This window comes from Lissotriton helveticus, chromosome 4_1 (assembly GCF_964261635.1).
Source record: "Lissotriton helveticus chromosome 4_1, aLisHel1.1, whole genome shotgun sequence".
In the NCBI taxonomy this organism is placed as follows: domain Eukaryota; kingdom Metazoa; phylum Chordata; class Amphibia; order Caudata; family Salamandridae; genus Lissotriton; species Lissotriton helveticus.
In genome coordinates this window covers 1,429,349,555-1,429,493,733 of record NC_136063.1, presented here as the reverse complement: position 1 = coordinate 1,429,493,733, position 144,179 = coordinate 1,429,349,555, and the positions used below count along the sequence as shown (strand labels likewise).

The 144,179-nt window shown below is 43.0% G+C and overlaps 1 protein-coding gene across 1 annotated transcript; it reads right to left on the bottom strand.

Moving 5' to 3' along the window:
• Window positions 1–44,703: 44,703 nt before the first annotated feature.
• FAM8A1 (family with sequence similarity 8 member A1) lies at window positions 44,704–113,755 on the bottom strand. The gene is made up of 5 exons (XM_078687969.1): window positions 113,400–113,755; window positions 66,906–67,026; window positions 51,413–51,536; window positions 49,955–50,094; window positions 44,704–46,674 (listed from the first exon to the last, which is right to left on the bottom strand). The coding sequence occupies exons 1-5, from the start codon at window positions 113,671–113,673 to the stop codon at window positions 46,530–46,532; spliced, it is 804 nt and encodes a 267-aa protein (XP_078544095.1). The 5' UTR covers window positions 113,674–113,755; the 3' UTR covers window positions 44,704–46,529.
• Between the last annotated feature and the right edge of the window lie 30,424 nt (window positions 113,756–144,179).

The following is a 144,179-nucleotide window of genomic DNA, read 5'->3' as shown; positions in this document are numbered from 1 at the left end:
TGCCTGTGGAACACCATTCGGACCTGGTGCACTATCAAGCCGACTTTTACTTATGATTTGTAGAATTTCTGTTTCAGAATAGGAAGCTGTCAATTGAAATACATCTTCTTTCTGCTTTTCATAAGTCATAGTGACGACTGTGGACAAGTGGTCCGGAGTATTTATTGAGAATGTCTAAATTAAATGTTGTACCCATGCATACTCAGTAACGCATGTCATGTTGATAGTTTTAAAATTTCTGTTCATGGAATTCACCAATCCCCAGAATGCTCTAGCATCAGATCTTTTTGCGTTATGTAACAATTTCGTTTTTTTATCGATCCAGATTTGTTTTTTGTATTTCCTTTTTAGAAGGCGTACTTCATCCCATAACTTGGACCGTGGACTCTGGCGTTGAGCCTTTCGGAGGGCCTTCCTTTGGTGCTTTCTCAAGCTTTGTGATATTTGACTCAAATTGCTGTGGTAAGTTTTCGTTTTTTAGTTGTACGTTTGGTGGGCACTCCTGCTTCGGATAGTTTTTCCAGAAAAGTGGTCCATGTTTCTGAAGCAGTTTTATTTTCTAGCTCAAGGGATATCATAACATTTTTGGCTTTTAAAGCGATGTCCGGTAGAGTGTTACATGTCGACCTTAGATGTTTCAGATTAATTGTTGATATTTCCCCATCAATGGCTGCGGCTTCTAGATGTTTAAATGATGTTATTTTAAGTTCGATATGCTGAGCTGAATGATCACTATCGACTGAACATTCAATTTGGAAGCTGGTTATTTGCCCAAAAAGTGGGAGAATTACTATTGTGTAGTCCAGAGTTGAGCTCGAACGAGGGCCAATAGAAGTACAATTGGCAGGTCTATCTTTTTTTTTTTTTTTTTTGGTTAAAAACTTTTATTGAGCAATCAAAGAAAAATCACAGAGATGGGCCTACAACCACACGGGCTGGCCGCTAATAGCAACGCACAACATAAGAAGCAAACGATTACTTCCAAGGCCAGGCACAAATCAGATACCAAGTATTGCTCAAAACATAGGACAGGACATAACAATTTTCTGTAATAAACATAAAAAACTACAAACTCTAAACAAGGCGAATGCACATTAATCAAGGTCAGCCCAGAAGGCGGAGGGGAAAGCCACTAATCAGGAAGACGAAAACACAATCAGTGGGACTCGGCAAAGCCGGGGGGGGGGGGGACAGCGGGGAGGACAGGAAAATCCTAGAACAGCATGAAAAATTTCGGGAACGCCAGCCTAGGGAGATAGGGTAACATCGGGAGTGTCAACCAAGGGAGGGGTACAAATGTCTCCACGATATTCGTTCCACTGACCCCAAATCTTCGTCCACGCCCTGGGTCTGCCCCTAGCTACATAGATGGTCTTCTCTCGGAACATGGACCAGTCCATGTTATCCTCCCACACCGAGACGTCGGGAGGTCTGGACGCGCCCCAGAGCTGCGCAATGTCTCGCTTCGCGACCATGTATCCCAAGGTCGCCCATCTGGTCTGGGCCACAGAATAGTCGGTGGGTTCCCACACATTCAACAGGCATCGTCGGGCCTCAGGCCGGAGGGTAATGCCAGTCACAACAGTCATCACCGCAAGCACATCAATCCAGTAGGCCGCCACCACCGGGCACTCCCAAAGAATATGCAGAAATGTAGCACTCATCCCACAACCACGTTTGCATAAGCCATCCAGGGAAAAACCCATTGCTACCAGACGCGGACCAGTTACATACACCCGGTAGAGGATCTTAAGTTGAACCAAACGAAGATGGGCGGGGATGGCGACCTCTTTCGGAGAAGAGAGTGCCGACTGCCAATCCTCGTCATCCAAGTCCAACCCGTCACCGACCCAAACCTCCCGAAGTCGGAGCAGTAAATCAGCGCGATTATTAATCAGTTTCTTATAAATCAGGGAGATAGTGCTATCGGGCAGGTGTCCATCCAGTATGCGATCCTCAAGGGGGGAGGACTCGGGTAGGGTCACATCAGGAGTCAGTACTGAGGCCAGAGCATGCCGGACCTGCAGATATCGAAAAAACTCTCTATCACTCAAGTCATATTCGGCCTTAAGGGCCTGGAAAGACTTCACTCTACCCTGCACACAGACATCACCCACTTTACATATCCCAATCATATCCCAGCGGTCAAAGCCCTTAGTAGACCAGAGACATCCCAAACGTTCGGAAGCATAAAGCGGAGTCGCCATTGTCAGTCGGTTCTCCCATCCCAAACTCACATTCGCGGCGCGCCACACATTGACTGCTATCCTGGACGGGCCCGTAAGATGGCGCCCAGCCGATCTGGAATAAAGCGCTCTATTAAAATCCCCTCCCGGCAGCTGGAGTCTATCCATCTCAAAGGCCGGATCTCGACCCGGGGAATACATTGCGTGGTTAATGGCAGACAGCTGGGTAGCCCAATAATATCTCTTGATATCGGGGAGCGCCATGCCCCCGTCGTACCAAGCGATAGTAAGTTTCGCAAGGGCGATGCGTGGACGCCCGTCCCAGATCAGTTGCCTTTGAAGACTCTCGATCTCTCGGAAATAGGTAGCGGGAACGTCGTCAAAAGAATTTTGAAGTGCGTATAGGAATCGTGGCAAAGACATCATTTTAAAAAGGGCAGCCCTGCCCAGAGGAGACTGGGGTAGTTTACGCCAGCGGGCCACATCCAGTCGCAGTCTAAGAAGCGGGGGGAGGAGATTACGCTCGAACCGAAGTGAAGAGTCCAGCGTAATAAAGATCCCCAAATACTTGAAGCCAGACTGGACAACCTGGATAGGAAATCTGTCCGGTAATGGGGGCAAAACACCCGAGAGAACATACACACAGGATTTAGCCCAATTAATCACCGGACCAGAGTTAGCACCAAACGAAGTAAGAACGTCAAATAAGACATTTAAAGATTTACGCGGGGAGGTAAGATACAGAAGAATGTCATCCGCGTAAAGCGAGACGCGGTCTTCAAAATCCGGGGACCAACGGATCCCTTTGAGTGAAGGTTCCCATCGAAGCCACGCAGCTAACGGTTCCAGGGCAAGCGCGAAAAGCAACGGAGACAAGGGGCATCCCTGACGGGTCCCTCTACCCAGGCAGAAGGGGACAGAAACCCGACCGTTCACCACCACCTGTGCCAAGGGTTCGGCGTATAACAATTTCACCCAACCAATAAACTCAGGTCCGAAACCAAATTTCTCAAGAGCTGCCCAAAGATAGGGCCACTCTACCGTATCAAAGGCCATCGAGGCGTCCAGCGAAGCCAAAATGGCCGGCTCCGTCAGAAGCCCCGCCCTCGCAACAGCTCCGTGGAGACGACGTAGGTTAAGAGCCGTGTTGCGATGCGGGATAAATCCGGATTGATCCGGATGAACCAAGCCACCAATGACCGTCAAGAGGCGGATAGCCAGAAGCTTAGCCAGAACCTTGGGTTCAACATTCAACAGGGAAATGGGCCTATAAGACGAACAAAGGTCCCGAGGTTTACCTTCTTTGGGAATAACAACAATCGTAGCCAGACGCCGATCATATGGGAGAATACCCCGCTCCCGGGATTCCAAAAACATGGTGCGAAGATAGGGCGCCACCTTATCAGGGCGTAGCTTGTACAATTCAATTGGCAATCCATTCGGGCCCAAAGCTTTGCCCGAACGGAGTGAGCGAATGGCCGTCGCTATCTCGTCCGTAGTGAAAGGGGACTCCAAAGAGACTCGGTCTAAATCGGAAACACTGGGCAGAGCTATATCACGCAACAAAAGGCGAGAGTCATCAACATCCTGTTCAGACACAGGGGAATAAACCACACGAAAATAGTCCGCAAAACATTCAACTATTCCAACCGGGTCGGTCACTCTCACACCATTCAAAGTCTGAATCACAGGCACCACACGACTCGCCCTCTCCTTCTTATCCAACCATGCCAGCAATTTTCCCGCTTTGTCCCCCACATCATACAAACGACCCTGTTGCTCCCGAAACATCAGTTTAGCCGCATCTGTAACCAAAGACCTATAAGCAAATTGTTTCAGACCCAGGGCGTGGAGTTTACCAGGTGTAACATCCGACTCCAGGTCAGCCTCTATCTCAGCGATCTCCCTCTCAAGGTCCACCACCTCTCGATTCCTCGCCCTTTTAGATTCAGCAATAAGGGAAAGAGCCTGCCCGCGAATCACTGTCTTAAAGGCCTCCCACAGGGATATCGCAGAGGAGACGGACCCCACGTTGTCTAGAAAATAGTTGTCCAAAGACTTAATCAAGAGATCACGGGTGGCAGGTCTATCTTGTTTCATTCTTCCATATAAGGCACACATGCCCAGATGTTCAAGTTCTCGTATCAATTGCTGGCCTGTTTTATCATTACGGTTTTGTTCGTGAAACAGCTGCGTTTCTACAGCCCAGATTTTGTTTGCTGCAAGGATGTTATCTTCGTCTTCTTGAGGATGCAATAAATTTGCATTGAAATCCCCAGTGAGAATTATCTCCCAGGTAGGGTGTTCACAATGGGATTCCGTGATTACATCTATAACTTTCTTGAAGATATCTTTTTTTAATTTGGTTTTAGGGTGAGCATAGATGTTAATTAGAATAATGGTGCTTAACCCTGAATGTGTGCCCACATCCATTCTTATTATTTGCATGGCTGGAGTTATCGATATCACCAGAGTTGTCGAGATTTTTAATGATTTTGAGATGTAAACAGCAAGACCCACCTTAGCGCTTCTGTGTTGCTGCATTCTTATTGCATTAACGTGATATCCTATCCAACCTGGGACAGCTACAGGGGCTGTCAGCCAGGTTTCTTGTAGTTATCCCAAGACGCTGTCTTTCCTTTGTCCTGAAGGATTCCTTTTGCTCCTGCGATGTTCCAGGATAGGTTTTTTATGGGAAAAGGCGCTGTTTCTCCAGCTACGCTATAATTTCATTCTCCTGTCCATCTCTGAATGGGCAGACCCTGCTTTATTTTCCTTTGTTGATATATATTTTCCCCTTCTGCACTTTTTGCACCTCTTGGTACCGAGGGAACTTTGTTTTTTCCTGGACTTTTTGTTTTGGGGAAAAATGGAGACTGATAACGTTGGATTACTGGGATTGTGAGTGATATTCCCCAGGCCTCAAATTTAGTGATTTCTTGTAAAATTTCAGTTATAGTCTCTTCATTTTTCCATGTTGCTATAGTACCTTTGTTTCCTGCATTTTTTCCAGGGTTAACAAATTCAATTGCTATTAGATCTGCAGACGTTAAATGTTGCAGTGTTGGAATTTCGTCCTCCCCCAAGACTGCCATTAAAGATCCAGGCGTATGGTTGGACCAGAACCTAACAATGGAGACCCAGGCCAAAAAATTGGCTGGGACTTGCTTTGGAATCATACGAATGATTAGGAAGATCATGTCCTTGCTCCCAGAGAACGCAAGGAGAACCATAGTTCAGGCCTTAGTCACATCGCGACTGGACTATGGCAACTCCCTATTTCTGGGATCACCCAAATATCTGGTAAAGAGACTACAGGTGGTGCAGAATGCCGCTACTCGAATGTTGCTGAGCATACCCAGACGTCAATCAGCCAGGTTAGGACTCCTGAAATTGCATTGGCTTCCGATACAGGCCAGAATTAAATTCAAGTCTCTAAGTATGAATCATTGGGCCATGCAGGGGAAAGGCCCTGTTCTTATCCAAAAATTAATCACGCACTACCTACCGGATCGGCACCTCCGATCTAGCTCAAAATTTCTGATGAAAGTAGTCCCAGTTAAAAAGGCTAGATGGGGTGGAAGATCCTTCACTCATCTGGTTCCGAGGCTTTGGAACAGCTTAGACCCAGAGATTCGCCTCATTGAAAATGAACTTTCCTTCAAAAAAAGGCTCAAGACCTGGCTTTTCCCGCTGGACTAAGTACTGGTTGTCTTTCTCCTTATCTGGTAGCGCTGAGATGCACAAGGGTGATCACGCGCTTTATAAATCCCACAAACATAAACATAAACAATTTCTGTCATGAGGTGTAGGATATTTCCTCTGTTCAGGTAATCTTGAGGACCCTGTGAATGATAATGGAGGATGAATAGAACCTTATTTGTTAGATCTGGTTTATTCTCTTTTGTTTGACCATAAGAATGTAGCGCCAGCTCATTTGGTTGCTTTCTTCCAGGTTCCTTAATATCCCTACTGTTTGCATCATGATACTGCTTGGTTATGTTGTTCGGATGCTGATATTTCCCCCTTACCATATTCTAACCGCTCATCTGTCTTCAGGCTATATTTTCTGTCATCTCTCCCGTTACTTCCCTTTATGCTGTTCTGATCATGATTGTACGAAGTTAGGAGTTGATAGTTCCTTGGGTTTCGTTCTGGTTCAGGTATTTTATTATTCTTTGGTTTGACCCACTCTGGGTTTATATTAATCAGTAGTAAATTTTCCTAGATATTTCCTGAGCTTCCCTCAAAATTCATAATGACTTGTCTGTCTTGCTTAATTTCGCAGTTATAATCTTGTAGATTAGATCTGGTATTCCTGTCAGGGAAAGCATTTTCTTGTGATTGGATGATTCATTTCTGTTCAGTACCACTTATTCGTCTAGGAAAATTATTTGAGTTTGTCTCTTCCGTTGGCAATCCTTGTGAGGCAGACCTCACCTTGTTGATTCGGCAACCTCTCTGGGTATTATGTTAGACAAACGTTTGAACATGCAGAAGCACATCAGTTCCCTCACCAAAGGAGCAAACTTCAAACTCAGCATCCTAAGGAAACTCAAACCGTATCTACCTGCTCATGACCTAAAGGTTGCAGTGCAAGCATTAATGATCTCAAAGCTGGACTATGGCAGTGCGAACCTTTGCGGCCTGCCCAGAGTGAAGACTGCTCCTCTTAGGGTTGCCCTCAACTCTGCTGCTAGGCTCATTACTGGCTCTAAAAAATACAACCATATCTCTCCGGACCTGCTGTCCCTGAGCTGGCTTCTATATGAAGCGCGGATACAGTTAAAAATTGCATGCATGGCACACAAAGCCATCTACTTCAATACCCTGCTGTACCTCGCTCAGAAACTGGAGCTCTCATGTGGTCTGAGAGCCTCCAGAAGCACCAGCACCCAGTTACTCAAACCACAAAAGAAAAGAAAAACCTACAATTAAGCCTTCTCTGGTTTGGCTCCAAGGATTTGAAACTCCCTTCCCCCCCCGAAGTCTGGGTGAACCTTTCCATTGTCGTCATCGAAAAAGAAGTTAAAGAAGTTAAAGGGCTCCTGATGAAGAAATATCTGCCTCAGACTGGTTATTCCTTTTGATTTTGAGGTCAGAGTCGCTGATTTGTGGCCCAGCTACCAGGGTTACGAGAATGCCGGGCTTCAAAAGACTGTGAATTTTTCGCTGTGTTGGTTATGTTTTGATTGCTTGTACCCTTCTTGATGTATAAACTGTAAAGCACTCCGATACCCTCGTTGGTCATGTTCGCGCTATAGAAAATTCTAAAAAAATAAAATAAATAAATATACACTTTTTAGCATGTATTTTATGTACTTTATATATTCATGATTACTTCAAAATGGTAGAACTGTACCACCCCTTTACTCTTATAATACTGCTAATCATATATCTCTGCTACTGTCTAATGGTTGTTATAGATCATCTATTCTACACTAGAATAACAACTGTTCAATAAATTCTTATTGACAAATGCCTAGTATGTTTATTTTGTGTATCCTGAGACAAACTAAGTGAGCCCAAGTGACTGAGTGAAAGGTAGTATATTGTTTCCACGATTCTGAGGGATCAGGGTGGTCATGTTCTGAGGTTGCCAGAATCTATTCTCTCCTTGGTAAGAGGAGATTATAGTGGTACTGGGAGCTAGCTGATACAAACAGGCTATCATATCTGATGGGGGTGCACGGAATCAGTCTGCCACCAATCCCCCAGTTTATGTTATCCAAACACGTAGATCATGTACAGGTTATATAGCAACTACACAACACCGGGATCAGCCGGGTTTGGGTCGTTAGTGTGCTCCTTGAGGAGGGTAGCGACTGGCAGACATGTGGATGGCTCTCCCGTCGCAGGGCCCTGGTGTCATGAATCCTCTGCCCTAGCAAGTAGAGACACTTTCCTCACTTAAAAATCCCACCCCAATCCCGTGCACCTGCACGAACGTTATGTGTGTTGTGCTTTTCCTATTGTTTAGGTAATCTACTTTGGTGGAATAATGCTCGAAATATTGGTATCATTGTTCATGTTGCCCTTGTTGTCAAAGTGAGGGTTTTTTGTTTCATTGCCAGGTTCCAGGGAGCGGGCTCATTTAGCTTATTAGAATTGCTAAGCACACGCATCTATTTGGTGCGCCAGGAGACGCTCTGAAGGCTCTGACACGTGAATGTTCTGTGCGCATGGTTTTCTCTAGCAGCGCTCCTCAGCTGCTGGCGTGCACTACTTTCCTGGGTACGGTCCTCTATTTAAACCGCACCCAGGCTTCTGGAATTCGCTTTGCCTCGTGGAATCCATGGAAGAAAACATCGCGGTCCGAAGTCTCTTCTTCCTGCTTCACCTTTGGGCCCAGAGATTGATTCCGGTTTGACTTCACAGGGATTTATAGTTATTTCTTCTTTCCTGCCCAGGATAAAGAGCATCCAGCACAAGAGATAAGTACTTTTGCTTAATAATAATACCGGCGCCCATCGCAAGAAAGTCATAGAAAGTAAATCTCAGAAGCCGAAAAGAAAACTTGGGACAAGTCATTTTTCTGGAATGTTAAGGTTACAAGGAGTAACTGATTTATGTTATGTTCTCTGAAAAAACTGTGCACAGTATCTGAAATATTGTTTGCTAAATGTGATTGAACATTACAAGAGAATATTGTAAGGTGTTTCGTTTCAGTGAAGGGGAGAACATTTCAAGAAGTTATTGTAAATTGTTCAGTTTTCACTATAAGGCACTTTTCTACAAAAAGGGTTTAAAGAAAAATCCCTAAAAGATATTTGGGAAAGGAGTCTTTTCTTCTGTTTGTGTAGTCAACAGGTTTGCACTCAAGTAGAAGATAGACAAATACCAGGACGTCAAGAAAACATACACAAGTACGTCAAGGATGAGGAAGGAATTCATCTTTTCATAATTTAATTGAAACCTTTGCTAAGTGAATTTTATTTGCATTACTTTCAGGCCTACCATTTTCACTGCCCCTCAAGACTGGGAGCTTCATCATTATCTTATCCCCTGACGACATCAATCCAAAAGAAATACTGGACCAAGTCTGAACTTCGCTGATTGCAGGTAGGAGACTAGTAGTTAGGGTTAAGATAAGCTAGTAGGGGAAGGTCAAGGGAGGTAGCTTAAGAAAGAAGGGAGAAAGCTCTGAGTACTTCTAACGTCCACTCTGCTTGTTGCTTCGCAGGTCGACAGCAAGTAAACGTCCTCTCCACAACGTCCAGTACCGGCCTCCCTCCCTAAAGTCTAAATCTAATCTAGCTGTATTTTGAGATCAGTGAGTTTACAATTAGACTTTTTGGAAGTTGGTCCCTTGCGTCTCTGCGAAATCTTCTACGTCGTCCAGAGAGAATCCTGGTCCAGCCCAAGGTAAGGGACGACGTAGCTTGACCTTGACAGAAGGCAAAGCCATAGAAGATCATTTCGCCCAGACGCGATGGACCAAGTTACCTTACAGGATGTAGCGACAGTTCTTCAGGAATTAAGGGAAGAAAATGCTTCTTTGAAGAGGGATATGTCTATTTTACAATCGACTCTTCAACGGAAACCGATTTTAAAACCAGCCACGTTCCAAGGGGAAACCTCGGGGGGAGACTCTCAAACTCAAATCCAGGTAGTCACTCCCACACCTACTCCCTTAGCCCAGCCAGAACGTTTTTATGGAGATTATAACAAGTTTTCCATATTTTTGCAGCAGTGTCATTTACAATTTCTGGCAAAGAAAACCGCTTTTCCTGATGATTCTTCTAAGGTAGCCTTTATGTTGTCCTATTTAGGGGGGGATGCGGCCTTGTGGTCAGTCCCTTTAGTAGAGAATGATGACCATATTTTATACAATTTTCAAAATTTTGAACGTGCCTTAAAGAAACTACTTGCTAAACATGTTTTTGTACAATCAGCAGATAATGAGTTACTGAATTTAAAACAAGGAACGTCTGATCTGCTTCGTTATATTTCCCAATTCAATCGTTTGGTCCTGGAAGCAGGTTGGCCTTATGACAAAAGAGTTTCAATCTTCTAAAGAGGATTGAGGGATGATCTAAAGGATATGGTTACCCAGGTTTTGGAACCGCCTGAAGATATCAATGAGTTCATTGATTTAGTTGTTAAGTTAAATCATCGCCTTTCAGAAAGGAAGGGGGAGAGAGGTAAAGGTGATAATAAACTTTTTCTGGCTAAAGAAAGAAACTCAACTTATCGAGACTCAGGGTCAAAGTTGGACTCAGTTGAGCCTATGCAGATAGGCTCAATCAGAGGTCCTTTGTCCAAAGATGAGAAGGATAAGAGGAGGAAGTTGAATCAATGCCTCTACTGTGGCAAAACAGGCCACTTCGTTAGAGATTGTCCCACTAAACTGTGATGTATTCCTATAGGTTCTGTATAGATCCCCCTATTCCTGACCCTATTCTGGTTAACAAATTAACTAGCAGCCATCCCATGATGCAGAAACCGTTATCTGATTAAGCCAGACCACGGCACAGGAGCGCGTTATCTGATTAGGTCATAACGCTTGCCATCTAATTAGGCAAGCAATATTCCTCCAGCCCCTGATAAGGCATACGGAGTTCTCAAAACAAATCAAACCTATGACAACCTGGGAAAATCCCTGCGGCCATTGTTTTGATTTCTCAAAGAACTTCAGTAAAAGAATGTGCTAACGACCAGCTCGTATGACATCCTTATTGACGTATCTATGTCCATCCTTACGTCAATCTCGGCACCTTACAGGTATAAATATTACCGACATTGCCTTAAGCAAACACACGCGGTGGTGACGAGATCGGAGCAGCGAGATTTGCCGAAGCCCAGCAGACAGCGAAGCCCACTGGCGCTGCCCCGCCTTCCTGACGCGCTGAGAACGAGACGCTGCCTTTCTCCTGCCGAGAAATCCAGCTCCGGCGCTTCCGAGCAGCCCTTGCAGGCAGCTTGGAATATCGAGACCACAGACGAGAGATACCATCCCTCAACCATCCTAGATCTCAGGTACAGAACTGAATAACCCCTTGCAGAGAATTCTTGAGTCAGTCACTTGGCAAAACAAACTTAACTCAAACTGCTACTTTCTACTCCAGCCCACGTATTAGGCTTAGGTCAGGTACACCGGGGTAGGCGTGGTTAGAAGCACCAGTTTAGTACGATTAGTTAAATGTATATGTGTATGTATATATTCTATCCATTTTAAATAGCATATGGCCTAGAAACCATATCAATGCTTTTACAGTATTATTTCATAATTCTGCTTTTATTGTATGCACTTTACTTAACCATAAGTATTGCAATAATATCGATTCATTTCTCTTGTACGAGAAAAGAGACTGATTAATAAATAACATCTTTTATTGAACACGCCCGTCTCTTCCTTTTCTCTACAATCTGGTGAAACTAAGAATGCACGTACTGACTGAGTAAAATAAGTTGTCTTTTGTTTTCACACGACTCTAGAGATACACTCTTGATTAGGGGAGAGCAAAGTTGTCATGTTCTATGGGTGTCAGAAACTAAATCCCTTCTTGTCTATCCAGGGAGGTTCAACTCCTCCTTGCCTATTCGAGAAAGTTTCTAGTGAACTCTGAGCTAGCTGGCAAACCCAAAACTTTAAGTCTAATATCGACAGTAGAAGACCTAGTTAACGTCTGGTCTAGGTCTATACTATTGGAGGTATTATTCCAATGCGCAGAGCCTATTGGGATAATAGGAACTACACTACATGGCGCCCAATCGTTTGGATAGGCGATAAAACTAACGCAAGACTTTAGAGTAACTCAGTCGTGCTCTTTCACTCAGACCCTTTTTTCCCATAATACTCCAAAGACGTCTGGAGTGGGTGAGAGGTAAAATCCGCCAAACCTCGCAGGAGGGAACTCCTATGTATGGTTCTTGGTTCAATCAACGTTGAAGGATACACTGTTCCAAAATATTGTGCATCTAATCTTTGTTTCCATAGGGAACCTGATCTGCAAACAAACAGAATAACCTTCCTGACAGTAAAATGTCAGAAAGTGATGATGAAAGAGAGAGAGTTAGATTAGCAGCTGAACTAATAGAAGCTGATAATACTATGCAAGAAGCAGACCCGGATATAAAACTCATCCCGGTCAACATAAGAAGATCTATAACGTTAAAACTTATAGACAATGGACTGACACCAAGAGGTGGTACAGTCATATTCGTAATTGAGGCACACGAATATCGGCAGACAGAGGTATTCTATTCATGGATAAACTTTCCAGCAGCAAATGCTGTAACAAAGGAGTTCCACTATTATAAAATAGAGGAACCTCCTAATGAGTACACTCCTTTCGAGGCAGTGGAAGTACCACTCAAATTCCAAGAGCACCTGCTCTTGTTTAATGGCGCCCTAAAACATAATAATCACATCACCAGGCTCGGTCCACTAGGTAGACCAGGAGCAACGTGGCCGGTCCTAGCCGGATACGCACCACATCCAGACATCGAAAGAATGTCTGCAGCAGATCTTTTAGTACAACTAAAACAATTAATTAAAATATATAGACAATTAGTCCAATATGTAATGCGGACTTCAACTGTCCAACCAGTAATTAAAATTCCACAGCTGACCCCTCATCAGGGGAACACAAATAAAATTACACCACAGAACATACAGTCCTGCCTAGGTAAAGTACCAGCTAAACGGGAACAAATACCATTCTGGTTAGCACAAAAAATCACCCAAATAGAGGCGGTATTTCCAGATACCACCCCGGTAGAAAAACACAGGATTCTGACTATCTGTCTTCCAATGGGGATCGCACCACACGTGGAGGACTGTGACACTTGGGGTACAGTCTTTGCTTCCATTTACACAAAAACACATGGAGTTCCATCCATGTCAGTAATACCAGATGTGCTAAAACAAATTCAAGACGAATACGGTCCAGAACCCGCTTTAACTCTCGGTATGAAATTACTAAAAGACTTCAAGCAGGTCTTGGCAATATTACTAGCCAACATAAAAGGAGAAGCAGCGAATGTGGCGATCCGCCAGAGGTTAAAAGAGACAGATATAGCAGACCAACCAGCTGAAATTGCCAGAATTATAGAAAAATCCTATGAAGAACTAGGTAGAGATAGTTTGGGTGGAATACCAGTGAAGCCCCAACTAATTGAAAGTCCTGAAAAAATATTTATTAAAAATAATCTAAACAGTCAAAAGAAGAACTGGGATGGAAACAAACAATCCAATCCAAAAGAAAAGAGATTCCAGTCCAGAGGAAGGTCTCCTCGGCGGAGAGAAAGATCTCCGGACCAAGGACCCAAGTCTCCCCAAAGGGAGCCCTCTGTGAAAAGATACAACCTTAGAAATAGGGATAACATAAAGAAACCTGATAGATATCAAGATTTTGATACACGTCCCTCTCAATCTTTTCAGACTTCCTCGCAGAAATCGGAAAGAAGAGGACGATCGGAACCCAGGGAAGGGCACGTCAAGTCCAAATAAAAAATTACAGTTTCCAAAGAAGAAGGTAGCCAGTATTAAAGTATTCAACAATGCCGAGAATACTGAGGACACAGCTGAAAAACGGAGAGTGGGCTCAGACAATGCTAGACAGCGCAGCAGAAGTGAGCATAGCACGCAAAGTCCTTATGAATCATCTGGAGACAGTGGACACGAATGAATACATTCAAGTGGAAACTGCAGACACCAGAGTTAGCAAACCTCACAAAATATATGAAATAACTTTATGTATAGAAGGGGATAAGACTAGAAAAATAAGGGGCCTTTTTTGGGATAATCTCTCCACGGGCTATGACATCCTTCTAGCTGAAAAAGATTGGCCACCAGAGTTTGTCAGGGAGTGCCCACATGGCGAAGAAATAATTATGCCTGCCTTCTCAAATCATATTCCAATTCATAAAAAATATACACTTGCAAGAAAGTGGGCAGTAGCTCAAGCTCCTGCTTTATATAAAAATCATGTGGAATGGGATGAGGAATCTCCTCCACACAAAATCCAGTTAAAATCACAACCTACTGCACAAAGGCAGTATCCAATCAAGCAAGAAGCTAAAAAACAGGTAAAAGAAATTCTAGATCAACTAGAATACCAGGGGGTGATTGAAACTTGCACCTCACAAATGAACAACCCTTTGTTTCCTGTCTCCAAACCAGACAATTCATATCGTCTAGTTTTGGATTACAGACACCTTAACTCATGTTGCAAAGCTTTTGCAGTACAAAACTCGCATAGTGCTGCACTAATGAATAACATAGTGCGCAAAAAATATAAAACAACATTAGACATCTCTAATGGATTCTTTTGTCAAAAAATAGCACCAGAGAGCAGATACTTGTCAGCGTTCTCAATAAATGGCGCTCAAAAAGAATTCTGTCGGTTACCCCAGGGGTACAAGAACAGCCCAGGATTATTCTCAGCGAGAGTAACAGAGTTACTACAAACATATGATGACGAAGCATTATCTTATGTCGACGACATATACCTAACAGATGATGACTTGGATACTCACTTGAAGAGAGTGAACACCATAATACTTGGGTTCGCAGCAGAGGGTTACAAATTCAACTTTAAAAAATCTAGAATTGCCCATCTAACAGTCCTGTTCTTAGGATATGAATTATCAAGTGAAGGCAAAAGCCTGGCTGACAATTTCCTAGAGAAATGTGCCGTACTCCAAGCACCTAGAACACTAAAAAACCTACAGTCAATTCTAGGTTTCCTAAATTTCGGAAGAACATACATTGCAAATTACGCAGAAAGGGTCAAACCCCTTTATGATCTAATAAAACCAGATTTTAAAAAAAACCAATTGGACTCAAATACACACAGAAATTCTGAGATCCTTACAAACAGATATGTTAATTAAAACAAAATTAGAAACACGTGATAACACACGTAACCTTGTGATTCGAGTCATCCCAGGAAGATGCGGATTCACATACCTGACCTCTAACGAGGGAGAAAAGGTACCAATTGCATTCAAATCACACTTGTACACTAAAGCTGAAATGAAATTTAGCCCAACGGAAAAAATTCTTACTGCAACACAGACAGCTATAGCAAAAGAACAAGCCCTTTCACAAGGTAAACGAATAATAATCGTTACACCGATACCAGCCCTAGAGGCTGTAACAAAAGCAAGCACACCGAATGCTAAAGCGCTCCATCCGAGATGGATACAATGGGCTAATTCTCTTGCTGCAGCAGACGTGGCATACAAATTTGATCCTAACTTAAAAACACAAGAGTTTCTCCAATACGAATTCGAATGTCCACCGCCGACCGAAATTCTGCCTCTAGAACATTACGGCTGTATAATATATACAGACGGATCAGCACAACCCGCAGTAGGAGGTAAACAAGCTTACAGTGCTGCATGTGCGATTGTAAAAGGTCGCTGGCACGATGGGAAATTCAAACCAGCGGTCACTAAAACACAATCTCTAGGAGATTGTACAGCTCAGCGAGCAGAACTACTGGCATTCAAGATGGCGCTTGAAAATACCGATCGGGAATTCCCCACACTCATAGTGTGTGATTCGTATTATTGCGTTCAGTCTTACAATGAATACTTACAGATCTGGCTTCAGAATGGTTTTAAAGATGCAAAAGGAGGCACAATCAAGCATAAAATGCTTTGGGAACAAGTAGTTCTTTTACAAAAGGAACTACCAAAGACTCACGTGATACATACACTGAGTCATCAACGTGATGGCGTTCACGTTGCAGGGAATTAATTGGCTGATGAGGCCGCAAAGGCAGCTGTGCAAACGGCTTCCGTAGCTGCCATCACCCGGTCAAAAACAAAAATAGACAGCGATATATTACAAGCTGTCAGCGCTACAGTAAAAGATGCGATAGAAACACTCCCGAAAGGCTTTCCAGTAAAGTACTCATACATAACTGATGCGAATAATGTTCCATTTGCTCGAATCCCTGGAGTGGGGGATAGAGTAATTCCAAACATGGAACATAGGTTAGGACTCATCATAGCGGCACACGAAGGACTTGCTTCTGTACATGCTGGCGTCTCAGCCACAGTATCGTTATTAAAACAGAGATACTGGTGGCCACAAATGAGAAGACAAACCAGGAACTATGTTCTAGAATGTGAAATATGTCAAAAAATGAAAGTATCAACAGTGAGACGACCAGCACAGACGCCCCTTCTAATCTCGGATAAACCATTAGCCTGTGTTTACCTGGACCACTGTGGTCCCTTACAAAGGGATGGTAACTATAAATATATCTTGGTCGCAGTGGATTCATGCACGAGATTCATATGGATGTGGCCCCAGCGATCGGCTGACGCCAGAACTGTTATAAAAGATTTGCGAGTCTTTATCGGCACATACGCAATTGGCATGCTGCATTCTGACCAGGGTCCTGCTTTTAGCTCTAGAGCTTATAAGGAGGCCATGACCAGCATGGGCATTGCATTGCGGTATTCTTGTCCATTTCATCCCATGGGAAACGGAATTGTTGAAAGAAAAAACCGTGACATAAAGCAATCTATAACAGCAAAGGTATTAGGTTCGGGAGCTGGGTGGGTCAAACATCTAATAAGTGTCCAACGTAGTCTAAATAACCTGCCAAGAAATTCTCTGAAGGGATTCAGTCCGTACGAATTATTGTTTGGGACTAGGATGTTAGTCTTAGATCTTGACAGTCAGACTTCAGTGGTGAAAGAAAAAAGCTTTGATATCAAAGATCGTTTGGCTATTTTGCAGGACTTAAACGAAACAAGAAAAGACCTGAGCAACATAAAGTTGAAACAACAGCCAATAACCACTGAAGAAACACCGCCTGTCCCAGCAAGACCTGTCTGGATTCCAAAAATCGGGGATCTAGTTAGAGAAAAGATCGCTGTAAAGAAGGAATTTGGGCCTTCTTACAGAAAAGCAGTTCCTGTCTTGTCCATCAACGGGACAAGATCAGTTGTACTACCGCCGCTTGCTGGAAAAAAGGAGAACCGAGTTGTATCCATCGACCTGGTAAAACCACAATCATGTGGCCGATAACAAACAGTAGGCCAAGTGGACTCCCGATAAGTAGTAGAACACCGAGGTTTGCTACAAGTACAGAGGTGCTAACTAAAAGGCTAATCACATTCGAAACGCCTACAGAACAACAACAAGGACTATGCAACAATGCAATGGAACTCACACCTCTGAAAACCCAGATAAAAACGTTTAGTAGAGACACACCAACCTACAATGAAGTAACAAATGAATATGCAAGAAACAGTAATCCTGAAACAATTGGAACAATTGATAGAACAGCATCCGGCTACTTCATAAACTTCAATGATTCCTCTGAAGACCTCAGTGAATCAAAGACACAGCCATCAACAAAAACCCTTAAAGACAAAGCTAAGGAGCTTTTGAAACAACTGAAAGAAACCTATCTGATTTCTCCATGGATTGAATTTTGGGTGTCCTTTGGTGTATTTATCCTCATACTTTGGCTCATCATGGTACTATGCTTGGGACGCTTCATTGAGGGAAAATATGCAAAAATGGACACAGCAAGCCAGAAAATCAACTTGATCCTCAAGCCACACACGTCTTCACACGTCGAGAAAAGAGAACTTTCTTCAGTCAACTTCACAGCCAATCCTATACCGGGTGGGGTAGCATGGGACAATACTGACTATGAAATTTATGGTCCGGTTGAAATCCTCAAATATCCACACCAAATCAAGATCTCGTTGAGTGACTTTGTAAAACCAAACTCATTTGCTGATGATTGGGACTTTGAAAGTATTAATGACATGATGTCTGACCTAGTGATGTCTGCTAAATTTACCAAACATGATTATTTGCAGGGTTCGTCTAATTATGATAGTATGTACTGCTACAACCACTATGGTAACCATTTTCTACATAAATCTGCACAACCTAGAAATGTTTTAAATTATAATCAATGGGAACATTGTGCAACCCCTCCAAAAGGAAGCTCAAGAACCGTTTATGACAAATATTCTTATTTTTCAGGGTTCAATACAAGTAAAGCTGAAACATTTTATTTTAAATTGTCAAATAAGACAGGAACAAAAACCATGCCTACAAACACAAAATTGATATATTCGGACTCATTTTTTGAACAGATGAATACATTTGGTTTTGATTATTGGGACAAAAAAATGTGGAAGTTAAAAGTGTTTGGGGTACAAGAGAATGGCAAGTTCAGGGCATAGAATCATTGTTTAGAGCCTGCATGATCCCAGAACAAATTATATTCTTGAATGACACTATTCAACAAACTACCTGTCTTGGATTAGCCAAAATCAAAGACTTAAATAAACCGTCTATTCCAAAACCAACAATGAACAGCAATAACTCTGCAGATGAAGAGATAGACGTAAACTATGTATTAAACCAAAACAGAACAAATCCTGATTGGAAACAATGGTTAATCTGGCCCACAGATACTAATAACTGTCAAGACAGATTCCTGAACAAAACACAGGGGTTCACATTGACCAGGCCAGACCCTAGATATTCCCAGAGACAACACCCAGGGATAATCACCACCTACAGTGTGGGCAAACTCTGCCTTCAATGGCTACAAACTTCCACACTGACAGAAATTAAGCAACACCTAACTTTACTTACTGATGGTGCTGACTTGCGTGATTTCATTATGGGACCGCGCAAACAGCGTCAAAAACGCTTCATAGCAGCCTCTATATATGCAGCTTACAACGAGGCCTGGAAGATAACTCAAATTGAGACAGCAGAAAGTATACGGGAAATTGACCGTATTAATTTGGAAAAATCGCTTTCTGTAGTGGACAATGGGTTAATGACTCTGTCCTCCAGAATTTTTTCATTGGACAGTATTGTGTCTTCAGCAATCGACATAATATCGCAAGACTTACTGTTGTTACAACACGGTCAGTCGCAATTGCGTTCTATTATACAGCTTGGATGGACGTTACAAAATCTGCGTTCAGGCTATGTGCCTTGGCGTTTAATCAACACAACGTCACTATTCCATATCTTTAACCTTACTGATAAACAAATCAGTATGGCACAAAAGGGTGCTGATTATACAATCCTGAGCATTGAGAAACTCGAGAGATTACCATTGACAATGTCAGAACGACCTGTCATTGAATGGATAATACATGGGATAATTAATATTCCGATATCTACTTTCAGGTTTCAATACTGCCAAAAATATATACAGGCTGGCATGTACGAAAAATTGGGAAAAGGGTACATTAAGTCAACATGGAACTTGCCCTATTCACATGCATGTGTCAGTAATAAAGGACAGAAAGTGTTCCTTAGTGCCAATAATTGTGCAATGTCACTAAGCGGTACACTTCTGTGTAATGGAATTAGTTTGCATGGAGCCTCTGAAGGGAACTCAAATAACTTTTCATGTCACCAGCTAGGCACACCTGCCACACAGATAGAACCATTCTTTAAAAGACTCTATAATGGGAGTTACATCCTAATTGTGGATCGCAGATGTTGTAGTCTACTGCCCGGGGTTCCTTATCTCATAAGTACGACTGCGAAGGTCATGTGCTGTGGACGCTTATTGTTCCCCAGCTCCTTTCCAGACAGGGAGGCAAGGACATGGCCTAACTTGAAAATTACTTCTATTCGAATTGATACTTTAAGCAGAATGAATACAGTGCTTCTTCAGACGCCGACCAGGCTCACGTCATCAAAAGAAACGTATGATCTCCTAGTCGCAAGGACGACTGCAGAGATTCACTCATTGTTATCAACTAATTCCCCCATACATTTCGCAGAAATCCTGAATGAAATCTTGAATATTTCTGATACCAGTGGAGTCTCAAATGTATTTAAGACATTGTTTTCAGGAGCATTAACACCATTCAAAGCCATACTGGGTATTTTTCCAGACCTCGTCCATTCGATTTTTGGAGGAGTTCCCCTCATTTTGGGACTAATTGCAGGAATCCTATTCTTAGTCCTTATATTTCGTTATGGCAAACCATGTCACAGACAAAACACCTGCGACAAGGGAAGAAACAATCCGAGCCATTGGATACCGGGACCGGATATCAAAAATCCTGGGACTAACCCGGCTTAGAGACCTGAACATGACTTGGTTTCTTTCATTTCGGCCGATATGGCAAAGATGTGTTTTACCTGTATTAAGGTGCATGCTGTGCGGAGAAGAATGCGTGTTGGACACCTGTCTGACGCTACAATTGGATGCGCCAATGGATGCAGAAACATTGTTGGGTCCGGTAACGGCTCATGCATTGTGCTGCCCTCAATGGCTGTCAATCCTGATGACGGCATTCGTGGAAACTTCACCACTACGATTGAGGGGTAGTGAAGATCAAGATGAAAGCAGCATCGATCAGGTACGACCTTCTGTCAGCAATACTACTCAAAACGTCAATGGAGACAATCATGCACAAGAATGCATGGTTACATCTTATTCCGAGTTAGTGGAACTCTCACAGGAAGCTGATGACAGCTTTTTCAGCAGTCTTCATGATATGATGTTCTCACCAGAGCAGAAATAACGACTCTTGAGCAAGCTAGCACACGGCGTTCCCGACACCTTGAATTTGGCCTTCAACTTTAATAATAAAGTAGCAAGAACAATTTTTCCTCCAGTTCACGGACAGCAATTTTTTAGCAGCCCCAAAATATTTTTATAATTTTTTCGGGACACTTATCTTCTGCTTAAAGTAAGAACTATTCTTAGAGAACTAATTTCTGTTTTTAGAAACTTCATAGACATTAGCTGCCTGCTGGTATGTTCATAAAAATTTTTTTTTGAACTGTGATGAAGTGGTCTCGAACTTTTCTTCTGTATTAAGAGCCATTTCATGTGTAATTCTCATATTCGATTACTAATAATGTATACATATGCGTGATTAATTTAGCATTATTCTACTGCTTGAGTGCATATAGTACATGTGACTATTTTTTTCCCGTATATTACATAATTTCGAAATGCATTATGTGTATTTTGGGGTGGTAAGGTATACACGATACTCTACAGTATGTTTTACTATGCCTAGATTCGTAAATATGGCCATAGTTAGCGTGGAGTGGGTGTGATGTATTCCTATAGGTTCTGTATAGATCCCCCTATTCCTGACCCTATTCTGGTTAACAAATTAACTAGCAGCCATCCCATGATGCAGAAACCGTTATCTGATTAAGCCAGACCACGGCACAGGAGCGCGTTATCTGATTAGGTCATAATGCTTGCCATCTAATTAGGCAAGCAATATTCCTCCAGCCCCTGATAAGGCATACGGAGTTCTCAAAACAAATCAAACCTATGACAACCTGGGAAAATCCCTGCGGCCATTGTTTTGATTTCTCAAAGAACTTCAGTAAAAGAATGTGCTAACGACCAGCTCGTATGACATCCTTATTGACGTATCTATGTCCATCCTTACGTCAATCTCGGCACCTTACAGGTATAAATATTACCGACATTGCCTTAAGCAAACACACGTGGTGGTGACGAGATCGGAGCAGCGAGATTTGCCGAAGCCCAGCAGAGAGCGAAGCCCACTGGCGCTGCCCCGCCTTCCTGACGCGCTGAGAACGAGACGCTGCCTTTCTCCTGCCGAGAAATCCAGCTCCGGCGCTTCCGAGCAGCCCTTGCAGGCAGCTTGGAATATCGAGACCACAGACGAGAGATACCATCCCTCAACCATCCTAGATCTCAGGTACAGAACTGAATAACCCCTTGCAGAGAATTCTTGAGTCAGTCACTTGGCAAAACAAACTTAACTCAAACTGCTACTTTCTACTCCAGCCCACGTATTAGGCTTAGGTCAGGTACACCGGGGTAGGCGTGGTTAGAAGCACCAGTTGAGTACGATTAGTTAAATGTATATGTGTATGTATATATTCTATCCATTTTAAATAGCATATGGCCTAGAAACCATATCAATGCTTTTACAGTATTATTTCATAATTCTGCTTTTATTGTATGCACTTTACTTAACCATAAGTATTGCAATAATATCGATTCATTTCTCTTGTACGAGAAAAGAGACTGATCAATAAATAACATCTTTTATTGAACACGCCCGTCTCTTCCTTTTCTCTACAATCTGGTGAAACTAAGAATGCACGTACTGACTGAGTAAAATAAGTTGTCTTTTGTTTTCACACGACTCTAGAGATACACTCTTGATTAGGGGAGAGCAAAGTTGTCATGTTCTATGGTTGTCAGAAACTAAATCCCTTCTTGTCTATCCAGGGAGGTTCAACTCCTCCTTGCCTATTCGAGAAAGTTTCTAGTGAACTCTGAGCTAGCTGGCAAACCCAAAACTTTAAGTCTAATATCGACAGTAGAAGACCTAGTTAACGTCTGGTCTAGGTCTATACTATTGGAGGTATTATTCCAATGCGCAGAGCCTATTGGGATAATAGGAACTACACTACAAAACCTGTAAAGGGAAAGTTAAAATCTTCGGAAGTTGCATTAATCCACGAAAAGTCGGAAAACTAACTAGCTCGGTGAATAACGAGGTCGGTTTATCGAGTGCAGTTTCTAGTTTGGCCTCAGTTCTCCCTCCAATTGGTTGTAAACATTTTTGCATACTAGTAGAATTACGGAGCCTCAGTCAATCCTCAGCCCCGAAGAAGGTTGAGGCCATAATAGATTCAGGAGCTACTGGTAACTTTATTGATACACACTTTTTCTCTCAGGTTTTAGGTCAATCCTAAAGAATCATTCTGAGATAGTCAGAGCAGTGGACGGTAAGGAACTGACTTCTGGACTAATTATTCTACAGACGGAAGACTTAGAAATGGACAGTTCACCTGCTCATAGAGAAAGGATTCAATTTGATATCATAGACGCCCCTCAGTTCAAGCTGATCTTAGGAATACCTTGGTTGGTTCATCACAACCCAATTATAGACTGGGCTACTAAAACCGTCACCTTTTCTTCAGACAGGTGTACCAAAAATTGTTTTCAACAAGAAATAAGGAAAGATGTAATCCAAGGATTCAATTTTGACACTGAATCTACTAGTGTACTGGCTTTGGAAGGTGTTCCTTCAGAATATTCTGACCTTTTAGATGTGTTTGATAAGAAAAAAGCTTACTCTCTACCTCCTCATAGGGACTTCGATTGCAGAATAGACCTTGTCCCTGGAGCAACTTTGCCCTGTAGTAGGATATATGCCCTTACCGAAAAAGAAAATCTTCACCTTAGGGAATATCTTGATGAATATCTTGCGAATGGTTTTATTCGTCATTCTAAATCTCCTGTTTCTTCTGCTCTTTTTTTTATTCCGAAAAAAGGTGGAGAATTACGCACGTGCATCGATTATCGAGCTTTGAATAACGTGACCATAAAGAATAGATATCCCCTGCCTCTGATTCCTACACTTCTAGATCAGGTTAAAAAGGCTACCATTTATACTAAATTGGATCTCCGTGGAGCATACCATTTGGTAAGAGTCCGGAAAGGCGACGAATGGAAGACGGCATTTCGCACAAAATTTGGTTTATTCGAGTATCAAGTTATGCCTTTCGGACTCTGTAATGCTCCAGCCGCATTCCAATTTTTTATAAATGAGGTTCTACATGAGTTCATTGATATTTGTTGTGTGGTCTACATTGATGACATTTTAATCATTTCAAATTCTGAAGAAGAACATGTAAAGCAAGTTCGTGCCATTCTGAAAAAACTGCTTCTAAATTCCTTATTTGTAAAATTAGAAAAGAGTCTGTTTCACGTTTCAAGAGTGGAATTTCTGGGTTATATCATCAGTCCCAAGGGAATAGAGATGGACCCAAAAAAGGTTGAAGCTGTTGAATCTTGGCCCAGTCCTACATCCGTGAAACAGGTCCAAAGTTTTTTAGGATTTGCGAATTTTTATCGTCGCTTTATTCAAAACTTCTCTCAGGTCATAACACCAATAACCAAATTGTTGAGAAAAGGGGTTAAGTTTGATTGGTCAAATTTAGCAGAAAAGGCGTTTCAAGATCTAAAGAGAAAATTTGTTTCAGCCCCAATCTTAAGTCATCCAGATCCCAATCAGCCTTTTATTGTTGAAGCTGATGCTTCTCATTTTGCTTTGGGAGGAATCCTTTCACAGAGAAATTTTAACACTGGACAAATGCACCCTATCGCTTTCTATTCAAGGAAATTATCTGAAGCAGAACAAAACTATGCTATAGCAGACAAAGAACTCTTGGCCATAAAAGCAGTTTTTGAGGAATGGCGCCACTACTTGCTAGGAGCTCGTCACCCTGTAACCATTTATACTGACCACAGAAATTTACAAGCATTAAGATCAGTGAAATCTTTGTCTCCTAGACAACTAAGATGGTCAATGTTTTTTAATGATTATGATTTTGTAATCACATACAGACCCGGAAAAGAAAACCTAAAGGCGGACGCCTTGTCTAGGATAGGAGATAGTAAAACTGATTATCTACAAGAAATTCATCCAGTGCTTCCTAAAACATGCTTTCAGGCTAGTTTATCCATTGGAGATGTGATTTCAGAAATTAGAGATGAGATACAATCAAAAAGCATAGATACATGGGAAAAAAGAACAGTCTTATCTACAAGAAAGGGAGGGATTGGTTTATGTACACGATCTGATTTTTGTACCCACAGATCCCCTACGAAGGAGAATTCTTCACTTACATCATGACACAACTTTAACTGCGCATCCCAGCATAATCAAAACTTACGAATTGATTAAGAGAACCTTTTGGTGGCCTTCTATGTTCAAAGAAGTAAAAGAATTTGTTGAAACATGTAGTATATGTATCCAAAATAAACCCTCTCATCAATCTTCAAGTGGTCTTTTGAATCCACTCCCCATTCCGCCACATCCATGGCACACCATATCTTTGGATTTCATCGTAGAATTACCAATCACTAAAAAAGGTTTTACAACCATCTTAACTATAGTGGACCAATTCTCTCGAATGGCTCATTTCATTCCATTAAAGAAATTACCGAGTGCCATGGAATTGGCACATCTTTTAATTACTAATGTAGTTAGATTGCATGGTATTCCGTCAGTGGTAATTTCCGATAGAGGTTCTCAATTCGTTTCCCATGTCTGGCAGGAAATGAGTTCTCTGTTAAAAATGGAAATTAAACTTTTATCTAGCTACCACCCTAAAACAGATGGTTTAACAGAACGTACCAACCAGACTATAGAACAGTTTATTCGATGTATGTTAAAAGATGCTGACGAAGAGTAGTCGGATTTACTGAGTCAACTAGAATTTGCCTATAACAATGTTGAACATTCCTCCATTGGGATGTCCCCATTCTTCTGTAACCTTGGTTTTCATCTCAAAAACTTTCCTAATGATTTAAAAGGAAAGAATGAAGTTCCAGCAATTTCAGATTACATATCTAATTTGTCCTCCATACAAGAACAAGCAAAATACTATCTGGCTCAGGCTAAGGAAAGTCAAAAGAGGTTTGCTGACAAACATAGATCTAAACAACCGGATTATCTACCTGGAGATAAGGTTTGGTTAAGTACCAAGAATTTGAAAATAAAAGGATATCGAAAATTCAATCCTAAATTCATAGGTCCTTTTATAATTGATAAAGTGATAAACCCAGTTTGTGTTAAGTTGATTCTACCTTCAAAATACCAAATTCATCCGGTATTTCATGTGTCTCTTTTGAAACCTTTCCATCCTCAGACTCGCTTTGTCCAGCCTCCACCCTCTATTTGTATAGAAGGTCATCCAGAATTTGAAGTAAAGACAATTTTAGATTCAAAAAGGGTTCGTGGAAAACTTTTCTATCTAGTAGATTGGAAGGGCTACAGACCAGAAGAAAGGTCATGGGAACCCTTAGAACACTTAAAGAATGCACCTAGGATTGTAAGAACTTTTCACCTTAGATTCCCTGAGAAACCTAAACCAATCTCACCAGTTTTGGGGGGGATCTTGAGAGGGGAGTACTGTCATGAATCCTCTGCCCTAGCAAGTAGAGACACTTTCCTCACTTAAAAATCCCACCCCAATCCCGTGCACCTGCACGACCGTTATGTGTGTTGTGCTTTTCCTATTGTTTAGGTAATCTACTTTGGTGGAATAATGCTCGAAATATTGGTATCATTGTTCATGTTGCCCTTGTTGTCAAAGTGAGGGTTTTTTGTTTCATTGCCAGGTTCCAGGGAGCGGGCTCATTTAACTTATTAGAATTGCTAAGCACACGCATCTATTTGGTGCGCCAGGAGACGCTCTGAAGGCTCTGACACGTGAATGTTCTGTGCGCATGGTTTTCTCTAGCAGTGCTCCTCAGCTGCTGGCGTGCACTACTTTCCTGGGTGCGGTCCTCTATTTAAACCGCACCCAGGCTTCTGGAATTCGCTTTGCCTCGTGGAATCCATGGAAGAAAACATCGCGGTCCGAAGTCTCTTCTTCCTGCTTCACCTTTGGGCCCAGAGATTGATTCCGGTTTGACTTCACAGGGATTTATAGTTATTTCTTGTTTCCTGCCCAGGATAAAGAGCATCCAGCACAAGAGATAAGTACTTTTGCTTAATAATAATACCGGCGCCCATCGCAAGAAAGTCATAGAAAGTAAATCTCAGAAGCCGAAAAGAAAACTTGGGACAAGTCATTTTTCTGGAATGTTAAGGTTACAAGGAGTAACGGATTTATGTTATGTTCTCTGAAAAAACTGTGCACAGTATCTGAAATATTGTTTGCTAAATGTGATTGAACATTACAAGAGAATATTGTACGGTGTTTCGTTTCAGTGAAGGGGAGAACATTTCAAGAAGTTATTGTAAATTGTTCAGTTTTCACTATAAGGCACTTTTCTACAAAAAGGGTTTAAAGAAAAATCCCTAAAAGATATTTACATAGGGAAAGGAGTCTTTTCTTCTGTTTGTGTAGTCAACAGGTTTGCACTCAAGTAGAAGATAGAAAAATACCAGGACGTCAAGAAAACATACACAAGTACGTCAAGGAAGAGGAAGGAATTAATCTTTTCATAATTTAATTGAAACCTTTGCTAAGTGAATTTTATTTGCATTACTTTCAGGCCTACCATTTTCACTGCCCCTCAAGACTGGGAGCTTCATCATTATCTTATCCCCGGACGACATCAATCCAAAAGAAATACTGGACCAAGTCTGAACTTCGCTGATTGCAGGTAGGAGACTAGTAGTTAGGGTTAAGATAAGCTAGTAGGGGAAGGTCAAGGGAGGTAGCTTAAGAAAGAAGGGAGAAAGCTCTGAGTACTTCTAACGTCCACTCTGCTTGTTGCTTCGCAGGTCGACAGCAAGTAAACGTCCTCTCCACAACGTCCAGTACCGGCCTCCCTCCCTAAAGTCTAAATCTAATCTAGCTGTATTTTGAGATCAGTGAGTTTACAATTAGACTTTTTGGAAGTTGGTCCCTTGCGTCTCTGCGAAATCTTCTACGTCGTCCAGAGAGAATCCTGGTCCAGCCCAAGGTAAGGGACGACGTAGCTTGACCTTGACACCTGGCCGAGCAGCAGAATCGCTCCTCATTCTCCTTGCCCACCATGATAACCGCTGGCTCACCATGGCTGCTCCCACTGGAACCCTCCCCTTGCTTTACCCAGGGATTGTGTGGTGGAGCCTGGACTGCTAGCTGGGGGCCAGAGGCCAGGTTGGCCTAGGCCCTGCCGCTGCGGGACCTGCGTGCCTGCCTGGAAGAGTGGCTGCCTTGACACGTACAGATATTGCTGGCCTGAGGAGTGATGGGAGCCACCGCGCAGTTGCCACCGCCCACCTGCTGTGCAGGCTGCACCACAGAAGGACCCAACAGAAGTGGAGATAGGCTGCGCGTGCTGAGGCACTCCTGTGTACTCGCAGGTGTTGGCAAGTGGGCCAGAAGAAGAGAAGCCACATGTGCACGACCAATGTGCCCATCAAATTCACACACGGGTCCCAGAATCTGTGCTATATAGGCACAGTCCCCTATGAGAATGGGGCTGCTCATGCTTTAGCGCCATTGGCCCACTTGGCGTGCGCAAGGGGGCACATGTTGTGCAGTTCCATCTATGACTTCTGGTGAACGAGCCTCTCTGGGCTGCTCGTGCTGCGTCACCCCTTTGCACCCTAAGGGACATGCAACCAGGCCCTATTTGGTGGTGTTGCCACAGAGACTTCAAAACCCCAGTGGATGCAGTGGAGGAACCCCTCCCGATGTTGACCTCAACCCCTAGCGAGCAGCATATACCACACTGCCAGGGTCCCTTGATGTTTTAGGAAGGGGGCACCCCAGGCATGAACTGCCTGACTCAGGAGCCCCCTGATGCTCAACTTCCGCCAGTTGGACATGGGTTGCATATGCTCGGGAACCAGCCTCTGACGCTGCGACAACCATCAGTTATGGAGCGACAACCTGGAGACCTTGTGATAACGGGCCCACCTAACCCACTTGAGTCTCGTGGCACTAAACTGGACACTGTGTTACAAGCCGTGAAGAAGATCGGAGCAAACCTCGAGCAGAATCGCACGTCACTTGAAAGCAGAATTGATAAAGTGACTTTGAACTTCACCCTGTTACATGCCGATCACCGCAAGCTGGTGGACTAAGTACAGTGTTGAGCGCAAGCTGGCTGAACTCCAACTGACAATGTGTGAATCATCGTCTCTAGTGCAGGCCTTGGTGGATCGTGTGCATGCACTGGAACAAGGAGCAGAGGATTGTGCAGGCCGCTCTAGGAGGAATAACATACATATGGTAGGTCTTCCAGAAGGCGTGGAGGGCAGAGATGCATTGACCTGCGCTGAGACCTGGATTCGTATCTACTCCCCGACGGGGCGCTCTCTCCCTTCTTCTCCATTGGATGAGTCCACCGGGTACCAGCCCACCGCCCACAACCTGGTGCCAACCCCGGACCTTTTCTATTCCACCTGCTCAGTTACATGGACTACGACTCCATCTTGAGCGAAGTGCGTAAGCTGCAAGGGATAAAAGTGGACAATGCCTCTGTCATGGTCTTTCCTCACTATACCATGGTGGTACATCAACAGAGCTCTTTTCTCGCAGTTAAGTGGTGCCTCCAAGAGCTGGACATACAATATTCGCTTTTGTTCCCTGCCTGTCTCCAGGTGATGGCAGATGGGACCATGCACTTCTTTAATTCCGCAGAGGAAGGCTGGGACTGGATGGAGTCAATGGGCTTAGGACTTCATGACCCCCGCCCACTGACACAGCATGACCCCAGGCATGACAAGGGGACGCTGCAGGAATGCAGTCCTTCACATCCTGGCTCTGCGTCGAACCTGGAGCAAGAAATCTTGGAAAGGCGTCCTCCTTACAGATAACGTCCACGATGAGAAGTTAACAGTCAGAGTCCGAACACAGACACGGCCTCTATGAAATCCTTCAGTGATGATGGCTTCTCCACCACATGGCCTTCTAGAATGGATTTGATGGCACCACCAGATGTGACTACCCAAACTGCTGAACATCTGACCTGGATCATTGATAACTGTCACCAGTATAGTCCAATCTGTTTTCCTTTTCTCACTACCGTATTGTATTGTTTATACATGTGCTAACCTCTCTAATATTACAGCTGACTGCTCACCGGTCCTCAGGGGCGTACCGTCTATTCTAGCACACAGGTGGCCTCTACATCATTATGCACTGTTGCTCTATATGCACTCATCACTGTAGTTGGTATCTCCATATCCTGTTACATGGGGTGCTGCAAACCTGGTTCTCGCAACTTCCCTTGGCGCTTCTCTCAGCCAGCCTGTAGGGCTAGTATTTACCTCTTATAGTTTGGTTGTTTGGGCAGACACCCGTTGTTACTCCACTCTAATAATGTTATATGTTATGGTGTCCCTTCTTTCCCCAGTTATGACTGATTGCCCGGGAGAGCCCAGCCCCCCTTGTCGCACTCGCCCATCAATATCATTGCACAGTACATGGATCTCTGCCCCATGCGAATAAGCTGCAGGCAGGGCTTTGTCCCAGTTCTCGCATGACCCACACTAACATTATAGCCATTATGCTCTATATTCCTACCTTAAACTCAAGTCCACTCACACTGCACTACTGCAGGCGAAACACTAGACTCTGGTTGAAGTCCGCAGACCTCAACGGCGGTAGAGCAGACAAGCATTTGCTACGGACTACTACTCCTATGCCAGAAGGGTATTGGCCTGGGTGAAGCAAGGGATCTCCTTTGTAGCAGATGAGGTTGAGATTGATGCTGATGGACGGTATGTGCTAATACACAGTCAACTAGATGGAGGTCGCCTTTTGTTAGGGGTGATATATGACCCTAATACAGATCAGACCTCATTCCGGCGCACATTCTCTAGCAAACTATCCTATCGGAGTGGGGTACCGTGGCTTGGGGGGGGCCTTTAACTTTATACTGGACATGGCTCTGGACAGCAGTTTCCCTCCCCTATCACACACTTTAGTCATATCCGACGTCCATGCACTGGGGGACTGGCTCCTGAATTGGCAACTTGTAGATATATGGTGCACCAGCAACCCTACCACAGGCGTGTAGTCCTTTTACTCCTCACCGCACACCTTGCATGTTAGACTTGACAGAATTGTGTGGTCGGTCTGCCTCCTCCAAACTGTTCAGCAAACAGACACACACTCGGACCATATCCCTCAATTCCTGCAACTATCATGGTAAAAAAGCCTACCTGCCATACCCACCTGGCGACCACCACCTACAGCATTAAAAGACCTCCCCTTCTGTGCATCTTTAGGCACCGCCATAGTGGACTATTTTGAGTTTAACAACAACTCTGCCACTGATAGGTTGACTGCACAGGATGGCTTTAAATTAACCATCAGAGGGCACTGCTTGAGGCTGAATTGGAATATTCACAAACAATTAGATAGTGACATCACGTATATTAAGCACAAGCTCCTGAGACACGTTCGGTAACTGACCCAGCGTACACCCGCCGACTGACCGAGGTGCGATGCGAGCATACCTCAATGCTGGAGAAGCTGCTATGTCTGAACTATACTGCACACATCCAGCACCCATGCAATGGCAGATCACGCCAGTCGACTTCTGGCATGGCTGATACGTCAGGATCAGCCTAGGCAATCTATTTTCTCACTACACTCCCCTGCAGGGCACCTTCTACACACCCAACACGAAATACATGCGGAACTGACACGACCGTACACTTCGCTCTACAAATTAGTCACGGACACCGGATCACTTTCAGGTATTCTTCTCCACGCTCCTCCTGCCCACCATCACGCCTGAGCAGCGTGCAGAATTAGACAAGCCCATCACGCTCTTTGAAATTCATAAGGCCATTAGGGCGCTAGCAACAGGCAAGTCCCCGTGGACAGGAAGGCCTACCGGCTGAATACTACGAAGCCTATGCCCATTTTGAATCCTCCACTACTCACGCTCTACGAAGTGTCCCTCTCAGCCTCCTCTTTCCCAGTGTCAGTATGTGAGGCCCTGCTCATCTCCCTACCTAAGCCTGACAGAGATCCCACTGCCTTGGATTCCAACTGACCCTTGGCGTTACTCAGTATGGACTATAAAATCTAGGCTAGAATCCTAGCGGACCGCCTGGTGCCCTTAGTCCCATTTTGGGTCCACATTGATCAGAACGGGTTTGTACCAGCCTGCAACACCTAATTCAACTTGCGACGCTTCTTCCGGGTCTCCAAATATTCCATACAACGATGGCCTCACTCGGTATGTCTGGTAATAGACCTCGAGAAAGCCTTCGATTGACTGAATAAGGTTTTCTGTTTGACACTCTGCCTCATTACGGTTTTGGGACTCACATCATTCACTGGGTTAAACTGCTTTGTAGCACATTGTTGGCTAGAGTCAAGACAAGCTCTTATATCGTAGACCCTATCCCGACAGGCATGGGTACCCATCAAGGTTGTCCACTGTCTCCATTGCTTTTCTCCTTAGCTATTGAACCACTTGACATGGCTATTCGGGCGCACAGCAGACCTGGGTATCCCCCAAGGAGACGGAATCCACACGAGCTCTTTGTATACCTAAGACCATCTCCTGTATATTCGGGATATGCGAGTAGTGCCTGGCACACTAGTCTGGACTCTCAATTACTTTGCTGTCCTTTCCAGTCTGTGGGTTAACTGGGCAAAGTCATGCATGTTTCCGTTCACCCCTTAGTATCCTGATCCTACCATTGCCCTTAGTGGTGCTACACTTTTTGAAATTTAGTGGTCAGAGTGTACCATCATCCATCATCCAATGGGAGTTCAATCAATCTGTGAACTTTATTCGGTTTCAGCATATAAAACCATAAAAATTATCAATACATACAATAATTCATAAAATAGTAGACTATTTCATCACACAATAAACTAGATTCCACAAGAGTCTATAATAGTCCAAAGCCAGAGGTACAAAGTTAAATACATATTCCCTTGACCCTCGATTAAAAACGTAAACAATTAAAGGGATGAGTCTCAAAGCAGAACAACTCAGCAGAGCCCCACGGAGTATCCACAGCACAGAGAATGTCCATAGCACGGCAGTTTTCCTTCAAGGTAACTTTATTTTTCTTCTCTCACACCATGTGCAACAGAAAAGGACGGTTGACGCGTTTCGGCTGATGCCTTCAACTGGACCATAGAGTCCCACCGTCTAGGAAGTCTATTTAAAGTGACAAGTGCAGTTGATCCCTTGTTTGTTTCTAATAAGATAGACTAGACCACTCACCCACTTAAAAACATTTGTGAATCGGCAACCAATAGCTGCCATTTTCTAAGAGCATTCATTAAGTACAATTTTAATCATGTTGTCAAAATTTAGAGTAGTGTTGGCAATTTTCACAGTAAAGTATCCCCGGATGGAGTGGTTTTTTTTTTTTTTTTTTTTTTTTTTTTTTTATTTATTTTTTTTGGTCCTCATCTCACCTGACAAGCCTCTGCGGGTCTTATGAAGCCGCCTTCGTTACTGGTCGCCCCTACGGCTTACCGCACTCGCTTGGGTCATCCGACCAGTCCCATTGTTTTGTATGGGACCCTGGTGTAATCATAAGACCAATGATGTTACAATAATCTTAAGTCCTTGCCCCAGCTCACCAAGGGGTGCCAGATATTCAAGATTTTATCTTCCGCTCCATCGTACTCTAGTCGCGCCATAGCAAATGCAGCTTTGAGCCATTCCTCCCTTTGCGGGGGTAGGGCATCCTTCCACCTCTTACACACTTCCCTTCTTGCCAGCAGTATCAAATTCAGTAATAGGCCCCTGTCTTTCTGCGAAAGTTTCTGGCTGAGTTGACCATCGTCTCCAAAAAATACCAGTTGTATATTGATCTCAATGTTGGTATTAAATATGCCCAGTAAGTTGTCCCCTACCTCAGCCCAGTATCTTGTGAGTGCAGGGCACTCATAGAAAATATGTAAGTCATTTGCTAAGGGTTCTGCGCATCTAGGGCATTTAGGAACGGGAGAAGGAGCAAACTTTGCAATTTTTGCCGGGGTGTAATAGAGTCTATTAATAACAAAAAAGTGATTTTTCTTTAGGCAGGCAGGTTTAACTGATCTGTACAGGGTCTTCAGTGAGGGTTCATACAAAAGGTCTGCTGATGGTCCAAGTGGGGATCCTGTCCACACTGCTACAGAAGCGGGGGTCTTATGGTCTTCGGCATCTAGCAGGCTGTTATACCAAATAGATATTTCCTTATTCAGTGGGCTTGTCTCTTGCAACAAGTTTTCAATCTCCCAGTTTCCGCTTATCTCCCGCTTTTCCGCCTCATACCATGATGTTAACTGTATGTATTTAAATCTTGAGAGCCCGGTGCCAATCTTAGCTCTCAGATAATCCCAGGGGAGTATCCCCCCACTGTCCAACAACTCAGACCAGATTTTGACACTGGCCCTCTTTATCGGCAGTGCCAAGCCGTCCTGCAAGCAGCCCGGGGTCCCTGGGCCGTCCCATATAGGGGCATAATCAGAATAGTATCCAATGCCCCATCCATGCCTGAGCCTACACCAAGTCTCCAAAGCTGTCCTTAGAACCTTCAGACGTACCCTCTTGAAGAACCTAGGGGATCCAAATTTGTACAGAAATGCTTCTCCGTTACCTCCCCCTTCTACCCGCACCATTTCACCTAATAGCCTCCCCCAAGCTGATTCCCCTGGCTTAACTAACAGCATTCGTATGCTTTTAAACTGGAACGCATCTGCATATAGTCTTACGTCTGGAAGCGCCAGCCCTCCTTTTTTTAATCTACGTCTAAGTTTTTTCCACGCTAGTCGAACCCCTTTATTGCCCCAAATGAAACTGTTGATCTTACTCTGTACTTTACTCAGGCTTTTACTTGAAAATGTCAAAGGAATTGAAGAAAAGAGGTATGACAGTTTAGGAAGGATGACCATCTTTACTAAGTTGGTTTTTCCATATATAGTCAGAGGTAGATTTTTCCATCTGCTGAATAAGCTGTCAATTTCCTTTACCACCCTTTTTAAATTTAACTCAGGGATCTTTTCAATTTCCTTCACTACATAAATCCCCAAGTATCTCATCTCTTCACTTTCTGTCCCTGTCCACTCCAAGTTCCAACACATCACCTCCGTCTTGGTTCTATTTACAAGAAACCCAGAAATTGCTCCAAACTCGCGCATACGCTCTTCCACCCTTATAATAGCTGTATCCGGGTCGCTTGTATACAGAACCAGATCGTCAGCGTACAGAGCTATTTTTGAGCTATAATGTTCTGATCTGAATGGATAGATTGACTCATCCAATCTAATCGTCTGTGCCAACGGCTCCATATATAAATTAAACAAAAGGGGTGAAATCGGACACCCTTGCCTCGTTCCTCTCTGAATTTTAAAACTCGCGGTGAGGAACCCGTTCAAGAGTATTCGGGCAGAAGCACCCTGATAACAATTCTGCAGGGTCTGAATAAAAATAGGACCAAAACCCATAGCCCTCAGGACCTCCCATAGGTATGCCCAGCAGACCCTATCGAACGCCTTGGCCGCATCTACTGCGATAACGGCCAAGGGTTCTGTCTTCTTGATAGCCAAATCAATGTTGCCTATAAGAAGCTGTGTTTGTTCCTGTATATGTCTACCTGCGACAAACCCTTTCTGATCTGGATGTATTAACCCGGGTATCAGTTTGGCCAATCTCCCTGCTAATATGCCCATAAAGATCTTATAATCAGCATTCAGCAGGGAGATTGGGCGGTAAGAGTCTGCCTTTTTTGGGTCCTTACCCGGTTTCAATATCAGAACTATTATTGCTTCTTTCCAAGTATTAGGGACCTTTCCATCCAGACCATAAATTGAGTTAAAGGTGTTTTCCAAGGGTTTGACGAGCTCCTCTTTAAGATGTTTATATATTTCACTCGGGAGCGCGTCTGATCCTGCAGCCTTTTTATTCTTAGATTTATTTATCTGAGCCATGATCTCATCTGATGTAAAGGGAGCATCTAAGTTGTTTTTACCTTCTTCTGTGAGAACTGGAAGTTGTTTGTTTCTGATAAATGACTGAATCACAGATGGAGTGGTGATCTGTGTTATGGCAGGCCTGTGCTTTCTAGCTCACACGTATGAATATATGTTTACATATGTTGGCGATGTGTTTAGAAGGAGAAGATAGTAACCCATAAGTGGTAAAATTGTAAAATTCTTGGGGTTCTACCAGTAGTTGTTAAAACATTGGGGTATTTGAATACTTTGATGATATATGGACAATAATGCATTTATAAAACACTTACAAAATATTCATAAAATATTTATAAGATATGTATAAAAAATTCATAAAAACCCCGGTGTATGAAAATCTCTGAGATTTACATATATCTATTGGGATATCGGAAGTCTTAACGGTCTATGTGAAGTACTATATGTAAGACCCAATTTCCCACTGTGTTTTCATCAACATTCTATATATATCTAAAAGTCAAGCCAATATATATATATATATATATATATATATATATATATATATATATATATATATATATTTACAGCAAATGTCCCAGTACGAGAGGAGCAGCTTTCTGGCTGGTGCTGGCGGCGGGGCCCGGGACGCCCTCGCAATAAAGATTCAACAGCAAAAATTCTTCAAGAAGAAGACACCGCACACCACTTCACGTTAAACCTTAATTTAATTTTCTGTAGGTTCCCCACCTACGCGTTTCGGACAGGAACTGTCCCTGCTCACGGTACAAACATTTGTCCATCATTACTGTTTGTTATATATCTGATGACACCACTAGGCAATTTAGGATGCATTGTGGGCTCAGTAGTTTCAATGTAAATTATACATTCACTGAATGTTTGTTCAGACCGACTGTTGCAACTTTCAACACTTTTGAAAAGTCACTAATTTATGTGTTGGATAAGATACTTTATATCCATACCACCTAATATAGATAGTTCTAATTTAGTCGACATATATATATATAATTTTTATATATCGCATTTGTTGTATTTAGGATCACGGGCTGAGTGCCCACGTTCTTAAGGCTTGGTGCCTGTGTCAAAAAAGTGTTGTCGGTGCCCCAATCAAGGTGTGAACAAAACCAGTGATTTTTTAATTAGATATTCTTTTACTTTTTTCTCACATGAATTTCAGATTATTATTAAATGAAACATTTTGTATGAATTCATTGAATTTCATCAATTAGTCCTAGTCCAATTAATCCTAAATACAACAAATGCGATATATAAAAATTATATATATATAAATGTTTGTAGAATTCTTGAAGAATTTTTGCTGTTAAATCTTTATTGCAAGGGCGTCTTGGGCCCCGCCGCCAGCACCAGCCAGAAAGCTGCTCCTCTCGTACTGGGACATTTGCTGTAAGGATACGTTGGTAACGAGAGAGAGCCCAGTTTCACTTCGTGCAGAAGAAGAAAAAACTTCCCAGGAAGTGTTCCGCGTCCTTTGGAAGGCAAAAAAAGCGGCGGCTTTTTGGACTCGAGAAACGCTGCAATTCTCTTTCATTTTGGCGGATTACGAAGCGCGAAGAAACTAACAACACGCAGGCAACAACGGCACGGCTTCTACCGGTATAGCGCCGACTGGACGTGTCGGAGGACACCTTCAGTGACGGGAGTCTCCCGGTAAGTGAATACGACTTGAAACCAGCTAATCTATTGCCAGCGTTGTTTATGAAACTGTGGCGTGTGTTCAAAAAGTTTACGTTGTCTGACTATCAAGCACGTATTTCTCTCTGAGGCTGCACTTCAGTCTCGGGTGAACACACTTCAAACAAACCCACTTCTCTGAAAGGGTTAGAACCGAACAGTTCTGTATTTAACACGCAACCAATTCCCACTAAAACAATCACTTGTCACAACGATAATTTTCTCACCACGGAATTTACAGTTAACAAGTCACCCTTATCCAACTTGTGGAAAATTTAACACTCGCCAACAATTATCATTAAGGAACAAAGAGCAGCAAAACGGCTTGAAAAAGCAGAAAGCATGTTTACCAAAAATGTGATGGGTTCCAATCTATCAACAATGAAGGATGCAACAAATAAAAATTTCAAATTGACTACAAAACAGCTATTTCAACAATTGGAAAAACTCCTCAGAAAGGAAATTTCCAAAGGCTGGGAAATTATCACGCTAGAAAAATACATTGAACTCGGTCTAGTCCCAAGAGGACTGCGTATATTTACATTACCGAATCATCCGGATACAAGCTCTGAAATGCTTGAGGAATGGGGGCAAAATAACATGGACTGCTCACGGAGAATGATACTCATGATTGTAAAATACGTCAAGAAAGATGTGGGAGAATTACATACGAAAATAAATGATATTGAAGATCTAATCTTAGCACAGGGAGAAAATGAAGATACCATCAAAAACCAGCGCCAGAATATGGATAAAAACCTGGATAGACATGATAGCGAAATTCAAGAAAGGAAACAACGTAAATTCAGGCGTGAGGAGGCAGACTTCGAAAATGGCACCATTTTCACATTCGCAAAACGCTTCGACGCTCTTAAACAACAACAATCTGCAGGCCCGTCAAATCAACAGCAAGATACGACTGTGAGTGAAACAGAATCTGAAGTCAGTGATGGTGAACAAAGGAGCATAGGACCCAAGAGGCTGACTTTTTTAGAGGAAATGGAGCTCTTCTATCAAGATCAACAAGCTCCAAAATCAGAGGGAAGAGGCCGAGGAAACACAAGATTGAGAGGAAGTGGAAGGGGACAAGCAACAAACCCTATCCAAGGAGGAAGACCAGGAGAAGCGGGAAATCAAAGATATCCTCTTCGAAGCAGAACAACCAACAAGAAGTAATTGAAACTAACCCAAAATTGATTGCAAATTTATCCAACTACACACTAACAAAAACGGAGGAGAATCTCTTACAGAAAGGACTAACCTTTTGTCCAGACAAACACCAGGACATAGTGGAAACGAGAATTGATGTGTATAAATATATTCGAAAACTAAAACTCAAAGTTTTTTGTGAAAAACAAAAGTGGGGAAAAAATTGATAAACCAACTGAGTCCAATACCAACAGTGAATCAGAGGAATTCCGGGTGGCAGATGCCAACAGTCTCCAAGTGGCTTATGAATTAACACATCAAATTGAACAAACAGAACAGTCAAATACTCAAATAGTGTCCCAAATGGGACATGTAATTGATTCTCATCCAAAAACAAACTTGAAAAATAAATCAAAATTCTGCCCTACACTATATTCAGGGAACCGTGTAGATGTCTACCATGACCTAGTTGTGACGGAATTGGAAACAATGAAAAACACTATCAGTGGTAAAGAAAATTTAACTCAAAAAGAAAGAACGGCACTGAAAAATGTACAGACTAATGCCATTAGAGAAATCAAGCCTGCTGACAAAGGCGGCAATATTGTCATTCAAACCAAAGTTGATTATTTAGAAGAAGCCAAACGACAACTGTCTGATACATCAAACTATAAAATAATTCAACGCAATCCGACTCCACAAATGACTGAAACTCTACATAAGCTCATTGAAAATTGGTATGAAAATGGCCTGTTAAGCAAGAAAGAGAAAAACTTTTTAACAGTCTCGCACCCCATCATGCCAACTATGTATTTTCTACCGAAAATTCAGAAGACTTTAATAAAACCACCCGCACGTCCAATTATATCCAGCTGTGGATCACTGCGAAAATGTTGCTACATATGTGGACTACTTTTTGGCACCAATGGTACTGTCCCTAAATTCGTATATAAAAGATACAGGGACTTTCTAAGAATAATCATGGGAGTAGAATGGCAACCCAAATATTGGCTGGTCACCATCGATGCAGTATCTTTGTATACTTCTATCCAACACAACATAGGTTTGACGGCAATCAAGTACTTCTTAAGTCAAAGACCCATATCGGAACTACGACATACTAACATGTTGATAGATATGATAACTTTCTGTCTCGAAAATAATGTCTTTGTTTTCGATAAATCATTCTATTCCCAGATATGTGGCTATGCCATGGGCGTGTCATTCTCTCCAAGCAATGCGAATCTCACCATGGGGTGGTGGGAGAAAAACATAGTTTGGGGAGATGAGAATGAGCCATATACCACGGATGTGGTACTCTGGCTTAGATTTATCGACTATTTATTTCTCTTATGGAAAGGGTCAAGACAAAAACTAACTGAATACATTGATATCCTAAACAACAATGATGTAGGATTAAAATTCACTTCAAATATCCAGAAACAAGAGATCGATTTTCTGGATACAAAAATCTACATAAGGAATAACAAACTGGAAAGTACAGTGTTCAGAAAAAAACCAGCGACCAACAGTGTTCTTTTTGGAACAAGCTTTCATTCCGCTCCACTGAAACAAAGTATTCCATTTGGAGAATTTTTACGAATGAAACGTAATTGTTCAGAAATAAGCGAAATGGAAAACAAATTCAAAGAAACAAGAAATCGCTTTACCAAAAGAGGATACAGATATACTGACATCATGAAAGGTGAAGTCAAAGCAAGAGCAAAAACTAGAGCAGAATCGTTGGGACCCAGAATCAAATCAACAGAAAAGAATGCAAATGAGAAACCACGATTGATTTTAACATACTCAAAAGAAAGTCACAAAATACGACAGATTCTAACAAAATACTGGAGTGTATTGAAGAAAGACACGGAGATAGGCACACTGATTGGTGATGGCCCACTTGTCACATATCGGAAAGCACCATCACTCCAAGACACTTTAGTCAACAGCCATTTCAAATATGTAAAAATTCCAACTTGGCTAGAACAACGTCAAAAAGGCTTCACCAAATGCTCAACCTGCAAAGCCTGCACAATTGGACAAAACTTAAAAACTCTAAAAGATCCTAAAGGCAGAACTTTCGAAATCAAAGATAAAATAACCTGTGACTCACAATTTGTGGTATACCAAATTCAATGTTTCTGTGGCAAAAAATATATCGGATCGACAGTCTGCCCATTAAAGAAAAGAATACTTGAACATACCCGAGCAATCCAAAACAGTGATTTGAGTTATGCTACTGCAAAACATCTGCTAACTCATCCAGGAAAATCATGGAAGGACATGAAATATGCTGGGATTGCTCTGGTAAAGGACAATGAAAGAGGTGGAGACCGTATCAAAAACCTGAGGCGCCTGGAATCAAAACTTATAATCAGATTCAAGACAAGAAGCCCTTGGGGTCTGAACGCTGACGAAGAACTTTATGTTCATTTATAAATGAATTATTGACTTGCAATCCTATTAGTGTATGATTTAACAGGACTAATTGATGAAATTCAATGAATTCATACAAAATGTTTCATTTAATAATAATCTGAAATTCATGTGAGAAAAAAGTAAAAGAATATCTAATTAAAAATCACTTGTTTTGTTCACACCTTGATTGGGGCACCGACAACACTTTTTTGACACAGGCACCAAGCCTTAAGAACGTGGGCACTCAGCCCGTGATCCTAAATACAACAAATGCGATATATAAAAATTATATATATATGTCGACTAAATTAGAACTATCTATATTATGTGGTATGGATATAAAGTATCTTATCTAACACATAAATTACTGACTTTTCAAAAGTGTTGAAAGTTGCAACAGTCGGTCTGAACAAACATTCAGTGAATGTATAATTTACATTGAAACTACTGAGCCCACAATGCATCCTAAATTGCCTAGTGGTGTCATCAGATAAATAACAAACAGTAATGATGGACAAATGTTTGTACCGTGAGCAGGGACAGTTCCTGTCCGAAACGCGTAGGTGGGGAACCTACAGAGAATTAAATTAAGGTTTAACGTGAAGTGGTGTGCGGTGTCTTCTTCTTGAAGAGTTTTTGCTGTTGAATATATATATATATATATATATATATATATATATATATATATATCGTCAGAGTAAAAGTAAACTCTCTGATGGACTTGTTGGAGGGCAATCTTGTGAGAGCAATAACCGCCATTAGATTCGAATATCGTTCAGGCGCACACTCCCGCTGTCCATCATGGGCCGCATAGTTCTACTCAAAATGGTGGTCCTACCCCAGCTACTCTATTTTTTCACTAAACTGCAACTATATATTCCACTTCCCCTCCGCCCCTCCTGTGAGGAAACCATGAGAGAGTTTATTTGGAACACGTCATGCTGTAGGGTGGCACTATCTAAATAGTATTTACCTACAGATCGGACTTGCTATACTAAATATGGAACAGTACTACCTTGCCTCACAGCTCCAGTGGGTGGGGAGATGGGTGGCGGGGTCGCAGATCCAAGACACTGCCTTGCTATTGCCGGCCAGGACCCTCTTGGCGATATTCCGATTTTTTCACCCCTGCACCCGCAGAAGGCCCTCGGAGTCATTGCTACTAGGGGTTGCACATAAGTGCTATTGTCGTAGCCTATACATCACACGTTCCACTCTCCCATATGCACCAGCGCTACCCCTGCTGGGTACGCCTAGGGGTGGTAACACTACCTCGCCTGCAGAGGTCTTGCTTGGCTGGAGACTGGCCTGCACACCCTAGGGGACTTCTACCAAGATGGCGCACTGGCACCTTATGACATGTTAGTGGAGGAGGAGGAGGGAATACCACCAGGCCAATTCCTTTTACACACTGCATTGTTTGCAGCGCTGGGTAACAAATGGGGAGACCTGTTGAGGGAACCTCCATCACATCTTACTGTCCAATATCTGCACATTATGGGGCAGGTAGGCACCTCAAGAGATATTTTGCAGCATTGCTGCGTCATCACACAGCAGCCCCACTCACATTTTTGAAGCGAAATTGGGAAGCCGATTTGCCCCATCAGGGTATGTGTAAAGAGTGGGCTGCCATATTACAGAGTCCAGTCCGTGTCTCTTGGAACACTCAGTTTCGCCTCAAACAATACTATATAATTTTGAAGTGCTTTCCTCATCCCAGCCAAGATAAACAGGTACTTTAATTGTGCCGTGCCCATTGCCCCTGATGTCATCTCCTGGATGCTGACCTCCTTCACATGTGGTGGGCCTGTCCATTTCCTACAATCTACTGGCAACACGTAATGACTCAATTGCCTGCATGCACGGGACGCCCATTTTCTCCCACGTGGGAGACATGCAGCTTGGGTCTCTTTCGGAGGAGTAGGGGGTCAGAAAATAACTTCATGCTTTCTGATTTGGGGCTGCTGATGGCCAAACATGTACTCACCAGGTGCTTGAGGACACTTGAGCCTCCTCTTCTGATAGCCTGGAGACAATCATTCATGGTATGGGCTCAGGCTGAAAGTAATGCATTACAAATGGAAGACACCCTAGGTCTACATAAGATCCCTACAGCTTTTAACTGGTACACAATACTACATGCCTTATAAAGCGAACATGCACCCAGACTCAGACCACAGGAGAGGCAGATGTAGCACTCTAACCTACACGTCACAAGTGCAAAGTGAGGCAATAACACCATGCTCGTCCCTCAGAGAGTCCAGGATTCACTGGGTTTGCGATGGTAACATGCGCGCTGTTGCTTCCTTTGGGGATTGGGAGAGACGAGGTGGGCTTGGAAGATTCGAGTTGGACAGAGTTGTCCCTTAGTTTATGTCCTTTCCTCTCCCCCTCCCTTTTCTTCTTTTTGTCTACTTATGTCGATGACTTTATTGCGGATTTCCGCCAATGCCACATGTCGGAGACCCTGCAGCAGGAACAATATGAGCGTCTATTAGCGACTCCCGTACATAGTGAAATCTATACCTGCAGCCTTTCAATGTGACATGCATGCTCTTTACAGCAGTTGTCACCCCTATGTAGGACGTACTTTGTACTATTTTGCTGCCTCAACATTATTTTCCATGTAATGTTGATGCATATTTGGCAATATTACTGGTCCTGGGATGTCAACGCCTTACCATGTTTATGCTCTTTTTTTAAGAAACAATACAACAGATACAAACAAAAAAACAAAATGAGGGATGTCATCAAGGAAACAAAAGGATGTCTCCCAGTTTGTGGGTCTTTTATGAGCAAATACAGAAAGTTTAAAAGGCATTTGGTTACCGCCTTATTAACCTAGTTGCTCTAAAAAGCATGTTTCTCAACCAGAGGTTGCCTAATCAGTCAGTACTGAGGGTGTTTCAGAACTAATAGGAATAATTTAACTTGCAATAAAGTTTTTTTTAAATGTAAATGTAGTGCTTATATAGCGCACGTATAACCCCGGAAGGGGTCTCAAGGCGCTGTACACATACTGCTGTGGAACTCTTCCTGGCCTTTCCCTGTGAAGTGCCCACTCCTGGGCACCCCCAAGGTGAAGCCAGGCATCCTAGCGCTGTTGGTACTGTTGTGGGGATTAAGCAAGCTATTGCCCAGAGTTGCAGAGTGAGACCCATGCTTAGAATAGGCACAGAGGCAAGAATTATCAGGTCCGGGGAAATTGAGCCCAAGACCCGCCGAGGCGGGAATTGAAACCTGGTCCGGGCCAGACCTCTGCATCAGGGTCTGCTGCTCTAACCATTGAGCCACACTTCTCCACTTAATACAACATTACCAAGTTTCGCAAAACGTTTTCTGAGTGTTGTGGAATTATATATAGAAATTGTGTACATAAATCATCATCAAGTTTACCTTTTCTGCAGAGGTTTTACTCAATCTTTGTGAATCAGTAGGAAACCACGTGGAAGGTATCACAAAAAAACAGTCCCTTCCTGCTACTGGAAACAACATTACAGTTTTTTGTTTACATACCAAGCCTGGTGCCCTAAAAACGTTCATTAAATCCTGTTGTTTAATCTTGAATGGACTACATACAAAATGGTAGGCCAGAGAAGTTTCTCAAAATGTTGATGGTGCCCTTTCTCACCATATCCATTAGCCTTTTCCAACCAAGGATTTGAGGCAGAAACATCAACCAAACATCATGAATGCAATACAGTACAGTGACTGTAGCTTCGTCCTAAACAAACTTCAAAAATGGTGAGGCATTCAGACTGGTTGGATCAGAGCTTGCCGGAAACATGCTTAGTTCTCTGGCCCAACCTATGGTGTTAAAGAGCTGGAGTGTGGAGTTCTACATTGCTGTTCACTAGGCACTATGTTTAGCATGCCATAAATGTTAATGTGCTGTATACAATCCATGCCAAAAACACAACGTTGGAAAATAGCTACAATTATTTTATTGCATGTATATGTGTGTTTAATAACTTAAGTTTAATCAAACCTCTGTTGATTTCACAGACGTTTACAAAAACATTTACTGATATGCGAACAAGATTGATATAAAAATCTTTAACACTGTTGTGCACTGCGCACAATTTTAATACTACTGTGTACATCATTCGATTAATCAGGAGAAATTATGGGCCAAAAAAATATACTTCCATTTTGTAAATATGAAAACATTCTGCTGAAGTACCATGAGTGGGAATAACGAATGGTCACTGTTTCATATATAATAAGGACGTTCATACATGGAGAACATCTTTTTGAGTTGTCTTGGTACTTCTCTACTAGCACACGTCATCAAACACTCTGTGCCTAAACTTAAGACTCTGTACTTAACAATAAAAGAGCCATCAAAGTTTATAAAATGCTTATGCTACACGGAGACCAAAGAAGACATGGCTGAAAAGAATCACTCTAAGCCTGATGGGTGCAGACCTCACATTCGGAAGACAGCAACTAGCCTAGAACTGAAACTCAACAGACCTAACGTTTCCTTTAAACAGGATTACCTACATCAACAACACTTCATGCTGTAGTTTGCCTTCTTAAAACGTCTTTCAGGAAACTCAACTGAAACTGAATAGTATTCTACAGTGATCTCTTCTTCCCCACTCCAAGCAGAGATCCTCCATGCAATGCCAAGTACTTTGAATGAGAGGAGAGATGAAGACTTGAATTTGTTGATACACAGCATAAGAAAGGCTACTGTGGACATTAATAGTCTTGACATACAATATGGCAGACCAATAGCACTTGAATTAATCACAATGAAATAGTGGTTAGTTGAAGGAACAGAAAACTGATCAAATACACCTTTGAAAAGGCTTCAAGTGTTATAAAGGTAAGCGACCAATGACACATTTTGCACTGCTACCTGGAGAAGGCTCTTTCTCCCCTCTAGATTCTATAAGACGTTTCTTGATTTTAAATAGAATTACTAAAAGTGTCCAATTTTAATAAGAAATAAAGTAGCTAAGGATTCTTAGTTGCATTGCGCCCAGTCAGGGTGCTTTTAAAACAGCCTGGCCTGCGAGTCCTGTGGCTCACTGGTAGGTGATATGCATTTGATGTCTTAACCTCACATCCATTTGATTGGACATTGGCTAGGGCTTATGAGCACTGGCCAAACAAATTGCTAGAACTGTGTCATTTAGCACCTCAAGACTACAGTAAGGACTACAAGAAAGGATCTTCGACTGAGACTGTAGCCTTACTCTCTCAGCCAGAGGGGCACATTAATGATCATTCACTACAGGAAAAAGCAGAGAGAAAAGGACTGCCAGTCAAAAACTAGTTTAAGAGCAATTGACTCTGAAGGAGAACCCAAAGGATGCTCAAGTGCAGATTCAACGAGAATTGAAGCTGGATTTTGTAAGTTTCGCTCGATGTGGTTTTAGGTTTAGGGTCAATCCCCATCGCCAATCCCATTACATAACTCTCTCCTGAAAGGGGAGAGATGAGAATCCTATAACGACATCCAAAACATTATGAGATCATTCATTCCTGGCAAATCCAACAATTAGAAATAATAACAGAGTACTGTAGATCTCCTATGGAAAAAAGTCTTTGGCATGTTCAAGCAGTATCAACATTTGACGCACGATATACACCAATACTGTAAGGGACAGACCCTCTCCTAGTCCCTTTGATGTCAGTAAATTTATCATGCAAAATACTGAATGTCTTGCTTCCAGACTTCATTTTTTGTGGTTTCAAAACAAAGCATGAAATGGAGGAAGGGCATCTCTAGGACGTCATCTTGTCCGGGTTCTTTTCACTACAATGGTGCCTGCGACAATGTCATAAGCTGTTCGGTTGTGCTGAAAGAACAGTAACGTGATGAAAGCAGGAAAGAAGAAAGCGATGGAAAAATTCTTGATCAATGCACGAATCGTCGACCTGAAATCGAAAAAAACATTGCTTTTAAAACACTTGGCATTTACAGTATCATCATACTTACATTTCATACCAAAGAAATCACCTGGTATCTTCATTTTACATACAAAATGTTACAATTATCTTGCAAATCCAACCTTCTACCCAAGGCACAGAAAAAGAACAAAAAAGGTACTTAGCTATAAAAACGGTCTCCAATCACCATTTCTTTTGACAAATTAGTTTAACACATTTGAATTAATGGAGAACATTCCAACCCCTACCTCTCCAATGCAACCTGAGTTTGAAATTGAAATCTATTGGGTTTGTTCCTTTATGGCAATAAAGAACGTTGAAGTTTCCATTCAGGTGGTCTCTACAGAGAGCCACAGTATGACATGGAGTTCTATAAAGATGATAGTTAATTATAATAATTAATAATAAAAAACACCATAGGCTTCTTATAATAAAGTAGGTCAAGTTTGTACTTTTTTCTACTATAATAAATGGGAGAGCATCAACAACCATGACCATTCTTCATGTTATAAGCTTCGACATGAACGCTGATATGTAGATACGACACATTATGTCATGTCTTAGCGGGGCGATGTGCCCTTTGCCTGGTGAATTTAGGTAGACCAAGTCAAGTGTTGCTGGCTGTGTGCTACCTTTAAACTGAAGTAAACTGCTGTATGACGGATGCTGTGTCTGGCGTCCTCTGATGAATGCGTGTGCTTGGTATAACTTATTGGACAGAGATGATGGAAGAAACCTGGTAGCAGACTATATTGTATTGAGTTGACTAAAGTAGACTTGGAGGGAGAGGGAGAGAGAGAGGGGGAGAGAGACAGGAAGAGGGGGAGAGGTAGAGGGGGAGGGGGAGAGAGGGAGACGGAGAGGGGAAGGGAGAGAGAGACAGGGGAAGGGGGAGAGAGACAGGGGGAGGGGGAGAGAGACAGGGGGAGGGGGAGAGGGAAAGAGGGAGAGAGGGAGACAGAGAGGGAAAGAGGGAGACAGAGAGGGAAAGAGGGAGACAGGGAGGGAGAGAGGGAGGGAGAGAGAGAGAGAGAGAGAGAGAGAGAGAGAGAGAGAGAAGCAGTAAGTAAATGAAGTCCTTGTGATAATTTCCCTTTGATATTCTAGACTCTGAGGGCCTGGATCCTGCCAGATGCTTGATGAATGAAACCGCGAGCCTGAAATGCAATGTTGGAAAGTGCATAATCCACGAAAGTGCTCAACAGCAATGAGGCACATATCTTGAGACTCCCTGTAGCAGGGGCGGCTCTAGGCTCATGGCGGCCCTGGGCAGGGAGCGTAGGTAGGGGGCCCTGTAAGAGGGGGTCCGGGCGGGGCGGAGCACGGAGGCCAGTGAAGAGGGGGGGGGGGGTCAGGGTGTTTAGAAGTTTAGAAGTGGAACAGAGCCGGAGGCCGCCAAATCCCTGCCAGGGGCCGCCACGCAAATATGTATCCATCCTCAGAGGATTATTATATTTAGGATATATATTGGCGTGGTGGCCCCTGGGGTTTGGTGGCCCTGTGCAGGTGCACAGCTTGCACATGCCTAAGGCCGCCCCTGCCTGTAGAGCAGGATTACCAAATCGCATTTCACATACAGAGACTTTGGAGCTTACATTTATTATGGAAAAAAGTCAATCTACACACAAATCGCGGAAGGCAAAGTGATGCTGCCTAAAAAGTACAGACTGTTTGAAGGCGTGACTCGTGACATGGGGCAGCTTGGCAACAGTGAAGTCACCTGCCCAGTCTGGAAGTCAGTCAAACTTGTAGCTGAAACTATGACGTCAGCCTTACCACCTGGAGTTAGCGACAGTGGATAAAATGTTAGAATCAGATGACTACGTACAAAAGAGCTGATCAAAAGTCAGTCATGTTACTTTGTGAAATACTAACAGGTTTTTTTCAGATTCTGTCGCATGTCAGACCACTGACTGATTTCGTTGTAGTATTCCTTCCTGGGCAGTCAATCACATCTGAAAAGCAGACTGCGCAGTGTGATGAATCAGTCCTATATCAGTACTGCATCTAAAAGGGTGATAGGTTTGGAGCAAAGTCATGCCCTAAGCTTCAGATTAAACTCCGCCCAATCACTACTGTATCACATGATGAAAATTAAGGAAACAAAAAAACAGGACAAGAGCATTTGTGAAGCACATGGTTAGCAGGCTGAGGGCCACTTGGCAATATTTGCAGATATCAAATTTTTATTGTTGCACAACTCAAAAGACATGTATTTTATCAACCTGAAAAGGACCAACGGCTAAATTGACCCGCTCTCAATTGACTCTGCGACATTAGCTTTAATCACAGATCCCTGCGAGCATTAGTAGTGTGAGCCATCAGCCGCAGTTTGCCACCTTAACGCATAATGTAATTTTGACAAATTAAAAAATCGGTACCTATATCATATTGTACTCCTACTTTAATTTTCTCCTACTTAAAGACTGCAGTTTTTTCCCCTCCCACGTACATTATACTTTATTCTTTCCCCAATCCTTTTCTTTGTACTTACAGTATCTTTTTGGCTCTTTAGCTTTTCTTCCATTTACTGCGACCCTATTTTCTATTTAACCTCTTCTCCTTTTTTACATATATGTAAGATACTATGAATTGTAAGAACAAACATATTTAAGATTTTTTTGCTTTTTTAAAATATCGGGTTTGGGATTGAAACCCTGGTCAAGTCTACCTTTTCCATGAAAATCTAACTATTTATGTGGAAAAGGTATTTTTCAAATTCTGACATTACACCAATATGGAAATTCTTCAACTTAGCGTTGTCGGGCTGGCATTCTACATAGTGGGTTTCCGTCATAATGACAGAATATTAGGAAAAAATACTACAGGTCATAATCAAGGCAGGATTACATAGGACATTATTGCTCTAAAGCAGAAAAAAGTGCTGAAAAAGAGAACAAACAATGGTATGTATTGGTAATGTCTCCCATAGTGTCATCAATAATTGTTTGAATGATTTCAGGAAACAGGCATTTTCCACCTCGGTAATCACAGGCATCTTTTGTTGGAAACTGAGGGACAAAAAGTGCATTCTAGGAGGACAACAACTTCAACCACTGGCTCCACAATCCATTTTAATGCCTAGAACTTCTGCAGCTGTAAAGAAATGTACCTGAAAATGATGTGTGTGTTTGTACAATAAAGTAGAAGATAATTTAATCTTATATAATAGTATATTCACAGGCAGAACACATTATGGGTAGAAGAGACTAATAAACACAAGCTGTGCATTTTTACTATACACGTGACACAAAAATTGAGTACATACCCTGTCAGGCTAACATTTGTGGAAGGAATAACTAAGACACGATTGGGTGCCAAGAGCACAGATGTATCGCAGGTCACAACTCGAAGACCAAGCAGAAATTTTCCCGGTGTGGCACCGCCTGCTCCCCAAATGCAGATAACCTTCAAATTGAAAAAGATCCACAATAGTCATAATGTAGGCCACATGATTAATATTTTTTTCCTTGGAATATCTAGAATAGCCAGTACTGCAGATAAGCATTAATATTGCTGCTTTTTAAGTTGCAAAGATTGGATCGATGAATGGTTGTATGACAAGAGGGGTGAGACAAATAAGAACATGGCGACAAAGTATATAATTAAACTAGTAGTTGAGAGAAGAAGGCATAAAGGTCATATAAAAAGTCAACAATCATCATTTTAGATCTCTTTCATTGAGCTCTTCAGAACAAAGCCAGCGGCAACTCTGCTTGGTGTAGGGCAACACCTAGTCTCTCCACAGTTGGACCACTGACTTGCAAATTTGCCAGCAACACTAACTATGGACGCAATTCACAAACTTCCTTTGTGCACCCAAGTAGCACTAAGGGCCACATGTATCAAGCCTTATTGAGGTCACAAACTGTTTGTGACCGCAAAAAAGGCATTTCGTTATGTATGAAAGCCTTTGTATTCGCAATTTAGGTAACCACAATTTTTTGCAATTACCTATATTGCTAACGCAAATAGGGAATCACAATTTGCGAATCCCTAATGTGCAGGTAAGAAGTCTTTTCTAAATGGGAACTGTGCATTTAGGAAATTAATGTTGATGGTAACTATGTGCGAATTCTGAAAAATGCAAAACAGCGCATTTTTCAAAGTGCCATGTTGCGCACATATGCCCCTACGCCACCAAGAAGCATTTGTGGAATTCTATGATCAGAAAGTGTTTTTATGACAGTGGAAAAAAACGTCCTGATGGCTTACCCACTTATTGTAACCTTACCATAAAACCATATATTTGGTGGTATTCACTTACCTCTAGCTAGTAGTTTCCTACTCTGGCAATGCATGCAAATTTATTTCTCTGATTAACAAGATCAATGGCCTTTTAAGACCGGAACAGTGAAGAGAACAACCATATATTAAAGGAGGTTTAGGGAAAGGGCTTTCTCCAAACAGAATAATAGCCTCCTATGGAAAGCAAAAATTGTTAATAGGCAAATACACAATTCCTCATAACTGTGAGAACTGGAGAACTCTTCGAAACCTATAGGTGTCACAAATTTCTTAGACCCCTCCTGGAATTCCTTTTGGTCCCATGAAAGACAAATCCCTTCCAAATGTAGGAGTTTAAACGACAGAAGTCGATTCACAGTTTTTACTATGAAGGGCTTTGTAAATCAAGATCCACGTTCTTCTTAGTTAGCAACCACTAAGGTTAAAAGTACAACAGTGCCGTTTCTCCACATTTTAATTACGTATTCAAGTAATTTACCTCATAGAAACAGACCAACAATCTGTAGATGAGGGCAACAACCATCATTTTCTGTAAGTCTTCCATTGATGTGTCTTCGTCTATCTCTTCGATTATATAATGCATTGCAAACTTTGAAATGTCCCTGCAGAGGAAACACACTGAAGACTTTAATATATTCACTCACAATTATGCTGTTTTGAATCATTCTATATTCTAGTACAGTTTTCAGTTTAGGGAAGAAGATTGGCTCAGTATGTGGTTTCATTTATTGGTCACATTTACATTGTACTATGTCTTTACACACAAACTTTAGATTACATACAGTCCACATTAAACAGTTACTTAACTTGTAAATTCTTAACATAAACTCTAACCCCAGGTGGCCATTTTAGTTTACATGTTCCACAGTCACAGGACCAATTCCCTTCTATTGCCCACTAAAGTAGAAGCCTGCACATCTTTGAATCTTTGAAGCTACCACCACCACTGCATAGTGGCAACATAAATAACAAACCTTCATATTACATACTACAGAATGCGTTTCCAAAGGATGTATGACATTACAACGCATGCTTTTACCACGCATGCCTTTACAACACGGTTTTTACAACGCATGCCTTTACAACGCATAGCGCTTTGGGGTGCTGGATAGTGAATAGTTTAATTTACTATTCCAACTCCAGTCCCCGTGGACACTAGGGAAGGTGTTGGATAGTAAATTAAATCTATTCCCTATCCTAGAGCTCCCCCCAGCGCAATGCGTTGTAATGGTTTGCGTTGTAAAAGTTGCGTCGTAAAGGCACTGCGTGGTAGAAGTTGCGTTGTAAAGGATGTTTCCCGTTTCCAAACATCTCCTGACCTTCTTTAGTATGAGACCCTCGTTCCAAGAATACTTAAAGTTCCAAAACAGCATTCTCATGCCCTACCTCATGTTGGGAAAGGAAACCAGTTTTATTGTATACCTGAAATTATTGACACCAACATTTAAGATCTAGCTTACAGATGGAGGGTGGCCCTCGACAAAGAAGATTACCTCTGTTTAACAGAGATTCAGGTTCCCTATTTCCATACACCATCAGATGCAAGTCACTGCCTGTCAAACTATGACCTGCTTAAGTCTATCCACAGCTTTCCCCAGGTGGATATTTGTTAGAAACAGAAGTAAAGCATGTGTACCTTGATTACTAAGGAGTCAAGTGTTATTCAGGTTATTTAAATGCCATTTAGGTCTTCATCCTGCACTTGATTTTCTCTTATAATGAAATAAAAAGAAAAGAATTGGGTCAGCCAAAACATTGGAGACATCTGTCGATTAGTCCAGAGATTAAACTATTTTCCCAATGAACAGAAAAGCTTAACACTATCTCAGCATTTGTTAATCAAACAGGTCCAATATATTGGTTCCAAGGATCCCAAATCTCATTTAACTTCTTTGGGCAGCCTATGGCTTCATACACTACCATTTTCACTGGATCCACCCGTCCATGTTGCTACACCAGACATCAAATTTGTTTGGATCATCGCTTCTCCAAGGCGGTATTAAGTTGTGTTTCCCCACTACAATCCGACTGACCCACAAGAGTTTAGAGTATTTAGGCCTCAGCAACAATGTTCCTTCCATGGTAACAGGCGATCTAGTCACTTCTTCTAGGACTTTTTGAATTAATATATAAAACACTGTAATCCTGCACATGGGTACATGGTATGGTGCAGGTGGTATGGTATTGCTGCCTCTCAAACATATAACTTCTTGTGCCCCCCCTACTTTATACAAGACGGTATGTGTACAGCAGACCCTTTTAAACTGCTTGCACTGCACCAAGCACAACCCCACTAATATTGATTAGTGAATATAAAACTGGTTCATTCAGGTTTTATATGTCCATCCTTAGACACCAAACAATCCCATAAGCTCCCACCTAAAGCCATAAAAACAGAATCACATAAGTATAACAGTACATTTTAAGCCTCAAACTGGCCTTTTGCTTAGGAAAAGTTAGGGCCTCTTGTGCTCTTGCACCAATATATCCCTTTAAATAAGGTGGACTATTCTACACACTACCAATCACTGGCAGTGTAATCAATGAAGTGCTGAACTCTAATAAACATGTCTGGTCTGGTGTTTCCTCGTTTGGTTAACAGCAGATACCCAAGCAAGACCGGGGAAAGGGAGAGAAGGGTTGCATGGATATTTTCTTCTACTTATTTCGCGAGTCCACATAAGAAAAACACCACAAATAATCTGGCCTCCGGCAGTGAACTAACTACCCATGAACATGAATGTTGGCTCACCAAAGTACTTTTTGAAGTTACTTTTTTAACTATATCTTAATTGCATTTTCAAGTACAATATTTGCAAAGAATGGAGGAAGAAATGCCTACAATAGAGAGACCATTATAGGCAAGCTAAACCTAAGCAAAACTGTCAGCATTCCGTTATCCACCAAACAGAGCCAGTCTTGGAAGTCCACATTCTTTTGATAGCATTAAACCCCCTCTTCATTGTTTCTGAAAAAAGACATATCCTGTGCTGCGCAATGTCCAAGACCTCTTTGCTTTACAAGAATTCTCTTCCAAGCTCCAGGAGTCAAGAGGCGTGCCCTGCAGGTCTCCGTTTCTACTTCAATACTCTTGGGGTAAATACATTGGACTCCTTTTCACCATCTTTTGTGGTCTTGATCTCGCACACAGTTTTGCTTTCTCAGCATTGGTTCTTCTGTTTGACGTTAGATCTTTATCGCACATCAGAATGGCACTGCTGTGCTTACATTTCACGGAATAATCATATACGCCAAGCAGTTAACGTGTTTTCATTGGCCCACTGCTACAAAACTCAGAGTGAATGTATATGGACTATCCTGCCACAATGTAATCTGGTTTAATTTTTACTACTTATGGAATGCCTTTACACAGTTTTTTTGCTAGCTCCTTTATAGTGTCCGGTTGAATTCCAAAAGGGTTGCCATAACCCAGATAAAGCAGGATGTTGGTGATCCAGTTTTACAGTTTTGAAGCAACGTTTAACCGCATCGCTGCGGCGGCTATTCCGCCACAGCGCTAAGGGGACGGGGGGGGGGGGGGGGCGCGCGCGCGGCGGGCGCATGCTGGTGACGGAACCGCTCCGTCACCAGCCACGGTTGAGCTGTGCTCATAACGGAGCGGTTCCGTCATGGCCCCGCCCGCTCAATAGAACGCGCCGCGCAGGCGCGAAATTAGCTCCGCGCAGGCGCGTCGGGCGGGCCATGACGGAACCGCTCCGTCATCAGCACAGCGCCACCGCGTCTGATGACGGAGCGGTTCCGTCATCAGCACAGAACCGGTTAAGTTAAATCATACCACTTAGGGCCTGGGAGAAGATCTCAATCCAATGGTGGCTATGGCACAGAGCAGACATCTTAACTTAGGGCAATAATGTAAAGAATGTATGCAGTACAAAAACAGAAATAAAGTCTAAATGCAAAACGATAAAAATCCCAAATGTATTAGAAATAGAGTTATATTCAATAAAACATTTTTAAAAAAAAATTCAAAAAGCCAATAAGGCAAACCGGAGATATCAATGTTTCAAGTTTTAAGTAGCAAAAGAGCCAAGAAGCACAAAGTGAAAATAATAGTCAATGGTCATGGTAGACCATAACATAGGCGCAATATGAGGCTAACCACAATGAAGCATTGGTTGGGTACACTAACCAGGTTTGTCATGGTAAAAGATTTTACCTTCTGAAGTTAGTCCTTTCAGTCCCAATCCACCACAGGAATAAACTTCTAAAGACTCCCATGACCTCAAGGGAGTCAATTAGCGACTCATAGGTTGTTAGGAAGAGGCCAACAGCAGGTGCTGTCCAGTTGCTAAAAAAGGCCTCTTGTAGAATGGTGAATAACTGGATTGTGAACAGGAGGTCAGCCTTATGACCCTTGAAGTCCAATTCTTTGTCCTGTGTACAAGAGAGAGCAGGTCCAGTAGTTCTCCAGTCGTAGACAGCAGGTCTAGTCCTCTTCAGTTCTTCCTCAGGTCCAGAATTGTTCTGAAGTGGGTGCCTGGAGATGCCAAATGTACACCTGGCATGATCTAGTGAATTGGACTCCTGGACCTGCCCTAAACAAAAGTTCATGGAGCCAACCCTACCCAGTTTTGGCATTTTCAAGATGGCAAAAGTCTTCTGCCACATTCAACTTGGTTTCTGAGGGATGGTGAGGTATGTGGGGAGTGTCCTATGGTAATCCTCCCACATTTAACACTAAAATCCGGTTTTGGACAGCCACAGTGCCCTCAATAAACCCAGAGACAGCAGTCCCTTTCTTCCAAGTGCCCCCAAGTGTTATATGTAAAGCCCAGGGACAGAAGTCTGCTGTGATAAAGCAGGTCCTTCAGCGATCAGACAGTGGATACACAAAAATTATCTTGGTATCCAGTTCTCTGCACACCGAAGTTTTATTTGTAAACCCAGTAGACCTGTCAAGCATACTTTGACATTCAAGTAGGATTTAACTCTAATCTCGAAAAGGATGCTCACAGACCCTACCCTACATACAGTGAATTTCCGAGAAACTCCTGGGAAACATTTCAGACCTTTTTCAAACCTATTCAAATGCTTATTACTAGCTGGCAGAAATGACAGAAAAAAAATGCAAATTTAGCCTCCATGAACTTGAACTTTAGGCAGTGAAAAGGTAACTTTCTAAGATGCATTTTTTCCTTACTATTTCTTAAAAGGCAGATTTTTCTGCTAAATTTGATTTTTAATAACGTAAAAATAGTTGTAAAAAATTTTCTCTAGCTATTCCCACTCCTGAGATACAATATTAGGGCTTTAATCTGTACTCTGGTTTTCTATATAGGACAGCTAGGCCCGCCAGAGTAAAAACAGCTTTTGGGTGATAGTCACTGTAAGGACATATTAACATTACATTTCTTCATGTCCTGCTTTTAAATACCATGCACCTGTCTTGTGGACGGACAACAAGGGGTGTCTTTTATATATTTAAAAAGGAGGTATTGATTTATTTTGACAGGTCAAATTGAAGATTAAACACTAGTACAGTCTGACTACACAGGGTAGACTCAAGCCATGTTTGTACTGCTGCTGTAGTGGATATCACAATATGTGCTACAGTCCACTGATGGCATTTAACTTCCAATCCCTGGGGACATCTTCTACCATATACTGGGGTCTTATAGTTATGTTAACTATACCACTTAGGAATATGCAAATTCGACCATGTTTAAAGGGGGCATAGGCCCTTTACTGCTGATTCACAGGGGAAAAATGCTCAGATTTATAATACCAACAAAAATATGGGGCCCAGCAAGAGGTGAAAATAAATCCGAGATGACCATGCAGAAAAGGCAGATGTCCTACAATGGGCACTCCAGGATTAAGGCACCAAGTACTGAATATCCTCCAAGAAGCGGAACCTAATTTTGAGTGTGGTGCACATCACTTCAGTAGGACCCTAAAAGTGTCAGTTCCCATAACATACCCAAGTCCATGAGCTAATATGCTTATCTAAAATACTAAAGATTTCAGTATCTTTCAAGTAAACAGCTGCAAGCTCATTTGGGCCCAGGGGAGATTCACTTATTTATCCCACTCTTTTTTCCCCGTCACTTTGTTGTGTTGTAGGACACGGGTGATAATGAGATAATTAAATACTGGATTAGATTTTGACATAAGTATTGCTCTTTTAAGTGGGATGGTTTCAGTGTGGGCAGTAGGTTGATCAAGAAGAGAAGAGTATCAGGAGTACGAAGCAGAAGCAGCCGTTTGGCAGAACTACAAACACACACACACACACACCCCAGCACCTACAGAGATGCAGCTATAACATCAAAGATAAGATTGACTTTCATTTCCTTTATCCAGTCCCCAATTTTTATTTTATTTTAAATGTTAAAGAATAGAAAAGCAATGCACTTTGTGAAACAACAGTTCTGCCTACATGTGCAGCTGTTCTCTGGGATGTTGGCAGTACGGCCCCATCTCCCACCATCTGCACACAACAAAGCTACATAAATCTTCACTGACCGAGCTATTTCAAATCTGTGGTGAATTTTCTGAACTCCTTAATCAGGTTTGTGTTTCCTGGCAGTCACAGAGTCTGTATGGTGTACTATTCTGGAAGAGCTCCAGATGTTTGTGGTTTCTGCACACCATATCTTATTAGATCTGTAAAAATGTCTTCTAAGATGTTAACCACCAGTTACTGTTTCCTTACCCACAATGAACTTAGAGGAGCTGCAATGCTTACTATAACATGTTTAACAAACAGGTGCTTATCTTCTTGCAACAAATGTCATGGCTATTTACATTCTCCTTTGGCGACCAATAAGAAAACAGCAAAAAATGTCCTACTAGAGAGTGTGCAATGGTGTAACAAGAGTGTATGGTATTCTCTGAGCTATAACAAGCAAGAAAGACAATAAGAATCTGGTTTGGGGAGAACAACGAGAGCACCAGCAAATCCTACAATTTGCCTCCTTATATTCGTAGATCCGAACACATTTACGTACTGTGGTACTAAACCCATATCCCTTTCTACTAAAGGCAGTACGTCTTAGGCTTCCAGGGAAGTCAGTTGAACGTTATTAAACATAAATGGGCAGAGCACACACGCACTTTATATCTTAAATAATTCTTTGTGATTGGTGAAAAAAATATCAAAAGTCCTGTGAACCTTTTGTAGTTTTCAAATGAAGCAGCCTGATTAAAGAACAAGACAAGCAGTGTCGACACGTTTCGTCCCACACTCAGACTTTTTGAAAGGACCAAAACCTTGTACTACAGCAAGACGTGTTTAGAGCTCTCTAATCAGAACGATGTTTGGAGGTATAATTTGGACTGCTTTTGTTATGGCAACCAAGCAAGGGTCATCCTTCTACTACTGATGATCTACTAATCCAGTCCCAGTAACCTTGAAAGCCCAAAAAGTTACTCATACTAGCCTAATCACAAAGGCATTCCTGAGTATGTAAAGTAGTACTTTTACATGGCTTTGTGAAATGGTCCAACACATCTTAAATGGAAATACTGAAGTACAAACAGAGAGGAAGCTGTCACTTTACTTTAGGAAGTTGGACGTTTTGGGGCTGACTGACAAAGGCATATGAGACTATAGAAAGAGTACTTGTGTGGTTCTACTGCTGGTATTCACAACGTACTGAAATGATGTTGTGAATTGGTTCCAAATAATAGTAGAAGAATTAAGTCTTAAGAAAGGATGAGTTTTAGGAGAACTTTAATTCTTTAAAGCAGGATTGGATATGTCACAATGTATTGGAACATGGAGTTGAACCCCTAGACAACTTGTATTATGTTATCCAGATACTAAAAAGTTTAAGGACTCATGAGTTACTCTCATACAATGTGTGTTTTTTTGCGCTACCCATTTTTGTTTTATAAAACTAGTTTAGAATCCAAACAAAGTAGCCCATCCATCAGAGTTGTATAATGGAATCGGAGATATCTTGATTTTTAACTCAGTCAATTCATTTTGGTGAGAAAGCAACCACACTATCTCTTGCTGATGAGCACAATAAAAATTGCTTATTTTGTTCTCACTTTTTGTAAATTTGTTTGCGCCGAAACTTAAAACGTCAAGCAGGAATGGGAACAAGAACAGAATATTTCAAATTACTTCACTATTCAATTTTCACAGGGCTTGTGAACTTTTTACGCTGGCTAACCAACCATGCAATGAGTCAGGCATTCCCCTGTCTCTCAGCATTTTTACTCTAAGAATCTTCATGTATTCTACAGACACCTTATTGATTGTGGGCCATAACCTAAATATTGCTCTTTTGGGTGAATATCAGTTTATAAACTTTATTTCGATTTGTTAAGAAAGATCATAAAAGTTGAAGCAGCCTGAACAGTGAGGCCAAATAAACAGTACAGCATGATTCATTAACAGGAGACTTCTCATGTATAAAACTAACACCCTGGATGTCCTACATAAAACAGTTAATACAATTAAAAGTTTTAAAACAAACCCATAGTTTAAAAGGCCCTATTTTAAAAAGTTATATTTACATTAAAATTGATTAACTAGGGGAGTGAAAACACTGTACAAAAAAGTACATAATACTATAATCAAGTTACATAGATATGAAGCACGTAATCAGTTAAGAGTGTCTAGTTTTATTCCATCTAATCACCCACACCCAGCCCAGAAACTTAGCAAACGCAACCACAGTCGGGCCTTTCACTGAGGTTTTTAACATTTGGAAGGCCTCGCTACTGGACCTAGTGCCAAGATTAGAGCAAACAGGTTTCAACCAAATCTGTCTTGGTTTAATGTAAGCTTGGCATACAAAAAGAATAAGAGGCAACGTTTCAATCATATCTGGGCAGAAAGAACACGTTCTACTATTTGTATTACTCCATTTGGAGATAAAAGAATGTGTAGGCAAAGATCCCGTCCTGAACTGTTGGAATAATTTCCTATCCTGTGTTGACGTGATCAGGTTCCAGTACCCCTCATACTTGGGCTCGTATTTTGTTTCAAGAAAAGCTTTGGCCAAGAGGCTACTGGAACAAGATGCAAAACGTTTCATATTAGTCAAGTTCCAGTAAGCTGCCTTTAGCTCCAATTTGCTAGGGAATGCACTTCCCGCTGGGGCGGACCATAAATGAGCCATACCCAGCTCACATAATAAGTTTTTAACACAACTAAAACACCCAATTTTCCGGTTGACATCCAAGTCCCTCACTTCTAACAGGGCCTGAGCGTAATGTGTGAGCTCTGAAGTCACCCAAAGCCTCCTCCAATAAGCTAAAAGCCTGTAATGTGCCACATCTCTCACTAAATGGCATCCCAACTCCAGAAGAAGAGGTACTAAGGGAGTGGTTTGGGGGAGGCCGATTAGGGACCTTAAGAATTTGTTCTGCCCCACCACTAGAGTTTCCAAATTGGCATGTCCCCACAACTCCACCCCATACAGGATTGATGCACCAATTGTTGCGTTGTAGATCTGCAGCACAGGAGCTATAGGTTTAGTATGAGAGCGTCTGTGCTCCTTAAGCAATGCACCAGAAAGTTGTGCGTGTTTTACAGACAGACAGTTAAATTGCGGCTTCCAGGTCAACTTTCTATCAATTAATACCCCCAGGTACGCAAAGGTCTCGGTTGGCTCCAGTAGCCCTTCATTCATTCTGACATCGCTGATGACTTTTTTATAATTATGCAAGACCATATACTTTGTTTTGTCGACATTTACTATAAGGTCGTGGTCTGCACAAAACTCTTCGAATCTTGAGAGGGCACATTGAAGTCCCTGTCTCGTCTTCGAGAGGATGAGAGTGTCATCTGCGAACATTAGCAATAGGGTCCTGACCCCAGCTAAGATCAGAGCATCTGTGGGGAAATCTTCAAAATAGTTAACTACCCCATTAATGTACATGGAAAAGAGGGTCGGTGCTAGGACACATCCCTGTCTTACACCCTTTTCGACAGGGAATTTTTCCGTAATACCACCTGCCGTGTCCCATCTAACCTGAGCAAAGTTATCAATGTGTAACTTAACCACAAGAGCTAAAAGTTCAGACGACATGCCCAGCTTTAGCAGGGTGTGCCACAGCTTAGGGCGTGGAACCAGATCAAAAGCTGACTTCAAATCAGTTTCAGTTTCAGTTTTTATAGTCTTTATTTCGAAGTTTTCCTTCATAAAAGACATAACATACATAAAAATTTTCAGAAGCAAAAAGAAGAGAATGATATTAATCAAAATCAAAATTTAAAAGGGATAAACCTTAATATAAGCAAATAACCACTTAATACATTTTTTCTTTTAGCAGTTATCAACAAAAAAAAACTATACCAACAAAATCTGGAACAGTTTCCATTATACACAATGTTAGAACCAACGAATATAACAGACAATATGTCCCAGATCATAATCAGTCAATTTCAATTTCGAAATAATCTAGTTAAATTAATGATGGACGCTACTTGCTAGCTTCTTTGATATACCTTGCTCGGATTACCCAAGCCCATCCAAGATATTTTGCCAAACCAATAGACATCCATTCAGCTGTATTAGTTCTTAGTATGTGTATTGCTTCTTTACACACCCGTATTTTTGTTCGACGACAAACTGGTTTGAGTCACTTCAGACGGGGTGCGCGATAGGCATGACATTCGAATAAGAAATGGCTCTCAGTTTCGTTAACATCTAGACAAAAGGGGCAATACATTTTCGGACTATTCTGCCATTTGTTAGTAAATTCCCTAATTGGTAAAGTGCCTACTCTGAATTGATGATAGAGTTTTCTATCTAGGCCTTTGGTGATGTTATCCCAATACGTCTCAAGTTGGGGAATTACTTTATAAACTAAGAAGGTACTGGTAAGTGAAGAACCAGCTGAAAGTGAAATCATGTCATTTTTAACAACTGACCAGAACAACTGTTTAAACTCATTCTTTGAGGGAAAGGTTTGATTACCTGGGTCTGACCAATGTAACGGTAGACCCATCTTAAGGAGGGTTGCTTTAATACTTTTGAACCAGGGTGTATATATCCTGAGCCAAAAGACAGTTGAACCTCCCGAAGCTCATTAGCGAACATTATCAATTCTGGGGTAGACCAAATTCTTCTCCATAAAGCAACCATTCTAAACAGGGCTTGATTTTTAAGAGATTGGCAGCCCATATCGAGCAATAGTGGGATTGCGGGGGTTGAGGGCAGTAAACCTACCAAACTTCGAAAAAATGTGTTCTGTATTTTATCTAGTGGTACAAGATCAGCATGACCCCATAGATCAGAGCCATAAAGAACGGCCGAACTAATTTTGGCCTTATAGATTTTCGTGGCAGGAAGTACTCTTTTCGTGAGGGAGCAACGCTGTTCCTTCACGAGACACCCTGATAACCTAGCTAGTTTGAGGCACATAGCCTCAATCTGTTCTTTCCACCGCAGTCTATAATCAATAGACACGCCTAGGTAGGTCATTACCCATACTTGCTCTAATGATACTTCGTTCATGGTAACATAACCCTTACGGGGTTTATATTTTGTAAATACCATAAACTTGGTTTTCGAGACATTAATCTCTTCAAATCTACGAAGGCAGCATAAATGGTGCCTCTCCCCAAAGTTACCGTCCGCCAATATATAAGAATAAACTTTAAAACCTGATCCACTGTGCTAATGCATTGCCAAAACCCCGCTTGCAAGTCAGAAAGGATGTGGCAATCCTCCATCCTTGCCTGAATTCTGCATAACAACACCCGGGCAGAAACTTTTTGGATGCAGTCAATCAGGCTTATGGGCCTGTAATTACCTGGTAACGGACGATCACCTTTTTTGTAAATCGGAATAATTACTGCTCCTGCCCAAGAGCTGGGCAGCTATGCCCCTTTAGCGATGACATTCAACAAAAGTTGGATATACAGTGCCCAGGAATCAAGGTCTTGTAAAAACAAGTCCGCAAGATGCAATCCAGCCTGGGAGCCCTGCCTTTCGGAACTTGGAGGAGAGCCTTTTCCACTTCTTTTTTGGTTATGTGAATAGTGGGGATAGGGGACGGCATTACAAAAACGTCTTGAGCTACTGGACCACATGCAAACTGGTCTTTGTAATGAGAACCCAATTTTCAGGCGCCACATAATTCATTGGAATTTTGCTCAGGTCCCCACTCCCCCAAGTGCCAGAAAGCAGTCATATCTTTCCTGCTACATGCATTAAGTAGGTTAGCCCAATGTGCTTCATCCCAGTCCTTTTTAGCCTGGGACTGGGCTTCCTTATCGGCCAACCTTTTTACGTTAATCAAGCCACCATCCTTGCTCCTGATGGCAGCCGCTAAAGATCTGTAAGCTGCGCGGCAGGAAGAGTTATACCATGGAGCAGATTTGATTTCTGGCATGGTTGTATAGCTAATTTTTTGGGTTTGGCAATTAAAACACTTTTAAGACCGTTGAAAAGCTGTTCGTGAACCTGTGCGGCTCTGGATGAGAATTCATCATGTTCAGGATCAAGCTGAAGGGAAACTATGGCATTAGTTACTAGTATGCTCATTTGACTCAAATATTCAACCTTATTGGCCACATTTGACCATTTAAGGTGCCGTGTGTCATTTGCTGTGAAAGTTTCCACACATTCGACAGATGGAATCCCTCTTCCTTCCTGATTTGGGTACCAGTCCCGTAAGGAAAGAAGCAAAGGATTGTGATCACTTTCCAAACGAGAGTGTACCTTCATGTCTATCAGGTAGGTCCAAAGCTCCTTGTTAATAAAAATATAGTCTATGCGACTAGTACGTTGGCCACTAGCATAGGTCGGCGACCCATTTTTATCTGATACAGTACGCACGTTTACAGCTCTTACCCCATGTTCCAAAGAGAATACTTTTAATTGAAGTGCTGAGCTTGTCCACTTCTTTATTGGCGTGAGGTCATGAGAAGGGATCGACCATTTAACATCCTCCTCAACACTAAAATCAGATCATGGAAATCAAGGGGTTCGAAAGTACAATTGAAATCTCCGGCTATTATTATGTTGTTTTGGCCTCTTTGAATGGTTAAAAAAGCATCGAGCAATGCTATGGTTTCTGAGGACTTCTCCCCTAGCAGGCCACTGGAATAAACATTGATGAATAAAAAAAATCAGAAAAATTACCTTGATAAAACCTAATGATAAGAATATCCCTGGAGTCAATATAAATTTCCTCTATCCTGTACTGCAAACACTGCCTAACCCAAATTATCAGACCCCCTTTGGGCCTTCCCCTTTCACCCTTCTCTGCACTTTTGTAAAATTAATATAACCTGGGAGAAATACCTGATCCAGCGCCCAAGTCTCTTGGAAGGACAAAATATCTTGTTCCTCAATAAAATATGACCAATCGAGTGAGGCAGTTTTACTTATTAGCCCCGCTATATTCCACAATATAATTTTTAAACAAGCACAATTGTGCGTGGGGTTTGAGATACTTGGATGTGGGCATGGACCACACCTAGTCACAGGGGGGTCGACAATGTTTGGAATAAGATTAATAATTGGGGGTGAGCCACAATCTGATGCCCTACTTTGTCTAGATGATCCAAAATTATTACGCTGTAATGGGCCGCAAATAGCATGAGAAAAAGGAAAGTCTGTCCGTGAGGGAGACAGAGCTAGGTCACCCGAGCTCAAGACAGCCGCAAAAGATGGAATCTTGTCGCAGGAAGGCAGACGACACAGTCAATCAATTTCTTCCAAATTGGAAAGCATAATTAAAACTATTGTAGGTAGGTACATTATATTCATAGAATCCATGGGGATGGGGTATAGCTCGATAGTCACCCACCCCAGTAGACAGTATTGGAGGGTTTTGGTAAAAGAACCCCAACGGTAGAATACTAATGTCTTCCTCGCTCAGATGCCTTTACCCTGCCCTATCTAAAATGTTTTTCACTAATAAGGGGGACCCAAAATTCAACACCACACAATCCCCTCTACATGTTTTTGGCGATCTCCCAATCCATGAGATTCTATGAATCATTTTAAATTTATGGAATAAATGACTGCCCAACCCGATTTTGTTGTTTAGAAAGTGTAGGGCTTTGTTCCTGAGCGACACCCAGTGTTCCCCATTTCCTAGTTGTAATGGGGGTACGTTAGATAATATAATAGTGTAGGGCGTGGTAGCAGGAGGTAGATTAAGATAGTCATTTGGGTAAGCCACGCCACCCCCTGTTCTACCCTTCTTAATGCCCCCGATTAGTTCCCTCACGGGGGCAGTCGTTGAGATACTGGGGGTATACTGCTAGAGTTTACAAGCAAGGGTGGAACTGCTGGATTGGCGCCAGGGCCAGCTACCTTATTAGATGGAGTTGTTGGCAAAGATAGAACTCTAATGGGATCAATGGGATAGTCACTAACAACTTAAGAAGATGCAGGTTTTGGAAGAAGAAGTTGTTGCTCAATTGTATCTAGTCTTAGGTTAATATCAGACAACTTGGTGAGTAAAGGATTGAGCAACGCTGTTAGTTTTTCTTCGATTTTAACCAAAAAGTGGGCTTCCAGATCACCTGACGCCTCGCTAGGTGGGGGGGGTGCAGTAGTCTCTGGTGTACTAAGTATACTGATATCTTGGATTCCTTGGGAGTTACCTTTATTGCCACGTGCAACCCCTCTGGTTTTTGCCACTTTGTTATCCTGGATAGTAGTAAGTGGGAATCCACCTGCTTTCCTTTTCTTTGCAGCAACTGTTATGGCACCTTCCCTGCCCTTTGCCTGAGATGTTCGCTGGTTGCGAGTAAGGATCTTGGCTGGGGGTGGGGGAGTGGGAGAAAGCAAGCGAAAGTGTTGGGGATAAAGTGCCCTATGGAGGCGCAGGATCAGGAGATGTCTCAGTGATTAACAGGGGGCCAGCAGGAAGAGCTTCTGATGAGGTTCGGCAAGGCTCTAGAGAGAGTCCAAATGGGTGTGTATACAGGTAAAGCGCACTATCACCTGAAAGGTATCTTGGCGCTGTATACCGCTGTGGAACCCTTCCTGGCTTTCCCTGTGAGATGCCCCCTTACTGGGCACCTCCAAGGTGAGGCCAGGCATCCTATCGCTTTCGGGGCCGTTGTGGAGATTAAGCAAGCTATTGCCCAGAGTTGCAGAGTGGGACCCATGATTAGAGTAGGCACCTAGGCGAGAATTATCGAGTCCGTGGACATTGAGCCCAAGACCCTGCCGCGGCGGGAATTGAACCCTGGTCCTGGGCCAGACCTCTGCCTCAGGGTCTGCCGCTCTAATCGGTGAGCCACACTTCTCCAGTCTCCTTTGCGTAAGCTCAATTTCATGTATGAGGACAGATTCAGCCTTCAATAAAAATGTGTTGAGTGTGCCTACAACACCTTGCCGCCCTGCCCCCTTTCAACTGCCCTTACTCATGATTAGTAACTAAAAGGGAATACTGAGACAACGGCTAAATTAACAAATGAACAGCAAATATATTTATAGTCCAAAAAACACTGACCAAGTTCGTTAATTGCATCCAATGTCCAGCGAAAGGGGGGTGGCCCTGTCCTGTCTCCTCCTGGCTTCGACGGGCTCGGACTGCCCGCCCTTGGCCCGCGCACGTCCCGTGCTGCGGGAGCCCTGCTTCGCTTAAAAGCGCCTCCTGGCGCAATAGCGTGACGTGGATGGCGCTCCCCAGTGGTGCCGCTAGGGACTCTGGGACGTGTGGTCCCGGCACGAGGAGGGTGGCCGAATGACTCTCTCGGCGGTGGTCGGCGAGAAAGCGGCGTCTCCGCTGGGCATGACAACACAATGCGCCCGGAAATCACCTCCAATAAGTGGCACAAGGTTCCATAGACTCCCCAATATCTGTTCTACAATGTACTTTTTGATATTACTAATCTGCTGGGCCTTGCTGCTTACATTTTGATCAACTGACTGTTCCCTTCTTGCAGTGGCAAACATGCAACAAACCCCCGCATGAAGTTCCACTCAGATGTATTTTAAGACAATAAAATACAACATCATGCAGTGCTCTACTTCGCGAAGACCATAGACTGCTTCATACAAATTCATTCTACTTACCTTATCCCACTGAAATGCATGATACTTAAAATAACAGCAGCTTTTATGAAGAAGAGGATGAAGAAATCCACCAGTTCTGCAATAAACCTTTGTACCAGGGATGGGATCACATATTCACGACCTGCAACAGAAGAAGACAATCACTGACAGCTTCAGAGAAGTGAACACTGAAAGTCTGATCAATCACACTCAACATTAATGGCTCTAAAAATGTTGCCCAGTAAAGAAAAAAACACATTTTCTGTGTCAGACTCTAAGAGATTATATACGAAAAAATGGTGGCACTCACGCACACGGAAAAAACATCCTGCATGCCAAGACCATTGATTTTTTTTTTTTTTTTAAAATAAACACCCACTATGAGGACTGTTTTCTGAAAAGCAAAAATGAATGACGAGGGCACAAAACAAATTCAATAGTGATGGAAATGCAGCCGCGCAGCAGCGGATACATTTTCATCAGCACAGCAATCCAAAAGCTCAGGTGGAGATCTCCAAAATGACAGCCAATGGAAGAAAGACCTCTCTAACCTACTGGGCCGCTAGCAAGGGTCTCAATGACCCCACAGTGATTAGCAAGTATGTTTTAGGATTGAACTGAAGGCACAGTATTCTCTGTTTACTACTTTCCTGATGGAAAACGAAATCCCTATGTGCTATCGAGGAATTATGATTTTGAGGGGTGACCCTCCTCAAAGCATTCTTAGAGATTGTGGTCCCATACATCCACTGAGTGTTAAGTTTTCTAATCCGATTTTTGGAAAGCATTGCAAATTTTTTAATGTGTATACTGGAGTGCTATATCTGGAAAAGTCATGTATACAAAGAAGATAGACCATTTTGAACAAGCTAACAACACATTTCATATGCATATTATGATTACTTGAAATTAAATGTGGTTATTAAGATGCAAATAGGAGTATGGCTAGAATGAAAACTGAAACTGCTCTACGTCTTCCAAAACTATCCATAACATATTTCTCCTTCCTTATTTTCTCAAACTCAATTTACTTTTGTGAAGCATCTTACAGGGATGTTGGGCTCCACAAGTCTTGCTGCAAAAATGCAACAAGTTTTCGTATGCCAGACACTGTACTCCTATTACTGTGCCACGCACCAATGCATCAGTAATAATTGGCTTTTTGGACTTCAAGGTAACTCTCCCTATTTGATGAGAGGTGGGTAATGGGATAATGGTAAACTTTCCAACTTTTTGGAGGACAACTTTACTTCTGCTTACCACTCCGTGTCAAAAGATCTTTAGTCTATCTGGTAACTCATTTAGAGCAACACAATGTGAGGGGAAGCGGAATAGTGAGACTCCCTTTTGTAGGGGAAGCAGATTTTCCTCTAGGGATTATTTGCTTGGGATTTCTTTTCAATCACATCTTTGATCCTCTGAAGTAGAACATGATTTGGATTTGCAAAGATCCAAATTGATTTGTTGCCTACAAATGTGGCATGCCATCACCCAAGAAATTAAGGGGATACTGTAGAATTTAATCCACTGGAAGTCAAGCTCACGATGAGTGCAATAGGTGATAGAGGAGTTTTGCTGCCCTATAAATCTATTGTGGATCGTTTTGCTGCCTTGAGGGAGGACTTGACAGAAGATGTGGGAAGTATGCCCAAGGGAGCTTGTTAGGAAACCCTTATATCACCTCACAAAGTGGTCATCTTCTTATATACCACTTACGCTAATTTTAATACCTGCAGACGGTCTATTTTACCCATCCTCAACAGTACAAAAGGGCAGGAACTCCTTTCCAACATGCCCACGATGTATCAATATATCAGCACATTCTTAAACACACAACTTGGAGCTGCCAGTATGTCCAGATTTTCTGCAGGGGAGGACTACGACATCTTATCATGGACTTGCAGCTGGCAGTTCCCACAAATTCCCTAAGTTAGCATTTCTGCTTGCATTTGAGGATATAAATGCAGCCTGTTCCATAAAATCACTACCGCACTTCGGGCTGGCTGTAGACGACACTACACAACAGTGGAGGGCAGAGTACCTGCGAGGATAAACAGATGGTCGTTACTTGAAAAAACTATCTATAATGCAAGGGCTGCCCACAGAAGATCAGGAGCTGCGCTGGCAAAACTTGCACATGATATAACTGGGGTGGGTGAAACCATGTGTGGCAAGGTAAAATTCATGGGAGGGCCGTGTTTCTAGCTTACCCTTCTTCAGATGGCATAACATCTGTTTGAATGTGTAGCTCTATTGTTTTTTCTGTGTGCTGGATACATACTGTTGTGGATTTTAAGTCGGCTATCATTTCCCCCGCAATGCTAATAAAAATTACCTATAAAAATGTCAATTTTGAAAAGTTTTTCTGACACCGAGTATTCCGAAGAATATCTACTCAACTCAAGGTTAATTGCTTTGACAAATTTTCTTTAGCTGACAATAATAGTGTATATTCACATTTTCAGGAGACAGCTCTATTAATCACCTACTTACCAAAAAGTGGAAGACTTTACTGTTTAACTACAGAACTTGTGATCTGGAAAATAGATGAATCCACAACTACCAGCAATACTGTAAGAAGGGTAAGGACTACTTCACCTTGGAAAGCAGAGAGTGAAAGGTCCTCTATTGTTCATGCACAGCACAGTGCCATTTATACAAACGACGAGGAGAAAAGGCACACTTTGGAGAAAAAAGCTTGGGCTGTTGTATGGTGCTTAGGGAACAGTAGAGTTCTGCAAGAGCACACAGGTGCTAGACAAAGACATACGCATGGCTAGCTTCATGCGTTGAATTCAATTAGTCCAGTTCAAAGCCTGGCCACAGTTTTCTTTCTATTCTTGGGAACAGCCTTGCAGAAAATTCAACTGGAAACTAAGCTCGAATTAAAGGATGTAAGCTTCAGGCAACTCTAACAAATACAAATCCACATGTCCGACGATTGTGCATCGTGTCTCTACCATCAGCAGAGTCAAATTCGAAGATTGTAGGATCCATAGATTACGATTAGTCAGTAGCGACGACCAGCTAAGAACATAGTGAAGTCTACAGCATGTTGGCAATTATTCCTGGCATATTCAGAGAAGGTGCATCGTGGTAAATGTGCTTCTATGTAGGCACTGCCGCATAGTGTTCAAGATAAGAAATTAAGCATGTTTTCTCTAAAAGTAGAGTCTGCCTTCATGGCGATATGGGGAATTTGCCTGCATTCTGACCTGAAATCCTTTCAAACGGTGAGCCCCACCACACATTTTTCAAAATGCATTGGTTCTAAAGCAAACAGGTCTTAGGTGAAAATATTCGATTTGTTCTCGAAATGACCACCCAGGGGCAATATTTCAAAGTAGCAGAAAACCATATGTACATTTGACTTAGTTGCGCTCCAGACACAAAGCACTTGATGCACAGTAAGCAAATATTTGTGCCACAAGAGAAGCCACAGTCTTCTCCACGAGGAAAATGGCCATCGGAAATCCAACACCAGTAGAAGTACAACCAATTTTATAAACCATGCCTTGACATAAACCAGGCTTTGAAACCGATGGGTTCTGAATGCTAATTTGCTTCCTGTTGTGCTAACTTTGCACCTGAAAAGCTCTCCAATTGTGAATCCCAAGAACTGCCATCAGCGCCTCTAGTAATTTTCTATTTATTAGGTCAGAGACTAATAGTTGAAAGAAGAAACTTTGCTTTTTGGTTCCACTTTACAGAAGTAAAGGTGTCATTCCGTTTGAGTTTGCAACATCTGCGGAACTATTTTCAGTGGTATTCCTATAAAAAGCAAAACAGAAAAATGGATTGACTATTTAATTTAACATACACTCTGGTTTTAAAGGTTTAACTCTCCCTCATAAATCATCACTGACATTTTGGTATTATACATAATAATAATAATAATCCACATTTGTAAAGCGCACAATCACCCATAAGGGTCTCTAGGCGCTGGGGGCCGTCGGGATGATTAAGCAAGCTATTGCCCAGAGTCACATGGTGCTGGGCTAATCTGCTGCCGGAGCCGGGGATCGAACCGTGATCCCCAGATTCCGGAGTCAGTCGCCCTGGCCGCGGCGCCACACCTCTTCCATACATGGGCGCAATATTTTCATTCTTACAAACGAATCCATAAAACACCAACTATTCTACAACACACCTCTTGTACACAAACACTGAGTACCTTTAACTACTAACAAACCTCTCCATCAACCGTCTAACTTTTCCAAATTTAAAAAATCACAACACCACACAACCTATCACAAACAATTTAACAATTCATTTTCCACAACACAAAAAACCTGCAAACACAAAGTCACATGCCAGAAGGAAACTAAAAAGCAAGGTTTCGGGATCACACTTTCGAACCACAACACCCCACAGTCTACACAAATAAATAAGCTCAGAAGTAACAACATCATGACCCATCACAAAAAAGCCCCCCATACACACACATATCTCGAAGTCCACATTTCACTACACAACCTCCATTCCGCCTCCAACAACAGCTACAAGCACAATTCACCGCCTGACCAGCAACATCAAAGTACCCTATGCCCCTCCACCTTTATTAAAGGACATGAAACACAACTAAATGCCTAGTGTTCAGTGCAAGATCTTTGACCTACTCTCAGAAACAACGGTCAACCTCACATTCATTAAAGAAACATGGCTCAGCAAAGATTCTCAACCCCTATGCTACAAAGCCATCCCTCCAGATTTTCACATCAATAACAAACATCGCATTGCCAAAACTGGAAGAGTTCTAGCGGCCATTAAGAAAACCCACTACAAATAACAATCAATGAAAATCTCACCATGGACAGTTGGACTGCTTGATGACAATATGTCACCCAACATCAACTAGTACCTATTCCTTCCTTCTAATATATAGACCACCAGGGAGCAAAGCCAACTTACAAGATATCCTACTTGATACAGTAACCTGCACACATCTGGGCCACCCAAACCTATAGATTCTAGGAGACCTAAACATATGGTTTGACATGAAGAATCTAACCGTAACCACAGATATCACAACAGAACATAAAGCTTTCCCTCTACAACAAATTGTTTCTGGATCTCTACTGCACTGGACAGATACCAACAAAAGTGCATCCAGAGTTAACCACAAAAAGAACACAACAAGGGTTAATAACAACATCAAAAGAATGAAAACACAACTCAACATAGTACAACGCAAATGGAGAAAATCAGGAGATGAAACAGACAAAAGCACGCTCTGGCAATACGAGCATAGAAACGAGCCATCAGAACCACATAAAGACACCACTACTCCATTGCATAACTGAAGCAGACTGACCTTCCAAAGAACTCTCTAACACAATTCCGCAATCCAGAGTGATTAAACACAAAAAAACATGATCACAAAACTTCTATGACAATATCTAGAATTAATTGATCTAAAAAATTACAAAGATTGAAAATTACCTGAAGGAGAACACAGACAACACCACAACAATGTGTGACCTAACCACCACAGAATGAAACACCAATAACCATACATCAATGCATACCTTCAATATCCTGACACAGAAAGATGATCTTAAACTTATCATTGCAACCAGACCCTCAGGATCACCATCAGACCCAGTACCACCAAATTCTGTAAATCTATCCTACGCTCAACCTGAATAGGAGAGCTAGCCAGATGCCAGCTCAAGTAGTCCTTGGTACAAGGTTTATTCTGACCTGAGCGCCTGACCTCCTACATAAAATCTCTTCTCAAAAAGAAAAACCTCAACCCACCTGGATCCAGCAAACTACAGACCTATATCAAATGGACCATTCTTATGAGATTCTTTCGAGAGAGCTTTGTTTACTTAACTCTCTAAGTTTATCAAACATTATGGCTCACTGTCAGACCAACAGTCCGGTTTCAGACTAGGCAGTGGCACAGAGTCAGTTATCATATCCATCTGGAATTATCTAAAACTCACAATGGACAAAAACGGAGTAGCTGACTTACTATTTCTGTATTTATATACTGCATTTGACACTGACTACCACCACAACTACTCAAAAGACTTAACAATAGGGGAATCCATGAAAATGCTCAAAATGGCTTGCTTCTCATCTCACAGATAGATAACGTGTAGTCTACCTACCCCCTTTCATGTCACCATCTCACACACAACACTGTGGCATTCCTCAGGGGTCCATAACATCCCCTCTATTATTCAAAATCTACCCAACCCCATAGGAAATCTGATTAAACCATACAACCTCACCTATTACAACTATGCAGATGACACCCAAGTCATATTAAAAATGGATAAACCCAAAGACCTGTACAATTCAAAACTTGATGACTGCCTTTGTACCATAAACACATGGTTGATGAATTATCATTTAAAGCTCAATACCGCAAAGACAGCGATTATAACATTTGGACAATGGCAAAACTACCAGTCTACTTCCATATTGCCTATGGAATTTGACGCCCCTCCGATAACATCAAGAGAAGTTAGAAACCTAGGAGTAACCATGGATTTAGACTTACCGTTGATACCTCTTGCTAATACTGTCACAAACAGTGCCTAGGAGTTAGAAACCTAGGAGAAACCATGGATTTAGACTTATCGTTGATACCTCTTGCTAATACGGTCACAAACAGTGCCTTCTACACAATGAAAACACTAAGTTGCATCTTCCCATACCTTGCATGCCAATATAAACTGCAAGCCATAGTCACATTTGTAATCGCAAAGCTCGACTATGCCAACAGCCTATACCTTGGCACACCCAAATTCATTATACGCAAAATACAACTCGTGCCAAAACGCTTCCGCGAGGCTTCTTCTCCGCCTTCACAGAAGACAATGCTTGGCCATGTTGTAGAGCATTGTAGCTGCTGTGCATTGATATTCCTGTTATAACACCCCATCAATACCCCCACAAAAAGGTATACACAGTACGACGTCTCCCATAATTAAACATCTAAAAAAAAGGACAGAATCACTCACAGTCCAAGAATTCAACTGAATCCCTGTATCTAAGAAGGATCAACAAAAAGATGCTGTAATCTCCACAAAACAGCAAACTCCATAACCTTGCGATATCCAGCTAGCAAGCTCAACGGTCATGCAACACCTGGAGTAGCATCACACGGCTTGAGACAAAAAAAGTGCAAGGCAGAGCAGATGAGCCATCAGGCCTTCTCCTATTAAATAATCTGGGTCCCAACTCTGATTCAACCGGCTTTCTTACCAATCCACTTCTAGAAAAGCTGAATACATGTTGCTTTGTAGATATTAAAAACTATGAAACACACAAGAGATGATGGGAGGCTACTTGCAATAAGTGATCGGCAGTTGAAGGCACTTAAATGTCAATACCCCACCAACCACCACACCCTATACTAAGGGCAACAGGTACCAACTAACTAAATAGCAATGGATCACAGGGATGGACCGGTGTATGGAGGCAGAGAGGGGGCTATACTGGCAGAAGATGCCCAAGGAAATTTAATAGGGTTTGGGACAGGCCTACTGAGTATTGTGTCCTGGAAGGAAAGGCTCTGGACATATAGATGAAGCTTAGACCCACTCTGCTAGCCGTAAGAGATGGACCTCACACATTAACACATCCACGCAGGGCACCCTTCGCATAGTACACAGGGGAAACAGGGGGGCTGGGATTGAATATGTTATTGAACCCATGTGCTAATAATGAGGCGGTCTGTACTAACGAACGGGATGGAAAACAGAAAAGATAAAAAGAATCCATCAATTTGGATGTCGCCTGTGTACGTATTGAAAAGCACAATGAAAACAAAAAAACACGCAAATACAGGAGGAAAAATCTTACAACAGCATAATAAATAAAACATCAGCATTTCACGGATAGAAAGTGTTGTCAGTAGCTAGTAATTCCTTTGCTGTGAATCAAAGATAGAAACCTGGTGTACTGCTCGTCCCAGAATACTAAAGAAATCCGGAGGAGGCCAAGTTCAAATAAGGATGCTTAAACGAGAAGACGTCATCGAGCCAACCAGCAAGGGTCACTGTTTATGACACCAGCCTTCAACCTACACAACGTACACAACAGCGGCAGCTCTCTGGGCACAGCGCAGGAGTCACCATCGGCCAACAAGGACAGACCGCGCACAGCGCGAGCTAATGAAACACATACCACTGGAAGATACAAATAAGCACAATACCCAAGTTCACAGGATACACCACCTGGTCACAGGGCAGTTGCTGCTGCTGCCACGTGCCTGTCTTCTTGGAGGCGTGCAGCAGCCCCACGGTGAAAGCCTACCAAGAGGACTTCCGAAGTGCGCTCCGACGAAGTGTGGAATGTGTGGCTTCGGGCACAGCCACACCCATCAAAAGGAGGGTGGAGCAGAGCCAAGCTCCCAAGAACCGGTGGGTAAACAGCAGTAAGGAGAAAGCCCTCAGCAGTGGAAGGACTGAGAATGGCACGCCGGCTGGCAGAACGAGTGCTATTAACCACCACACGGGAAAACTAGACCAGACATAAAGCATACAGTGCTATAGTAGTCCCCAACCACTGAAAGAATAATTCTTGTGCAGACGTGCCACTGGTGAAAGAGCATAATGCTCTCACAGTGAAGTTTGCCAATGGCTTAAATGGGCAGACATGGCCGATACTGAATGGTGAAGTGGGCAGAAGAAAAATTTGAACAACATCACTAGAACAATGGATAAAAATGCTGGCTAAAAGCCTACATAGGTCAATTATGCATATAATTTTAGTAAAATATAAAAGGTCTGATGTAAAGGCAGCCCTGAATAAAAGTATTAACCCAGTGCAAAAGTCACTCTGCCTTAGTCAAGTAAAAACTCGTTTTAAAACACTTCAGCAGGGGGCAATCACTCAACTTGGTTATTTTTCCATACTTTGAGGCTGGAATGGTTCCATGCATTTAGTAGCACAAAATTGTTGCCCCACTGAGTAATCGAGGAATATTTGTATTTTTGTCGAGGCCCTTGGTGGGGAGCTCTGCTCGCATCACTGCAGCACAAAGGGCGCGAGGGGCATGCAAAGGGAGGTGCAGGCTGTGCTGCAAAGCCCTGAACTGCGGCTGAAGTCATGGTTGTGTTTTCAGTCACTTCCAGGTCACACCAGTCTGCCGGCAGAGAGGGCATGTGCCAGGGATAGCCGCACGTCAGCGTTGACGCTTCTCACGAGCCCGAAGCGCAGACTATTTTTGCTGCACGCTCTTCTGGCGGAGCAGTTATTCAAACCGCTGGAAGTTCCTAGTTTAGGAAGCAGTGTCACACGCGGTCATGGCTGCCAGCGCCAGGAAAGATGCACAGCAGGGTGGCGTTGGTGGAAACGCAACATTTGGAGATCTCGTTAAAGAGCAGTTCAGTTTGAGGGCAGAGAGAGCCGGGCACATCCCCCACCTACGCAGGTGGTCCCGATCCTGTCTCCAGTGGGTGATATAAACATCACATGTGGGGTACAAAGTATCGACCCCATAGCTCGATGTGCGAACATCAACACAAACAACTCACCTGATTACCCCTTACATGGACCTGGACTTGACATTTAATTGGACAGAATGAAGAATTACTCAAACCTGTGCCCGTGTATGGAAGGCGGGTTTAATTAACTAAATATTTGAAACACAAAACAGCAACTTCCCACCACTTCTTCGTCACTTAAGGCCAGGGCTAGCATTCCCATGTCAATTCTTTACCTAAAACATCAGCACAGCTAAAACAAAGCAGCATTCAAGGAAGATTTAGGGCAGATAATAATCAGGTACAGCACTTAGAAAAGCAGCTAGAAAAACAAACACGTGAGTGGTGTGCAGCGCGCACGCTAATTAAATCAAGCCTGGGAGAGGTACGCGCGCGAGCGCACTTGTGTCCGCCGCTGCATGAGAAGACCGCCAACTATTTCCAATTAACAGGCGCGATAATTGGAAACAGATGGCACTCCTGAGCACCCTTTGACTTTCTTAGAAAGACAGCATGCAAAGCCCAATAACAAGTGATAAAAAAAAAAGCACACGTGTGTTTGGAATTTAAAAGCCCTTACTAAATGTCTCGCAGGGCAGCGCATGCGAGCTGGCTCAGGCGAGACCTTAAAAGGACTGTCCTATGGTTCGTTGTGAAAGCAAGCTACAGGAGGTTACCCGTAAACCCAGCAGAGACCAGGGTATTTAACTATAGCATGAACAATGTCTCAAAGGGTATCATTCGCAAGGCAAATAGTTAAAGAGCAAGATCAATTGCTTTGGGAGAGCATAGGAAAACACAAAAATGTTTAGTGACACTGTTTTGTTAGAGGAAAGGAGAGTCGCTTTCCACATATATTTAAGTAGATCAAATACTCAATACAGAAACAAATGAATTCACCTATAAATTGCACTGTGTTACATTGAATGTCATGTAACCTGAGGGGAAGTGCAAACATGCTCGTGAAAAAGTGAACGGCGAAAGTGATACGGAGGGGAATGTACAGCGGGAAGGAAGGCGCAAACAGGATCATATATATACAGGGAGATAGAATGTGATGCCTGTACAGTTAATACATTTTATGTACAAATTCTTACGGGCAATCACAATCAAGGCGCCGTAAATTACGCTGTGGAGGTTGACGCGTGTTTCGGCCTTTATGCTAGTTGTGATAGCTGGAGGCACTCCAAATCAGCCATGAATGCTCTACCATTGGGCACCCAATAGCTTCAAAATGGAGATTAAGACCACCTACCACAATGACATTAGCATCGTACAAGATCAGAGGGGGTAAACCTCTGTCAAAGATTAAACAAAGCTAGAGGCTAAACCTGGCAGGCAATAAATGAGAATCCCTGATAAGGTGACACTACTAGTGGAAGTCATAGAAAAGAGCTACCTATAGATAGCTCAGTAAATGAGCTTAGAGAAGAAAGATTAAAAATAACGTCAAAATAATTGCCGCCCCCCCCCACCCCATCTGAGCCTCGTCTATCAAGCAGAGTTATAGCACTACCTAAAGGGAAAGTTAAGAGAATGTCTGGCTCCAAATTCTCTGACAGCCAAGTGTCCATTACAAAGATGGCGGCAGGTGCATAATCCAATATAAAATCATGAGTTTCTATTTTGTGCTTAGCCAAGGAACAACAGTTTAAAGAGCAGAAGGAAGCCGCGAGTGAGTCAGACAGCTCACACCTTAAGGCAGTGTTTCCCAAACTGTGGTCCGCGGAACCCCAGGGGTCCCTGACACATTCCCAAGGGGTCCGCAGGCAGCAGTTTTAAAAGCACTGCAAAGTATCTTGTTTAATTAGCAGTTTTCAAAGAACAAGAAAAGTGTCAAGAAAATGACAGTGATTAATTTCCCTGCTGGAGAGACATGTGAGTTGTGTCCAGTGGCAGCTGTGACTGAACTAATGTAGCACGGAGGGTTAATATGCCTACTGCAAAGAACGTGTACCATGTGTTTTAAAAAACAGTATTTGATATGCATAGGTCAGTGGGTTACTGCTTTTGTCAGAGAGATTCTTTTGTTACACTGCTGTTCATTAGTGACAATCGTAATCTAGCAGAGTGAACAAAAAACTGTCATCATACAGCTGCTTGCAAACTGCAAGGTACAAGTTAGTGACTTATGTTTTTTCTCAGTCTTTCAGTATCCTGATGCTTCTAAAAAGGTTTATTTGGGTGGAAATACATTTGTGTTGTTAAAGTCAATGCTAACCACTGTGTTATGTTCTGAATCCTGAGTTTGTGCTGCTCCAGACCATCACTCCTTGAGTTTGTGCTTCTCCAGATCCACCTCCTTGGCTTAACAACACACTCCACTATTTCAGAAACGCAGGGCTGTACCATATTTACAAGAATATGGTGCAGCCCTGCGTTTCCCCTGCGCTGGCGCTACACTTAACAGGGGAAGATTGTTTATGTACAGGAAGGTCCCCCTTCCTGCACATAAACAATCTTGAAATGTCATTTTGTCACTTCTAGGTGTGCTGCTTAATGCATCACACATGGAAGTTACAAAATGTCATTTTTTTTTTAAGATTGTTGATGTGCAGGGTGGGTCCTGAACATAAACAATCCAAGGCGTTTTGCAAAAACGAGGAGAAATGAAGCATTTCTCCTTGTTTCGTCAAGTTGAGACCAGGTTTTCCCTGGTCTTATTGTTGGCGCTGCTTCCCATTTACGCTGCTCTTGTAAATAGGGGGCAGCGTCAAAATCAATGGGTGTTGCAGGGGAAACGCCCACGGCAACACCCACTGCCCACCCCTTTCACGCTAAGCATTGTGTGAAAGGGGGTCTTATTTATAAGGAACTGTTAAGCAACGTTAAGTGGCTTAGCGTTGCCTTGTAAATAAGGCAAAGCCCCAATCGCCACGGGAACGTCTCAAAAAGTGATGTTCCCATGGTGATAGGGCGTTGTAAATATGCCCCTAAAATCATTAGTAATTTGAGTATTTGTTTTGTGTGCACATGTGTGTTAATTTTTTTCCGAATTACTGTTTTAATGTTTGAAATTTAAATCCTACAAATTGCTTGGGGGTCCCTGGCTTCCAGTGGTGACTCAATGGGGGTCCTCAGAAGTCAAAAGTTTGGGAACCACTGCCTTAAGGGTAGGGGCAGGTTCAGTTTGGGGCACATATCCACAACCATCACATCTTAATCAAGCGCCACACAGATCCAATTTCTGCTGGCAAACATGGGGAGATCTAATGGGTAGCTCCTTAAGTTGGAAAGAGGAATATTGCCTAAGGACCCGAGTGTTGGAACCAGGGGTCCTGGCCCCCTGGAAAAGATTTCAACAAAAGATGGTTAGGAAAACGATTTTAACACAGTGAACCATTCCTTTGGGCCATCAAGGGAAAGAGCTGCCTTAGGCCACAAATGTCCTACAAGACTTCACTATAAGGACCTGGTAGCTTGAGATCTGTTGATTTTCACCTCGTAACTGTACATCATCATATAGAACAACTTCTGTCCCTTTAACGGCCATCACTGTTCCTTTTCCAGTCAATAAATGTTTCTGTGTCAACAAATTAAATAATCTTAAATGACCAGTACTGTTTGCTAGAGTGCCACTATTAGATGCCCAGGTAATTCCAAAAATCCTTGTACGGTTCTCAAATACACCACAATAATGCTAATTATAATACGGTAGTGCTCATAATATCAGACTTCTGTTAACAATAATTAGCGCACTAAGCAAGTTGCCTATGTGCACATCTTAAATTGGATAGAATGGCGATCACTGATGCTTAAGCAGGTTTCGATTGTTCATAATGCGAGGGAACTGTTAGCTGTGCCAGGAGGCTGTGTACAAAAAGGTATTAAAAGACATCACCAAAACAAAGCAGAGTAAGCACCTCTCAATTGTAATCCCCTTCTGACTCAGTCCATTTAACAACCGAAAATGAAATGCTTAGAAAGAGGTATACTAAACGCTATATAAAAACACAACATAACAACCTAGCCAGCACGGAATATTAAAACTCAGAGTGGCAACGAACAGCCACATAGTGTGGATCAGTTTGTAAACTGTTGCTTGTAGAACCCGAAGAAATCCCAGCTTCTCAACTTGATCTGAACCTGGGTATATTGCTTTACCTCCATAGGTCTTGATTACTTTACCTGCTAAGTGTATAAGCGCCTAGACACAGTGTAAGGCAGAAAGTCGGTATTTTTTAAACAACTTATTTACAGCTTTTAATTGGTGTAGCAATCCCGACAGTAGCAGATTGTCTGATTCACCCATGGTCAAGGATAATAATAAAGTAACAGAAAACTGAAATCGAAGAACTGAACACAGCACACCAGTTAAAACTGAAACCAGAAAATCAGTTATGACATAACCAAAAAGTCCCATCTGTAGCCTCTCACAAGGCATTATCAGGAGTAGGAAGCAAGCACGCAACATGAGGTTGAACATTTTTACACATGGTCAACAAGACAAGTCGAGTTGCAGGACTAATGTTCGCAGAGAGTGTCAATCACGAATGAAAGCAGACAGAGCCAAATCCCATATTTTTATATAGGTGTGAACGAGTCTCTCTATCTCCTCAAATCCCAAAAATTTACCTTGGATAGTCAACTTTAATTTTTCGCATGCATTTAAATGCCAGCCTTTTGACTATCATGATCATAGACCCCAAACTCAGAGGGTCTGTAGCTTTCCATTTTTGAGCAAATGTCAATCTTGCAGCAATTAACTGAGATAAGGTTACTAGGAAAAAGCGAGAATTATCATAATCGCCCAGCAGCACAATCTATGGATTGACAGGACATCTTTCCAAAATATTTTAACCGGACCAAAAGTCACCACATGCAGTTTCACTGCATCTCCGCAATCATGTCTGATCCTCGAAGCATTGCTCTTAGCCTCACTGGAGTCAAAAACTACATCAACATTACTTCATAAACACCTTCCTCATACAGGGTACAAATGGAGGATTTGGCTGCCCTCAGTAAAATAATATTCCAAACTTCTCTGAAATGTCGATCTGCAGCCCCTTGAATCATATATATATATATATATATATATATATATATATATATATATATATATATATATATATATATATATATATATATATATATATATATATATATATATATATATATATATATATATATATATATATGCAGTTTCCCACCTCGTGCACTCCAATGTGGTGGGGGATTGCCAACTGGCTCTCTGGCGATGGCTCGTGTTTCATTGGGTGGTATATTTTTCACCCCAATCCCCAACTCCCCTGCATGAGTAGCCGAAGGGTGTAGGGTGCTCAACAGGAGATACTGCTCAAAAGCTTTGAGTGTTACTGGTTCACTGAAGATAAGACAGTCTGGCACAGACCACGGTTGCCCCAGATCTGGAACAGTGCTTTGATCGCCTGAAAGAATGGCTTCATCTAGCTTTGAGAAAGTGAAATCATTTCTAGCACTTGACCATGAAATAGCTCAGCATACACATTTAGGGATAGGCCTATTTAAAATAGCATTGGTTTCAGCCTCACAAGCAGATTCATTCTTCTCATAGTAAGCTCTATCTTACCAGAATTAGAAGGATATCTCACCCTGAAGGGAGCAGAATTCTTCAAAAGTAATTTTCTGTCCCCCGCTACAGAGTTCCTAAAGCTCCATAACTGTGCCCTGTAGAATGCTGCTATCAAAGGGTTCGTCTGACCGAAATGAACAAAAGCGCATTACAAAATGCTCACTCCTTAAAGAACTGAATTAATTCTATCACCCCCTCAAAGCAAATGCAAATTTAACTCCGGGTTTCTAAATAAAGTAAAAGTCGGCGGCTTCTCTTTCTCTCTTGAACTGGCAGTCAAAATCATTGGTCTTTTAGCTTTTCCATAATTCCTACATCAGTCAAGCTGACAATTTTGCTCTACGCTTGCTGAAAAAGTAAAACCCTTTCTATTACACTTGTACTTCTGGGCCAGGTTTCAAGTACTGGCTATTTTCTTCTGCCAAGAGAAAAGCAGCACTGTTAATACAACCTAAAACAAATGGCTTCACTAACAATCATCTATCACAGGGTCACAAAACTAGTGCCGGGAAGAAATTCAACAACATTTACCAGACGGTGGGAGATTTGCCCTGGATGCTCCTGGAAACAAGGATATTTCAATCTTGCCTGCCTGACATTCAAATCCATACGTTTCTAGCCACCTAAGGCTATCATTTTCCAATACTGAATATTTATTGATGTAAGTTGAAAGAGACATCAGAAGCCAGTATTCATAATCCACGCCTTAGCACGCCAGGGATAGACGGTGTCCCCCCTGGAATACTACGCAACCTTCTCCCCAGTGCTGGTTCCCCGCCTAGCGGAGATGTTTGCAGACGTGCTAGAAAAGGGAGAGCTCCCAGGTTCCCTCATATCGCAATCACGCTGCTTTCGGCCGATTGTAAGATATTGGGGAAGATACCAGCGGACCGATATACGCAAATACCACGGCCACTGGTTCACCCAGACCAATGTGGATTTATACCGAGGAGCTTCCCAAAATTTATGCCGACTATTCCGTGTACAAGATCAAGCGATTGACACATTCCCCAGAGCAGCCGGTCTCATCTTAGACCTCAAGAAGGCATTCGATATTCTCACATGGCCATACCAGTTTACGGTTCTGCAGCGGGTAGAGATAGGTCTGACTCTCATAGCATACACATGGAACTTGTACAATAAGCTCACCTCGTGGAGAGTGACACGAGGCAGGGCTGCCCATTATCGCCACTGCTATTCACCCTGGAGGTCGAGCCCTTGGCAATACGACTGCGCCTAGCTCGAGAAAACTGGGGCATCCCCCTAGCAGGAACTACACATAGCGTTTCCCTGTACGCAGACAACCTTTTGATATATGTACGTAGCATACACATGGCACTTGTACAATAAGCTCACCTCGCTAATACGCATGGGTCGATATTTATCATCTTCCTTCTAGGTGGAGAGGGTCACGAGGCAGGGCTGCCCACTCTCGCCACTGCTATTCGCCCTGGATGTCGAGCCCTTGGCAATACGACTGTTCCTAGCGGGAGAAAACTGGGGCATCCCCCTAGCGGGAACTACACATAGCGTTTCCCTGTACGCAGACAACCTTTTGATATATGTATGGTACATCACGGCAGACCTGACGTCCATATGGGTAACACTCGAAGAATTTGCAGAGGCATCAGGACTCAAAGTGAACTGGGACAAATCTACGATATATCCACTGCACCCTAGCCTCGCTCCTCAGGACCTTAGGCTAGGAGAGCAAGGAATAGAATGGAGCGCAAGTGCCCCCGGTACCTTGGTGTTTGCTTGTACCACTCCCCATCCAATTTATATGAAGGCAATCACCTTTAAGGCACTGGCTGGGATCAGGTTAGCGGTGGGATTCTGGAAAAACCTTCCTCTAGCCCCGATAGGCCGTGTGGCCCTAGCCACGGTGATAATAGTGCCGCGACTATTATACCACTTTACAAATTTGCCCGTAATCCTGCCTCAAGCGTTCTTCCGAGACCTGGACTTGTTAATCTGGGAAGCAGGCAGACACAGAATCGCATAGGCTAAGCTACAACTGCCAACCGGCCAGGTTGGGATGGGCGCACCCTCCTTTGAGGCATACTTTTTGGCAGCGCAACTACAGTGGCTGCCCTACCTGGCGGTGGGAAGAAACATAGGGGATACATTGCATGTCCACAGGGATACCTTTCTACTCACCTCTGCTGCCCTTGATAGGATGGCCCAGATGAGAGACGTGCTGCACTACCCAAATGCTACGAGTTTGGACAGAGCACTCACTAACGGAGATAGAATCCCTGTTCGAGGATGAACAACTGAGGCCGTTCTGCCAGATAATGGACGAATTTGACCTTCCCCCGGACAATTCCTACTCCATAGGCAGATCATAGCAAGCTATCTTCCTTATCACGACCTAACAGAAGGAGAACCCACAACTCACCCGGTCATACATGCAATCATGCACATGGGAATAGGCCGGCTCCTGGTCATCTGGCTTTACAAAGCTATACGGGAGCTCATGAACAAACCACTAGATGCGTTGCTGGCAACGTGGGAGGAGGAACTGAGGCGCCAGCTACATGAAAAAGAATGGGAGACAGCACTCGAATACCCCAAAAAGGTGTCCTGAAAGGCGCGATTTAAAAAACATACACTTTTACATATTACACAGAGCATAACAAAAGCCAGGGCATCTTCAACGATTTTACCCTGCCACTCAGTTCCTACGTCCCAGATGTCAATCACCGAATGCAGACCTCCAACAAATGTTTTGGACATGCCCCGGAATACAAACATATTGGGGCACTAGTCATGAAACACTAAGAGACCTTACGAGTCTGTCCAACATGAACACATGGGAGGCCTGTGCACTCGGAATATTCAGTAGGTAGAAACAACACAAAGTACCAATCCGCTTTGCATCGCTAGCAATATTAATAGCAAAAAGAGGAATAGCTATGCACTGGCGGGCCCCTGCAGGACCCCCGATAGCAGCTTGGGTGGGAGCAGTGAGCAAATGGGCAGCAGCAGAAGAGGAGGCAATTAGAGAGGAGTAAATAAAAGGAATACGCAAAAGCCAAATATCCATGGAGTGGACCTTACTATTACACCAATTCAAACAACAAGCAACGCAAGGTGATCCCAGCATATCATCGCAGGCCCCAGCTGGCTCAGAGATCCAGGACATAGGCACCTGTACAAGACCCCACACAACTACAAGTGCACCACGACGAGTGACAACCCATCCACACACTAACCAGATTAGCTAGAAAGGCATTGAAGGCTGGACAGGTTCCAGTGTGACAAGAACCCCCACACAGGAAGCACCGCGTCCCCGGCACCCCGCCTGACTCATATCTCGGATCTCATGACCACTGCGCCAGTTGAACACCCCAGTTAATAGTTCAGAACCACAACCGGTAGTTGGTACACTAGTAGTCAGAAGGAAGGAGTTACATAGTCATGTGTACAGCCATGCATACTACAGTGATAAGGTATATTGAAATGATCATACTGTGTTTGAATTGATGTCTTCCCAGACAGACAACTGTAATCACTAATGTTTCAAACGTTGGACATGTAAGCAATCCAAAATGTAGAATTAATAAAAACATTTGACAAAAAATAAAATAAAGAAACAGAAGCCAGAATTCATTTGAACTGGAATCCAAGAAATTCTAGACCCACATGGAAGTGGCCCAAGTTTTCTGCTGAGCAGTAACTCCCATCTGGACCTCTGTACTCAAGCAGGTAACACGATTATCTCCTTCCATTTAGAAAAAAAAATCTAAAAAGTACACTGTTCATCAAATCCCTCATATGCTAGACTCTACACACCTCTTCTAACAATTATAGTAAGTTATTCTGATCCCTGTACCCACCCCCTCCCTGCCACACCCGCTCCCACAAAGAAAAGGAGACGTAGGTCACCAAATTCAGTTTGAGGTAAATCAGATTAAATAAATAAATGCAAATGTTATAGCATGCTCTCCTACAGGGTGATTATATTTGGGGACAACCTCGAGGGGAAGGTAAATGAAGAAAGAAACCATCTCTAAAGAGTCACTAGCGGTTATAAACTTTCTTTTTGGGGGTATACTTCGATGTCATTTTACTTAATGTATTTATACATTATCTGTGTGGTAAAGGCTTGTGTTGTAAAAAATGTGTGGTAAAAGCAAGGGTGGTAATTGCATGCTTTATAATGCTGTACAAACTACATGAGGTCAGTCAACAAATCAATGGTTATTCAACAACAGCCCTTGGAAGTATGTCCGACGGAAATAACTTACTGGCTTCCTTTCCCATGATTGACATATTTGTAGCTTATTAGGTACAGCTAGCTTAACTCCTCGAGAGTTCGCACCCCCTTTGTAATTCCAGCCTTATCCTTGGATAAGATTAAAAACTTTCTTGAAAAACTGAGACTGAAGCCCTGATGAGCAAAACTGATCTGTAATTATTAAATTGGACATGGAAAGTGGCATTATTTCTGACCCGTTCCTGTCGCTACACCGACAATGAAGTGGGCATATTATAGACAGGGCCCCAAGTTCAGGTTCTCCCTTGAAAATATTAATTATGGACACAATCAGGGCCTGGTGCTTTCTTCAATAATCTTTTACCACTTCAAACACAGTAAAAGGAGGGGCTGCAAAAGAGCATTATTACCTTGTGGGTCTAGTACAATTTATTGAAATGAGCATGCCAATTATAAGTACAGACTAGGGAGTTATTGCCTTGAAACATATCCTCTATCCCCCATGCAACTAATTTACTTAACTCCCCAGTGGAGCACATCAGTGCAGTTTTCTTCAAAGCAGTCCACACACAGTCGGTAGACTCATGTTTTTTTAATTTACATTCATTCTTTCATACTTGCTATTGTGGAACGTACCTCTGAGGCACAGAGAATTTAACAGAAAATGTTCTTCTTTGCCATCACTCGTTCCTCATCCAACCATACAAAACTGGATTTGGGAACTCATTCTATAGCACTTTAGATGAGTGCTATTTCATTACTTCTCCAAGGGCCTCTAACAGAAAAAAACTCTGTCTTGCCAAAAAAGATCTGTAAACACAGTGCTGTGATGATTGACTGTCCTACACTTTATGAATAATAAGCATTGGCAAAGCCAGTAGGTCTGGCTTATGAATGCGCTATCGAACCAGACCTAAATATCCATGCAAGTTAATGACTGCCCTCCTCCCATCTGTACTGCTGTCAGGGAAAAATATCATAAATTAACTAGTTATCAAAGACACTTTAATAGAATTACAATTTTACATGTTATGTTTACAGCTGTATGGAGGGCAAGCACTTTTTTTGAGGAAGAACACAACTTCTGCCGAATGAGAAAATGCACTCCTGATTCCCAACATGTGGGTGAAGCGAAAGCGCCTTTCTTGTGATGTATAATTGTCTGGCGACAGCTCACTGTCAAACCATACCATAAAACAAGCATTTGCAATGCTATTGGTCTCGTGTTTGGGACTTTATAAGTTTTTACCTATGCAGCAAATTATCCTGGGTGCTGCAATATCTACTGTTGTTTAACATGTAAGTCTTTTTGTTTTGCAGTTTTATATAGGGCAAACTACTCTAATGTATTGGAGCACTGAACATGAGCACCAGTTACATTACACAAGGAAACATAGGCATATTATAGAACTGCATTGAGAAGTACTCATTCAGGTGTTATTTTTGTATAACTAGTAATCTGAATTTACATATCTGGAAGTGCCACACGTTTCGTGTTGTTGCAATGTGAGCGTCTAGGCTTGCTGAGCTCCCATACTTGATGGGGGCAAGCTGTTTTTGCATGTTTCTCCCGCACCTGCAATGAACAAGTTCTGGCCACTGAGTATCCATCGCCAACTAAGGGCAGCAGTGGGGGCAGGAGGATTGCAGAGTGTCCCTTAATAGTTTGGTTGGGGCAAAAGGGGGAGCGTTGTGTTCCCCTGCCTTTTTGGACTGGGAAGGAACGAACCCTGAATAGGGAGATTTTATGAAGGATGTAGGAGTGGTGACATGTGCGTCACGTGCTAGGCTGCCATGGGGTTGGGCTGTATGACCGAAGTAATTGCCATTTTGAAAGAGCGCTTTATAAACACAGCTCTCAAGGCAGCGATGATTTACATGTTCTGCTCTGGGCAGCCATGTCTCTGAAGCAGCGTGGGATCATGCTAAACAAAGGTCACCTAGTAGGAAAGTGATTATTTTTTAAGAAAGAAAATGATGAATAGCAGGTTTGCAATAAATTGATACAAATCATCGTTAAGAATCCGGTTTACCCAAAAGTGTATATTAAGTAGTATAAAGCTACAGGGAAAAGGTAGTTAGTGGAATGAGCGAGGAAGCCCCCACCCCCTTACCTTGTGGTAGGGGTCTCTGTGTTTTTTTTACATCATTGGGTGTGGGTGGTGAGATTTATTTATTTCTAAAAGGCTCAGGGATTTGTGCCGAATTTGCGGATGTCATGCAGTGTATGAATTAAGAAAAGGCGTAGACTCACAGAGCTTGCTTAAACCTGGAGCGCGGCGTCTGTGAAGTGGCGCTGCGCTATTAAAGTGAAAATGGAACATTTGGTGGAAGAGTGACATCGAAGGAGGCAGGCAGTGGTCGCCCCGTACTGACAGCAGCAGAAAAATAAGCCACTTAATTAAACAAAATTAATATAACACCTTCGTGGGCAAGTTGTGGAGGGGGGGGACAATGGCACATTCAAGTAAGTGGCTGCACGGTTTTCTTTGATCAACACGGCACATGGGGAGGAGAGCGAGTGAAGCCACTAAATGAAAATAAATAATATAATGTGGGCAAGCAACACGAAGGTTACGGAGGTGGGGAAGGGACAATGGCACGTGCAAGTAATTCTATGTTCAACACGGTGCACGGGGAGAGTGAGCGAGCGCCTGTAAATGATAAAGCATGGCATCATGAAGGGAGCACTGCGCTGAGCAAGGAAGCACCATGCAAAAAGTGCGCAAACACGAAGGGAACAAGCATTGGCATAGCCAATAGGTCTCGCCTTTGGGACCTTAGAAGTGTTTAGCCACGCAACAGTTGATGTTGTTGCACCAAGGATATTGTGCTGCATAACTAAATACTTACAAGGTCCCAAAAGCAAGACCTATTGGCTATGCCAATGCTTGTTTATTTTGATAGCACAAACGCATTTGCAATAGATCTCATTTTTGCGAGAGTTTAAGCTATTGACACTGTAAATGACAATGCCTTTCATTTATGTATTAAAACACAAATTTAAAAAGCATTGTCATTTACTATGCCAATAGTGCAAACTCCCGTAAATGCGACACCTACTGCATTGCAAATGCTTGTTCTTTTTGCTGTTTATTCATTTTCAACCACAGAGTCGTTCACAAGCATAGATGGACGTCCCATGGGCAGACATCTGTATGGACAGATAAGATCAGCAACATTGTTACATACAATAAAATTACCAATGGTGTGAAATGCTTGGATTATAATTGATGGGACTAGTTAGTAGATAAACAGAACCTCTGGCGCACTGAACGACATCAGTTTCCTGGTATGAGCTTCTGAAGTATTATTTGTTGTTCGGTTCCCTGTCATTTTGATTTACACGTTCTATGGAAAATGTCAGAACGTGTTTTTTAAATTAGTGCCTTGAGTGCTCTTAAATCTGCAGCTGTTCTATTGTATACAAAAAGAACAGGTATAAAAGAAGCTGATTAGTTTTCAGAAGACCGCAAAGACAGATTTTTTATTTTTTTAAATGTTCAAATATCTGCAAAGTAGAAAAAAACAAGTGAGGTTTTACAAGCTCGGGGCTTAGCAGAAATACTCTGTACACATGCTTGTTTCCTACAAAAACAATTTGTTGCATGTTTCCACCACCTGTCCTCTTAGTTTGCCTATCTACACAGCCCCTATCTTACATGAATGCCGAAGCTTACTTCGTTGGGAAGACAGGAATCAGGGACCTTTGAGGTAGTGCTGGTTCAGCCTTTAATTTGGGAACCATTAAGGTGTACCTTAGTTTTTCAAATGGGCTGCTATAATTGGCTGATAGACAGACAGACTTATATGCCCCATTATAATGGAACTAATGCACACCCAGGCACAAAGATGGATTGGGAAGAAATGGGGCTACGTAAACCAACTATTTAAAAAGTTGTATAGTAAGGAAACTTGGGATTTCTAGTGAATTTTGTTAGTGCGGAGTGCATTTGGAAAGACGATCCATAAAATGGCGCTGTGATAGGAGAAACAACCTTCTCCTCAAAGTAATGAAACTCGTGGCACAATCAGCAGGGAGACTTGGCACCATGATCCATATTATTGTTATATTTCGAGGCATAATGTTGACATTATGGGTTTGTATTAGTCCAAGAAATGTAATCCCAGCAGAGCAGAGATTACGGAGACAGTCTGCTCATTTCACTTAGACAAACTGATGGGAATACCAGTCCCGCGCCAAACCATGACCTCACTCAGAGGCCTAAAATATTCAGTACTATGCTTGCTAATTTATTTTGGTACTATCAGAGCATACACTAATGCACAGCGGGTGTGCAGAGTAATACAATAGCAATACTATGTGGTTGATAAATGACCCAGAGGCAGTATGGCCTCCTCCTTGATCGGCTTCCAAGAGCGCTGGTGTGTTACATTTAACTGGATAATCAGCAGCCACTTTTCCAATTTTCAGGTTTTTATTTCAATGTTACTGCTCTCCTCTCATAACGACATTGGATAGGGGGGCAGCCAAGCTTATATATTGTGTAACTGTACCAACATAGCCAATGAGGTCTGCAACCTTGTAACGACTATGCGCTGATGTTTATATGTTTTTTGTTGTAAAAACAATAAAAAAAAGGGGGGCAGCCAAGCTTATATTTTGTGTAACTGCACCACCATTAACGTAGCCAATGTGGCCTGCAACCTTGTAACGACTATGCACTGATGTTTATATGTTTTATGTGATCTGCTGTAAAAACAATAAAAAATATATTTAAAAAAAAATGCAGAAGCATCCTCTTGATGTGAGACTGCTGGACCTGTACCCGGTAAGATATTTCGAGCAATCGGTTCATGTCTGGAATGCCAATTGAGCAAAGTAGTGGTTTAATCCATTCTTTTCAGATAGGTCAGCACTGTATTAGATCAGAGTGCTTCAAGTGGCCCACTGTACCGAGTAACACATCCCTTCTCTTTAACTTGCACCACCTTCCAGTCATTACGGGAAGATGAACGTGTACAGCATGACGGACATTATCGCTGGGGTAAACGCTTTAGTAATGAGCCGGTCTTCTTCCACGTGGAGTAAAAATGAAACATGTATGTTGTAACTATTTTTGGCACTAGGCCAGACTTCCAGTCAATTCTGTGTTTAAGACACAATGAAATTATGCAGGACATTTTATGCGAACTCCTTAATTTCGATGTCTGTGTTCTGGTCTTTAACTTTATTAGATGGCCATCAAAAGTGGTTCATTCTCAATTGTGTCTGCAGGCTGGCTAGTGGCTGCACAGAGGACTGTTACGCTCTGCACAGAAGATTTTTGGGGCTACAGCCGCTTTCTTTGTCTGAGTTGAGCCTGCCAATGTGGAGGTGTGAAAGGGGGATCCCAACGAATGGGTTCATCGCTCCGTTGTTGTCAGTGACTTCATTAAGCAAAAGTTGGGAAATTCATGATTTTTGTCAAAAGGCTTTGGAATTATTCTGTGATGCATTTTGTTTTTAATTGCATTGTTTGGGAGATTTTGTGATAAACTTGGAGACATGATAAATAATTGCGGCACCAGCGCTTATAGCAAATGTAAAGAAATAGAAAATAAAACTATTTATTTTATTTTGCTATAATCGCGGCACACGCCTTTAGGCGCCGCGAAAGTGAAAGGAAACGTGGCGCGCGTGCTTGTGCGCGTGAGCGTAAGCTGGTGGCCGCTTTGGAAGCACTTCCAAAAGCGGCGTACTAAATGACTCGCTAGATCAGTGCATGCGCTGGGCTCTAGCGAGACCTAAAAACCCTTTTGTGAAAGGATACTGTAATAGGCCAATACACCAGGGGAGGAGCAAGATACAAGAAGGTAGAACATAGAAGGCAAATAAACTATTGAGAATCAAGCTTTTGCGAGTGACGCTCTCCTTAACCAATTTTCCAGCCAGCACCCGCGCTGTCTAGGCTCAACCTAAACAGAGGTGTGTGTTTTGGGATGAGGCTAAGGAGCTGTCTTACAATGGATATTTGTTTCCTTTTCTACAAACATACTTAAAACTTAGGCCAAGACCTTTCACTGTCAATTGCAAAAAAGTTTTCCTCCAGCTCCTTTTAGTTCTAAAACCAGCAATTGATATACATTTTATTGTCCTGGAAATCCAGGCTGCTCTGTCTCCCTTCCATACAGTAGAACCTTTCAATGTGGAACCACAGTGAACACGTCTGAATTACAGTAATGGTTTATAGAGCGTATGGAATGTCAAATTGTGTGATATAACAAACACAATATGCAAGAAAATACAAAGAAAACATTTATGATTCAAGTAATAGCCCAATTAAGATAAGTGTGTACGAGCAGGTATTCCATAGAACAGGGTTACATTTACGATATTCAAAGTCTACAAGGGTTATGCATGATCAGCATTTCTTACGTAACCTTTTCACGTCTGTGGACCACCACTTAATCACTACTGAAAGCTGGGGTCTCACGCCTAAGAAATGTTTACAATCAGACCCCAAAACAATACACAATAATACAAAAGCAAATATACATCAAACAGATATTTAATTTAGGAAATATGACTTTAGTTTAATGGGAAGGTTGGAGCTATACAAAATGTGGTTTTATTTCTAATTGACAAAGCGATATTCCAGGGGTACTAAAAGAAATGGGAAAGATTCTAATTTGGACCAAACTACTGGAAGGAGGCAATGTTTCTAAAAAGGGAAGAGGCAAATACTGAAAAAGTAACAACATGATTCTAGAAGGGCCAACCCATTTCAGAATAAGAGAGTGCAGTGGACTGGGTCCCTCTGGGTCTCAGACTCTAGTATTTAAAAGCTAACATTGAAACAGGTCTTTATCTGGCCCTATAATCGGGTCATTAATTTTACAGTTATAACAATAAGGTGAAGAAAGGGTCGCAGGGGAGTTTAAAGACCTGGCCTAGGGTATACCCCCTAATCAAGAACTTTAATCACAAAGGAACCTAGGGGTCTAGTGCAGAGGGATATACGAAAACCTCAGTCCATATCAAGTTGAATGGATATAACAAACATTAGGAGTGAGATAAACAATAAACTGAACAGGAGAAGTGTCAATGGTTGTGAATAGAACCCGCTCAGTTCTTAGGATACCCATCAAACTATTGCATGATCAATTTTATCATCTGGTCATCCTACAGTGGTAATACGTCTCTAGATCATTGAGACCAAATCTTACCCTGTTGGAGAGCGGGATCACTGCCCACAAGCACTAAATGACCAGTGAAAATCAAAAAATGGGTAAAAGTGCAGTGCAAAAAAAGGGGTGTGGTGAGTATTAAATAGGATAGAGGACAGAGCAGTAATTTCACTCACTCCTAATGTTTGTTATATCCATTCAGCTTGATATGGACTGAGGTTTTCGTATATCCCTCTGCACTAGACCCCTAGGTTCCTTTGTGATTAAAGTTATTGATTAGGGGGTATAACCTAGGCCAGGTCTTTAAACTCCCCTGCGACCCTTTCTTCGCCTTATTGTTATAATTGTTTGAGCGGCTGTCGGCTGCGGGTCTTTTGTGAATTACACTAATTGGTAGCTCCATACTTAACACAATTAGTTGGTGTTGATTTTCTCCTTCTTATTCGTATTATCTCAAGTCCTTTCAGTTCCCTTGAGATATAATCTTTCTTGATTACTATTAGATAATGGCAGAACGTAGCGGTTTGGCATATGACGACTCTGTCTATCAATCAATCATGGACAATATGCCTAGCATTCTAGATACCTTTCCTACACCATCAGTAGGCATAGCAGATGACTGGACAAAAGCCTTGACGCTTAAGAAATCTCATTCCCGCACACAGGCACATGGGAGAGTGATGGCAGAATACTTGAGGCCAAGTTGTGCGCCACCAGGCCTCATTGTAACCAACGCCCCACGCCTTTTTCTGGCAGATAAAGATTTCCTAAAGGATTGGTCCCTGATCGCTTGGCGATGTACACGTGATTGGCTGATTCTCATCATCAGCACCGCCAAGCGTACTTGTGACACTTTACTGATAGAAATTCAGGTACTGGAAGCACAAATTAAAACTACTGTGTCCACAACCACTATTTTTAAAAAACAAAAAGAGGAGTCAGATAAGAGCAATAAAGACTTCTATGACCATATAGTGCAAACTAAAATTGATAAGTTCAAAAAAGATCTTGCGAAGTTTAAATTAGATGTCGTGTATCCGTACACAAGTGACTCCTATAAAGCCCCGGAGTTCAGGAACAACGGGAAAAGGTATGGTTCTAACTATTCGGGGTCCGGCACGGACACTGATAGTGACCAGGATACTTCCAACCCTCAACCATACACCAATAGAGGTCGAGGTAGATCCCGCGACTATCAGAACTTCAGGGGACAACAACCGGGAACAGGACAATCTTGGTGGCAACCTTCACCTTGGGGTCCCCCACCACCTTTTCCTTACCCCGTCCAACAGCCAATGGGACCTTTCCCTGGTTATCAGAACTTCAATAATCAGCCTTTTTTAGGTTTTGGTCCCCGGAGGTCACGAGGCAGAAGAAGAGGCCAACCAGCACAAGTACATTGGGAAGAATCCACCGGCCCACATAAAGGGACTCGCAGTCAGACAACGAGTAATGCCCCACAATCCTAGAGGTACCTGAACCCAGTTTAGTGATAAATTTGAGTGAAAGGACACTATCACCAATGGAGGAACAAGTTCTAAATAAAGGTCTGGGTTTCGTCATATCTGACAATGGTGATCCATTTAAAATGCAAATCGAACTGGCGCAGTTTTTTCGCAAGCTAAGACTTCACTATTTTTTTAAAGATAAGCCACTTGGAGAGAGTGATAGAAACACAGGTCTTAGACCTAAATCTACCTTTCTACCTCCTATTCACACTGTCCCCTCACATGTAGCCACCTTTGAGAGAGCAGTAAAAGATGAAATACAAACCATCTGGCACATTAAAAAGAATGAATATTGTAATCTATCCAGAAAGGAAAATCAGGCTTTGCAATTGTTGATGAAAGATCCCTCTATAGTAATTAAATCTGCTGACAATGGGGGCTCCATAGTGGTACAGGACACCGATGTTTACAGAACTGAATGTCTACGCCAATTAAGTGATAGGACGTCTTACCAACCCCTGACAATTGATCCTACAAAAAGACTGATGAGTGAGATTCAATCGTTAACGGAAGAAGCTCTGGCAGAAGGCTGGATTCCTCCATCAGAATCACAATTATTACAGGCAAAAAATCCTGTTGTACCTTATTTTTATACCTTACCTAAGGTACACAAAGAACAGAGACCCCCCTCCGGGCAGGCCAATTATCTCGGGACAGGGCTCTGTCCTTGAGCCTCTGTCAGAGTTTGTTGACCACTTTTTGAGACCAGTAGTGCATACTATGCCTACTTATCTTAAAGATACTAAAGATGTCCTGCGACTTATCCCAGAGATTGCTTTCAACCAGGATACAGATCTGCTTGTCTCCCTGGATGTAGAATCTCTATATACATCCATCCCCCAGGATGAGACTTTAGATGCCATTGGCTCCATCCTGGGTGAGATTGATTTAGATACTATTACTCCTGTTCCCTTCATAATGGCACTAGCAAGAATTGCCATGAAGGAGAATTTTTTCAGGTATGAGGACAGACTGTACTTACAAATCTCGGGCACGAGTATGGGCAGTATTTTTGCGCCAAGTCTGGCGAATTTATATGTCCATTCGTTCGAACAGAATAAATTACTAACAGCCAGTAATCCCTTTTTGCCATCAATAATTTGTTATAAACGATACATCGATGACATTTTAATGGTATGGCGCAGAGATGAGGAGTCGTTAACACTTTTTCATGAATGGCTTAATAGCCGCAATAGGTTCTTGAGGTTCACGATTGAAATGAATAAAGAGAGAATAACCTTTTTGGACCTCTCTATATTTGTCACTCCTGATGGACTTCAAAGTGTACTTTTTCGCAAGCCCATGGCTAGGAACTCTCTCTTGTTATACGAGAGCCAACACCCTAAGTCACTTCGGGAGAATTTACCGTATGGTCAATTCCTTCGGGTCCGCAGAAATTGTTCAACCAGAGAAACCTACACAAAACATTCTGTGAATCTCTCTAATCAATTACAAGCCAGACATTACCCTAAACACTTGATCAAACGCTCCCTGAAACAAGCTAGTAATAACAACCTTGATGCCCTCTTAGAGGCACCTGTGGAGAAGCCACCCCTCACAAGATTGACTTTTGTAAGTACTTTCAGTACGAAATCGAATTTAGTTCAGAAAATTGTAAGACGTCATTGGCGCATCCTCAATTGCACTACTGACAAAATAGAGCAACCACTGTTCGCCTTTAAGCGCTCTAGGAACTTGAAGGACTGTTTGATACACACCCGTCCGAAAGAGGGATCCAAAGAGGCCAATGAGACTTTATGGGACTTACCACAAGTACAGGGACATCACCCATGTGGTGGATGCTCTATGTGTGCATTAACTCGTAAAACTACACAAATAGACATAGGGACAGGTCGCCCATGGATATTTAAACATTTCTCGAACTGTAATAGTTCGAATGTTATATACATAATGACCTGCCCATGCAACGAAAGGTACGTCGGGATGACAACCCGTAAGGTCCGGACTCGCATGTTAGAACATAAGAGCTCTTTTAAGTGTAAAAAAAGTGTGTCTAAATTGACAAAACACTTCCTGGAACATAATCACAAAGAGACTGAGTTCAGTTGGTCCGTGTTGGAAAAGCCACATATTCCGGATTTTGTTGGGGATCTGACAAAGTTCCTTTTCCAGAAAGAACAGAAATGGATTTACCGTTTACGGTTGGACAGCCAAGGACTCAACGATGAAATACCCTGGACCACTCTTTGAGGGGGTGGGAGTGTCCTTTTACTCATGCGTTGTCATGAACACAATACTCTCATTTTTCTAAAATGTTCAAATGACCACTTGGACGCATGAACACGCACACACATAGGGCTTGCAATTGTTGCAATCTTTGCCTTTTTCCTTAGGTGATGCCATGATTTGAAGTTCGAATTGGTATTATCAGCTCTATTACTCACCATCTTGGTCCATAGAACAGTCCTCCTTGTTAATACTGCAGAGCAAGCACAGTATATGGAGAACTAGGCACGCACTATTGAGGTTTTCTGATTTTAAGTGCTTCCATTTAGTGTGACTATTTTCCCTAATTTCACCGTTAACCATGAGGGATTTATAGATCTCCACTACACTCACGAGTATAAACCGAACCTTACGTTTGATGGGTGCACTACGACCCATAATGAACTACAATTGGAACGTGACTGACGTAATTTTGTAGTTTCCAATAGGCATCGCGAGATTTTGCACAAGCGCGTTTACTACGCGTTTGCTATACATCAATGTTCACGTTTCCTGATAGCAAGATAACCGTATGAGAGGTAAGTCGAGTAGCATAACAGCATCGACTATTACCTACTAAGTAGGGGCACATACCATCCGTTTCAGAGGGAAATCTCAACAATAAGACACTTAAGTCCTCAGCTAGACACACCTTTTAGAGCCGAGTGACGTTTACGCTTGAAGGGTGTGTCTGAGTTTGAAGCACAAATATCCCTCACCCTCCTAGTTCGTTGCCTCCTCCTTTCTCGGGTACTGCTCGAGGCAACGACGGAGAGGTGAGTGGGAGCAATTAAACAGCTTATGTTCAGAGCTAAGCAGAGATCTTTTGCTTAAAACGTTCGCCATTGACTGACAAAGCTCCACTCGGCTAGCATGAGTGAGAGGCTTAGTTTTTAATTTTTAATATATAAACGTTCGCACTATTTGTAATATGACAAAACCAAAGAGTCTATAGATAAGATTGTTTCTTGAGGTAGTGTTGGCTGTGTTTGGGGTTGCACGTTTATGAAGTACAACCGAATTAAGGATCACATATTAACCATTTTTATAGAATGCTAGTATTAATAGAAAATGGTGTTCAATAGCTGGATTTCTAGCGTGTGTTTTCCTTATTTCCCCTAGAGCGTGGCCTCATTTTTCCCTGAGTCTGAGTCCAGGCGAGGTGAGGTCTTCTCCCCGGTAGAGCTGGGTGAGTGGGTTATTCGCCTTTATACGTTGTAAACATGTAGTGTTTGATCATCCTTTTTTCGCCCTTTTCTTGAACATTGGTGGTTTGTGTTTTTATAGATCACATAAAGAATCTATCTACATGGAGAAGCTGTAACTAATACATTGTATCCCTTCATTTGTATCACAAAGTTTCAATTATTTTGTATTTTCACTTGGCAGTAGCAATGTTATGAACAGAGGTCCTGACGAAAGCCTTGGGTCTTCCCCATAGAGGCTGAAACATGTTGGCCATTAATGCAGTGATTTGTTCCATACTGCATCCTTGCACTGTTCGTTCTGTTTTTAATTAGGAAGAGGGCATATTCCTAATAAAATTACTGCTCTGTCCTCCATCCTATTTTATACTCACCACACCCCTTTTTTTGCACTGCACTTTTACCCATTTTTTGATTTTCACTGGTCATTTAGTGCTTGTGGGCAGTGATCCCGCTCTCCAACAGGGTAAGATTTGGTCTCAATGATCTAGAGACGTATTACCACTGTAGGATGACCAGATGATAAAATTGATCATGCAATAGTTTGATGGGTATCCTAAGAACTGAGCGGGTTCTATTCACAACCATTGATACTTCCTCCTGTTCAGTTTATTGTTTATCTCACTCCTAATGTTTGTTATATCCATTCAGCTTGATATGGACTGAGGTTTTCGTATATCCCTCTGCACTAGAACCCTAGGTTCCTTTGTGATAAAAAAAAACAACATTAATTTTACAGACCAACACACTAATCGACTTCTGAGCAATGAAGTAGAAAACACTAAGTTAATCCATGTTAGCGAATTAGTTCCTGTTCATATTTCACATTTTACTTCATTTTCCATTCCTTAAAAGTGTTTGCTATTTCTTGGAAGTTGTGTTTCTGAAGTATTTTTTGTGAAGCATATAACGCTTGTATGTTGCATGCTTTGAACTGAGTCCATCCATGGGTTTATTAACGGCTACAATTGAGAATTCAGCAGCTGAGGCTGAAGGCAGAACGAGTTTCTCAGCGTCAGTGATGGCTGCTATTTAACACTTCGAGGGAGAGGGAATGAAAAAAAATGAAGCATTTTCCTGTGTGCCACTGACGCCTCTCGGTCCTTTTTGCCTGCTTCCGGGGCTCCAGGGCAGGAAGCAGGAACAGGAAGCACCAAGGCTTCCATGCTCCCCTAAGCCATTCACATCGCAGCATTGTGATTGGACTGAGCACCGTGGTTCTGCACTCAGATGGGGACAGGGAGCCTGGGCATGTTCTCTACCGAGGCTATAATGGAGCCTGGGTGGAAACATGCAAAGTGCGCATGATAGTTTGGCTGGCCGGAGACGGCTGGCCAAATCTTCTTGCGCACTTAAAGAGTGCGAACCACTCCTCCTTCAGCTCCTCTGTGAGAGCTCAGCCCTACCTCACCCCTACTCAGCTGTGCAACAACGAAAAATAAAATGATAATAACAACGAGTTATTATCATTTTATTTGATCCTTTTTGACCTGCTCAGTGGGGCCACGCTCCTCTGCCTTACTGGAGGAGCCACCACTATCAAATAGGTGTTCAGGATATATGGTCATCTAATTCTTTGCCTCTTTGCAGAGCGCACAGATCAATGGTCACGATTTCCAGTTGCAACTGTGTAGTTGTGCAGATGTGTGTGAAGGAGATAAATAGTGGTCAAAATAAAGGCAAGGCGTAAGTAAAAGAAAATGCACTGCTTACAGGCGAGTGGTGAAGTGAAGGAAATGTGAGAATGTATATGCAGTGGAGAGTGACAACACAGTGCTGAAGAGGAAAGAGGAGAGGTGTGAGACTGAAAGGCAGTACCTGGCCCTGCTTGACCACCTTATCTGGGCCTTGGCCTTTCGGCCAACCCCAGCCCTGCTTCCGTTGCACCGAATCTGTGGCCCTGCCTCTCATTTCGCCTTCTTTTTTCACCTCTGCCTCTTGCGCTTTGTCTTTCTTTCACCTCTTTCCACCTTTACCTCTCCTCAGTTTTTGCTTTACCTCCAACCACTTTCCACCTTTTTGCCTACTTTGGCACCTTAGGCCACAGTTTGCCACTTTTTGTTCCTCTTTCCATTCATTTATGTCACTCTCTCCGTTCTTCACTCGCACTTTGCCTTTTTCCACTTTTTTTGCCCCACTGTTTCTTGAACTCTCTCATTGGCCTTGTTTGCCACGTTTTTGCATCTGTTTTTGTTTTTTAATTTCGACCCCTTTTTCCACTCTTTCTCTTGGGGACTTGGCCCCTTTCGCTCCTTTTTGCACCTTTGTAGCCTTTTTCCCACCTTTGTGCTGATGCTGCACTCTCATCTGCCCCTCGCTTTGGCCCCATCCCACCTAGCCGCGATCACTGCCACTAGGATCTCCTCCCCCTACAGGACCTTCTTAATGGGGGCTGCAGTGCAGACTAGCACAGTGGGTGATCCAAAGGCAAGCCCATCCGTGCCCTGTCTGCACCCATTACCAGGACCACTGGTCCTCCATCCAAGATGCTATTTTGTTGCAGCTCTCCACACCCTGAGTCCCAGGTGACTCTCCCTGCGCTGTAGCCTAGCTGCCCGACCTGCAATGAAGCGGCATTCGCCTGTGCTGCGTGCCACTTCATCGGCTACATACAGTCCCACCACGTACACAACCCACCACAGGCTGACCTGTCCCCTCCTCAACACACACCCACTATCCAAACACCGCATCGAAGTCTGGAAACCCTTGCAAGGCATGACCTCTCCCCAGACCTACTCACCAAGACCTGGCTCACACCAGCTTCTACTCTGGACATTGCGACAGCCACTCCATCCCGATACAAGACCACAAGACACGACAGAACCAGCAGACCCAGAGGAGGAATCATAATTACTTATAAGGAAAATGTAAAATACTCCCCCACCTCGGCCAACTCCTATGATAAACTCAAACTCCTCGCTTTCAAAATCAGCATCTCGAACTCCTCGCTTTCAAACTCAGCATCTCGAACAACATCACCCTAAGAGAAGCTCTACTGAACCGGCCGCACGGACCAAGAGACAACTTCAGCAACACCTTCACAGAATCATCTCCCCCAACTCCATCTTGTTGATCTACCTTGGTAACCACCACCTGGAGAACCACACAGACCCAAACACAACCTCCCTCCTGAAAAACCTGAACACAAGTGGTCTTCCCAAGGAACAAAGGACCTCACCTAGACCCTGCCTGCACCAACTTCTCAGACATCATGGCAGACAAGGCCCCCCTCTCACCTGTACTGACCATTCCTCACCTAGAGCTAACCCCCCAATTAAGAACGGTTCCCACAGGATACCCACCGGGGTGATTTGCATGCTCTACCTGTAAACATAACATACAAGGATGGAGGATTTCAGAAAAATATGAAGAGTAAAAATGCACACATGTATAATCACTGCGCCTTCTACAGACCTCAGTAATGTTTAATTCACAGTCTCATAATTCGGGACTCAAACCATGTTCAATACCATTTACAACAAAATCACTGTTGTTACTGTTGTTGTATCTTATACAGCTATTAACAACTTACATAGCCAATAGACCTGGCTTGTTTTAGGAGTATGTCAATTATTGTGCTGCAGTCGCCACTGGGCAGTTATAGTTAGGTCAGCTGTTCCATAGGAAAAGCACTTTTTTGTGTTGCTAATATCTTTGGCATTGTTTGACGAATCTCCCGAAAACTTTTCAAAACTGTGCTACTTTTTGACTAGTTTGTGCACTGAATGTTTCAGGGTGATCCGTTAGCAGGGGCCAAGAAAAAAAGACGGGTCCCAAAACGCAAAATCCCCAAGTATTTTCCATAGACTACTTTAAGAAGGGCTACAGCAAAAACTGTTTTCACCGATCTACACCAAATTTGGCAGGATCCTAGATCTTGGTAAGCAAATTGTGCTTTTAATGATGATTAGGAGTAAATTTGTTTCAATCGTTTTTGAGATACTGAGGTTAAAAAAATGAGGATATATCTGAACGGTTAAGTTTGAGGGACTTGCGAGAGTCCCCTTCGAACCCAATAAAAAAAATAGAGTGTTCCAATTGGCCCAGGGAGCTTTTTCTTTTTTTTAACCTTGCGACAATTCGTTCCCACGGGAGCAAAACTGCTGTGGGAGTGAGCGCTCTAACTGGCGGCCAGAAACATGAGAAACATTTTTCTGGCAGCCATTACAGCACTCAGGGACTTAGGGCCAGATGTAGGTAGCCAAATACCAGTCGGTAATGGCCCAAAATACCGAATTTTGTCCGTTACCGACCGGTATTTGGATATTGAGAAGTAGGGTCACAAAAAATATGATTCGGTAAATACGAGTCGGTAATTTTACAGATTCGGTAATTTTACCGATTGGTAAATAAGAAATGCTAAAAAATGAGTTTTGAGATGTAGGTAACTTCTAAAATACCGAATTTCATGAAATTCTGTATTTAAGAGTCGGTATTTACCATGGATTGGAAGCAGGTGGTAACCAGGTGCAGCCTATAAAAAAGGGCCCAAAATGCATCAGTGTGACCAGAATGGCGGCATTCTACATGATAGCAGGGCGGCTACGGCTACAGGCAGCAGGAGAGAGGGTCTGGAGAAGGGAGGAGCAAGTCTACAGGCAGAGGATAACGCTATTTCAACTAACTGAGCCAGAGATATTGCAAAGGTACAGGCTACACCCCCACACCATCCTGGACTTGATCAGGGACCTGCACCCACTGTTGGAGCACCCAACCCCAAGGGCGCATGCATCCCACCCCATGTGCGGGTGCTCTGTAGCCTACACCTGCTTGCATCAGGGAGTTACCAGAGTGTGATTGCTGCGGTAGGTGGGGTGTCCCAGAGCGGCCTGTCCCGTTTCTTCAGGAACTTCCTAGAGGGCATGATGCAGAGAATGCATCATTACATCAGCTTCCCTGAAACTCACGCGGAACTGCTGAAGACCAAGACTGACTTTTATCAAATTGCACATTTCCCACACGTCATCGGCTGTATTGATGGCACCCACATCCCAATATGCCCACCTGCTGCCACAGAGTACATTTACAGAAACAGGAAGTCAACCCACACAATCAATGTACAGGTAATCTGTGATGCCAAGTACATTATCACGGACATAGTGGCCAAGTTCCCAGGAAGTACCCAATACTCCTACATCTTTCAGAACAGTGGGATCTACACACGCCTGACAGCGGGGGAATTTGGCGAAGGATTCCTGTTAGGTAAAACACTATGTGACACTCCCTTGATAGATATTGCAGATGTATGTGTGCATGTGAGTAATGGCTTTCTCATTTACAAATAGGGGATAGTGCATATACCGTCCGCTCATTCATCCTGACACCCTACCTCAACCCTTCAACCCCCAGCCAGAGACGATACAACGTGGCACACAAATCTACTAGGTACATTGTGGAGCGCACCTTTGGGCTGTTAAAAAGCAGGTTCCGCTGCCTCCACAAAAGTGGAGGGGCACGGCAGTACTCACCAATCATCTGCTGGATTGCAACTTGTGCAATGTTGCACAACCTTGCTACTAAGAAGGGCACAGAGGTTGAATTGAGTGACTATGAGGACCATGATGATGAACATGCACTGCCTGAACCCAACACAGCAGGAGTTGCGACACCAACAGATGGCAGACACAGACGGGCAGAGATCACACGCAACTACTTTTAAGTAAGTAAAGAGACACCGACAGGTGGAGTATGCACCCAACGTAGTTTAATATTGGACACTACGCAGGTACTCAAAAGCACAAATGTGCAACACAAATGTAATCCATTTAATAATGGTAGTCCTGGGTCACTTCCCCATTTACTGTACAAGTCATTTCCGCCCACGCCTACCAGTGCCAGATGTAAGTGGCTGGCTCTCCATGTCTCAACAACAAGGGGGCTTGTCATGCTGCTCCTACTGGTGCTTTCCTCACTTTCTGGTACATCCAGAGCTGCAGTTTGTGCTGTCTGTGCATTAATAAGCACCTCTACTGCACTGGTCATCCTAGCAATGCCCCTAGACACCTCATTGCTGTTGTGTGTGATTCCCTCTTGATTGTTGATGCATCGTCTGCATAGCAGGGAAGGGGCTGTGGCCAGGCGGTTCATTGCCTTACTTTGTTGCTGTGCATGCCTCCTCTCCTTGCGCCTTGCTGACATGTCCTGGTCCAGTTTACTGCACAGAAGCTGCACTGATTGTGTCATGTCCCGCATCCCTGCAGCCATCTCCTTGTTCACATCAACCAGTTCTCTGATGCCCTTCCTTTTGTCGTCCACATTTGTGTTCAGGTTCCTCATTTGGCATTGCAGAGACTGGATGGCCTTCCCCTGCATCCTTTGAATCTTGACCATGCTACCCTGCGGCCCACGGAAGACACTGGGACCCTCCACATGTGCTGCAACACTGCTATCTCTGGGCCTGCGGCGTCAGGCACCCTCTGCACTGGACTGCTGTATGGCAGTGCTTCCTTCCCCAGCCAAGGTTTGAGTGTCATCCCCCTCCATGTCACCTGCTGATGACTCCATTTGGACTAGTGGGGCAACTACATGCCCCTTGCTCTTTTGTGATGCAGGTGTTGTCAGAGGCAGTGACACAGGCAGTTCAGGTGAGGATAGTGGCAGAGGGGATCCTGAACGTTCTGGGGACGCCTGCAGATGTGGAGACATTTCAAGGTCTTGGGATGGTGGCTGTGTTGTTGGTGCACCTGTGTCCTCTGTGACATTCTCTGCACTTGTGGCTGCCTCCTGGCTGTCATCCCTCTCTGGTGCCGTGCCTTCCTTCTCCCTGGTACGCCTGCGAGATGTCTCGCCTGTGGACATATAAGCATACATTAGCTCTGTGCTCCTGCCTCACAGCATCTACAATTAAATAATTCTCACTGAAACACTGTACATGAGGCCTGCGCTTGATTATGTCTGATATGATTAGTCTAACTTGTTGCTTGCTGTGCTGTATGACATGGTGTTTCATTTAATGACTACATGTCCCATAATGCATGGCTCCTGTATAGTGCTACATCTACTGGACTGGGGTTAACTTTGCCACATAGGGAAAAGGGAAGGTGATGGGGTGTGGGTGATTGCTGTGCATGTGTCCTACCTTTTCTGGTGGCAGCTCTGGCTGAGCTGTCTGCATCTCCCAGTCCACAGACGCTCTCTGGTTTAATGGTGGACCCCATCAGCTCCTCCAGCTCCGTCAGGGGGGGTGCATGGTTCTTCCCTCCTCCAGTTTTGTTTGCCTCTTTGTGGAGCTCTGCAATTTTTTTCTTAGTCAGGCTCCTCAGGTCATACCACCTCATTTTCAGGTCATCTATGTCCCTTGGAGTCATTCCTGCAGCATTCACCTTTGCTTGTATTTCCAACCAAATCTTCCTTTTGGCAGTTTCAGCCACAGTCAGGGACAACTTGCCAAACAATTTCTGGTGTTCCTTCACCAGCTCCTCCACGAGGACCTGCAGCTCCATGGTGCTAACTTTAATTTTCCTCTTCCTCTCTGGCTGTTCCTTTTCACTGCTGCTTGCCATTTTCAAAGTTTTAAAGCACAAAAGTTTTCCTGTGGCTCAGGGACTCCGCTCAGCTTTCACAGCCTCTCCAGAACCTTATAATTACTTGCAGCTGCCTGTTTAGCCACTTCCTGGTAGGGAGGGGAAGGGTGGTAGCACCTGATTGGCTGCCTACTTAAGTTTCACTTTTATTTGCTTTCCGATTCGGTATTTCCCATTCATTAACGAATCGGTAAATACCGATTCGGTAAATTCCGAATGGCAGAATCCGATTTTTACCGAATCGGTAAAAAATACCGAATTTTTACCTACATTGCATTTACTGATTCTGAAATACCGAATCAGTAAAATTCAGTATTTTAGAGTCGGTAAATTGCAATTACCTACATCTAGCCCTTAGTCCCCTATCCCAAACAAACAAGCAAACACACACACAATAACTTGACCGCCCTCACCCCCTGCCCCCCTCCCCCCAAAAGAAATCAGCACAAATTGCCGCAATCCTGAGGACTCCTGTGGGACTGGAAAGAGAAAACATACTGGAGGCTAGAGCTGCTTTGTTTTATTAATGGGAGGGGCGCCAGACTCCCTCCCCTAGCTTTTACAGGTCCTGGGGAGCGCTCTCCCAGGGCTAAGCTTAATGTATATGGGGACCATTACAGGCCTCGGGTAGCCCACCCCTGGGGCCCTAATTAGTCAACATGGGGAGTGGTGGAGTTTGGCGCCACTCCCTACGCCATGACAGGGCCAGGGAGCCCACCTACAGAGGCCAAAATTATTCAAAAGGAGAGGGGAGCCACGCAGCCCTCCTCCCTGAGCATCTAAAAGCCCTGGGGGTCCCACCCCCAGGACCAAAATTACTCAAAATGGGGAGGGGGCCGAGTGTCCCCCCTCCACGAGCCTCAAATGGCCCTGTGCTCCCCATCCTATGAGGCAGCTTAACTAATTTAAAAGGGAGGGGGCTGCGCTGCTCTCCTCCTTGAGCAATTAATGGCTCCAGGGATTTCGCCCCAGGGCTGGCTCACTAGCAATGACCCGGGGAGCCCACCCCAGGGACATAGCAGTTTTCGTGCCTGTACCGTGCATACAGGTAACCCTGAGTGTGCTCTCACCCAGCTGGTGGGAGCATTTTTTAATCCCCTGCCAAGCAGGAGCAAACACAAAGTCTGCTCCCAGTGGGCGGGAGCCTTAAAAATTGTTCCCGCTGGCTGGGAGCAGACTTTTGATCTGTTTTCCGCCCGGAGGGAACATTACAAGTAGCGAATCCCTCTGGGCAGTAGCAATGCCAGCTCCCGCTGCATGCAGGGTGCCGGCTGGAGCACGGGGGCCTTGGATCTCCACACGTGGCCCCTTCAAATGTATGGTGGGCACCAGGGCACCTGCTTTTAATGATCTGGGCCCCTTGGGATGGCTTCCCTGGGACCGAAAAAGGCTCGGAAGGGGTGCGAACTCCTCTCCTTCAATTTTAGTGGTGGGCTCAGGTGGATGGAGTCCCAAAGGCCTAACAAGGCCACGCGTCCACCCCTTTAATTGAAACAATTATCCTGGAGGATGTGGCCCAGGGCCTACAAACGTTTGGGGAGGTGGTCCATGCGGACGCCCCTCACCTTTCATAAAAAAATGGCAGAGGGATTGTATATCCATGGCCACCAAATAAGGCTTGGGGAGGTGGAGCCATGCGCCCCCCCCCCCCTTCCATAAATAAATGGCACTTAAGGATGGGGTTCTCAAGGTATAATAAGGCTTGCGGAGGGGGGCCATGTAGCCCCGCCCCATTTAATTTAAAAAAAGGCCCTGGGCGATGGGGTTCCCAGGTCCTAAAGAGCCTCGGGGAGGGGAGCTGTGTGGCCCCCTCCTCTTTTTTGTAAGTTTTGGCCCAGGGTGTAGGCTCCCCGGGACAATAACGGCTTAGGTGGGGGCCCTGTGGCTCTCCTTTATAAAGAAAATAGGGCCTGGGTGCACCAGGGCCTAATAAGACTCAGGAAGGGGGTTTCAGTTGCCCCCTCCTCTTAAATAAACACAGCCCTGGGGCATGGGGTCCCCAAGGCCTCTAAAGGCTCGGATAGAGGGGTTGCACAGACCATCTCTCCTTAAAAAAAAAAAAACATTCCTGGTGGATGGGCTCCCCAAAGCCTAATAAGGCTTGGAATGAAGTCACTTTGTCCTCCTCCCCTTTAAAAAACATAATGCCCTGGGGGATGGGGTCCCCATGGCCTAGTGAGGCTCGGGAGGCAGGCCATATGTCTCCCTTCTCCTTTAAAACAAAAAAGGCAAGGATGGATGGGGTCCCCAGGGCCAATTAGGCTTGGGGAGGGGGGGGGGCAAGTAAACCTCCTCTGCTTGAAAAAACATAAGGACCTATGGCTGACGCGATGTGCGCAGTGGTAGGGGGTTGGCTTTACATATGGTAATAAAATATTACTTTGCGTCTAAAAAAAAATCACCAGAAATTCACTGAAAAAACAAAGGTTAAAGTAACCTTATAGTTAGGTGTGATAAAAAGATCTGCTTTTGTTTAAAAAAACAAAACCTTATAAATTCACTGAAAAAACAAAGTAATGTTATAGTTAGGCGAGTATGTCAGCTACAATATTAACATTTTGAACTAAAAAAAAGAAATACAATTTTTTTTTTAAAAACACAACACACAAATTCACCAGTAATAGGTAGCAGACCTAACTATAGCTAACTATAACATGCACCCCCACCATGCACTACTCATGACATATAATATGACGTCACTCATTACATCATTCAAGTTTTTTTTTTTACACATTGCTCTATAAACGGGTATACGAATAGAGCTATGAAAGTAAGGGCACAATAGCTCAGAAGAATATGAACTGTCTTTACTGCTATCATACATACAATCACCATAGGTAAATCAAGCTTCAGGGAAAAACAAGTTCCTCCAGATACTGAAGACCTGTTACATAACTAATGACCTACTATGGATAGTCTTCACCTGTATCAAATCCCTGACAGTCACTGAACCTACATTGAGAAATGAAGTGGATAGAAGTAGAAAAGTGGGTACCGTAAACACTGCATACTCTATGAAGAGAGTTTACTCTGTACCACACTGCAGTCATTGAAACTCTCATGAGCAATACACCACAGAGTATTAAAAAGTGTCTACTGAGAACAGTGATTGCTCTATGCAAATCTTGTTCAAAGAGCGACTGTTCACTTAAAATAACCAAGGTCTGAAGGTGCTAAAGATCATACTACCTACAGCCTTCATGCTGCGGTGCAAACTTTATAGATAGCTCATCTTCGATAGCAAAACAAGCAAATGTACATAGGTTAGTACCTAGTGCGCACAGTCTACTATGTTAAGCATGAACTATCATGCTAAGACAATTCTCTCTAATAATTCAAAGCTGCTTACAATAGTTAGTATGCAGTACATAGACTTTTTGCCCAACTGGAACCTTTTTTCTGTAGCATCATAAAACCTATGGGGAACATGATGAACACAAGTTGTCAACTGTCACCTGCACACAGTTACTCTTAAATACAAAGATTTAGAACATGTTTAATACCTCTATCAATCAATCAATCAATCAGGGGTTTATAAAGCGCGCTACCCACCAGTGAGGGTCTCAAGGCGTCGGGGGTGCAGCTCTGGATCAGTCGAAGAGCCAGGTCTTGAGTTCCTTTCTGAATGTTTGCAGGGTAGGGGCACGTCAGATGTTCACCGGGAGCTCGTTCAGGTCTTGGCCGCAATGTACGAGAAGGCTCTCCCGCCTGCTCTGTTTATGCACACGCTGGGGACCTCTACCAAGGTGAGGTCGGCGGAGCGGAGGTTCCTATTGGGTACTTGGAAGGAAACTCTCTTGTTGAGGTATTTGGGTCCGATGTTGTTGAGGGATTTGTAGGCGTGGGTGAGGAGTTTGAAGGTGGCCCTCTTCTTGACGGGGAGCCAGTGAAGTCTCGTAGGTGTTGGGTCGTGTGTTCGTGGCGCGGTGTCCCGAGGACGAGTCTGGCTGCGGAGTTCTGGATGGTTTGGAGCTTGTGTAGAAGAATTCTGTTGATTCCGGCGTAGAAGGCGTTGCCGTAGTCCAGTCTGCTGGATATCAGTGCGTGGGTGATGGTCCTTCTGCAGTCGTGGGAGGGATCCATTTGAAGGTCGTTGCGGAGGATGCGCAGGCAGTTGGAACTGGCGGAAGCGACAACATTGATCTGTCGGTTCATGGAGCAGGAGGAGTTGAGCACGATGCTGAGGTTTCGTATGTGGTCTGTAGGGGTGGGTGGATTCCCGAGGGCCCCCAGATGTTGTCCCAGGCAGAGATGCAGAGTCCGAGGATGAGGACCTCGGTTTTCTCCGAGTTGAGCTTAAAGCAGCTGTCTTTCACCCAGGCAGTAACATCCTTCATTCCTGCCTGGAAGCAGAGTCTGGTACCTTCGGGATTCTTCGTGAGTGAGAGGATGAGCTGGGTGTCGTCGGCGTAAGATACTATGCTGAGGTCATGCTGTCTGACAATGGCGGCGAGGGGGGCAACCTAGATGTTGAAAAGCGGTGGGCTGAGCGATGATCCTTGGGGTACTCCACAGTTGATATCAGTGGGTTCATGGAGGGAGTCTGATTCTGTGTTCTGCCGTAAAGATTGGATCCAGTAGAGGGTGGCTCCCTGTATCCCCGCGTCGTGTAGTCTTGCTGCTAGCGTGCGATGTGAAACGGTGTCGAAGGCTGCGGAAAGGTCTAGAAGGATGAGGGCTCAAAGTGTCCCTGGTCTAGTAGCATACGGTCAGTGGCAGCGAGGAGGGCGGTCTCAGTGCTGTGATTGCTGCAGAATCCCGACTGGGAGGTGTCTAGGATGGAGTTCTCTTCGAGGAAGGCGGTCAGCTGAGCGTTTACGAGATACTCGGTGACTTTGGCCGCGAAGGGGAGTAAAGAGATGGGCCGGTAGTTTTTCAGGTACGTCAGGTCGGCCGTAGGTTTTTTGAGGAGGGGTTTAACCTCTGCCCGTTTCCAGTCTGGGAAACTACCGGATCTGAAGGAGGCGTTGATGGTTTGTCCTAGTTTGGGTGCGATGGTGGCGGCGGCCCTGTGGAATATGTGCGGTGGGCAGGGGTCCGTCGGGGTTTCCTTCATAGTTGCGTTGCTGTGTTCGAAGGTGGCGGGGTTCCAGTACGTGATGGAAGGCTTGTCGGCGGCAGTAGAGAGGGGGGTGTTGTCCGGCGCCTGTTCGCTGAAGTTGTCATAGAGGACCTTGATCTTCAGATGGAAGTAGGAGCTGAGCTTGTTGCAGAGTTCCTGGTAAGGTGTGACGTCCGTGGCTTCGCTGGGGGGTTTGGTGAAATGCTGTATGACGTTGAACAGTTCTTTGGCATTGGTCGTGTTGGTGTGCGTTAGGAGCACATGCGTTTTGTAAACACACTGATTAGCTGAAAGCAGGGTGTAAGAAATTAGCAGGGATGTGGAATTCATACAGCCCGAAGCTCAGGACATATAGTTTGGGGTCAAGGGCAACACGTTTTCATGTGTGTTTTGTCAATGTGACAAGTAGGTCCAACCCTCTACAGCATAAACCTTTTGGCTGCCAGTTTACAGTGCCACATTATAGGTCAGGGAAGAGCAACATCTGAAATTAAGGTAATATTTGTGCCCATGTGTTAATGCTGTTCAAACTTGTATTTATGGTTCATTAATGCAAAGCCTTTATTATTAGGGTGCGCGCTCTTGCTATAAGTAAATGTTGTAAGCTCGGACTGCACTACTGACAGTTGCTCCAGTGTAAAAATGTGTACAGATGTTTTCAAAGGCGTTGTATAATGCTCCTGGAATGCGCTTGGATTAGATGCAAATATTTGCAGAAGCTTGAAAGCAAGATTGATGATTCTTTGCTTTCAAAATAAATGTTCACAAAAAATGCAAGTAGGAAAAAAACATTTAGCTAAACTACTGTAAAATGGTAAGTACCATTTATTTGCAGTATCATTTAGTAAAATATGTTGATGTATACTAGTATTTCCCCAAAATATTCATAATGGAAAATCAGTGCAACCAGTTTCAAAAAGATTATAGGAAACATAAAAATAAGCAAGCATTGGCAAAGTCAGTGGGTCTGAATTTGGTTGTCAGCCTTTTAGATTTGTCAATGCATGACTTGTTTTGGCATGGTTTTTGTAAAACCCTTTTTGGCGTGGGAGCTGCCAGGCCCTCACAATTATACCAAACAATGGCAAATGCAAAAAAAAATGTAGGGGCTCAAAAAGCACACTTTGCTGCAGTAGTTCCTGGTACTGTGCAAAACTACTTTGTGTGCTGATATGCTCCTTGTGATAGAGCAGAATGCTCTCACTCACAGTGAAGCCAGCTGACAGACAGAGAAAGAGAGATATATAAATAATTGTAATAAACACAAAAGTCATGGCTAATGCAAGACCAAGTTAGGGTCCCAATTAAAAAAGAAAGCCTCAAAAGTGCACCATGATATATGTCCTTGCATTAAGTGCAGATATATACGGCTTTCGTGAATTTACAAAAGATGGCCAAGAAATCGTACTCCTAGAAAATATTTTTGAGGTGCATTTTAGCATGAACAAATGTGCATGTGTAGATTTGCTCATGCGGAAATCTTAATGTATGCAAGCTCACTTTCCCTCCAACCACTTTTTTCCCCAACCTTGGAAGAAGTTTTACATTTACCATGGTCAGGAGTAAATTTCCAACCTTTCTCAGTATGGGAAAAGATTAGAGAAGAGTTGGTAAAAACCCTTAAAACATCTAAGCTAGCAGGTTTGCACAGACTCAAAAGGGCATTCCAACCCTGCAACTATTGCTTACCACTACATTCAGCCCCAGTATGTAGATCTGCTGAAACGTGGTAACATAAGGGAATTGCAAGTATTTAAACCTTACTATGGTATGAACCCTGGCATAATCAGAGAAGCTATATCAGAGCTCTTATATAACGAGATTTCTGCCATAATTTGTTGCAGCATTACATGGCACAAAGGAGACAGGTGTATTTTGATACAGGACAAGTAGATTTATTAAACTTCATGCCCCATGGAGAAGTAGATATTTTATTAAATTCCACACCCCTCATTGTGTAGAAAGGTAATATGATACATAGCAGCCACTAAGTAAACTATAAAACAAACTAACACACTCATTGGATGATGTTGTCAGTGATGTCATTAGTGATAAATGTAATAATAGAACATGTCATGAGTGATATAATATGTGAGGTCATAAGCAGTGCATGGCGGGGCACAAGTTATAGTTACTATAACTAGTGAATTTTTGTACGTTTAAAACGTTAATGTTGTCACTGACACATTCCTATAACTATATCTTTGCTTTTTTCAGTGTATTTAAAACCAAAAACAGATCCTTTTAAAACACCTAACTATAACATAACTTTAACCTTTGTTTTTTTCCCGTGACTATATATGCAATATATTGTTAACAAAAGCACAGAGAAGAAACAAAAAGCAAAATATAAGTTGGGCAGCATACTATGGCAACCACAGATTTTTATTTTACCTATACGTCACTCTCTAAATTATAATAGTCAAGCCACTTTTGGAAACCCAACCAGTTTTTTTTCTATCCCACTTAAAGCCATGAGGGAGAGCATTTTCCATAATGCTCTTTTTAAAAGAACGACCGGGTTCTAAAACGATGTGGGTAAACTTTAGAAAGGTGAGGAAAGAGTGGATGGTTTAAATTCCAGAAAGAGAACGGGGCATATTACATATGGGATGGATCAGTTATTGAGAAATGCTCTTACCTGCTGATGTGGGTCGCGCTGGCTCCCTGGCCGGAGCGGGCGATGTTGTTGGGGGAACGGCAGGGATCGGGCGCGGCCATGCAGTTTGTGGGGGCGGTAGTACCAGTGGGGGGTGCAAGCTGTAAAAGGGGTTAAGGTACGAAGCCCCAAAGGCGCCGCTGTGAGGAGGCCAACCTAGGGAACCGCAGTAACACTGCCATAGCCACTCCTGCACCTGCCGTGAGTACTCCCGCGCGGTTACTGGGGGGCCCGATCCCGCACCCACATCCCCCATAGCACCAGCTGCTGTCAATTGCCAGAAGACAACAAGACCAAGTACGCGGATCACGCCATAGAAAGGAAAAAGGGACAAAGTGACAGCTCAACGCTTGCCATGGACACAATAGAAAGACTGTAGCGACAGAGATATTTGTGGGCGGTTACATTGCCTCATCTCGCTTAAGTAATCAGAAGAACTAGTAGAAAACCAATTTATAACTAATAAGTAAGTGCATTTTTAGAAAAACATGTAATAGTTTACAACAACATCCTTTAATGTGATTATGTGTTTATTTCTTGGGTACAAACTTCAATCGATAACAATACACTAAAAGCAATTGAAATATATTATAATTATATTCCACATTCTAAATGTCTTTAATTAAACTGTAAGTAGTCTATTCCACAATGGCCACAGCATTATCTGACAAGAACAGGCCCGAACTAGCCTCGTCCTTCTTTAGTTTCCAAACCAAAAAATCGTGAGGTTTCTGACGCAGGGGAATAACAGCGAATACGTCTACAGTAACAGACGATCCAGTTGTTAGCTTGCATCTTAACTTTTAGTCAGGTTCTTTTTCGCATTGTTAAAATCTAGCTGATTTGACATTTTTTAATTTTACCAAGAACCTCAGGTTCTCAGGGGCCTCTCTTTATTTACTTAAACTCCACAGCAGCGAGTAACAGTACATCATTACCACAACGTCTTTGATATTAATAAGAAAAACTGCAAAGCAATGCAGCCATTCAGCACAACTTCTTATGAATCCAAACAAAGCTGACACCATCTTTACTGCCTATTATTTTGCTGCAATGACTGCTCCGGTCTAGGAGACCCAAAGCCAATATTGGGACTACACCGCTCCAGCTCCTAGTTTTTAGGCGCCCCAGGAGTTGTATTTAAGGTAGTATGCTCCGATTTAGCCAGCCAGGTCGTTATCCACAAAGTTATCCTAATCCTTTCAACTTCCTGTTCAGAACTCTGCCTTTAGTCTTTTGTTCAGATCTTGCAATGAACAAGCATTGGCATAGCCAATAGGTCTCGCTTTTGGGACCTTATACGTTTTTAGTTATCCATCACAATATCCTTGGTGCAACAACATCAACTGTTGCATGGCTAAACACTTATAGGGTCCCACAGGAGAGACCTATTGGCTATGCCAATGCTTGTTAGAATGTAAACTCAGAGTCTCTTCATTACCAGAAGGTTTCATAATTCCGGTATGTGCGGTTACTGCTGTTCCTGTATTTAACAGAAGGCGCGGAACGTTTGGAGGCCAACACGGCCTACCCGTAGTTTTCCCCGATGTGTTTCCGCAGGTCAGGCTTGATAAAAGCATGCCCAAATACCCAATAATTATAAGGTCTTGGAGAGTCTAGTGTGGTAATCCCAAAAATATGTATGTTATTACTCATTGTCAGGGGTAAAATGATATTTGGCTGTTAATTACGATAACCAATTAATTTCGACCCAGACTTCATTGGGTGCAATAAATATAGGCCCAAGCACAGAGCCCTTCATAATGAGGTGTTGAATAGGAGGTAATTTAATAGCCCTGTTAAATACTTCACCCCCATAGTAAATATCTCAATGAACATGGTGCTGGTTTATCTGGTCTTGTAAATACCTTGTGCCCCACTGCCACGTTTGGCGCTTAAGCCAGTAAAACATTGGCAAAACCAGCAAAAAAATGTATTCTTTCCACATATGATACACACACCTAAAACTGCAAATACAAGAAGAATTTACTTCAAGGGACGTGTAGAGCAGTCTAAACTAGTCTTAAATAATCATTAAAGCAAAGGAAGTCCTAATTGTCATGTTAAAAATAAATACATTGTTACAGATATACAAAAAGGTGCGCAATTCAAAATTTGTGCTACCTCGAATTTACTACCTATTGAGTGCTGATGAAGTCATTAACCATGAAACACATACAACGTGACGCTAAATGCAATCTAGGTACAATTTAGATTTACACCATGGAGAAAAGAGCAAACAGTGTCTTAAATGAATTTTGTATTCAAGATGCACCTTGGGGTTCCGTTCTGTTTATGCAGATGATTGCCGAGTGGTACATTGTGTAAGTGTATAATTTTCATAACAAGTACACCTACTGCAAGTGAAAATATCACACAATTAGGTGCTGGTACCACATGCAAAGCTAAGTCAAGTCACGTTACTTGATGTAACCGCAGAATCATATGACTATTTGAGCCGTTCCTGTGGCCACATACATTTTTAAGAGCCTCACACTACTCAAAGCGGTTCAGCGCTAGCTAGCATCCACATTACTGTAAAACTCCTTTTGCTTGCGAAAAATGTTTGATCCCATTTTTTGCATTGTTCACATCGCATTGTGCCGCCGGAGAACCAGTCCAAACTAACCATAAGACATCTACTTCATTACATTGTATTAAAAAATAAATTTTGCAGTACCAGCTTCTGGTCGCTTCAGGATCTCCAAATTTAAACAAATGGCTGATATTTGTTTCTGAGAAGGGGAATAACTCAAACATGCAATAATACTATGATAAAGAAAGTTGGAGCCAAAGCTCATTTAGGTCCATTAATTGGTAGATATGACAGAGCGCGCAGGTCACCCGACTATAATTTTACCATATGCACATTTGGGCCCATAAATTCAATTTACCATATTTATTAATCGGGTAACCTACACTCTACTACCACTAACCCAGTTCATTCCTATTTATTTTGAATGTACCCGACTTACCAATCCACTGTCATGTGTACCTATGATCACAATGGATCCGGGAGCTAGCTGCAAAAGATAGGCAGTCACCAAAATACCATAACATTTATAACATTTGCACTCATATAATAACCAGAGACACGGGAAGTTTTGAAAACCTTTATCTAATCTTCTTCAGTGTTTGAAAGTAAAAGATTTACAGCAAGCAAACTATCAATAATCAGAATCATAAAAAGAGTATATCCATGTAAAAAGAAAATAAGGCCAACCATTTAGAAGTTTAAAGGGAAGGTAAGAACAGGGAATATACTAATATGAAGTTTCAGAAATTAGACTTAATATGGTATGACTAAGGGATGGGGAAAAATAAGGGACATGCTAGAATGTCACAATTTATTGTTTCCTAAAGGATGTGTAAGTAGAAGGAACACGAAACTGTGATGACGAAACTGAATTTCTCAGGTACTTATAGGAAGGGTAAGAAATTTGAAACACGCTAATAATTCAGGAATGATCTTTTCAGTTCAGTAAAGGGTGGGTAAAGAGAAAGGAACATTTATTTATTTAGAGACAGTACTTTATTATTCATCTATAAGGAAGGGAAAAATGGAACATGCTATAAAAATGTACTTTCACGACTTCAGTATTATGTCACAAAGGAAGGGTAAAGAAAGGAACATATGCAATTTTAGCTTTTAGCAAGACTTTAGGTAAGCAAGGATAAAGGATTGCAAGTGCGTTTCCCTCCCAGAATTATATTGACCTAGAACGGTGTGGAGACGAACCCTGGCCACGGGTCAGTTAAGGACAGGAGAGACCCCAAGGAAAGCGATTGCCAGTAGGCCAGCAGGTGCAGTAAGGAAACCAGGACAGGAAACCCAGATTAGGATCAGGACAGGACCACCAAAGTTGAGACCAGCACCCGCAGTTCAGTTGCAACGCCTGCGCTACACCCTCTCTGCAGCTATCAGTCAAAACCCCGATTGGGGTATCGAATTCCCCAGCAAAGTGCTCCGCCAGCACTTAAGGTTCCCAAAACCCTGATTGGGTCTGTGGAAATTTCGGACAGAGTGCTCCGCAGCACCTCTGTTATCAATCAGCTATTGAGTGCATTGGGTCAGTGACAGGTCAGCTATTCGGACAAGTCGGACAAAATTCTCTAGCTAACCTAGGCTAGTTATACTGTTTTTGGGTCAGTGTACCACCCCCCAAATGTTGCAAGTGTAAGAATCCTCAATTTTGATTGGACAAAAGAAAGGACAGGTCATCACACCTCCTAGGATTTGATTTTCTCAAGCTTAATATTTGCATTTCCAAGACCGCCCCTCGAACTTCAGATTCTCAGGGTGTAAAACAATACATGTTCTTTTTACAAATACAATGTATGCTACTAGGGTTCGCGAGGTGAGGTTCCCATGAGTATCTTCTCAGTCAGCTCCTTGGCAGAAATTCAAAGGTCATCTGCTTCTGGAGGCTTGCGGGTCTCGCGCAGACTCAGTTTCAAGCAAAATGGAATACAGCAGGGAACATCAGGCCATATTTCGTAAAGTACCATGAAATGGAAAGGAAACAGTTTTAGAACACAGAATACATGAATGCACTGTATACCATGAATCCTTACACTATTCCCATTACTTTAATATAACTATAGCCTTAATGATTAGTGCAAAACAAACATCATAGCAAAAGCTACGGTGCAAGCTTCGGGCATGTGAGAACACAAAGCAGCCATTTTAACTCTACTGCGCAAGTGCAAAGAGATTCCCACCAGAACTGCGAGTACGTCACGTCACATCGGGGTGACCGACGCATGCGCAGAAGAAATTCCCGCATAGCAGCAGCCATTTTAGGTTGCAAGCGTATTAGGATTAGTAAGCACATAGGCAAGCTTAACTGGAACACCCAAAATGTAAGAATAAAGGGTAAATTAATAAGACAAACAGATTGATTTAGTTCATTAAGGTTATTCGAGGTTCATGAATTCAAGCGAGGCGCTGTACGTGCAAATCCTTGCTCCATCAGATACATGTAGATTTTGTGGTAATTAGGGTGACTTGGAAGTTTCTCAAGTTCTACATATGTACGTTTAGATTTTTCTGCATATGTTAAGTTTACGTTTTAGAGTGAGTGACACTTTTTACTCTGAAAGTGTATGTTTGGCCAAGTACTCTAGTTCGACACTTTATAACACATCATGAATCGAAAGCCGTTTCCTCAGCTAATGCTAAATTGCAGGTAATTTGTAGTACATTACTGTCCCTTTAAAAGCCTGTTTCATTCTAATCAAACATTAATATCACGGGGACCTAGTAATTTCAATACAGGTGAGAATTGGGCATGACTCTGACACGGAAATAATTGAAGAAAGGCAGAATCAAGGAGTTAAGAGCTCATTGTAGGGAGCTGAATACAGTTGATAAGAAAGGACTCTGGGGCAAGTAAAGATAAATTAAGGGAGGAAACGACCCAATAACATGGAAACAGCCCGCACAGGAAGGTAGAGAGCCAAACTAGGATTCTGGCTTTATGGGCCATAAGATATATCTTTGTAGGTAGCAAGGAACCCGAGATTTGGGAGAAGCTTATGGGTAGAGACTCAATGCAACCGAAGGACTCACATGAGAGAAGGGAGAGTTAAAGTAATCTAATAGAAAAAAGAACCAAGGAGAGTTAAGTTCACATTAACGATAAGAGGGACATTTGGACCGGTGATCAGCTGTATTGAACGGGCAACATCACACTAAAGAGAGGGGTTCTTCTAGCAAAGGAAAGGGATCATGGAGAGTAAATGATCCTTCATAAGAAAAAGTTCTGCAGAGAGGAAAAGATCCCCTGAGAGTTAAAGAGCTATGGCAAACAGTGAACTTATAACAAACAGCGACTAAATACCAGCGAGTGCGCCAACAGGGAGGGTTTCAGCAATAACAGTAACACGTTAACGGCAGAGAAGGGAGCAGATGCAAAAGGAGGGTCTAGAGATCAGTGGTAGAGACCATAGCTAACAAATGAGGGGAATAGCAGACAGGAAAACAAAGCTCATTTAACTAAAAAGTGGAAGGTCCACTGACAGAGAGCTGCTAATTAAAACAGGTCCTGAAAGAAAAGTTAGAGTACTCTCTATGAAATAAAAAAAAACATGCAAGTGGTGCGAGCGCACGCACAGCAAGCTGCTAATTAAAACAGGCACTAAAAGAAAAGTTAGAGTACGCGCTGTGAAATAAAAAAAGCAAAGCGCCGATGCCGTGATTGAGGGAAAGTACGAGCGTTTGTGAGACAGGCATGAGGCTGATGAGGGAGCTGACGAGGGAGTGAAAGAAGGGACGGGTAGGGGAGGTGATTAACGTGATAAAGGCGAATGTCAGCAGCTGTGCACAAGGCGCGCGCAAAGGGAGGGGGTAGGGGAGGTGATTAACGCGATAAAGGCAAATGCCAGCAGCTGAGCACAAGGCGCGCGCGTAACAGACAACTGGTGGCCGCAAAGCCTGTGGTGGGTAGCACTTTTGAAACCCGCTTCCTAAATGTCTCGCTGACAGCGCATGCGCGCTGGCTCAGCGAGACCTAAAAACTTATGGCAGACATGCTCTAGACTAGAGAAATCAAACCTCTATTACTTATCAACAAAATGTTTGAGGAAAAATAGTCCTCTTGGAAGAATTTTATAACAATTGCACTAAGAGCATTTTGATAAATAACAATATTGTATATGCAATACAACTGAATCTATAGTAAGGCTTCATAGTCCTTAGACTTGAAAAGGCTTTGCTGCATCAGCTAGAGCATTGTTTTATACACTGGTAGATTTGGATGCTCAGTTAATGCTTGTTCAAAGCTTTGCAACCACCACTGATACGACATCTGTAATAGGTTTGAAGGAAAACATTTTAAAGGTATAATTGGAAGATCAGTCTGATGTTTTCCAGACTGGTACCTAAAACAAACAATTTTGAAGTAATCGTTTGCAGAAATTGCACCAAACACATTCAGATTGAAGGCAGCTTCTCTCATTATAAGAAAGGGTGGCAGGTGCACTGCACTGGCTGGTAAGAATTAATTGGAAAGTTTATGTTGGAGAGGGTGCTCTCGAGGGTAGTGTGACCGTCTCACACTTCTGAATATCAGACAAAATGTGTAAGCAATGAAGTTGCAATTACATCCCCTCATAGAGGCACTCCTAGGGTGTTCATGAGAAATGACTCTGTTGTTTTTCAAAGTTCGGGTTTATTTACACATTGAAATAGTTCTGTAGGAAATTTCGATATTTCATGAATATATAGATATTAAATTCATATCTAGGCAATGCATGTCAATGGTAATCCAAAAATGCTCCAATGCATTTCGGGCTGCACGCCCTTTATCAAGGAGACACTACAATGAAGAAAAAATGAGCCCGGGTCAGGGTAATAGTATCAGACAAACATAACACAAAAAGGACTATAGTAGGTCAGAGAGATGAGATGGCAACGAACCGCTTATAAGTGAGTGACATGCATTAATGGGTGCTAACCGTGAGGTGTTTGAAGAAAATGATGCTAGTCACATTTAAACGGACAAAAATCGATGCAATAAAATCATGCGTGCTGACTACATTTAAATAGTCATGTAAACGGAGTGAAATGGTGGTGGTACCACATGCGGGCGTGGGTTGTATTTTTACCGAGCTGTAAGAGGGACAAAGGTTCCCTAAACAAGCGACGCGCTAGCCGCGTAAACAACATGCTTTGAAACCGGGGTGATTAGTGACCGCGCTAAGCGCGTGTGCGAATTACCAATTTATCAGGTTTGTGAAGGGAACAAAAGTTCCCTGGGAGAATAACTTACTTGAAACTTGGCGCCGTGGCGGTCGAAGTGAATAACGCGACGGTCTAGCAATGCAAAGTGAAGCATTGTGGGGTGTATACATAGATATGACAATAAATGACGGACTAGTGATAACAACACTGGCGGTGGCCATCTTGGAATGGTTAGTGGAAAACAAAAAAGTGAAGTGATCATGCAGGATTAATAAAACAAAGGGATTAAACTCAGAATAGAGAGCAAGGCACAGTGATATATAATGGTTAAAGGTAACAACTATATTCTGTACGATCATTCAGACCATGAGGCTTCAAGGTCTGTAGACGAAATGTCCATTGGAGTTCTTTCTGCAGCAGTATTTTCCGGTTATCCATGCCTTCTCTGTGTGAAACACATTCTAAGACCATGAATTGGAGTTGTGCGATGGTATGGTGGAATTCTTGGAAATGTGTTGCAACGTTGGATTTCTCGTTTTTGGTTCTGATATTGGACTTGTGTTCGTTAATACGAACCTTGATTTTTCTTTCAGTCTTGCCAACGTAGAGTTTGCCGCAAGGGCATTTTAAAGCATAGATTAGGTTAGTAGAATCACAGGTTGCGTTTACTCGCACTTTGATGGAATTACCCTTCATTGGGTGTTTGATGGTATTACCCTTAATAACACAATTACAATTGTTACAGTTGTGACAAGGTTGGGTCCCTTTGAATTTTTGTGGAGTAGTGGACGGAGCTGAAAGAATTTCTTTAATGTTTTTTCCTCGTGTGTAAGCAAATAGTGGGGGGCTATCAAAGATATTCCGAAAGTCTGATTCCATCTGGAGGATGGGCCAGTGGTTGAGAATAATTCTCTTGAACCTATTACTAGAAGTTGAGAATTTAGAAACTAAAACCACACGTTGGCTTGGAGGTTTAGTGGTTTTAACCAGGCTTTGTGATCTGGTGATGTTAGCGACACGAGTTTCAGCTTCGTCAATGATGGTTTCAGGATATCCTCTCTCAAGGAACCGTTGATGCATTTCCTTGATCCTAAGGGTGTACGTGTCTTGTTCTGACACTATGCGTCTGATTCGCAACATTTGAGAATAGGGTAAATGTTTTTTAAGAGACCCTTGATGGAAGCTTTGAAAATGGAGTGTATTGTTGCGGTCAGTGGCTTTTCGATGTAGGTCTGTAGTGATAGACTGATTAGAAATTTTTATTTGGACATCCAGGAATGAGATTTCTGTGTTACTTGTTATCCATGACAAGAAAATTCTCGGATCCTTGGTGTTAAGATCCGTAAGTGCTGCAATAAGTTCCTCTTCTGAACTCGCCCATAGAAAAAACAAATCATCTATGTATCTTACATACATTTTCAGTTTGCCTTGGAATTTAGAGTTCTCATATATGTGGATAGTTTCGAAGTTCTCCATGTAAATGTTCGCGTACGTTGGAGCCGCGCAGTTTCCCATGGCCATTCCTGTGAGTTGGAGATACCATTTATCTTTGTCTTGAAAATAACTGTGATAGAGAGTGTAAATCATCAACTCCATTAAAAACGTTTGCATTCCCGGGTTGATGCCCCCCACTATTTGCTTACACACGAGGAAAAAACATTAAAGAAATTCTTTCAGCTCCGTCCACTACTCCACAAAAATTCAAAGGGACCCAACCTTGTCACAACTGTAACAATTGTAATTGTGTTATTAAGGGTAATACCATCAAACACCCAATGAAGGGTAATTCCATCAAAGTGCGAGTAAACGCAACCTGTGATTCTACTAACCTAATCTATGCTTTAAAATGCCCTTGCGGCAAACTCTACGTTGGCAAGACTGAAAGAAAAATCAAGGTTCGTATTAACGAACACAAGTCCAATATCAGAACCAAAAACGAGAAATCCAACGTTGCAACACATTTCCAAGAATTCCACCATACTATCGCACAACTCCAATTCATGGTCTTAGAATGTGTTTCACACAGAGAAGGCATGGATAACCGGAAAATACTGCTGCAGAAAGAACTCCAATGGACATTTCGTCTACAGACCTTGAAGCCTCATGGTCTGAATGATCGTACAGAATATAGTTGTTACCTTTAACCATTATATATCACTGTGCCTTGCTCTCTATTCTGAGTTTAATCCCTTTGTTTTATTAATCCTGCATGATCACTTCACTTTTTTGTTTTCCACTAACCATTCCAAGATGGCCACCGCCAGTGTTGTTATCACTAGTCCGTCATTTATTGTCATATCTATGTATACACCCCACAATGCTTCACTTTGCATTGCTAGACCGTCGCGTTATTCACTTCGACCGCCACGGCGCCAAGTTTCAAGTAAGTTATTCTCCCAGGGAACTTTTGTTCCCTTCACAAACCTGATAAATTGGTTATTCGCACACGCGCTTAGCGCAGTCACTAATCACCCCGGTTTCAAAGCATGTTGTTTACGCGGCTAGCGCGTCGCTTGTTTAGGGAACCTTTGTCCCTCTTACAGCTCGGTAAAAATACAACCCACGCCCGCATGTGGTACCACCACCATTTCACTCCGTTTACATGACTATTTAAATGTAGTCAGCACGCATGATTTTATTGCATCGATTTTTGTCCGTTTAAATGTGACTAGCATCATTTTCTTCAAACACCTCACGGTTAGCACCCATTAATGCATGTCACTCACTTATAAGCGGTTCGTTGCCATCTCATCTCTCTGACCTACTATAGTCCTTTTTGTGTTATGTTTGTCTGATACTATTACCCTGACCCGGGCTCATTTTTTCTTCATTGTAGTGTCTCCTTGATAAAGGGCGTGCAGCCCGAAATGCATTGGAGCATTTTTGGATTACCATTGACATGCATTGCCTAGATATGAATTTAATATCTATATATTCATGAAATATCGAAATTTCCTACAGAACTATTTCAATGTGTAAATAAACCCGAACTTTGAAAAACAACAGAGTCATTTCTCATGAACACCCTAGGAGTGCCTCTATGAGGGGATGTAATTGCAACTTCATTGCTTACACATTTTGTCTGAGCTTCTCTCATTAGCCATCTTACCCACCTAGAAAATGTGGCTGATGAAATTGATTTAAATGGCTTCTGAATGCAACAACAGGTTGGCCTTTAGTGCATGATCTGAACTCTCCAGTACAATCATCATATGTTTTGAGGGAACAAACCTACCTAATTTAGGATAATATGGAAAACTCTGGTATGTCATACATTTAGGGTTAGCTTTAGCTCTCTTACAAATTTCAAAAAAAACTCTGGCGATAATACACTACCTGTTAAAGTCAATGCTTTTACATCTGTTTCTCTTCTGCAAGGCATGAAACACAACAGTTTAGCTGTCAATTTAGTTGAAAGTTGTTTGCAGGTTAAATGTTATTTTGCCAACCACCTTTCAAGGAACATCAGGACCACATTGCCATCCTACAGTGCCGCATTTCTGGGGTCCAGAGGTTTTGACAGCCTAATTCACTTAAGCAGCTTACAGAACAGTGGGTATTCTCTTGTCAGCTTATTAACTACTGGTAGTGGCCATGCTAAAATGGCCAAAATTAAAACGTTCAAAATTATGTAGGCTAAACCTTGGGCTGCCAATTGAGACAAGAAATGTAAAACTTGGGACACATATTCCCCCCACAGGATCCACACCCTGTTTAAAACACCAAAGAACCCATCTGGCCAAGATGAAGAATATTGTTTATGAGTACCACAGGACAAAGCTTATTTCATGTAAAATGCAGCTTGGTCTGAAAGTCCTGACATTTGCTAGTGACCTCAGAAATTCTCCCCTCCATGAGGTGGAGATGGACTGCCTATACTAGTTAATGGAGCTGGCTGAAGGAATCTGTTAGAATTCCTGGAACAAGAATAATTGAAATTGGCAACTGTATTGCTTTGCACTTAGTCAGACAATAAAGAATATTACTCTCTGACACGGAGGCTCAAACACAACGAAGCAATAAACACAACACAACACCACCAGGAAATGAAACACATCAGAGACTGTTCTCAGCATAAGGCTTGGGGTTTTATTTATGCAATGCTCTCTAACAGAAAGGCATTGACAACATTCGAATATATATATAAATATATATCTATATATCACGCTCCCGATATCACCCAGCTGCTGAACTCTTATTTGACAGGTGTAGCTGTCCGCCAGCGTGAGGGTGAAATCACGTAAATTATTACAGCTACCAAAATGTGGAGCACTCTCGGGATGTTTTCAAAGGTATTTTATTCAAGCAAATGCATTTCAGCGTTTAGCCTTCCTCAGTGCTCATCACCTTAACTCCCAGCACAAAGCACATTCAAATACAACAGCAAATGATATCATTGGGGTAGCAATTTATCATGGCCAGTGACGAAGGACTAATCTAGTTCATGGTATAATATCAAACATTCTGGCTGCCTTTTAAACATAATGAGGTATTCACCATAAGGCTGTAAGCAGCAAAGTACACACTAACATGGCAGCCAGAAGGTTTGACATTATACCATGGATAATTTTTTCTTTTACCAATATCTTTGGCGCCGCTTAACGAATCTTTGCGAAATTTTCCAAACTCATGGTTCACTCAGGGGTGCCCACCCCCGGGACATTGCCGTTTGCTATGGTAGGAAGGGAGCAGGAAACCTGCTCTCGCTTCCAAGAAGCAAAGCTGAATTGTTTATGGGCAAGGGGAGCTGCATGTTAGCGGCTCCCCTTGCCCAAAAGCAATGCCAGCTCCCACTGGAGGCGGGGAGCCGGAAGGGACCGTGGCAGCATTAGGGCTCCCCCGGCGGTCCCCAACTTCATGGCCGGCCCTGGGGATGGGGTCCCCGGGGACAGAAGTGGTCCAGAGAAGGGGGGCCACGTGGCCCCGATCCCGGGAAAAATAATTATTTTAAAAAAAATTAAAAAGTCAGCCCAAGGGATGGTGGGCCACGCGGCCTCCCTCCCTTTTTAAAATAAAGAGGCAATGCCCCAGGGTATGGGGTCCCCAGTGCCCTTATTGGCCCCAGGAGAGGGGCCACACGGCCTCCCTCTAAAATAAAAATAAATTAAAAAAGAGGCAATGCCCAGGGGGATGGAGTTCCCGGGGCCAATAGTGGCCCGGGGAAGGGAGGCCACGTAGCCCCTTTACCATAAAAAAAAGTGCTCAGGCCCTCGGGGATGGGGTCCCCAGGGCCCAAAAAATATTAAAAGAAGGGGGGCCACACAGCACCCCTTCTAAAAATATTTTTAAAAAAAAGAAAATCCCGGCACCACTCTGCAAATGCACCCCCTGGTGCGTTCTAAGTTGGGGGATTAAGTCCCCTTCATTCCTGAGGGTCCCTGGGGGCCAACTAGCCCACTAGGTACCTCCAGTAAGCCCCACACTGTGGAATTGCTGAGAGGTGGTCTGCGGCCACGCCCCTTTTTACACCACTCTGCAACCGCGCCTCTTGGTGCACTGCTGGTGGGGAGATGAGCTCCTCTTGTGTCCTGAGGACCTCAGGACACAAGTGGACTTCACCCCCGAGCAGCAGTGCACCAGGAGCCGCGTTTGCAGAGTGGTGAAAAAGGGGGTGTGGCCTTTGAGCACTCTCAGAAAACCAGCTGTATGGGGCTTACTGGAGGAAACAGGAGGGCTAATTCGGCCCCAGGGAACCTCAAGAGGAAAGGGGCCTTCATCCCCCAACCAAGAGCGCGCCAGGAGACGCAGTTGCAGAGTGGTGGAGAAAGGGGGAGTGGCCTGTGTCCACCTCTCAGCAATCCCACTGTGTGTAAGAGGTAGGTTAGTTGGCCTCTAAGGACTCCCAGCAGCGATGGGGACTTCAATCCCTATCCAAGAGCGCATCAGGGATCACGTTTGCAGAGTGGTGGGCAAAGGGGGCGTGGCCTGCTATGAGAACCTAGCAATCCTGCTGTGTGGGACTTACTGGAGGTAATAGGAGGGGTAGTTGGCCCCAAAGATGTCCTTGGGGGCCAACTACCCCTCTTGTTACCTCCAGTAAGTTCCACACAGTGGGATTGCTAAGATGTCTTCGGAGGCCACACTCCCTTTCTCCACCACTCTGCAAATGCGCCTCCTGGCAGTCTATGGGATGGGGGATGAAGTACACTTTACTCCTGAGGGACTTTGGAGGCCAAGAAGCCCTCCTGGTACCTTCTGTAAGTCCTACGCAGCGGAATTCTTGAGCTCTGGTTAGAGGCCCAGCACCCTTTCTCCACCACTCTGCAAACGCGACTACTAGTTAGAGAAATATTTGCAATGTAATAGGGTTCACATTTGCAAGTGTTAGAGCTACTGGCATTGTGAATGTAAACATGTTTTACTAATGTTTTTTCATGTAGAGTGGATTTATGTGGTGTATAGTGGAATTATGTGGTAAATTGTGCAGTGAAATTATGTGAATTTAAAGTATGTGGTATTTAGTGCATGGGAATTATGTGGAGTGGGATTATGTGTTTTGGAGAGTAATTATGTGGGATTATAGAATGTGTTGTTGAGTGGTAACCTCAGGTTTAGTCTTCCTCGTTTCCATAGAAGCTAAACTATAAACTCAATGCGACACACAAAAAAAAGAAGGAACCACTGAGGAGCACTTCTTGACCTAGTCAGAGGTATTAGCAGGGCCACTGGAATTATCTGACTGTTCCTCTGCACCAATTTTCACCTAATTAAACATTTTCCGCATTTGCCAAATATTCCATCATCTGCAGTCTAATCAGCAGATTTGAACAAAAAAAGCCTTGTTTCTAGCTCAAACGGCTCAAATGTTCCCAAAAATGCAGCTTCACGTGTTACAGCGTGGTGGAAAGCCCTTGGCAAAGCTGGAATGGTCACGTGGTACTTATTGCTAAATGTGGATGTTAATTTGGTACTAATGGTGCACAAACCTCTCTTCTTTCTATGCCTCTCTTGCCTCTTTCTGCATTTCTCTTGCATCCTTCTGCACCTTTCTTCCTCTTTCTGCACCTCACTTTCTTCTTTTTCGCACTTCGATTGCCTCTTTCTGCACTTATCTTGACCCTTTCTGCACATCACCTGCCTCTTTCAGCACCTCTGTTGCTTCTTTCTACACTTCCCTTGCCTCTTTCTGCACCCTTCTTGTCTCTTTCAGCACCTCTGTTGCTTCTTTCTGTACTTCTCCATCTTTCGGTACCCCTCTTGCCTCTTTTTGCACCTCTCCTACCTCTTTCTGCACCCCTCTTTCCTCTTTCTGCACCTCTGTTGGTTCTTTCTTTCTGCACTGCTCTTGCTTCTTTCTGTACCTCTTTTGCCTCTTTCTGTACCCCTCTTCTCTCTTTCTGCAACTCTCTTGCCTCTTTTTGCAGTTCCTTGCCTCCTTCTGTACTTCCATTGCCTCTTTCCGCACTCCTACTAACTCTTTCTGCACCTCTCTTGCTTCTTTCTGCACCCATTGTCTCTTTCTTCACCCCTGTTGTCCTTTTCTGCACTCGTCTTACCTCTTTCTGCACCTCTCTTGCTTCTTTCTGAACTTCTCTTACTTCTTTCTGCACCTCTCGCTTCTTTCTGCACCCTTCTTCCCTTTCTTGCATCCCTCTTGGCTCTTTCTACTGTCCTCTTGCCATTTTCTGCACCTCTCGTGCCCCTTTCTGCACCTCACTTGCCTCTTTCTGCACTTCTCATGCTTCTTTCCACACCTCTGTTGCTTCTTCTGCAATTCTCTTGCCTCTTTCTGCACTTCTCATGCTTATTTCTGTACCTCTATTGCGTCTTTCTGTACTTCTGTTGCCTCTTTCGGCACCTCACTTGCCTCTTTTTGCACCACTCTTTTCTCTTTCTGTACCCCTCTTACATCTTTCTGCACTCCTGTTTCCTCTTTTTGCATATTTCCTGCCTGTTTCTGCACCTCTCTTGCCTCTTTCTGTACCTCTATTGCTTCTTTCTGCACTTCTCTTACTCTTTCTGCACCCTTCGCACCTCTTTCAGCACCTCTGATGCTTCTTTCTGAACTTCTTTTCCGTCTTTCTGCACCCCTCCTGCTTCTTTCTGTGCTTGTCTTGCCTCCTCTTTGTGCACCTTTCCTACTTTTTTCTGCACCCCTCTTGAGTCTTTTTGTACCTCTGTTGGTTCTTTCTGCACTGCTCTTTTTTCTTTCTGCACCTTACTTGCCTCTTTCTGCACTTCTCTTGCTTCTTTCTATACCTTTGTTGCTTCTTTCAGCAATTCTCTTGGCTCTTTTTGTACTTCTCTTGCTTGTTTCTGCAATTCTCTTGCGTCTTTCAGCAACTCTGTTGCCTCTTTCTGCATCCCGCTTCCCTATTTCTCTACCTCTCTTGCTTCTTTCTGCACTTCTCTTGCTTCTTTCTGCACTGTTCTTGCTTCTTTCTACACCTCTTGCAAATTACTATATCCCTCTTACCTCTTTTTGCACCCCATTCCCTCTTTCTGTACCTTTCTTGCTTGTTTCAGCACCTCTCTTTCCTATTTCGACACCTCTGTTGCTTCTTTCTGTACTTCTCTTGCCTCTTTCTTTAACCCTCTTGCCTCTTTAAGCACATCTGTTGCTTCTTTCTGCACCCCTCTAGCCTCTTACTGTACCCCTTTTGCTTCTTTATGCACCTCTCTTTCCTCTTTCTGCACCTCTCTTGCAGTTTTCTGCAGTCCTCTTGCCTCTTTCTGGTCCTCATTTGCTTCTTTCTGCACTTTTCCTGCCTCTATCTGTACCTCTGTTGGTTCTTTCTGCACTGCTCTTGCTTCTTTCTGCACCTCTGACTTAGAGGTAGTTTTAATCCCCCTGCCCTATTATGTACTAGGGCCTTACAGTGGAGGTCATGCCAATCACAGGGTACCCCGCCCCATAGTGTACCCTACTGTATGTAGGTGTTTTCACTGTATTCTAAGTGTCTTTCAGCATAGCACTGGCTTCAGGCCTGGTTAGTCAGAGTCAGTTACCACCAGTACCAGTCAGCAAAAAGTTGGGGGCACAGGATGACTTTGCAACAAGGCCTCTTTCTGCACCTCTGTTAGTTCTTTCTGCATATCTATTACTTCTTTCTGCACCTTTCTGCGTCTTTCTGGCCTTCCGTTTGCCTCTTTATGCAGTTCTCTTGCTTTTTTCTGTGCCTTTCCTCCTCTTTCTGCACATGTCCTACCTCTGTAGGCATAGTTAGAAATTAGCATTTAAAAAACCTTTGAAATAAACTGAAAAAAACATAGAATTCAGGTATTGTTTATAGTTAGAAATTAGCATTTAAAAAACCTTAGAAATTCACTGAAAAAAACACAGGTTTCGGGGACGTTATAATTAGTTGGACATTTCACTCGTACAAAACCAGAGAAATTCGGCTGTTATAGTTACTAACTATAACTCGCCCCCCCGCAATGCACTGCTGATAACGTCACATATTACATCACTCATGACATGGTCAGTGACATCACTGATGACATCACTGATGACATCATCCACGTGAAAATCTGATGAACCTCCTTACACCCTAATATATCCTTTGACACACCCACTCTAAAATACAGACTACCATTTTTGAAACCAAAGACACACCAATACCAGTTACTACATACCCACTCACTGATTCCTAGGTCTACACACACATCTACTCATTCACCCATACAGTCACTCATACATGCAATCATTCATCAATACAACACTATCATATACACTCATACACCTATACAGACACTCACACACCACCACTCACCCATAGAGTTACTCACACACATAGTCAGTCATGCAAAGTATCAATCACACTCTCATTTAGTCACCTACACAATTATACACACACCACCTCACTTATTCATACAGATACTAACATATACTTACTCTCTTGTGCAATCACTGACACAAGCACACACTCATCCATACAGGCACTCTCACAAGCACTCACTCACATTTGTCATTCATATACTCTAATACTCACATACACTGCTTTTCACATATGTAGTTACTCACACATGTACCACTGAGACATCTAAACACTCATCAACACACCAATACACACACTCATCCACCCATACAGCCCTTCACAGATGCACTCTTGAACCCATATACCCAGTGAATCACCCACTCACACACAGAGACACTCAGGCACCCATACAGATACTCAGACAACCAATCAATAACCCATATAGACACTCATGTAGCTCCTCACCAACCCATTCAGCCACTTACACACCAACAGACAAACTGATACAGACATTCCCAGGGTTTAGTCACTAGCCCATGCATTCAATAAGACACGTTTAATCACTCATCTATACAGTCAGTAACAAACCTACTAAATCATCCATTCAGACAGTCATACACCCACTCATTCTTCAATACACCTTGGCCTATATATATATATATATATATATATATATATATATATATATATATATAAAACATATTTAAACTCTACAGAAACACACAGTCACTAGATGATGTCATCAGTGATGTCATTTGAGATGTCATCAGTGATGTCACTGACCATGTCATGAGTGATGTAATATGTGACATCATCAGCAGTGCATTGCGGGGGGGGGGCAAGTTATAGTTACCTCAACTAACTATAACGGCCACATTTCTCTGGTTTTGTACTAGTGAAATGTCACACTAACTATAACGTTCCTGAAACCTGTGGTTTTTTTCAGTGAATATATGTATATACACAGCTGGAAAAAGGCGCAAAACTGAAACACGTCCTGTGTTTGTGTTTGTCTCCAGGGAATAAATTAACCGAGCAGCAACCTTGAATGAGTGCGGTCTATATATATATATATATTTATATTACCTACTGGCGGTCGCCAGTAGGTAGTTATAGTTAGGACCGATTAGCCATAGGAAATTCGCAACATTCTATTTGGAATAACTTTGGCGCCGGTCGACAAATCGTAGCGAAATTTTTAAAACGTATGGCCAGCTCCGGTCCGCTCCTATCCTGAAAGTCTCGGGGTGATTCGTCAAGCGGGGGCCGAGAAAAAAGGGGGTTCCAAAAACGTGTATTCCCATGCAATTTTCCATAGGAACCTTTAATCGCAGCTACAGCCCGAGCTGCTGAATGGAATTATACCAAATTTGGCAAAGAGGTAGTCCTTGGTTGACACTTGTGCCTTTTGGTTAAATGGTGTAAATCTGTTCAGTAGTTTTTCAGATATTAAAGGAAAACAATACATATATATCTGGGCAGAGCCTACCGACACATCTCATCGTGAGATCTGATTGGCTGTCAGCACTTCATCCAAGTGTTGGCAGCCATCTTGGGACCAATATACATGATAGCACCTCATTAAAAAGCATTGCAGTTAATAGAAGGTTTTAAGACTTTAGTGACATTATAAATCATTTGTTGATGATAGTACCATACTCATTTTAGGAATTGTGGTGTGTTCTAAGGTGATTTTACCAAGTGAAAAAGCCTTCTGCTGGGATATCATGAATCATCTTTGAGAGAAAACTATTTTCTCATGCTTTTCCCACAGAGGGTTGGAAGGTGATCTATACGCTGAACTGAGAGCATATTTTCTGTAAATTCACATTATCTTTCTCAGTCATGTGAGAATGAAGTCTGACATTCTCAGTAAAACATGTACATCCAACAAGGGCAGAGACTGTCAGTTGATTCATTTGTGTTCTACTGCAGCTTCCCAGAGTGTTCTAAAGAACAACTAGAGTGCTAACAGCCTTACTTATGACAAAAGTATAGCACACCTGAAGCCATCTTGATTGGAATAAAGTTGTAACTCTTAAAACATTTAATTTAAAAAGGAACAAAATGAGGGGGTTCATTTTGCCATAGAAAGTATGATTAATGCTGCAGAAAGAACAATTAGGGCACATTTTGAGTGACTTCTCAAATCCTCTTCTATTTCATAAAAAAAACCTCTGACATGCAGACTGAAACATGTACTTTCAATACCAGCAGCAGACTTCCCTGGTGAGCAGTAGCTTTACTACAGTGATCTAATGAGCAACTAGAGTGCTAACATTCAGAATTTACGGCAAATGTGTGGCACATCTGAATGCCTTCTTGATGGAACCAAAGTAAAACACTGAAAGTATTTCCTACTGAGGAGACTGTAGTAAATGAGGAAATTGGGAAACTTCATAACAAATAAGTCTCCCAAGATGGCCACCAGAGACAAAAGAGCCCACATGTAGCACAAATATCAACCAGATGTAGCCCAAGTATAGCCCAATTACAGAATGTCCCAGAGTGTTCTAAAGAACAACTAGAGCGCTAACAGTCTTACTTATGACAAAAGTAGGGAACACCTGAAGCCATCTTGATTGGAATAAAGTGGTAACACTTAAAACATTTATTTGCAAAGGAACACAATGAGGGGCTTCATTTTGCCATAGAAATTATGATTAGTGCTGCAGAAAGAAACATTAGGGCACATTTTGACTTCTCAAATCCTCTTCTATTTCATTAAAAAATTCTAACATGCAGACTGAAACATGCACTTTGAATACCAGCATCAGACTTCCCTGGTGAGCAGTAGCTTTTCTACAGTGATCTAATGAGCAACTAGAGTGCTAACATTCAGAATTTATGGCAAATGTGTGACACATCTGAATGCCCTCTTAATGGAACCAAAGTAAACAAACATTGAAAATGCAATAGGTCTCGCCCTCGTTTAAGTTAAAGCAATTCTGTTTGTAATTAGGTGGCTTTTTAGCTTTGCTTTTATTAGTGTTTTTCAAGCTTTCATGTACATAACATGCATATGTATGCATATATGTATATGTATGCATGCATGCATTTAAATTTGTATTTATATAGATAAGCAGATTATATAAATGTTTATATATGTATATATATATATATATATATATATATATATATATATATATATATATATATATATATATATATATATATATATATATATTTATATATATATACATACATATATATGTTGCGCTCAAAGTCCTCACTAGTACGAGAGGAAGAAAACAGCACTCCGGCAAGTACAGATTCACAGTGCTTTTATTGTTTTAGCAAAACAAACGTTTCGGCGGTAGCCTTCGTCAGTGTTGTTACCGAGAGCTGAAGGTACTGATTTAAATACACACCAGGTAGAGTAAGGTGGACATCAACAAGGGACTAGCCCCACAGGCGCCTGTACAAGCGCCATCTTTAGACATGTTTCCATTAATAAAGGATGATACATGATGTCAACGTAAATTCTCATATTTACAAGACCAAAAAACGTGGGGCTTTAAACAATAACGCCGTGGATCGGCTAATGTCCCTATACAGATGTACAACAAACAATCATGATCTACAGATGGTGTGTTATCAAACCTACAGAAGAGAAGAAAAATTTGTTGTTAAATATCAAATAAATCATTTTAAAAGACGATATAGCCCATGGGCGGCAGAAACTACCAAGTCTCCTGTAATGGGTGTAACATACTGTCTCAGCGTTTGGGAATACGCCGAACCTCCACATGCCGTTGTATTAAGAACTAAGCAAGTTTAATTTCTGGGATGTGACTTCACATCGATAGCAACGTCTACTCACCTGTTGTTATCCATGTATGCGGTGGCAGAATGCGGCGGGACGATGGATTAGGCAATGGGCACCCTGTCTTTTCATCATGATTCCAGGTGGACTGAGTGAAGCTGCAGACCCCGCCCACTTGGGTCTGTACCTACGGGATTGTGTCTGCAGCAGGAACTCAGAGCAACGAGTTCCGAAAAAACCTCGTCTCTACGCTGGACAGAGTGCCCCCACCAATCGTTAGTGAGGCGCGCTGCATAAATCAGTGGACATTGAGCATGAGATCTAAGAAGGCATCTGATGAAAGCACACACTGCTGAAACGCGTCATGCCGCTCATCGCTGCTGAATTGAAATAAAAGGTGCTGTGTTTGTCAAAATCCAGGGTGGCTCTGTTCTTTTCTATGAGAAGAATTTGGCGGAAGATGTGAGGGTGCGGCCACGAGCAACCAGGAGCCCCCGTCCCTTGTTTTTTAAACTTTCATGTACATAACATGCATATGTATATGTATATATATGCATGCATTTATATTTGTATTTATATAGATAAGCAGATTATATAAATGTTTATATATGTATGTATCCATACTAATATTATAAAGAGAGAGCCCAAACCTTTGAGGCGGGTAATCTCAGTAACCACAGCACCGATCACAACACCCAATACAGCGTTGGAAAGGGAAGTTGTAGCAGAAGAACATAGGCTATGCAGACGGCCACCATATATATATTTTTTTTTTGCAGAGTTTTATATAGCGCAAACTTGACCCGAACTGAATCAGGTATCAGAGTGCTTTACATAGCACCAGTTACGTTACATGAGGACACACATTCATTTTTGTTAGGCACGGAGAGATTAAGTGATTTGCCCAGAATCACAGGATGTTTGGTGTCGTTACCAAGACTCGAACCCAGATCCCCAGGTCCGAGGTCGAGCGCCTTAGCCGTTAGGCCAACTCCTCTATACATTTAAAAGGTAAAATAACCGTGCTAGCAAAGTAGTCCCTTGTGGGCGTGTCTGCGTTGTGCTGTGGGCGTGACTAATGCTGGGGGCGTGTGGTACGGCCATCAAATCGTGGGTTGTGGGCGTGGGCTGGGGGCGTGACAAACGCTGGGGGCTTGACAAACGCTGGGGAGGTGTGTCTGCCCTTCATGCCATGTGAATCCTACATACAAGCGCCAATTACGTTGCTGCACAGCATCAAGGGGCACGCTGGGGGCGTGAGAAATGCTGGGGGGCGTGTGTCCGGCCTTCATGCCATGTGAACGCAATTGCGCCGCATCAAGGGGCATGCTGGGGGCGTGTGCTACGTTCCGCCCTTCATGCCATGTGGGTCGTACATTAATCAGAAGATCGTCTGCTGTGGCCGTTTTCTGGGGGCGTGACAAACGCGTTCACCTTGAGGCCTGGTAAGCAACGTTACTGCAGCCTCTCCTGCGCTCTGTTACTGAACTCTCTCATTCAACGAAATTACACGCGCCTGCTATCATCAACCAGGGCTCTAGCCGGGCTCAGGCGGTGGATCAGTACACTAATTACACGCGCCTGATAACATCAACCAGGGCTGCAGCTGGGCCTCAAGCGGGGGAACACGCAAATGAGCGTGTCTGTGGGGACAATTATTGCAGCCTCTCCTACTCGCTGTCACTCAACTCTCTTATTATACAGATTTACCCGCGGCTGATAACTCTCTCATTCAACGACATTACACGCACCTGCTAACATCAACCAGGGCTGTAGCCGGGCTCAGGCGGCGGATCACTACACCAATTACACGCGCCTGCTAACATCAACCAGGGCTGCAGCTGGGCCTTCTCCGTCCCTATTCTATTGAAACAAAAAATGTTGTCTACCGCGAGATTTTAAAATATATTGCCCTTGCCAAATACACACATTACACACATTCTATTTCATACCCGGGCAACGTCGGGACGGGCTGCTAGTATATATATATATATATACACATACATTCTGTCTCAGCGTTTGGGAATACGCCGAACCGCCACATGCCGCTGTATTAAGAACTAAGCCACTTTAATTTCTGGGATGTGACTTCACATCGATAGCAACGTCTACTCACCTGTTGTTATACATGTATGCAGTGGCAGAATGCGGCGGGACGATGGATTAGGCAAAGGGCACCCTGTCTTTTCATCATGGTTCCAGGTGGACTAAGTGAAGCTGCAGACCCCGCCCACTTGGGTCTGTACCTACGGGATTGTGTCTGCAGCGGGAATTCAGAACAACGAGTTCCGAAAAAACCTCCTCTCTACGCTGGACAGAGTGCCTCCACCAATCATTAGTGAGGCGCGCTGCATAAATCAGTGGACATTGAGCATGAGATCTAAGAAGGCATCTGATGAAAGCACACAATGCTGAAACGCGTCAAGCCGCTCATTGCTGCTGAATTGAAATAAAATGTGCAGTGTTTGTCAAAATCCTGGGTGGCTCTGTTCTTTTCTATGAGAAGAATTTGGTGGAAGATGTGAGGGTGCGGCCACGAGCAACCAGGAGCCCCCGTCCCTCAAGTGTTCAGCGTAATAGTGGCAAAGCAAGTTGGACTGTCTCAGCGTTTGGGAATACCTTGAACCGCCACATGCCGCTGTATTAAGAACTAAGCCAGTTTCATTTCTGGGATGTGACTTCACATCGATAGCAACGTCTACTCACCTGTTGTTATCCATGTATGTGGTGGCAGAATGCGGCGGAACGATGGATTAGGCAATGGGCACCCTGTCTTTTCATCATGGTTCCAGGTGGACTGAGTGAAGTTGCAGACCCCGCCCACTTGGGTCTGTACTTACGGGATTGTGTCTGCAGCGGGAACTCGGAGCAACGAGTTCCGAAAAAACCTCCTCTCTACGCTGTACAGAGTGCCTTCACCAATCGTTAGTGAGGCACGCTGCATAAATCAGTAGACATTGAGCATGAGATCTAGAAGGCATCTGATGAAAGCACACAATGGTGAAACGCGTTATGTCGCTCATCGCTGCTGAATTTAAATAAAAGGTGTTGTGTTTGTCAAAATCCGGGGTGGCTCTGTTCTTTTCTATGAGAAGAATTTGGTGGAATACACATATATAAATGCATATATATATATATATGTATATGCATATCTATATGTGTATATGTGTGCGTGTAGAGAGAGTGAGGTTCCGTGAATTCTGACCCTGGGTCATAATGATCGTGGTTCTGTTACGAATTTGGTAACAGCGAACCGTAAACAGTGAGTTCAGCAAGCATGAGCGTTTCCGTCATGTTACCTTGATGGATTCACTGTGTATTTGACGATTTCGTTCTGAAACCCTTGGGTTCCATTTTGTGCATGGCAGCCATTTTGTGGTTGCCCTCACATAGGCCTATGACTGTGGCTGAACAAATCTCTGGGACAAGTGCACCTTAGCTTGAGTTTGTGCTGACTCCTGTTTGACCTGTGTGAACTGACCCTGCTGCCTGAAGCTGACCTTGCCAAACCAGTTCTTGCCCTTTAGCTGATCAAAATAGAGATCAAAGAGCAGGACATCGCTGAGTTTATGGTACACGCACACACCCTTCTATCTTGCTTCTCATCTGTTTCTGTTCCTTCTTTTATGGCCTATTTACAATTTGGGTTGAGGTCTTTTATTATGGGTTTGTGTCCGGCTTGTTCAAAAGAAGAATGTTTATTATGGGTCTGTTTGATGATTAATTTTGGGCTGGACAAAGTGAAAAATTGGCTTGTCATCATGCAATGCTTTTGTCGTGGAAACATGTGAGTGGTCAAACTGTAAATAAGGAATGTTTGCCTGAAGCACAATTTTTTGTAAAAAAAGGGATGGCTTGCTTTGTAAAGTTTAGCAGTCTCCTGAGAACATACACCGTGTTGTACTTCTAGGACCTCTGTTACTGGCTGCAGCTAATAAATTTGATCTTTGACATCACCAAGAAGTATCCTGTGTCTCTGTATGCCAAGACAGGAGAACTCGGAGACATCGGGCGTTTCCCCTGGCGCCACTGGGTTTAAATCCCGGTTCTTCAATTGGCGCTTCCAACGTGGGGCGACTTCAGCGGTACAGGTCCAAGCCTGAAGATCGTGAGGATCTTCGTGTGAAAATTCTGTAGGAAGGCCTGCCACTTCATCGACCCCTGTATGTCGTCGTGGTCCGAAAGTCTTTGCTGCGAGGTTCCCCGCTTTCCGACGGCTACGAAGGACTGCTGCCCTGACTGTCGCCCTGTCTTGGAGCCCTTTGATGATTTGTAGAGCGAGACGATAGACGGGTCTTCTGGCGACGTCATCGATACTTCAGTTAAGTATGAGTGGAGCGTCTCCCAGTCCTTAGTTTTTGGGTATCCCTTGGGATCTTTGATTTGGGACTTGCAAGCTCCAAAGCCGAGGGACTCGTGTATTCACAAAACTATCGTATTCGATATTCCCTTAAAGTTTGAAGCTAGACTAGTGAGTGAAGATGCCTGGTTTTAGCAGACTTGGAAAGTTATGTTGTTGTGGTTGTAATAGGGATTCCCGATTGGAGGATTCGTGTCCGGTTCCTCCGATTGGAACTCCAACCTATGAGCTCTATTTGAAACATGGCGTGGGCCCCATCACATATAATGAAGTGTGGATTCGCTACACTAGAAAGGACGGTGTCCTAAAGTGGCCCCAATATGGTAGTTATGACACGGAGATTTTAGATAATTTAGAAGTTAAACTCTTCAAGAAGAAAGCCTGGCCGGCGATGTTTGACTCTTTCTGCCTCTGGCGAAAGGAAGCCAAACAGAAAGAAATTAAATTAGCGAAGAGAAATAAAAGAGAGAAGGGTATTTCGATAATGCAAGCTGCTATACAGTTTAAAGATAACGAAGAAGAACAAGCGAGTGAGCAGTTGCACAGACAACGTAAAATGGCGATTGATAAGTGTTATCCAGCCTTGCCACCTCATCAGCAAGATGCGACGAAGGAACTTGAGAAGGATCCTTTGATGTCCCATTTGTTGAGGTCGCCACCCCCTTATGTGCAGAGTGCTACAGCACCTCCGCAACCTTTAGTTGCGCAACCTCCGGTTGCTTTGCCTCCGGTTATTGCAAAGCCGCCAGCTCCTCTTCAGTCGGCTCCTATTCCTCTGGCGCAGCCTTCTCAAGGGCCGCCGACTTTGCTACCTGCTCCGTCTCCCATTCTTACGACTTTGTCTCCTGTTCTTGCTACTTCTTCTGCTACCGCTCCTATATTGGTTTCCTCTCAGTCTGATTTGTCTCCTGTCCTTCTGTCAACTTCTACTTCTGTTCGACAGAGGATGACTGATACTGTTACTGGTCTCTTTTCTCCTCTCTTTGGGTCACTAGGTATGACCCCTGTTTCAGAGTGTAAACAATTACGTAGCCAATTGCCTGGTTCCGATGAGCGGACAGTGCTGGATCATTTGGCACGTAAATAGGTTACTAATACTTTGAAATATTATTTAGAGTCTGTTATGGATGTCTTCCGTCAATGGGAAGCACCGAAGCAGAGGTATGTTTTTGATGAAATGTGTACTTTCCTTCGTGAAGAATGGGAAGATGGTGATTTGGGACAAACCCCGTCTGAGTTGTTCCGTGTACAGTCCGAGTTTGCGAAGGGAACTATAGTGGGTCTCGACGTTGAGAGAGCAGTTGCGACATTGTTGTCGTTTAGGAGCGAGTCTCCTTCTCAGTCATTCTTTGAGCCTGATCCTTCTGTTAGGAGGAAAGTGCGACAATATCCAATGAGAGAGGTTCCTCTGGTGTGGAAAGAGACCGTTCAGGCCAATGTTAATGCTGGTATTGTAGCTGCACCGGCTCATTTTCAGCGTGTTTGGGTACATGTTCCATGGAAGCGAGCTGAAGTTTTGGCTCTTAAGCAGACTTTGCCTGACCCCCGTAAAAATCCTGCAGGGTACTATAAGGAATTATCAGAGACTGCGAATTCATGTGTTATGAATTTAGCCGATATAGACATGTTGTTTGGAAATGTGGTTCCACAGCCTTTATGGGGATTGATTCGTCACACATATCATGCGCAAGAGTTAGGTGATACCTGGGTTAATATTGGTGCTGCGGATGGTCGACAAGTGGGTGGTTCTAAACCTGAGCCTCTAGTTGCAGAACTTCCTGGTAGGATTGTTACTTATATGAAGACTTTAATGCCTGCTATGCGAGTAAACTGGGACAAATTGTCTGCGTGTAAGCAGAAGAAAGATGAAAGTGTGTCTGATTTCTTTACTAGGTTTGAAGAAACGTTTATTGACCATAGTGGTCAAGACATGAGTACGGAAGGTGGTCAACGGTTGTTTGTTGATAAGTTTGTGCATAATTTGCTTCCCGAGTTGCGTACTAAGTTGAAGGATTCAGAGAGTTCTTGGGCTGTTTCCTCATCAGCACAGATATTGGCTACTGCACAGTACTACGAAAATGGGGATAAGGATGAGAAGGATAGAGCAGACAAGAAGACTAAAGAGTTGAAGACAAAGGTTCTTTTGCAGCAAGCGTATCCGCCTCGTAGTAGCCAACGTGATTACCAGCAACCTCAGCAGTTTCAGAGAAACTCGCAAAGGTTTGAGCCTCCTCAACCGCGTTTTCCTATAGGCCCTAATCAGTGTGCATATTGTAAAGAAGAGGGCCATTTTAAAAATAGTTGCCCGGTTCTGTTACAGCGCGCGAATGGTGTTTCTGGTGTGAGAGGTCGAGGTGTTCAGCAAGCTTCTAGAGGTAGGGGACGTGGTGTGTTCCCCCAGAATGCGCGTTCCTTTCCTCCACAAAATTCAATGAATTGTTTTGATCAGCAAAATGGTGGTTCTGGTAGGACGACTCAGTACTATGCTGATGACTACTATGTTGAAGGTGAGAATATGGACGGTAATGATTGCTAGGACAGCCATAGACAAAGAGAGGGAGTTGTTTCAGTTCCAGTAGATCAGAGTGGACCTTATGTTAAAGTGATTACATCAGGTGTGTCAGAGCCTTTTCTGTTGGATACTGGTGCTGCGAAGAGTTCTATCATACACTCTAAACTCCCTGGCGCACCTTTGTCTGGCTTGACGAATGTTTCAGTAGGATTTTCTGGCGCCCCAGTTAGAAACCCGATTTCTAGTCCTTTGTCTCTTTCTGTTGGACCGTGTGAATTCGAAGCACCCCTTATTTTGACGACAGGTTGTAGTGAGAATTTGTTGGGATTGGATCTATTGAAAAGATTGTATGCAACACTACAATGTTCTCCTTCGGGAGTACAACTTACATTAGGTAAGAGAGTGATCTCTCCAATGTATTTGTCGAAAGACTGACTCCCGGCCGAATTGTCTTCACTTCCTGATATTGTTTGGGCTACTGGTCCTAATGATGTGGGTCTTTTGGAGATACCGCCGTATGTTGTGACGCTGAAAGCAAATGTTCGAATGCCACATATTCCCCAATATAGGATCTCTAGTGATGGTGAAAGAGCGTTGCTAGCGATCATTTATGACCTGATTGAGAAAGATGTGATTGAAGAAACGAGAGGTAATGTGTGCAATAGTCCGGTTTTGCCTGTTCTGAAACGTACTGATTCTTCACAACCGCCTGTATATAGGTTCGTGATCGATCTTCGCGAGGTGAATAAGATTGTAGTTCTGCAATTTCCTGTTGTTCCAGATATTACTGCCTTATTGACCATGATTCCAGCTTCAGCCACTTGGTTTTCGGTGATTGATTTGAAGAATGCTTTCTTCAGCATCCCGATTGCCGAGGAGAGTAGAGATATTTTCGGCTTCTCTTTAGGAGGTCGAAGCTTCTGGTTCAAGCGCGCTCCTCAAGGCTATTGTGAGAGTCCATCAATCTATAGTCAGGCTTTGAAAAGACAGATTGATACGGTTGTCTTACCTGATGGCGCTGCTCTTGTTCAGTATGTCGACGATTTGTTAGTAGCTACTGATACTGAGGAGATTTGTAAAGAAGCTACTTTGTCGTTGTTGCGTCATTTGTCTGACTTCCATCATAAGGTGTCTCTTTCGAAGCTGCAGTATTGTCGACAAGAAGTGACCTACTTAGGTCATCTCTTATCGAAGTAGGGAAGAAGATTGACCCCAGAACGAATCCAAGCGATTGCGAAAATGAGTGTGCCAACTACGCAGAGAGAAGTGCGTGCTTTCTTGGGTATTACGTCATACTGTAGACAGTGGATTCCGAATTTTTCGCTTCTTGCGAAACCTTTAATAGCTCTGACTGTTAAGGATACTCCGAATCCTATTCCTTGGACTGACGAATGTCAGAAGAGTTTTTCTGAATTGCGCGATGCGTTGTGTTCGGCTCCTGTGTTGGGTACCCTCAACTACAGTAAGCGTTTCACACTCTATGTCCACGAGAGAGAGGGATGTGCATTGTCAGTTTTGACACAGCAGTTCGGCGATAAGCAACGTCCATGTGCGTATTTCTCGTCGACTTTGGATCCGGTAGCTAGAGCGCTGCCGAGTTCTTTGAGAGCTACAGCGGCAGCGGCTGTTTCTATTCAACAGTCTGCTGGCTTGGTGATGGATAATACGTTGATTGTAATGGTTCCACATGCAGTGGATACATTGTTGAACAGGACAAAGACACAGCACTTAACTAGTGCTCGATTGTCAGGTTATGAGTTGACACTCTTAGCGAGTCATGTGCATATAAAGAGATGCAACATGTTGAATCCAGCTACGTTGTTGCCGATTTCAGTGGAGACAGATGTTTCTGAACAGCATGATTGCTTTCTTAGGACAGAGGAAGAAACGAAAGGGAGAATAGATCTCAGGGACACTCCTCTTTCAAAGTGTGATGGTACCTTATGGGTAGATGGTTCGTGCTTCAAGCTTCCGAATGGTGATACGACTGCGGCATATGCTGTTACGACTTTGCATACGATTGTTGAAGCTACACGTATCCCACATAACTCAGCTCAAGCAGCAGAGTTGAGTGCATTGACAAGAGCGTGTGTGTTGTCGAAAGGGAAACGAGTGACTGTGTACACCGATAGCCAGTATGCGTTTGGTGTGGCTCATAGTTTTGGACGATTGTGGAAAGAGTGTGTGTTTCTGCCTTCGCATGGAGCTAAGATTCAGCATGGTCAGTTGGTAAATTAACTCCTTGAGTTACTTACTTTGCCGTTGCAAGTTGCGATCGTGAAATGCAGTGCACATAAGAAGGTTACCGATGATGTTGGTCGTGGTAATGCGTTTGCGGATGAAGTTGCGAAAGATGTGGCGAGGGATGTGATGAGTCGAATGTATGTTGCAGGTCCGGCGAGATGGGTTCCAGATAGAAGTATGTGTGAAGATACAATAGAAAGTGTGAAGTCAATTCAAGCTGAAGCTACAGAGAAAGAGTTGAGCGTATGGAGAGAGAGTAGGGGTAAATTGGATTCGAATGGTTGTTGGGTTGAGCTGTCAGAGCATCAGCGATGGTTGTTACCCAATGCGTACGTGCTTGCAGTGGTTACAATGGCGCATGGAATGGCTCATATCAGTACGAAAGGGATTTGCAAGTTGTTGGCTCCAGTATGGCAAAATGCTGGAATTCCTAAGTGTGCAGAGAATGTGGTCAAAAATTGTATGGTTTGTCTGATGTACAATCCTGGTAAGGGAACT

Coding starts and splice junctions, on each gene's coding strand:
- FAM8A1 (XM_078687969.1), bottom strand. CDS start 113,673: ATGGGGGATGTGGGTGCGGGATCGGGCCCCCCAGTAACCGCGCGGGAG. Junction 51,537..66,905: donor ATGCATTTCAGTGGGATAAG/GTAAGTAGAATG, acceptor TTTCCTCTGCAG/GGACATTTCAAAGTTTGCAA. Junction 46,675..49,954: donor ACAAATGTTAGCCTGACAGG/GTATGTACTCAA, acceptor TTTCGATTTCAG/GTCGACGATTCGTGCATTGA.